Source organism: Echiichthys vipera, assembly GCF_963691815.1.
Source record: "Echiichthys vipera genome assembly, chromosome: 14".
Taxonomy (NCBI): Eukaryota; Metazoa; Chordata; class Actinopteri; order Perciformes; family Trachinidae; genus Echiichthys; species Echiichthys vipera.
The window spans coordinates 13,700,406-13,824,719 of NC_139839.1; the positions used below are offsets into that span (position 1 = coordinate 13,700,406).

The 124,314-nt window shown below is 41.6% G+C and overlaps 1 protein-coding gene across 1 annotated transcript; it reads right to left on the reverse strand.

The window, feature by feature from the left end:
• Window positions 1-6,943: 6,943 nt before the first annotated feature.
• On the reverse strand, window positions 6,944-78,382 carry dchs1b (dachsous cadherin-related 1b; the record flags this gene model as incomplete). The annotated part of the gene is made up of 28 exons (XM_083927066.1): window positions 6,944-10,904; window positions 11,023-11,432; window positions 11,514-11,685; window positions 11,821-11,962; window positions 12,422-12,708; window positions 12,922-13,052; window positions 13,558-13,709; window positions 13,873-14,084; window positions 14,234-14,347; window positions 14,478-14,874; window positions 15,025-15,231; window positions 15,332-15,588; window positions 16,015-16,224; window positions 16,381-16,506; window positions 17,255-17,494; window positions 19,583-19,698; window positions 19,874-20,169; window positions 20,263-20,703; window positions 22,762-22,919; window positions 23,139-23,235; window positions 23,440-23,627; window positions 23,885-24,943; window positions 25,806-26,042; window positions 26,274-26,505; window positions 28,559-28,747; window positions 76,262-77,035; window positions 77,264-77,461; window positions 77,555-78,382. 28 exons carry the CDS (start codon window positions 78,380-78,382, stop codon window positions 8,863-8,865), a joined length of 9,912 nt encoding a protein of 3,303 aa, XP_083783192.1. The 3' UTR covers window positions 6,944-8,862.
• Window positions 78,383-124,314: the final 45,932 nt, after the last annotated feature.

Sequence of the window (124,314 nt, forward strand, 5' to 3'; positions counted from 1 at the left end):
TTGCTACTAAAGCCCATGTATGCACTAAGACAACAGTCTCTGCAAATGGTGGCTTCTGTAAGTTAAATATATTGCTCTGCCATATTGAGTGAGTCTGATTTCACCATTATTGTACGACAAATACTCAAACAAATCTGGGGTAAAGAGAAAAAGTATCCTGGAACTGCCAGCTGTTGAGATCAATTAGTTACTGCTTGGAAATATGTGAAAACATACATGTATTCCTGAAAGTGTATCGTTTTTGTAGCTTTCTTGTAAAGCATTTCCCCAGCATGAAGACAAACAGGCCAAAATATTAGCGGGTTTGTCATTGTTGATATTCTTGATGTTTAAACTACAACATGAGGATTCTGTTCTGAAAAATAATGTAAATGCTACATTTGTACCCCCAAAGCAAGTTCAGCCAAAAGCAACTGGACTTGGTTATTTGTCTAGGAAGACGTTTCACCTCTCATCCAAGGTGCTTCATCAGTTCATGTACTCATCTGACCAGGCTGGGACTGGTCCAACTACCTGGTGTGGAGATCCAAGTATTTAACCTTTCACAAGGCCGATGATGTCACTGGAATGGCTTTGGGGATAACTTTGACCTGGGCAAATGAGAACATTCACAGGCTTATGCCACAAATGTACATTTATAAAGAGTTCATGGAACAATTTATATGCAGTTCATATTTTATGTATTGCCTGAGGTACTCCCAGCCCTCCAAAAGCCAACAGATTGATTGACCGACCATAAAGTGAAATGTTTGGGCCCTCACCAGAATATGTGACACCTGCACATTCTCACAAGGAAACACTCAGGAGCTGTGGGGAAATGAGCATTTCTTAGAAGCACATTGTACTTTTTCATACAAACATACTGTACAGCAATCCAGAGAACAATTTATTTTTTTAACATTTAAAAACTTGATTAACGTGCTATTTTTAAACAAAGTACAAACAATGTGCATTTGGATACGGTCTAAAAGGGCAATTAGAAAGGCTTAAATGGAAACAAACTCGTATTCTCTTCAATTCTAGTAATTTCTAACTAATTTACAATGTAGCAGAGGTCAAACTGGCTTGTTATTTTGGCTCTATAACACAGAATCTGATTGCGTTTCTGAATCCCAACAAGTTATGTGGTAAACAGAATTTTGTTTTTCTTTTTCCCATCTCATCCCTTCTCCCCTCTATCTCGCTCTGCTCCCTCCTGCAGTGTGAAGTGTGAGTGACACTAGTGAGGGAGTGCTGTAAAGCAAGGTCAGCACAAATGAGAACCAGGCTCACACTGACTCAGCTGGCTCCTTTCTCCTGTCACTTTTTTCTAAGCTTGATGCCAAAGAAAAAAAAGTTAAAAAAACAAAACAATTGAGAGGCCATGAGCCAAAAAGCTCCTTTGAGTTTTTTTACTCTGGGAATCCTCCTCACGCAAGTGTAAGAGCACAAAAGGGACGCATTCAGAGATAATTGTTTAACTCTTTGAAAACCTGTTGGATCATGACGATGAATCACAAATCAAGACTATTTCTCAAAAGTTGATATGTGGAGGTTTAACATGACAGTATCAACTTGCTCACCACAAGGCATAACTTGTGCCTCGACCTCACACTGCCTCGACTTGTGTATAGAACACACATTAGCCATTTATTCTTGAAACTCCAGACAATGGCTGACGAAACAGGCATGGACATTGCCTGAATTTGCCATTTCACACATGAAGCACAAGAGGTGACGTCTGAGTAGTGCTTGGGGTAGTACAGGGTGAGAATTACACTGCTGTCATATAGCTGGCTTGTAATTTGGTCACAACTAACTGAGCCTCGTGCTGTTCCTTGAATTTCTCTGACGATTGCATTGTTGTCACAGAAGTTTCTGAATCTCGTTGTCTCTGACATTTTCATTTCTGTCTTTGGTGTAAATCACCCTTCTGCTTCACTGCCGATGTTTTCTTTCTTCTAGTTTCCATCCAGTCACATGATAGAAACCTGAAAAATGAACTGCTCTGTTCACACATGGGCTCAGTCAGATGCTACACAGAATTTGTACTAGGGAGCTGGCAGGGCAAAGTCCGTTTGATGTCCGATTTAAGTGATTCAGCCGTTTGCCTTTTAAACATACAACTCCTCAGAGTAATGTCTAGATAATTTCTGGTTTGCAGTGCATGTGTGAAATGACTATTCACATATCTCCCTAACAACCTAGCAATGGAAAACACTGAGAAGCTTTTAACTTTGCCAGCTAAGAGATAACAACTGACAAACAGCATGCAACTGGATCTTGGCACCAGAGGTACTGCTGAGAGCCTTTGAGTGTTAGTGTGTAGGGATGCATGCGTTCATGGTAATTTCTTGGGGTGGGGGGATACCAGAGTGGGGGAACAGATTCAATGGGGCCCGCCTGACCTTGGAGCAGAAGTGGCCTTAGCCAACTTCCACAGTTTCTGTTTGTTGCTCTGGGAATCTGTTCAAAGAAATTTCTGAGTGAAGAGGACACAATGAATTGATTATTGCATGAAGATACTCTTATCTATCCTTGCCTGGAACTCAAATAAAGTGGAATGTAAAATTGTGGACAATATCTTGATTATGTAAAATTCAAACTGATATTACGATATTATTTATTATTAAGCATTTTCCGGTGGGAAAGACTTTTGAACTTTTAACATTGCACTTCAAGTTGGACTCATAAGAAACGTATAACAAAAAACGGTAAAAGTCTGTGCAGCAGAGGCTGATATATCCTAAATAAGATCTGCCTGCCTTCTAAATGCCCACCTCTTCCAAGTCCCACAACTTCATTTGGTAATTCACTTGTAAGAACTTAACCGATGGCATACCCCTTAATCTATTTGGTCACCAAATATGCGTGTGTGTGACTGTGATGGGGAAATAAGGAAAAATGATGTGTAAGTGCTGATTTAGTCGGTTTCTATTGAGGTATGTGAATACAAAGTTAATGTGTAAAAACGAGAAAGCCCTGGGCTTCACATGAAAACTTGAAAAACTGGAAAATAAATCAATGCACAATTCATGTTTATTTTTTCCTTTTACTTTTTAAAGCGTGTACATTTGTTCATATCAAGTTACAATGCAATACTGACCAACAATCCATCTTGGATGGCCGATCAACTAAAGTTCTGGTACTGCAAATAAAAATAGTCTTTAGTTTAAAAAGCAATTGCCAGAAATGTCTTTTTTCATCAATATTTTATCAGCATGAATTAAATGTAAGCATTGAGAATGAGGTCGTCCAGTCAGGTGCTTTCAGTATTTTTCATGATAGCATTAAACACAAACAATACACAAGCAGATGCCACATTTGGCACTTACTCCAACAACATTTTTTCAATAATATATCTTGATGAAAACTTTTTCTGTTAAACAGCAGTTCAAAATCCCTGCAGGACCTCAAGCTCAGTTAAGAGTTTCAATTAAGATTTTTACTTTCAGAGCTGTTTCTCTCTCTGTTCTGTTTTACCCCTCTCTGTCTCTGTGCACTGATCTACATTCATACCCACTGTATCAACTGCTGCGGTGCATCAGTATGTACGTCTAATATACAGTGCACAATACTTTACACTTAACAGCTGCATTTGTGCTTTGTGTTTTAGTAGCTGCACACTAATGTGCATGTACTGATTCATTGTTGAATAAAGTTGAATTGATCAAAGCAGAATGAAAGAGCACCTGGATGCTAACTACAACGTGGGCCACTCTAATATGATGTTTACAGGCTTGATTCCCAGAGAGTGCAGCTGCAGACCACTGGAAAGAAAAAAAAGAAGCTTGCTTTTTTGGAATGTTTTTCTAAGAGGGACATTTGAGGAGAATGCGATTAATAAAAGTACATAATTGTGTTTCTCAAAAGCATTCACTTCTTCTCCAAACTCCTGCCATGACTTTTCTGGCAATTGCAACGACTCAAACACATTCCAAAAGCAGTCAATGAAGGTGATGCTTTCTTACAAATTGAAGGTTACATTGAAATGATGCATTCATGCTCCACTGTGAAAGTTCAAACAGTGATACATTTAAATGGATCCAATCTCTCGTATGTCACTGGAAGCCGACTTTTTTTAAAACAACATTTTATAGTAATATTCTCAGAGGTCTCAGATGACTCAGAAGAAAAATGTAGATGATGATGAAAATGCACTTGGTTTCAAATATTATTTTACCACTTACTACTCATATTATCTAAAATATTTAATTTCACAAATATATATTTGAATAGGCAACTATAAAATGTAATTTAATATTAGTTATTTAATAACCATCCGTTCCAACTTTTTCAGAAAATGATGTGTTCTTTGAGGACTCCTTTGCTCAGAGTAATACAGTGATTGAAAACATACTTTTTCATGGCTTTTAAAGGTTTTGGAGAGCAAATAAAGAAAGAGTAAAGGTACAGGAAGAAGTGGATGTTCGAGTGAGTAAACTGGCTCCACCCTTTGTCCTGAATAAATCTTTCCAGGTTTCAAGTACCATGATTCTTATTACTTAAACACCTGATGAGCAGGATGCATGGCACTGTATTTTGTCTTTAAAGTTGATGCACGGATAAACATAAAATGCTTCATAGTGACACACACACACACACACACACACACACACACACACACACACACACACACACACACACGCACACACAATATCATAGTTTACCAACAATTTTATATTTGGCTTCCAGGGGATAGACTTCTGCTCCAGACATATTTTTCAAAATTTGATTTGCCAAGTATGTGCCTGTAGGAGCTGGACCTGGGCCAATATCAGCTGGGGAGGTTGTGGTGGGCCATGTGTGTCCTTGTGTGGTAGCCTTTAGTGTGTGTGTGCGTGTGTGCATGCGTGCATGTGTGTGTGATTATTTGAAATAATGTGGCGTTAGTGAAGGAGTAGGCTGCAAAAGGAGCCTTGGGACAGCAGGCTGTAAACACAGCTGTGTGTTGAGGTGAACGTGTAAGTGAGGGCAGCAAGCTTTTTTTTCACATGCAAGAATTTAGTTTAGTTAAGTCCCACTTTAACCCCTTATACGCTACTCTGCTATGAGTAATATTTTGTCAAACATGGTTTTCCCACATCAAAAGTAAAAAAAAAAAAAACTCAGAAAAGGGGCTGGAAGCACATCTACCCTTTCTCCTTCATTTTTCTGCCCCGTCCAACACTGCTCGTGACTACATTCTTCTACCTTCTATTATATCTATCTTTTATTTTTTATATCTATCTTTTATTAGATTCTGTTGTCTGTTAGCTTGTTAACTTGTAACTGTGTTTTCGCTCTGTATTGACAGTCCACTCTGAGTGGGAGGTTTCAGGTATCTTTAACATTGTTGTGTTGAAGATGTTCCCCCGTAGAATAGTGTTGCCCATACAACACAGCAATTGATTAATTTCCGAGTGATGTTCCAACTAAAGATTGCCTGAAAAACGAATCTCAGAACCCAGAGAAGTGCAAAGACATCTCCTCCTTCAAGAGAGGAATGTGAAAACGCCTCTAGTGACAAACTCTGCTGAGATACAAGTCAGTGCAATTCATGTCATATATTTAACAGGCCATAAACATAAGTAAAACACATCTTTGAGTGGAGAGGGACTTTAATATGTTCTTCATCGTGTGAAGTGTGTAATTAATCCTCAGCTGACAAAAAAATGGAAGATTGTTCACTATAAAAATAGTACAATCAACATTCAAATATAGTTTGTATTTCAAATGAGCATTCTGTCATCACCTCTCATTTCTCATGAAGTCTTGTGCCTGTCTCACTGGTACCGCAGGAGCTTCTGTCTCTGGCTCTTTCTTTTGCACCTTGTCAAAATCCATATCCAGCTCCTTCTGTACATAACAATAACACAAAAATACTGTACGGCTGTGTGTTATGACCAAATGAGGCAGAAATCCTCAGCAGCTATACAAACATGTCTGTGCTCCACATGAAATAAACATTTTGCAATTATTCAGCTACATCAACATCATATGCCTTTATATGAGCTGGAAGAAATGAATCTACTGTTGACTGGATCTTGGCTGGATCTCAGGTTTCTCAGATACCTCTTAAGGCTAGACTTTACTGTATCTTATGATAGAAAAATACTTTTCCCACGGCTTTACCCAAGACATTTGTTAGTAAGGAACAAACATAAGACTGTTTGAAGTTGACATAATTCGAGAGGGGGAATCGGAATTCAGTGTAACAATTTATGGAATATAAAAGTCAAGTCAAATGTCATATTGCATGTTGGTATTGCCGTTCTACTAGGTGTCATTCTGTAATGTCATCAAATCCATTTTTATCATTGCTATACTTTTTATATATGTGCTTATTTTACTTTGCAAATGTGTCATTTTGTTTTCCAACCCTTCTATTGTGACTTCTTTTTTCCATTTTATGTTCCATTTTAAAAATTGGTTTTCATCCGTCTTGGTTTCAAACATCTTGCAACAATGTTGGAAATACTTTGTTATCACTTGGATTCAACCAAACAATAATAAAAAAAAAAATCTAATATAATGCTTATTTAATAATCTAATTTACTGTATTAGCCTTTAAAGCATGAGGGGCTACTGTTCAGTTTTATCTTCGGGTCAATATCTGCTGTTCTTTAAAGCCAGATGGTGACCATACTGGATGTATGTGTCCTGGCCTACTGCCCTCATACGGTCTGCTGTGATTCTGCTTAGAGCCAAGTCTCCCCCTCCCTATAATAGCCCTCTCATAAATGACTGAAGTTACCTCAAGCTCTTCAAATGTACCATTCACAGCTTGGATAACTGGAACACATTTAGTTCTTCCCTCAATGTCTTGGTTTGAATTCTGAAAAATATGAGGTCTGACTCCAGTTTGTCAAAAGAGATCAGTAGGAATTTATTATTTGCTTTAAATACATGTACAGCTCGTTTTTCCACCATTGCTGATCAGTCACTGGCAGTCATCTCAAACCGAAGTCCAAATGGAGGTCCTCCAATACAGAAACGTTTTTGAGACAACATGAGTTGAGAACATGTTGTGCTGGAGTTAGGCTTGTGGCATGTGTAGCTTTCAGCTGAACCAGTGCCAGCTTTGCATGAGGCGAGTTGTAGGGTTGAACAAAGAACAGTGGTAGAAGCCATCTCTTGAAAACAAAAGGACATCCGATCACTACGTTCATGTTCGTCCCAAAAGAATAAAAGCAGTCCAGATGGATGAATACACATGGAAGAATGACAAAGTCGCACTTAGAGCCTTCTGCTTCTTGCTATGCTAGCAGCTCGCTAAAACTGGATCCGAACAATGGGAGGAAAGAAAGAAGGTGCAGATGATGAGTTAAACACATGGAACCAGAAAACACCTCATCATGTCAGTGACAATCTAGATGAGTGAATCATAGCAATAAAATGTGCAGAACGAAGAGTTAACATGGAAAATAAATACACTGGTTGCTTAATCCTTGTACATTCATCAGAGCTCATGCATTCAGGCGTTTGCTTCCCACTTGTCTGGCTCACTCATTTGTTACATTTCTAAGTTATGCCACTTTCCTATGAGAATCCCAGCCTATACATTGCATGTTATTTCTGTTGTGCTGAGATGAACAACTTCACAGTAAAAATGCATTTAAGTTAATGACTGACGTAATTGACTTTAGGAAGAACTTTCTGTCAAAGACACAGAGGTGATCAGCTAATTGTGTTGTCCCTGAATAACAAAGGGCATACCGTATATTGTTGTGCATAACTGCACACTACAGAGTGCTGAACTGCTGGAGAAGCAGGCATTTAGATTGAACACAAGTTTCCAGTTGTTTTGAATTTGGTATGATCTACAAATTGACAAAAAAAAATGCTTAAGGTAACAACACAGCATATTGTGAACTGTGCTTGGTTTCCTAATGTCGACATGTGGCAGCAAGTCTTCTTTAATATAAATAATGCTAAAAACACAAAAGTCTCGCTCTCACTCACATTAGAACTGTCACAAGAGTCTCTAAAAATCTAGACACATACAGCACATAGCGTAGCCTGCATACATACAAATATACATATATGTAAATACACAAAAACAATAACCCCTCCATGTGGAATAATGGCATTTCTGGATCTGAAATCATAATTTCATATAAAAATATATAAAAATAAAAAGTAAAAATCAAAAGAACTGTCATCTGAATTGCTGAGAAAAACAAGAATCACCATTGCTGTCCCACTGCGCAATGCATTGCCAGTTCAATGAATCAGTGTCTTTGTGAACACACACAGTTTGTCTGTTCCATGGGATTCATACACATGCCCAGAGGCCATTTTAAAAGCAGCCACTAGATGAGTTTAATACTGGAGTGTAAAAAATGTCCATGGACACAAAGAGAGGAACAAGGTCCTTAGCTCTCTGGCCAGCCAGCGAGGTAACATGAAAACTACACATCGATCTATCTACACACTAAGGGATCTCTGACTGCAGGGCATAGTAAGTGCACATTCCCATGAAGAGGTCAGTTTACCTCTTAACCCTGATCAGTTCATGGAGACCTGCGTCGCTGTTAACATGAAAGGTTTGGGCTGGTCCCGTCAACCCTGGCACATGTTCCACCTTTGTGTATTCCTGTAACACTGCAGAGCCATGGAAGAACTTCAAATAATGCAAATATTCTACCAGGAGAAGGTTAAGTAGGTTTTTGTGGGTGTGTTTATTGTCCAAAATTCATATAGTCGGACACTTGAAACAAACGTCACAATCTGGACACTTGTAAATTCTCATGATTAAACCAATGTTTTCTGAGAATTCCAGTACAACCGTCTGCTTTCTTTTGTTCCATGAAAAAGAACAACCAAAAGAATGCTCTGTAATGCTCTGTTCAGGTTGTCTGTATTCTAAGTTCTTCCTTAAATAGTTTCCTATTTTTTCCATCATATTCTCATCTCACGATCGGGACTCTGGTCCAGTGAGGGCTCCCTGGTGCTGATCATGGATGTTGAGGGCCCTTGGTTGACTCCAAAGGGAGAAACAGCTGGAGATCGAGCTGCCAGAGGGGACAGCGAAGGGGAGAAACTTGGAGACATTGCTGCTGATGATATAGATCCCTCATGACTGATAGGGGACCTGCGGAGTGAGGCCAAGTGGGGGAATGTCCGTCCAATCACCTTGGGGGGAACTGACATGGCCCCTGGGTGGGCCACTGATGTGATGAGTGGTGGGGGGTCAATTCTAGGTTTGGGATCCATTTTGTGCTTAGGCTGGAAGGGTTGGCGAGGATTCTGGCTCTGCTGGGCAGTTTCATCTTTCAACCTGGCAATCTCTGTAAAGACATTAGCCAGAGGTTGGAACTGAGGGCACCAGTTGAGTAGGTAGTCCCAGTTATAGCTTCCCCGGAGCTCCTCATCACTGGCAACGATAGCTGTGAGGGAACCATCGACTGAAGGTTTACCATCCTCAGGGAAGGCGTAATCCTTGGGGAGGGAAATGTTAAGGCCGCGGCCTACTCCTAGGTATCCACCTCCATCATCCCTATAGACAGGGAGTTGGCCAGAGAGCAAGGTCCCACTGAGACTGCCTCCCAGTTTCTTTCCTTTGAACCAGGTGCTGCCCTCTAAAGCTGCAGGCTCACAGGAGATATCAGAGAGTTGGTCAGCATCCTGCTGAATTCCAGAGTCTGGTCCTCTGGCGGAGATGTGCTCCTGCATGGACGAGGTGATGGAGGCAACGCGGGGGTACTCGTTTATCATCCTGATCTCATCATCCTCTGCTGCCTCAGCTGATCCTCTACCACTGGAGTGAGAGGGATCCAGAGAGCCCCCTCTAGTATAGGGTCCACCACCAGCTCCACCCTGATCTCCAGCGTAACCTGGCAAGGCCTGGTGGTAGATCCTCTCCCCTCCCAGTCCTGAGTTGGAATCATCCAATTTCTGCAGAGCAGTTCCTGAGGCTACAGTTCTGTTTCCTGCATCCTGGGCTTTCTTCCTTCTGCGTGACTTGACAAGGAACACCACTACAGCCATGACCACAAGCAATACGATAAAACCAAGAGACACAGCAATGATGCTAATCAACAGGATGTTGACATCGGAGGCCAGGCCAAAGTTGGAGTTTGTGACATCGATGGAGACCTGGGCTGTTGTGGTGCGCGATGCATCTAGAGGACTATGAGCTCTCACATCCAGGGTCATCAGCCTGGCATCTCTTTTGGTTCGGCCCGAACCACTGCTGCTACTGCTGCCTGAACCGTCCAACTTGAGGAAAATGATGCCAGTGGTTTTGTTTACATCAAAGTACTGAGAGCTGGTGGGAAGAGAATAGAGAACAATACCATCCACCCCTCCATCCTCATCATTTGCCTGTACCTGACCAATGCTCTGGCCTTTCTTGGCTCCCTCTGGGACTTCAAAGGAGAAATCAGAGGAGGTAAAGAGTGGATCATATTCATCCTCACCTGTGATGAACACCTGTACGGTTACAGAGGCTGAGTGGTTTCCTGAATCTAATGCCATTGCTACAAAGTTAAAGGAGTTGACCTTCTCAAAGTCAAAGGGAATTTTGCTTTTGATTTCTCCAGAGTTTTGGTCCACAGTGAAGCTTTCTTTTCCCACCACAGACCGTTCCACAATGTAGTACTTCAGTTGGCCAAAAACTCCTGTGTCATGATCTATGGCATGTAGAACAGTCACAGCTGTGTTTGCTGGTTGGTTTTCTCTGATACTGACTGTCAGAACTTCTACAGGGAAGAACGGATGATTGTCATTTACATCTTTGACCTCAACGATGACTGGAGCAAGTGCAAAGTGACCCTGTCCATCTGTGGCCTGGATGATGACAATATGTGTGGACTGATGCTCACGGTCCAGTGCTTGCTGAAGTCGCAAGGCTCCAGTCCACTGGTCCATGGTAAACAAATTCACCTCATTACCAGAGCTGATAGTATACTGGACCTCAGCATTAGGAGTTGAGTCTGGATCTGGCAAAAAGACAACAACAGAGTACAATGAATTAACTGGAGGAAAAAGTATGAGAGGAATTGTGAAAAATTTAAGAAAATTGAGAAAACTGGACAAAAAGAGAAGACTTTTTCCAACCTGTAGCAGTCAGTCGAATGATCTCAGTCCCGGCGGTAGCTCCCTCACTCAGAGACACCGTATATTCTGCTCTGCTGAACACTGGAGGGTTATCATTCACATCACCAATAGTTATCACCGCAGCAACACTAGAGCTCCTCTGGGGCACACCACGGTCTGACACAACAACTGTGAGGTTGTAAAGTGGCTTGATTTCAAAGTCAAGCCCCTCAGCCAACAGCAGAGTCCCGACTGTCTGAAAGCCACGCCCTTCCAGGAACCTCACACTACTTTCAATTTGGAATGCATTTCCTTCATTGCCATTGGCAATGGCAAAGTCAAAGCCACAGTTTTCTCGAGACAGGTCGCTGTCAAAGGCCTCAAAAGTCAGAACTGTTGACCCTGGGATGGTATCCTCAGAAACTGTAGCCCTGCAAACAGAAGAACATATATAAGACCATATTTTGAGGTGACACCATAACACATCCAGCATCTAATGAATGCAGACAGACCTGTACTCCGATTGGTGAAACACAGGAGCGTTGTCATTGACGTCAGAGATTTGGACCTGGATGGTGGTGAGGGAGGAGAGTGAAGGCGAGCCTCCATCACAAGCTTCAATAACAATGCTGACTGACGGACGTTCAGGGTCAAACTCAGCTCTGTGATTGATGAATAGAGTTCCTGGATACAGAGGACAATAACAGGGACTCAGACATTGCTGGGAATGTTTCTGTTCAAATGTAATGAATTACTTTCTTTTGAAACTAGAAACTTATTTAGCTAAACTATATCGGGAAGAAAGCTAAGGTTGTCTACCGTTGTTAGGGTCAATGTAGAAACCCTCCTGGGTTGATGACGTCACTCTGTAGGTGATCTTTCCGTTCTCTCCAGAGTCCCTGTCAGTCGCTGTTACTGTGACGACTACACTTCCTGGCGGCGTGTGCTCAGGCAGAGTTACCTGGGGTGCGGAGATATTAATAACAACATTTGAACATCAGAGCAAAAGAAACAAATAAACCAACAAGGGATCGCATAAATACTGTAATAAATTTCCAAAGGTCAATAGGCAATAAACTCAAAGAGGGGAAAATTGCATTAATATTGTAATTCCTGTTTTTCCTGATCTTGTGTTCATGTTAAGGTAATTTCCTGAGCCAAAGAAGTAAATATTATACAGGCTGATCTCTGCATCGTTTCCCCAGTCAATATTAGGCAGTTAACTTTTATCACCCTCACTGTGTGCACCTTGGGAATGCACATGTGTGTTTTTACAGTGTGTGTGCATGTTTCCAAGTGCAATATTCCACTTCTGTTGTAGTCTGTTGGATAGAAACGGTTTCTGAAGCAAGTTTAATTCCCTATCAAACTTTCTAAGGTATGAAGAAATCAGAAATGTATCATTAATAAGTCACCCTACCTGATAGAGATCATGGGTGAATGCAGGTGCATTGTCATTAATATCCTCCACCAATATCGTAATGTTAGCCTCAGTTTGGTGCTGACTGTCCGTGGCTCTGATGGTCACGGTGTACCACGTTTTCTCCTCAAAGTCCAGAGGGGCAGTGAGTGATACGCCTCCACTGTAACGGTGAATCCCAAATTTGCCTAAGGCTGTTGGATCCAGCTGCAATGAGTAGGAGAGGGCAGGACTGGAGTCGACGTCATTACCCGTCACAAGAGTGATCTCTGTGCCAATCAACATATCTGAAAGATAGGCAAAGAGATTGAACAAAAACCTGTTGTATTTACTTGTGACTTCTGTAAATAGAAGTATGCGTCAGTTTTTATACAGTTGCAGAGCCATGATGCACAACTACATATACTGTACTTAGACCTGCACAGGGTTTGGCAGGTGTTCTACATGATATATGGCATATAAATAGAAATAACACAATTCCTGTAAATTAACGCACTTACTCTCTGGGATGCGGACTTCCTTGGGCAAGGGAATAGTGGGGCTGTTGTCATTTTGGTCAACAATGATCACTGTCAACGTCGCCGAACCAGCCAATCTTGGACTTCCTCTATCGGTTGCTGTAACTACAAGCCTGTGGGTGGGCAGCAAAATAGGTTGTCTGAAAGGTTGTTCTGTCTCTTACCACATGTGTAGTTCTAAAAGTTGAATTCTATTGTGGGTGATGATAGAGGAACATGAAATGCACATAATACCTTTGATAGCATATTGTCATGAAAAAGAATAGTTACGAAAGCACCACAAAAAGGTTATGAAAATGTTTCAGTGAAGAAGATTTGATTTACAGAGTTTGAAATTGCAGCTTTGATACATCTGGCATGCAGATATCAGTATGAACTGGTGCTTATATGTCACTATGTCAAACTCTTCACCACCTATCTAAACTCATACTAACGGAGTGAATATGATTTTCCTTCTGTAAAAGTTTAGTATGTGTACACATAATGGACTTTTTCTGTACGTCGGCATGCAAAGCTCAAAATTTATTACAGGTCAAATACATAGCCACTGAATCTAGAGATTCACAGAGAATGGAATGGTTCTCTGTGAGGTTCATTCAACCACAGATCTGTTCTCACTTGGTCTGGGTAAAGATCTCACGATCCATGATGGCCGCTGTGGTGATGCTTCCTGTCATCGGGTTGATCTTGAACAGGCCGCTCATGCCTGATGACTGGATGGAGTAGGTCACCTGACCATTTTGGCCCTGATCCACATCGTCAGCCATCACCTGGGAGAAGGTGGAGAAGGAGAAAGAAAAAGGAATAACGATGAGAATTTGACCATTCATAAAACTCCATTAGACCAGATACCTGTATGCTTTTATATTATGTATTATACTGTTTGTATACAGTATTTAGAAGTACTAAAGTACTGCACTTAAAGTACTGTACCTGTATAATTGGCATCTCATATCCCTGCGCTTCCCTCATGTAGGCAACATAATTCTGCAGCTGGAAGCGAGGAAGGTTGTCGTTGACATCCTGCAGGATCAAGTTGATAGCCATGAAAGATGTGGAGGACACCGTTTCAGCCTTCACAACGAGACGGAGTCTGGGGGTGTCTTCAAAGTCCAGTCCCTTGGAGCTCTGCACCATGATTTCACCTGGAGATGTAAGAATAGGATTGTGTTTGTGTGTACAATTTTCTTTAATAAATTACACATTTTATAAACATATACAGTACATAATACTTGGTTGTGTTTTACTTTTTTATAATTATTATTGTTTTGTTGTGTTTTATTTTGAGTTTCACCTGTTGAGGAGCTAATGCTAAAGGCCTGCTTTCTGTTCCCACTGAAGAGGCTGTAGCTGATACCCTTTCGTGTGCCATCTGGATGTTGAGCCTGAGCCTGAGCCACAGCTGTGCCTGAATTTTGAAGTAGAGCAAAGAAAATATTCCTTATCTGTGACCATAGAGAGATCTTCAAAGCGAAAAGGGGGAAAAATTAACCAAGATGATTATTCTAATCCTGAATAATACAGAAATAATGTCGGACCTTTTACTGCGTTCTCCTGTAGGCTGACGTCTCTGGCATTCCTAGAGAAGCGAATGCCGCTGTATTCCACCTCCTTCACGTAAATCACCACCACTCCCTGCGCAGACTGAGCTGGACTGCCCTGGTCCATGGCCTCCACTATCAGGGTCCTCTGAGCCTGTGTCAGATCCCCCAGTGGCTCAGTGGCCTGGATTTCGCCAGTCAGTGAGTTGATGCTAAAGCCCTTGACTGGCATAGCGAAACGGTAAAAGACAGAACCATTGGCTCCAAAGTCCTTATCCTCTGCCTTCATGGTGGCTAGCACTCGCTGGGAACGCCTGCTGGACACTTCGATGACCAGCGGATCCTGGATGAAGAAGGGAGTGTTGTCGTTGACATCGAGGATGGTGACTGTTACCTAGAAGGAAGAGGTCACATGTAGGTTGAGAGCAAAATGTATTGGTAATGTAATGAGCACTAAACTCTCTAAAAATGTCCTAAAGCCGTGATGTGAACTAGTTTCGACAATGAATCAACGCAACACCCCAATATGTAACCCCTCATTTACCTGAGCAGAGGTGTTCCTGGGGTCAGCGGGTGAAAGATCGACAGCATAAACCTGGAAGCTGTAAGATACCGATTTTTCCCGGTCCAGAGGTGCTGATGTGGTGATAGCTCCAGTGCTCTCATCCACACTGAACGCTCCATGCGCCTCTCGACTAAGGAAGTACAGAACCTTCCCATTTAGGTAATCATCAGCATCTTTGGCTGATACCTGGAAATAGATACATACATTTGTATGATAAAAGTGAGATATACAGTATGTCAATGAGATGTTTGAACGTAGCATTGTCTAAATTCCCATTTCTAATTACCTCCAGCACTTTGGTCCCCTCTGCAGCATCCTCGGACACTTCCACAGAGTAGCTACCTCTGGTGAAGACGGGGCTGTTGTCATTGACATCCAACACTTTGACTTCCACTGTGACAGTAGTGCTGAGAGCAGGGCTGCCTCGGTCAGTGGCAACCACCTCCAGAGTATATTCATCCCTTGTCTCCCTGTCTAGGCCACGTGACGTGGATAGGGCTCCTGTGCTTGTGTGGAGGTGGAAATCTCCATCAGGGTCCCCAGCTGGATGCAGAATTTATATGGGAGAAAAAAAGAAAAAAACTTTAAAAAATCCAAAGATTTCTATGGACTCTGTGTTAAAAGCATCTGTGCCAACTCTGCACTTAAGTCAAAGTTTGAATGAGCTCCAGACAGGTGTATTGAATATCCTATATTCGAAATAAGACGGAAGAATGTAGATTTGATCTTTAATATGGGAGGAATAGAGCACTGTCAAAAGCAGTGCACCAAATCTATTCCTGCATACTGCCATTAAGCCTGATAAACCCCCAAAAATGATAAGAATTCACAGTCTCCCCCAGGATTTTGTTATTTCCAGATTCGGTACACCCTCGAACAGCAATTACAGCAATTGTGGTGAACTAAATCACTCTTTAAATCCATTCTAATAAAAATACTTGGGTTAGACACACAACACTTTTTTCTCACCAGTGATCCTGTACTCCAGCTCTCCACCAGGACCTGAGTCCGGGTCTGTGGCCTTGAGGAAGCAAAGCTCTACAGGTGCCTGGTTCTCTGGCACCTCTAGTCCGTACCATGGCTTTGCAAAAACCGGAGCGTTGTCATTCACGTCCTGAACCCCCACACGGACTACAGCCTTGGCAAAGTTAGGAGGCAGCCCTCTATCCCTGGCATAAACTGATAGGAGATGGAAAACAAAGTTAGAGATGTTGGAACCCATTCAACATTTTGAGCTTATGTAACTAAAGTGTTTTGTGGAAATAAATGAGCTTTAGCTCCATTAGTATGTAGCAGATCAAACTGAGTTGTGTTAGATAATGGATCTAGTAGTACCAGTGAGTGTGTAGTGGTCCTGTAGCTCTGCGTCCAGTTCCTTCGTGGTGGTGATGACTCCTGTCGCAGGGTTGATGATAAAGCCTTCCTCTGTCACACCTCCATATGTCACTTGACCATTGGAACCTACATTGGAAATCAAGTCAGACCAGAATAAAAATAAAACACACACTACAAAACTGGCAATAAAGCAAATAGGCTACATCCAATGTAATAAAGCAGTGGTATTATTGAGTACAATATTCATTGAGATGCTAGCTAGTCCAAATGAAAGCTCCTGAAATATGAGGCTCTGGGCGATAGCTGAAACAACACATTTTCAGTACTATGAGCTTGTGGTTTGGTTTTAAGTGATTTGGTTTTTCAAAACCATTCATGTCTCTCTATTGTTTTGCTCTCTCGCCTTCCTACTAGGGGCATATGTACTATATATCAGCTAGACCTTTTACTCATTCTTCCTATAGGGACGTTTGGAACCTCTCTTTCTTTTGATGCTCTAAAGTCTCGAGTGCGTCCTAAATTCATCCTTCCATGACTTCATTCATATTTTTTACTGCCCAAAAGACACTCATGTGTTTATGTGTGGGCTTATATGAAATTTACAGACATTACTTTAAACAATGAAGCTCATGTGTGTGTGCCTATTTATGCTTTAAAATGTAACCAGTTTGAAACAATAATGAAAATAACATTTTATTCTTCAGATTCATGGTTCCTTGCCAGCGTCACTTCCTCTCTTCAGTCACTCTCTAGCTCGCTTGACCAATGTGTCTCTCTCTTTCGGATTCTTGCATTTTTTGGGTAGTCACTTTGGATAAAACTATTGCCTTTTTGTACCTGTTTCCAGCAGCCATAATAACACATTTAAACCCACCTTGGTCCCGGTCGGTTGCAGTAACTGTCAAAACAGTTGTCCCTGGTCCTTGGTTTTCCATCACTTGGGCTTCAAATTCTGCTCGCTGGAACAACGGAGCTTCATCGTTCACATCAATCACCTGCACACACAGCACCTGAGAAGTTGAAAGTTGAGGTATCCCATGATCCTCCGCTACAATGGTCAGATTGAAGACTTCCTGCTCCTCCCGGTCAAGCGCTTTCAGGATGGCAAGAGAGCCTACAAGAGAGAAAAGAGAAAACTTTTCTGCATTACTTCACCTTACATGTATATTCCCATTTGGATTCTTTTGAAACGTGTGTGTATATATATGTGTGTTTGTGTGTGTGTGTGTGTGTGTGTGTGTGTGTGTGTGTGTGTGTGTGTGTGTGTGTTTGGATTTTTTTGTATGTATTGCATGTGATTTTGTGTACCAGAGAGAGGCATTATTTGTATGCCTAGAAGGACCAGTAAAAACAAAACCCTTACAGCTTTGCTTTATGAGAGTTTCCACAGTAAGTGTGAGACCACAGCCAAGCTATTAAATTCTGGCACTTTGAAAATGCATTTAAATATGAATCAGAGCTTTATCAGTGCACATTAACGATTATTGTTTATGCAGGCATGCAGGCACACACATGCAGAGTCGAGACTACAACCTGGAGCTACATAGATGCCAGCTCAAATCAACCTGACCTTAGGAGGATATTGTTTTTTTTTCTCTCTACGTTACAGTATCTGTTAGCCTTTACATCTGTAAGGCATTAGTTGGTGTGTGTGTGGATGTGAGTGTACGAGCGTGTTTTATGTAAATAGAAGGTTCACAAAGAGTCTCTGAATAAGACCACCACTTCTCAGACTCTAGCTCCAGTTACTCTCCTACTTTTTATGTCTACATCCTACACCCCTGTCATCACCCCGACTACAAGGAGGGAATATGAAATGTGTGTGTGTGTGTGTGTGTGTATGTGCGCGCGTGTGTGTATATGTGTTTGTGTGTGTGTGTGTGTGTGTGTGTGTGTGTGTGTTTGTGTGTACAAGTTTAGCTGGCATGCAGTGCCTGAGAGATGTGTGCAATTTACAAATGCATGCCAAACGCATACAGTACATCGTACGTTGACTGTTCTGTGAAACTGCGTCTCTGATGTTCCTGTGGGGTTTTGCTAGCTCATATGTTTCAGCAAAACGCAAACAGATGCAAAACATTTACTTTTTCATTTTTCCTTTGTAGCCAATTTAGTGTTATTGATACAGTACCAACAATATTGGTGCTCTTACCCTCTCTGGATTACCTTTGCTCAAACTCACAAGAAACTTTATTTTAATTCTACCCAATATCTCAGGGTTTCCAAAGATCCAACATATGCCATACTGAATTTCAGGGAACGGGAGTGTTGCAGCCATAAAATTATGTCTGATTTGATTATTTTACTTCTACATTTATAAACATTAGTTTTCAACTGTTATAAAACTAGCAGTGAAGCTGAAAGTTCATAATGGTAGAGCAGACATGTACTTTATAAGCAGTAATCAGGCTAATGATACCCTCACATTAGCCAGGAAATTTGGTAAATTCCTTTGCAAAACAAAGCTAATCTTGCTATTACAGCTATTATTAGCTTGAGCTTGACACTATACATTCTGAGAAACAAACCACAAGTGAAATCAACCCTACTAATGTACCAGACACTTGACAGTAATGAAGTAAAGACTCTATCCCATCTGGAAGCTACATTAAGTGTCTGTATTATGGTTCTTAATCCCATCTCAGCCAGCACTGAGCACGCCCACACCACCCAGCTCTGATGACGAAGAGATTACCCAAACACATATATAAAATATCAAAGGGTGTCAACGTCCATAGCCCAAATTAAGATCAGTTTCCGTGAAGAAATACGTCAAGAAAAGACAATGAAGCATTATTCAAGTGAAATATTGCTCCAAGGCATTGAAAGATCATCTAGTAAAGAGTGTTATGAGGGTTATGAGTGTTTTAGCAGTTGAGTCCCTGTAGACGCAGCACTTCAGTGGGTAATTACGATCTTGTGGAAAGTTTTGTTCATCCAGGCGGCTGTCACGGGTGGGATGCTGATTATCTATCAATCATGAAACCCTCACAGAAAGGGGCCATGCTACTCCCGCTGTGTTAAATAACTCAAAGCAGGACTGTAAATGCACAAAATGATGTGGTGACTTTTACCCCAATCATGTCTTGATGGAGTGTAAATTGGGTATTTATGGGGAAATCCCCAGTCTCCACGGACCCTGTTATACTGTATTATTGGAACATTACGATATTTTTGTGTCTCAAGCTAAAAATAAGCTTACCAGTGTTGGGGTTCAGACTGAAGCGGCCAGCGCTGTTGCCTCCCTGGATTCTGTATGACACGCGGCCATTTTCTCCTTCATCTTTATCTCGAGCCATCATGTACAAAATCACAAACCTGTCAATAAAGACACCAATAAAATGTCAGATTAGAACAGATACTTTCAAGCTTGGGGCCATGACAGCAAATTAATCTGATTATTTTTAACGGGCTTCTTGGATGTTCTTTTTCCTGCAATAAAAATTTGCATAAATGTACCAAAAAACAGACTAGAGTTAGACAAGCCACTCACCCTACAGGCTGATCCTCCATGACGCTGACTGCAGACGGAGAGCTGAAGACAGGAGCATTGTCGTTTTCGTCCGTCACAAACACTCGGGCAGTGACTGAACCCCAGCGCCTCTGAGAAGGATCTAGTGCCTGGTCTGTGGCCCGTACTACAAGGTAGAGGGATGGTGTCAACTCACGATCCAACTTCTGTCCCAGGGTCAGGACTCCGCTTGTGGGGTCGAGGGTTAGGAGATCAGGCGTGTCGGGCCAGTAGTGCTCGATGGAGTAACGCAGCTCACTGTTGGGTCCGCTGCCATCCTATAAAAAAGAAAACAGATAAATTAGTCAGTGAGTAGAAATTTTGATTCCGCTAGGGAAAACACTTCAAGTCCCATATATTCTATTTCCCACCTGATCCACAGCCTGGAAGGTATATATGGAAGCCCCTGTCTCTATGTTCTCTGGGACCACAATGGTAACAGGGTCTTCCGTGAAATGGGGAGCATGGTCATTGCTGTCCTGCACGTTGATATCCAGCTGCACCAGATGGCTGCTGGGAAATGCCTGGGAGAAGTCGGACACTTCGACGTGCAGTGCGTACCTCGACCCCCTTTCGAAGTCCAGCTCACGCACCAGGTACACGTCGCCCTTTAAGCGGTCCACCATGAAAGTCCCATCTCGGTCTGTCCCCCCCACAACCAGGTAGGTCACCTGGCCTTCCAGTATGTTAGAATCATGGTGGTCATGGGAGCGGACAGAGCCAATGATGGAGCCAGGAGCAGCTCCTTCGACTGTATTTAGGGTCATGGAGAGCATATTGGGCTTGGGGTTGGACCTGGAGGAGCTGAGAACCTGAAGGAAAGGAAACCAGGGTCAGACATAAATATATATGTATAAAATATCTTTGTATTTCTTGTTTCAATCATACATGTATTCATCCCAAACAAAAGAGTGAAAAAAACAGTGAAAGCACTTCTTTATATACTATTATTTCAAACAAGGAGAAAAGTGTCAAGGCGAATGCTGTGCTGTGTATGTTACTGGATCTGATTTCCTTTGGCATTCTGGACACAATGAAGCTAAACGGCTCTCACCCTAGCCCATCCCTAAACATTACCTTGGGCTGTAATCTGTTTCTGTTCTGTTGCTATAACTATAATAACTCTCACAGGCATTCTCATTGTGCATGAAGACATTATGTACAATCCTTCCAGTAAATATCTTGACACTGCAGAATTCTGGCTTCAAGATGAGAGTCAGGGTCTGTGACCTGTAACAAGATGATGAATGGTGTAATGTAAGGGGAAAACTGTAAATATTCCAGTTCAAATAATGCAGAGCAACCAGGGCTAACTGCATGCCAGGGGGATTTTGCCACTTTGAGCAACAGCCTCTGGGTTCGATATTGTTCTGGGACGGATCAAAGAGCCCCGAAGACAGCAAACATAAGCAGCTTTTGACAAGCTCTGGTTTCATCATTAAAAAATCCATACACACACCATAGGTCTGTTGCAGTGCATTGCATTTCCTGGTGTCTTTATAGAATGTGAATAGAAAGAATAAACCTAGAAGAAGAGTGAAGCAATGTGGATTATGTGCATGATTTATCCTTATGTGCCGACTAAAAAGACTGACTCTATGTGCAGACATTTTTAGCTATAATGCACTACAAACCATTTGGGGGGTCGATAGTAGGGAAGGGCTTTTAAGCTAGAAAATAAAGCCAAGTCCTATTTCATTCTTCAATTTAGTTACAGTGGTGCAGCAAGCCAATCACCACCCACCATGAAGCAAATTGGTGTGGTGATGTTGAAATCCAAGTGGAATTAAGTAACGATCAAATTACTATAAATGTTTGAATGTCAGTATACAGGTTCTAAAATATTTTACCACACAGTACCAGCAACTGCACTGTACTATTTTATACTTCTCCTTGGTTTTACCCTATACCCACAGTAGACATGCAAGCTAATGTGTGTATTGTAGTACTTGTGGTGTACAACAAAATCCCTGTGTCCGATTTTACCCACAGCTATGTGAAATGTTATCTCAAAATCATTATCTGGAAATGTTACCTCATGAGAGTGTTTGAATGTGTCGTTACAGTCCGCGTGTCTGTGCATCTGTGCGTGTATGTATCACTGCCTGCTACTGTACAGGGGTGTATTCCCTTTCTTTGTGTGATTTTATGCAGCTGGCTCTCATCACATCTCATCTGGGAGCGTTTGATTCCAAGGTGCCTGTTTCCCCTCTGTCTAATCTCAGTGTCGCACAAGCAGGGCACAGGTGAAATCTAAGGCAAGCGCACCCGCTGTAATTAGCATCCTTTTCATTTTTCATCCTTTTCCTCCTGGAATCACATGACATAAAAACACTGGGCTCAAAGCTCCACACTCAAAGCAAACCACTACCCATTTCTGGCTAAAGGCCTCTGTGACAGGCGTCCCCCCCGCTGTTGAATTCCTGATATTGTGTGTTGATATGCAGGATTGACCCTCCTACAGAAAGTTCAGAACTATAACTCAGTCCAGACCAGCTCCCTCCTGCAGCTCTGGGTTTCTCACCTTGGGTTTTGGTTACCCCACTAACCTTTGGAGCAGGAAACACACTAGATTGGATAGATGCTTTTGTTTGTACAGGCACAGGTTCAGCTTCTCTCCTTCTCGTATTTATCTCCTTTCTCAATTCCTTTGACAGTTATACTGTTCACTTTGTGCACAGTTTGAGGAAATTACTCGTAGTGAGGAATGCAAAAGGACTGAGGTAATGTGTAGATGTGACAGTTTGAAATTTGGCCACCAGATTGGCCTTTGTTTCTAATTGCCTGGTGGCTTAGAAATAATGTGTTTGTGCATGCAGCTAAGTGATGGATGAGGATATTCAAAAGGGCACAGATTACAGTATGTTTACCTGTATTCGTAGCTGGCAATTTGAGCTGAGACCTGGTGTCCCATGGTCAGCAGCAGTCACGGTGAAGGCGTACTCGGCACGCTCTGCCCATCTCAGAGGGGAAGCGGTTCTAAGCTCGCCACTGGTTGGATTAAGGGAGAAACGCTCTGCTCTGGGTCCTTCAAGGATGTAACAGATATAGATATCAGCTCAAAGGAAAGGTAATGATGATAAATGGGTCACCCAGTAGCTCAGCGGTAGAGCAGGCACCCCATATACAGATGCTAAAAGTCCTCCATGTTAACGCCTCTCTTTCTTCCCCGAGGCAAGGCCAAAACTAAAAACTAAAACACTGTGAATGCAGAGAGAAATGGTGTAAGAGGATTTACAACACTCACCTGATAAAGAGTAGTATATGGTCCCATTCTCTCCCTCGTCTGGGTCTTTAGCCATCACCGTTCCTAGGACTGTCCCAGATGGAAGCCCCTCCATCACCTACAATGGGGGAATGTTAATCATATTAATGTATTTCTCCAGCATGCTGTAATATGTCTTTTCTACACACAGTATCTTCCAATTGTGCTTATTACTATTCCTTATCTTGGCTTTTTTTCTTTCTAGTACTATGATTGAAAACTGAGAATCGGGTTGAGTTCTCTCTGCCATCAGCTGATCTATTTTATATCCCTTCATTCTCACCTGATGGAGCAGCTCCCTGTCCGGCCGGGCATGAGTGAAACTGGGGGCGTGGTCATTTTCATCCAGCACAGTGATATGAGTGGTGCCGGTGGCACTGCGGGGAGGCGTACCTCCGTCCTGTACGACCACAACAAACTGGTAGCTGGACTGCTGCTCTCTGTCCAGGGCGAGGCGTGTGCTTATCTCACCTAAAGAAAAAGAGAGGGAGAAAAGGCCTTAGTATGCATTGTTCGCAATAGTAAAGGGAATAATCGTGTGTTAATTTAACTGACTAAAAGCAAATCATTAATTCCTCAAGGGAAATCATGCTGGTATAAGCACTGCTTATGAAGTAACTACATTTCAGTCAGTGTAACACAATTACAACAAACGGCTTTAAATGTTACTATTACTTTTCTTAAATGAAAATAAGATAAAACTAAGTGTTGTTGGTGTTTATCTTTACCTGTTTGTGAGTTGATCTGAAAGTGCCTGTTGGTGTGCAGCAGCCTGTAGGTTAGTCGAGCATTTAATCCTGCGTCTCTGTCCGTTGCAGACACCCTTCCAAATCCTGTCCCAGCCAGCAGGTTCTCTCTGACAGCCAGGAACACCCTCTCCTGGCTCAGTCTTGGGGAATTGTCATTCTCGTCGGTTACCGTCACCCTGACCGTCGCACTGCCAGTTCGCCCGGCCCCTCCTGGGCCTGAAGTGGCCAGAACGGTCAACAGGTACATGTCTTTGACCTCTCGGTCCAGAGAGCTACGGACAAACAGCCAACCACTATCTGGCATGATGCCAAAACCAGCAGCGTCTCCATCAGGCCTAAGGCGGTAGGAAATAGAGGACGGGGAAGATGAGGGGGAGCTTCCCCCATTCCCAGAAGCCTCTCTGTTGAGCGCTCGAACCTGGAGGAAACGTGTATTGAGAGGTGTGTTTTCCCGTAGCTCCACACGGTAGGTCAGGGTGTCAAAGTTGGGGCCTTGTGCATCTTGCGCTTGGATGTGGACTACTAGTGTGAAGGTGGAGCTAAGCTGCGGCGCTCCCCCATCCTTTGCAACTACCTGAAGATCATAGCGTGGGACACTTTCATATGACAGACTCCCAATCAGACGTACCTCCCCGCTGCCCCGGTCAACACCAAACGTCCTCTGGCCACTGCTCCCCGCAGCCCCTGCAGAGACCAGGTCGAAGCTGAGCTGACCATTATGACCAGAGTCCTTGTCGATGGCCTGAATGCTGTAGATAACAGTCCCCATCTTGGTGATCTCAGGTAAAAGGAGGGACTCTGATGAGGAGGGTAGGAAGGTGGGGGCATTGTCATTGATGTCTGAAATGGTTATTCGTACCCGGCTGGTTCCATATGCTGGAGGAGTGCCGGAGCGTGCCTGGATCTCCAAGTCAAGACTGGAGCAGGTCTCATGGTCCAGAGGAAGGGCTGTGCGAATGGTACCAGATGCACTGTCTACTGTGAAGTAACCATCGGGGTCTCCGGAGGAGATAGAGTAAAATATATCCTTAGAAACCCCTGCATGGATGACACAGAGAGAGACAGCAAAAGAAACAAACAAAAGTGAGAAAAAGACAGTGAGAAAGGGACAAGTATTGCAAAATATCATAAAATAGTGCGAATCAGTTCACAATAAAACTGAGAAAAGGGGAGAGCAACAAATAATCACATAATCACACACAAGCTGACTAAACTTTCCACCACTAGAAGGGTGGGAAAATAGCTTCATATTCTGTATACAGCCATTGGTTATCCACTCGTTCTTAGCTTAATGAAAACATACTTGACACATAAAACATTCACACGATCCATATCTGTTTTAATTAGACAGGGATGTGGTGTGTTTATTATTATTGTAAGTGTTAACAAAGGGATGGATTTACTCAAAGTTGGAGAGGTGATAGAATCAGTGCCAGCCATGTACAGTTACAGACAGAGATAAGTGTTCCTCTGTCCACTACACTACTAAGAACACTTAATTTTGACTCCCACTCAGAATTATAGCCCCATCCAACTGAATTTCCCCATCAATAATACTAGTAGAAAATAAAAGTCTGGCCACAGTGAAAATAATACCAAGTAAAGCCCACGCTGTGTGATGGATGTGATTTCTTAATGGAGTGCATGCTCTTGTTGCTTACATATTTGTACAACTGCTGGAGTGAGACATCCTACACTCTCCAGCCCATTAGTGCATTTTTGTCCTGGTATTCATCAGAAAGATGAAACCGGGTAACACAAAGCACGTAAAACAGGTTCCCCCTTGGCAAATCAGGTCAATTAAATTGATTAAAGCAAGCCTGGTATGACTAAAGGCAGCACAGATGACATACAGTAGAGCAAAGAGAGAGGGGGAACTCGAAAGCACAGGCGACCTCACCAGTCTTGGTAGCAGCTCGCACCACTCCAACCGCTGTCCCCCTGAGAACATCCTCGGACACAGTGAAGAAATACTGCGCCTGGTCAAACACGGGAGACGCCACCGAGCCTCCTACCACACTCACGTTTACCCTGGCATTGACCGGCGCTGTCAGACCACCGCCATCCTCGGCTGATATCACCATGGAGATTACCGTGTTGGCTTTGCCATGGAGTGAGCGGGAGAGAGATATCACTCCTGTAGAGGAAGAAAGATGAGCAGAGAAGATGAAATACTTAAACACTCCAAGGCAGATATGTTTCACACACAGACACACACACACAGACACACACACACAGACACACACACACACACACACACACACACACACACACACACACACACACACACACACACACACACACACACACACACACACTCACACACACACACACAAACACACACACACACACGAACACATACACATACCTGTGTCCTTGTTGAGAGTGAAGAAACCAGAGCCTCCTGCAGGTACTGTACGGTAGGTCACCCTGCCGTTTTCCCCAGCATCAGCGTCATTTGCTGTTACCTTGACAACAGAGGTTCCCGGGGCACTATGGGTACTGAGACTGACTGTATATAGGACTGGATAGAAGGTGGGCCGGTTGTCATTGATGTCTACCACCAAGACCCGCACACGTGCTACGGAGCTCAGGCCACCCTAAAAAAAGAAAAAAATCTGATTAGATATTTGCATTAAAACATGATGTTAGCAGAGTACAAACGATCACATCAAGAAGCACAAATGCTGTAATGATATTATTGACCTTAACTGACTAGTCCGAGAAAAAGGGAGGCTATATCATAACAATAGCTATTTTCGTTAAAACCACAGCCTCCCTCCCTTCCTGCACTGTATATCCCCGAAGAAAACATCCAATTTGTTTTCTATCCCTTGGTGAAGAGCAACAATCCAGAACTTTCATGTTACCAAACTGTAACAATATATTTATGCCACACTGTTAAGACGAAGCAGCTGTAAAGCAACACAGAAAGATGAGTTCTGTGTTGTAGATCCCTGAAATATGGAGCCAATCAACCGTTGTATGCATTTGTTGTCAAGGAGAAGAGTTTGCACTCATTACATTGTATCTGCCGGCTTAGTTTTACGAGACCATTAAAAACAGGGATAGTTAAGACGGATTTGACTTGAGCTGGGAATGTGCCGGGGGGTTGGAGGAGAAGATGCATCGTGGGGGTGGGTGGTAAATTATAACCCTGGATTGAATCTTTACCTGAAGAGGGCTTAATAAAGAGAGTAAAACGTATGAACACTACATTTATAATAATACATTTAAAACAATTTTTACAGTACGATTATATTCCTCTGTGTAACCCAAGTATACACAAGAGAATGAATGCTTTATTGTGCCTTACGTGGAGTTTCAATGCCTATTTCAGTTCATCCACTGTGATAAATTGATACTTATAAAACAGATAGTCCCAGTCCTTGATTGTCACTGGCTGAGCCGCTTTTATAGCCATTGTAAAATACCCTACAAACACACAGCTGTGACCGCAATTAGTCCACCAGGATGAAAATAGTCAGAAAAATGCTGTTATTCGATGCACAAATAACACAAAGATACTGGAGAGAGAAAAAAACAAAGAATGCCTACGTTTGAGCAGGCAGGGAACTCGCTGTGTGTCGTTTCGTTGGATAAATACCTGTTGCCCAATCCACCGGCGAACTAACATTAGTAAAGTTGTCAATTGTTAGCGATATCAGTTTCGATACAGTGCAAAACCAAGCTAGCAAGCGACAACAGCTAGGGGAAATTAACATAATAATTACCTATGGTAGATACATAAGTGCTTACAATGGAGCTGCAACTTCTTTTATTCTTCCCCCTGATGTTAGGTACCTTAGAGAGCCCATGGGGGTGAACATCATTCATCCAGCCTAACAACAGCCCTAAATAGCTGTTCTAAAATCACTGTAAACCATGGCCTCTTTGGGCTCATTGCTTTATTTTAACGTGTATGGGTCTACAGGGAAGATGCTAGTAAGACGGCTGTTTAAATTGACCGTTGAAATGGATCTGTTTTCCTACTTCTTTACCCTTTTCCTCCCCACACTCTCTCTCTCTCTGTTTGCACTGATTGCTTTGCCATGCTGTTGCGTTTCCCCTTGATTTTCTTTTTTTTTTGAAGCCTCACAGTAAGAGACAGGACGCTGTCTTTTTCAAACATGTCCATGATATCTCTTTGATCAGATGTATCTGAGTGCAGCTGTACACATCTTTAATTTGACTTCTGCTTGGAGCTTTGATCAGAAGAAGCATTACACACTCGGCAGACGTGTGTTCAGAAGTTCATTTCAGTTGATTAGACTTTTATTGTACATAAGATGCAAAAGTTAATGAAATACGTTTGAGAAATAGGTTTAATTGCTTTCATGCCGAGACTTGGATGAGAAAATTGATACCCCTCTCATGTCTGTGCAGTAAATATGAAGCTACAGCCAGCAGCCAGTTATCTTAGCTTAACACAATGGCTGGAAACAGAAGTAACAAAATTTACCTGGCAGAACCATAACCTGACGCTTACCAATTAATATATTTCACTTATAATCTGTCTGCGACATGCTAACCATCATCTACTGACTATCCCTATTATTATTATTCCACTATTTAAGGATGTATTTGTCTGACAGTATGAACGGCTTACAGAGATTGCATTTGCTATCCCTACTATTTTAGGGTAAGAGTTACCCCGTCTGTTGCGGTGACGGTCAAGTCAAACTTGTCCAATCCTTCGTCTCGGTCCAGAGCCGTGCTGGTGCAAATCTGGCCAGTTTCCTTGTCAATGGTAAAGTGGGTCGGTGCTGCACTTCCAGAGCCTGAACCCAGGATGTAGGATATAGCACCAAAGGAACCGCGGTCCTCATCCGTGGCTGACACCTGAGGAGACAAGAGATGCAAGGTAAGAAGACATAGACGGTCCAACGGTGCCAAACGGCTCGTAAGAAATAAGGATTTCAAAAAAGCATTGCGCCAACACACCCAGCAGGTCCCAAAATATGCGCGAAAAGAACCTACACAAGTCATAATTATTATATACGAGCTGAGGGCCTTTCTGTTATCACAATAATGTCCCATAAAGTCACCTGTACATCTGCACTTGTCAAAATATCACACACCATTGCACTACTTATTATGATTTCTAGAGTGCTAAAAAAACAAGCATCTGTGAGAGCGATTCCTGCTTGTAGACCACAGATAGACAGTATGTAAAAAAAGGACAGAAATTCCCCACTGTGCAACTGGCAGAGGGACAGGTGGTGCGGTTACCATGGATACAGAGGGAGGGAACTGACAGGTAACCTTTAGAGAGGAAAGGAGATTTTAAAAGAGGTTGTGAGTTTGATTCAGGGGTCAACAGAGGCATATTAATGAATATGGAAAGGTCAAACTGTTCTTTTAAATGGCATTTAAATAAAATACACTGGGAGAGCCACTGAAACACACACCTCACATATCCACACATCTTTTTTACCTTTCTTTCTTCAAAGAAGACATGCAACAACAGGTCCCTTTAATGTTTTTTTTGTTTTCCTGTATTTACTGCACACACAAACACGCACACGCACACACACACACACACACACACACACACACACACACACACACACACACACACGCACACACACACACACACACACACACACACAAACACACACTGTTATGCTCGGACTTAATGCATTAAAACGCTCAAAAGTCCCATAAGACAACAAAGATTTCCTTGCAAAACACAAAAGGGAAATGTCCACTGGGCTCTTCTAACTGAAGTTTTACACTGGTCCATAACATTGTTTGGTGGCGTTTATGGCGCTTGTTAAAAGTAGCATTCACCCTCAGATCTCTAAGCCTTGAAGGCGAGCCAAGCTCCACGAGGCCTCGTGACATCACTATTCTCAGTCATACAGTTTCTTTCATGAAGCATCGGGTATTTGAAATGTCAGATCTCCTTTTAGTGTTGTTTTGGTGTGAACATTGATATATTTTTTAGAGATATAATGTTCTACTGTATCCAATTGAATCATCATCTCTGATGAAATGTTGCAATATATACAATCTTTTAAATAAGAAAAACAAATAAAAGAAGACGAGAAGACAGTTGTTAAACTGTTTCAAGAATTAGGTAGTGATATGAGAAAAAGGTCATGGGAAAAGTGAAGAATAAGGGCCTGTGTTTTTTTCAGAGCACCAGCGTCTTTTTTCAAATGTTCCCAGTGAGGACAGTGTATGTCATTTTTGTTTGGCCGCTTCTAGTGGAAAATCTCTGAACTTTTCATAAAAGCGCTGTTGTCATCACTGTTTCACTTTTTCAGGAAACTATCACAACAATGACAGAAAAGCCCATTTGTGGGAGCAGATCGGCCAGACACTTGGTGAATGTTGTGCTTTTATCACTGTACCTATGCATAGATATGCTTGCTGTTCACTGTCTAGTCAACCCTCTGTTAATGCAGTATTAAGCTAGTTATTGTTGTGCCGTTGTCATTGAGACAAACCCCACAGGCAGCACTTTGAAGTGCTACTATTGTTATTGTCTTGAGAAAAGGGTGAGGTATGAGAAGTTATGCCTATGTCTCATATCATGACATTTTTCTTGAAATATTCTTTTAACAAAATTTGACTTTATTTCTTAATAGGCTGACCTATGGGAAGAACATTCTATTAATGTTCTAAAACCCTCATTTTGTTTTCTTTTTCATATAATTACCCCCAGTAGTCTGTTATATCTTCATAGAGTATAAAGTGCAAATAGGTTTGCTTTCTATAGATTCACTGGTGTTGCTATAGTGTAGTGTTTTCCACTATCAACGTCTAATAAAAGGGTTCGATTTGAAAAATACAGAATTAAAAGACACCTCTCTTTCATCTGTGCTTGTTGTTTGAGGTTTCCATCACATCTTTGTCTATATCCTACATGTGAACTCGCCCTGGCCCTGAACCCCACAGAGCGCGGGCCCACCGTAGCAGACATCCGTCATCGATGTCTTCCAACCGACCAACACATGTCTTCACCATCACACTTAACTACTGGCTACAGACAAACAGACAAAACCCCTACCACCTTGAGCTCATAGTGGTGCTCCTATAGGATATTAAAAGATGGGGAATATTAGAACAGCTCCATCAGGGGTTTTTTAGTCGTGTTACCGTGGCTAGACGGTTGTGGTTTTTGAGGGGTCCTAACCTCTTCCTTTGGTCAGTGTTTACAGCTGGGGATTTTAGATCATTGCTGGGACTTCCTTCGGATTCCAGTGTTGAGACTAATACAATCTTCTGGGATCTATGCACATGTCTGGTTGATCGTCATATCTTTCGGACCGTCTGTAATGGATTAGCCACCTGTGGTGATGAGAACTATATGAACGTGTAAATGCTCACACACAGACACTTGCATATATGACGACCCCATTCTTTTCCCTAAATCTAATTAAAGAGGCTTAACATCCATGACCGCCCACCTGGTCATAGGGTGACTTCATTGTCACCTCTATCTTTACCCTTTTAAAGTCTTTTGTAGGTCACAAACAAAGACAATTGACTCTACAACTCTACAACTCTAATACTCTACGACCGTGTTTGTTCGGTTTATATGAAAAAATACTGCGGTTGGACACATAAATAGGCTTGGAAGTAGTTTTTAAATAGAGGCTCGGACTGGAAAAGACTTGCATAGAGGCTGGGAACAAGAAGGAGAGCAGGACATTGATTCTTCACACACTCTAAAATGTAAAAACCCACAGCAGTATGGTATGGATTCTTCATGCTAGAAAAAAAATATACAACACAAACACAAGGTTGCACGAAGAAAACGCCTATGCAAGCACACTTTCATGGAAACCTTGGGAGCTATAAAATAAAAGATGTAATGGTTTGGGTTTTCTGCTGCAACGTACTACATGCAGTACAATAGTTTTGTCGTTACAGACTTGAAATGACAAAGTAGAACAGAAAAAAATGCAGAGGGACAAAACCAAGATGGAGACAAACCCTCCAAGGCATGAATACATGACAAGTATTGTCAAAGCACAGCCGTTTGAAATGTGTAGAAGAAGAAATGCACATCAACCCTCCAGAACAGACCGGAGCCTGTTAGGTTAAACTCTGTCATCAGTGAATTTCCCTTCTGTCAATCCATCTGACAGCACAGCACTAATGTTCAATTTACACTCCACAGACCAGAAGGTTGGATCAAACTTTGATGCCATATACTCATCTCCCAATTTGTTGCAGCATGCTGCATTTACAGTACTTAATTAAAATAATTGTAAACACACAGTTGACATGTCTTCTTCAATCAAAAGATCTGGTAGGCCAGATGTGGGTGTTTGCCAGGGAGAAATTCCTCCCACGCCAAAGCCTGCTCTCTGATGCATGACCAGCCAGCCAGCCAGCTAGCCGGCCTTGGCTCTAAACACCTATTCCTCATTGTACTCTCCGGAGGTTTCCCACTGTGATAAACATACAACAACATAGCAACACATACAAAGACAGCAGCCTGTACCTTTTCAACATCTAAATCTCTCTTGCTCTTAAATGCTTGCATAGAGCTTGTCTGCGTGATATTTGTGGGATCTTCCACATTCACACAGGTTTTTGAATGAGGGTGTTGATGGCAGGGTGGTCTAGTAGTTAGAAGTTTTTTGTTTTTTAACTGTATTGTCAAAAGTTTGATCCCCATGTTTTTGTAATGCTCTGAAGCAAGACACTGAACCTCAAAAGAGCGTTATTACTCGCGAAAAGTTGTTTTGGGTAATGTAGAATTTACAGATATGTAGTTGAGAAAAAAAACATCCACATCCTTTAGTGGTCATTATAATATTAAAGGTGGTTTTTCCAAGTTGACTTCCATACATTTTGGCAGGAACTGAAAATAATTGCTGCCTGGAAGGTGGTGAATGCTTGGAGTGTGGTTCACTTTGGAAAATGGTCTGCAGTAATGCTAAGTACACACAATTTGTAGTTAATGGGCTTAAACGTGCAAAACCGCGGCTCATTTCTGAGGAAGCTCTGATATCCCACCTTATGTCACAAAATACTGAAGTGTCCTGTGATGGGAAGATGGCTTGAACGTGTCTGCTAATGATAACTGACCTACAGACGAAGCATTTACACTTTATAATCTCTTCTAACATGCATTATCTGACGTACCAGCTGCGCAGTTTCCTTTTTGACTTTGACGACTTGGACTGGCCTTTCAGAGCATTTATCGGTGGAAATAAAAATCATCAAAACACACACCGCTTCAGTTAAGCATCTGCCAACCATCTGAACTTGTAATACACAACATATAAATTCATCTGGCATGCTTTCAGTTAAGGGTTTTCATGCAACACTTTAGATTTAGGCCTACCTATTGGGTGTAGCACATTGACCGACTGCTCTATATCTGTTAAAAGACACAGCGTTAGTCTCAAAACATTACTCTGGTAAGGACTATGTGAAAAACAGTCAGGAAGAGCGTGCCGAGTATCGGATTCAGCCAGGGCTCATGCCTGGAGCTTTTTGTCCATAGAGGGCCATTCATCCCCTGGCTGGGACAGTAGAGGAGCGATCACTCACTGGAGCATTAGCAAAGATCCAGACCTCATCATTCATTTGCCTCACTCGTCGTCATACGCACTCGCTCTTTCTTTGTTTGTCTACCAATCCACTTAGCCTTTCTCTATCGTATGCTCTCATTCTGCTTCTGCAGGTACTTGTACATAGATGGACGTCTTTCTCTGATACATAGTAACTTAAAATACCAGAGGGTCAACTTTTGCTGTACCGCCCACATCTCATCAAACCTCAGTGAGTGACATGTATGGCATCAACTGACTTGATCCAGGTTGTTTTTGGATTATTTTCGTCCCTTTTCTCCTAGTTCCCCTATTTCCCTTTCTGCCCTTCATTACACTCATGGTCGAATCTTTATTTGCTGTACTGCACCGTTTCTCTCTGCATCTCCTCTATTCTCAGCTTCTCCAGATGTGGGCGCTGGTCCAGGTGGATCCTGCTGTTCTCTGCAGTTTGTCTCTGTAAAACATCAGTTAGTTTCAGAGGGAGTCTGCGCACGGCTGTTCGGACACAGCTGACGTACCTTTGCTGCGGCTCTGGACTTGTTATAGTTTCTCATGGAAGAGAGAGAGAGAGAGAGAGAGAGAGAGAGAGAGAGAGAGAGAGAGAGAGAGAGAGAGAGAGAGAGATATTCTAAATGGCGTTGAACTGATATTGATTCTTAGTCTTGTTGACTTATTCTTCAATCAGATATTCCCTCACTTAAACCATAATTTAGACCATTTTAGACCATTGCTTTATATTGGCCTTGATTTTCTGTTTCAAGTTTGGCAAAACTGGAAGTTCCTGGATGAAGTTCACCATGGCTGCTCATGTCTCCTTCTGACTTAAGTTACGGCATTTTACTCCATTCCCAGATCTCACAAATTAACTGAAAGAGAATAATCTTATTATTATTGATATAAAGTAGGAAACCTCTCTCAGTGGAGTGTAGATCTCCCTCTCCCCTCCCAAACACAGAAGTGTTGAGTCTTACTGAATTGTGGGACTTTCTTCTTAATCCTGCACTCAAAGAATTCTGACAACACTTTACCACAAACCCCTCTCGGTCGGTTAAGAGAAGCGAGGAGTCAGTGTCACTGACGGTATGAAACAATCAATAAAATAGGTTTCTCCAAAATTGTGAAGCACCGCAACCACGGGAAGTCCCAGAGCATACAGTCATGCAGGTGCACAAGAAATGTTTATCTGCGCACAGAGACACACACATGCATGCACACATGCACACAAGAGCGAATGCACGATCTCCTTCCAACATGATAGACCTCAATCTGCTGAACTAAATGCATCAGTGGTATAATTGGACGCAAGCTGAAGTTATTTACAACAAACTGAAATAGGAGACTGGCTTTAAAAGCAATAACTGAGTTGGATTGTCAGATGGAGCTTAAACATTCATTTAACTTTGTCACTCTTTTCCCGTTGACACATTCCTTTGCTCCCCGGCGAGTTACATTTCTCATATACGGCATTCTTAAGTCTCCAAATCAATTTCTGCCTTTCTATTGCCAATGAGCTGAGGCACTTTGGGTACAATTAAGATGTATGGGAGGGAAGGAGTGAAGGGAGGGGAAGGTTGAAGAGAGGGGGAAATACTTTGGCAAAGGAACAAAAGGCAGGGCTAATGATAACATGAGACCTTGAAATGGGAATGAGGAGGACTGAGGCTTCATATAGCTTCTCATTCGATCTCCATTCCTCCCTTGACCTCCCCTTTCTCTTTCTGTCCTCTCCCTTGCTCGTTCTTTCAGCACCCTATTACGGCAAGTGCTTGTTGTCTTTCATGTAGAGTTCACGGCTGGAAATGATTAGGGAACATCAAACCACTGAAAGGAAGAGAAGGGGAGGGAGGCGAAAGAGACAGAGCGAGCAAGATTGACTTCTATATTTGGAAGAAAGAACGCTAATATTATTAATGAACATTTGTTTGTCTCCCACAAAGGTGGACACATACACACACGCACACACGCACACACACACACACACACACACACACACACACACACACACACACACACACACACACACACACACACAGCAGGACACATTTGTAGATGTTCCACGCTCAAAGCTAAACAGTAAACTATACCATAGATTTACGGCTTTAGCCAATTGAGTTTAACATGCAGACATGTGGTATGTGTTAGGAAGTTTATCTTGAGGCTGCATCTCATGTTAAAGGACACAGGAGCTGTTGTTCAGGCATATTCACAAGTCAAGTCACCTGATGTTTGGTGTTTTCAATGCCTGTATCTGGTATGTTTATTTTTTTCAGTCATATGAGTAACGATTTATTCCGCAGACACAATCCTTTTGACTTATAATGTATGATTGGCAAAGGAAATCATCATCAGTGGTGCGATGCTTGCTAAATTAGAAATATTTAGCATTGAAATTATAGATCAAGCAAGCTGTCATCTAGTTTGTGAAAACAGGTAGAGGAAGAAAGGAGAGGGATTGGACTGAGGTCTGAGAGAGATAAAAAGCTAGTTACAGGGATGGACGGAGGGATAGTGGGAACACAATGAGGGATGACATCACCTTACTGGACTCTGGAGAGTGATAAGAGGCGTAGGGGGATTTCGATGGTAGCGATCCTATCTTGCGCAAAGCTCTGCAATGTGGCAACTCTTAACCCTTGCCTGTCTACTGTATGTGTGTGTCGGTGCCCCCCCCCCCCCCACACACACACACACACACTTTTTTTTAAAGATTCCTTTTCAAAGTGAATCCTGTGGGCCTTGAGTGACAGCTGGTCTAATCAGAGCAGAAATCAGCCCTATTTTTTACTCGCTGTTAAATATTTATAGCCGTTTAAACCCTGACTCTGTCTGTGTCCAAGGCCTCACTCTGGCTGGTGCAGCAGCTGCTAGCAACAAAGGTGCATATCTGTGAAATACCGTGGATTTTTATTGTTGCTATCTGCTATCGGGGAAACTAATGAAGAGCTCAGGGTCAGGTGTCAAAGTTGAAGGTTGAATGTGAGCGTTCACCCCCCGGGATGACGAATACAAATTGTCACAATATTTAATGTTTTGGCCATTAAATGGTCTTTAGTCTACAGTCTTAAACATCAGCTGAGAGTGTTTTCTAAGAAGAAAAGAAACATAATTAGGGGAATCAACATTGCGCCTTGTAACTGATCCTCAATCACCAATCAAATTCGGACATCTGTGAGCTTAATGAGGCTCAACGCTGTTACATTGTTGACGAGCGGCGCAACTGTTTCATGTACATGAAAATACTGCAAAAGCAAAACAAAAGCTGCTAAAACAAGGAGAAGAAAATGCATGACAGAACTTTTTCACTAGGCCATCTTGATTTACACAGTAAGGTCTGTAATATAAAGTAAGCGATGATTATCACTTATTGTCTTCCAGTTGTAATTTAGCTCCAGAAATGAAGAGAAAACAGTAATTAAGGAGTGAGAGAACACAAAGACAGAATGGAGCTGGACCTCAGACAGGACTGCTGTCTTGAGACCGTCTGAGCTGTTGGTTTTTCTGGGAGAATGAGAGGATGAATGATTGAGAGCGAGTGCTCCCCGGTTGCCTCGGGAACACCGCTCTGGGTAATTTCAAAATTCTTTAACTTGCTAAAACGGCAGTATGTGTTTAGGAGGATGCATCTGTGTTCCTGCTGCAGCATTTCTCCCAGAATGGGTGCAGACATGTGTGTGTGTGTGTGTATATATAAATGTTGGGCATTTTGGCGGTGTATCCAATAAAAATATGACAAAGAAACAGAGAGAGTGTGGAATCTGTTTTGTTTCTTTTCCTCCACTGGGACACCACAGGATTTTATTTTCTCTTTAACGAGTGTGTGGGACTCTCAGACCACTGTTAAGAGTATATCATTGGGCGCAGGCACTTGGAATTAGAGGGTGGGCATCTTGTTGATGGTTATTGTCTCCAATTAGTGTTTTAGTGTTTTAGTGTTCATATCTAGGGAAGAGGATGATAAGCTAGGAGATCTGTCTACTCTGTCGGTTTTCAGAGTGTGTGAGATGAGGGCAGACACAGAGAGCAGTTCTGATTATGGGTATTGATTAGTCAATCTGTGAGAGCAAAAGTCACAGAAAGAAGAGATCAATAAGTGTGTTTTGAACAATCTATCATGAAGACAGCTGCTGAAGGAGTGGAGAAAGTCAATGTCAACTTCCTCAAGAAATCTCAAATTTTCTCAATAAGATTGCCATTAGCAAGAGTTGAAAGTCAAAGTAGAGACAAAATGTTTGAAAAATATTTGCTTAAGAGCTTTGAACTGTCGTGAATGGGGTGTTACGTTATCTTCATGTTTTGATTTTGTGACTGAGTTTTTCCTGATAAAGTTCCGCAGTCTTAAAATAAACATTATTATCACCATCACTATATAAGTCTGAGATGCTAAGACAAAGTTTTCCAATCTGGAGACCAAAAGCAGAAAACTCCTGTCCTCTCAATCACATGGTTCAAGCTGATACGCAAATAGAGATACACACACAATACCTTCTAAACATAAAGGTTCGGGCTTATCCGTGTTGATTGCACAGCTTCTCTCTACCAAACCAAAATAGTTTCTTTAAGCCTCCCGGCCCTCCAACCATTTAGTCATGCTTCCTGAATGTGATCCCTGAGACTGTGGGACAGTTTCATCATGGACTCATCAGTCACCATGTCAACAGTGAGCTGTAATGGTAAGGACAATGGATGAAAGTTAATTAACACGAGTCTCCAGTCAAATAATGCAGAATGTTAGTCATGGTTGGTATTTTTCTAACAGCAACAATAGAGCATTACCATAGATATTCTTATTGTGGCTAGGCAAAAGAAAAAGTATTATCATTTTGTTGACATTTAATGATGATATTAAATTATATTGTTTACTGTTGAAGTCCAAATAAATGAAATTTTAAGTCAAATAACAGAATTAGTTATTGGAGGTTTTGGTTTCCCCACTGATGAGTTTTGTCTAATGTGAATCAGATATTTTCACATTTTGATTATGAATGAGAAACTGACAGGTAAAATGTTTTTTTTTTTTTATGTATCAGTTGACTGAGCTACTACGGTAGGCATTTATCTTGTGAGCAAAGAACCCAAACATGATTCATTGAAAAGCCACAAACATCTCTCTAGCACTCTCGACTCTCCCCCCAAAAAAAGCTCAAAACATGGCAGATAAAAAATGCCTGACCTCATACAAACCCAGAGGTATACTCCAAAAATAATTTGTCACTGCCGCAATGATCCCTTGTATCTTACGCCTACGGCACTGCATTGGTTAGGGCATTGTTGCGCATTGCCAGATGGAAGCCTTTAACTCAAAGACTTATTACATTATTTATCTATTACTTTCTCTGCCTAGGGGCTAAGAATACAATAAATCTAGCCAAACTTGAGTTAAAGGATTCTACACTGACATGTTTCCAATTCAAACTAAATCACAGCTTTATGAAGTAAATCTGATTGAAACCAAGTCCCCCTGTGTGGAGCAGCAGGGTTTTGTTTTTTAGATGGATACAAGCTTCCAGGCTAGTTGAAGCCTGATTTTTTTTTACATATAAACATTTATGTTTCAGTGTCATTTTATTTCTCGATCTGTAAACGAACACACAGCTATGTGGGAGGTTCACACTAATAAGGCAGAGTGTGTTTATCATTCTAAGTAAGCTAGGCTTTACTAGGGACAGACTAAACCTTTTTCTGCCCTCCAGAAATGGTCATACAAAGAGCCATACTCGTCTGACAATATGAGTTTCAGGGTTACAAACTGCACAAGTGTGCGCATGTGTGTCAGTGTATGTGTGATCAAATCAATGTGGGTCTAAAGGGTCAAAGGCGAACCAAATTTCCAGCTGTGCCTCTCTTTCCTTGACCCCTTGAGACAAGTTTGTGTGTGTGTTTTTGTGTGTGTGTAACAGGTCACCACTACCGCTGCGTGAATGTATCACTGACAAAATGGAAGAGAGCAGCACCTGGTATTTTTGTACAAAAGTAAAATGCGTGGCAGCCTTGACTACAGGGACTCCCTGCCTGATGTGACAAACCAGGGTTCAGCAAGGTTAATCTCACTTTTTGTTTTCTTTTGAAGAATCACCACACGGAACAGATTTATCCAGCTGTGTGTATGTGCCTTTCCTTTCCTCTTTCCTCTGCTTTTTACACCTTAATCCCTCGTCTATGTCTGTAGTTTCTCCAAGTCGCTCTTGTTCTGCCTGAGGTCAGGCAGTTGGAGACCTCTACCTCAGGGAAGTGACAATAGTAAAAGATAGCAGGAGCATCCCCCTGAGCTTTGACAGTACATCTGGTGTTGGATTACTCCAATAGTTGTTGACTGCTTCAAACTAGAGCGTCCATGTGTGTGTTTGTGCGGTTTTATAGCGAGTCTGCACGCTTCAAACAGTAAACTAGAAAATATAGCAGAGTGGATCTGAAATCCTTTTAGTGTCTGTGTATCAAGCAGTCACATCTCCAATAAGAATATATAAAGTACAAGGCTTTATAAAAGGGACTGTCCTAAGGGTGAAACTCAGGTCAGGATAAAGAGGTAAACCACTAACGTGCCTGTATATGACAGCATCTCTCTCTCTCTCTCTCTCTCTCTCTCTCTCTCTCTCTCTCTCTCTCTCTCTCTCTCTCTCTCTCTCTCTCTCTCTCTCTCTCTCTCTCTCTCTCTCTCTCTCTCTCTCTCTCTCTCTCTCTCTCTCTCTCTCTCTCTCTCTCTCTCTCTCTCTTTCTCTCTCTGCACTGCAAAAATGCATGTTCAAATTTAAGTGAAAACATTTTAGATATCAGCAATATCTAGCTTGAAATAAGTATTCTAATCACTAATGATCCCCTGAGTTTTCCATCAGCCGGACATTTGAGGTTGGAGTTAAGTGTCTACATTGACTCTGCCAAGCACATCTGTAATCACTGGATGTACAATATGTGATATTCTGGCGGATATTATTTTCATCATCAGATCATAAGAGTGTTAGGTCTAATAATTGTAAAAACATGAACATATGCGAAACAAAACACTAAAGCATGACATGAGATATTTTGGTCCAGAATAAATCATTGTAAAAGCCCAAAGAGTTAAAATGACTGTGAACAGAGAATACCAGAGGATCTTCAACAGACATCTCCCAAAAGTCCAAATAAGATACAGTCAACAGCCTTGTACAGTCAGCAATAGATGATCCGATCCATACTCGAATCAAGTCCGATAACCTCACTTTCCAAGACTAAAAACATGTTCAATGTGATATTTTAACTCAAAAGTTTCTCTGCAGAATATACAATTTGACAATTTTTTCAAGGTGTTCTTGCTTGCTGCTGCTGATGCCTCAGTATTGTTGCTTTCCTATCGACATGAGTGAAAGTGTGTTAAGATCTTCACCAGCAAACAGTAATATTGTATAACCAAAAACCCACGTGCATCTATGGTTATCTGATGATTTCTGCTCAGGCTGTATGTTACTGTACATGCCCTTTGACCTTTTGTATTTTCTGTAGTCATGTGCACGAAAAGGGTCTAACAACAAGCAGCAAAGCTTAACGGCTGCTAATATTGTACCTCAGACTGACAATGGAGCTAAGTTGATTGTGCAGTCAGGAGAAACAGGCAGCTATGATAACTGGATTAGCCTCTCAGTGACCCTGGCCTGAACCCCGGACAGATTCAGAGATGGGTCACCCGCTCATTGACTGTTGGGAGAAACATATAGAGGTTCTTGTGTCTGTGTAAATGCTCATTACCATCAGGGTTAACAGCAAGATGAAACTAAACACAGTTAAGACAATTTAATGTGGAGAAGGTTAAACTACTTGTGTTCCATAAAAGACCCCGGAGGTCACGGACTCCAGCTGCTATACACACCGTGTGTGTCGGCTAATTAAGAAAGCAATGGATACTGTTAAAACACACCATTCTCATGAATACACACACACACACACACACACACACACACACACACACACATACACACACACACACACACACACACACACACACACACAAACAAAGAAACACACTCATGTACAGTATACACTCATATTGACACATAAACTGCTGACTGGTCAGCTTGTAGTCAAAGCAATTACCGCTTAATGAATTCTATTGATTAATTTTATTCTACTGAAGGTTCAGGAGCCAAACCACACACACACACACACACACACACACACACACACACACACACACACACACACACACACACACACACACACACACACACACACACACACACACACACACACACACACACACACACACACACACACACACACACACACACACACACACGCCTACGATAAAACTCAATTCTGCTTAACTGACCCACAGAGACATAAAAAAGCCTCAAGTTTTTGTGGGGGAAGACATTAGACACTGCAATTTTAGATTCATACACAGCCTGAGGGGGTGAAAAACTAGCTTATCCTTGTTAAATTAATTTCCTGACGCCGCACATGTGAGGTGAATATGAGGAAGTGGCGGGAAACACAGTCCTGATTCCTAAAGCACCTGTCAAATCAAAGTTCGTAGAGGACCAAAGCCTGAATTTTGACCGTGCTCAGAAGAGGCAGCCAAGTTATTCTCGGGATAAAGTGTTCTGTCTGAAGCCACTTTACATGCTTAAATCCTCTTTGTCTTTCTCTGCTGCTTTTCCTTTATTCAGTCCTCACGCTTTTCATCTGCTCTCGTCAGTTTCTCGTGAGAGGATTGAAGTTAATTGCTCCTTTGGGTCAGCAAACTTTCACTCATTTGTCCCTCTGATTTCAGCGCGAACAAAAGCCAGGCAGTGCGGACGGCCACGGCTCGGCCAAACAGCGGGAGATCTATCAGATTAAAGCGAGCACCGGAGGTGCACACTTGGTAAACCAGGTCGTCAGTGATGTAGAGCATCCATTAAAGATACATTCATGTATGTGCACAAAGGTACAACACATGTGCGCAGTCTGCCTCCCCATTATCATCCCCATCCTCCACGGCTAGCTCAGCCAACTGGAATTTCCAAGAAAAACAGGTTGGCTAGGCATGATGCAGCCCTGGGGTCAGAGAAACAGCCAACTCCTGCAGGGAGCGAATCAGGCAGGGATGAAGAAAAGGGGAAAGAGAGAGAATGTGAGCAGGGAAAAAAAGAAGAGGGAGAAAGGGGGGTTAGCGTTGCACACCTACGGACGTGTGGAAAGAAGTCTTAAATCAGCTGCATGTCCACACTTCATCAGTCAGCTCCCTGGGAAATGTCTTCTCAACACAGACCCACTGCAAGCACTGTACAGCAGAGTAGTGGCTCCAAATACAAACACTGCAGACGTGAACTGGGCAGTCATAAGCCACATATTGCTCCATTGTTTCCAATAAAAAAATATAAAAGCACACCACCACAGGTATTCAAAAGAATGTTGAGTGCTTAGACAGTTGTTTTATCTGAGTGTTGGGAAACTGAAAATCTTAATTTCTTGAACAGAGGCAAAGAAGCAGAGATAAGCTGGAATGAAGATTAATTTAAAGCTGAATAGTCTCCACATAGAAAGAATTTAGCTTCAAAGAAAGAAATAATGAGACTCCAGTGACTCTGATTAATTGAACGGCTTATTCTATCTCCATCACTCCATCTTTCCTGCTATCTGTATCTCTGCTGCTTTCATTCACTGCGCTGAATCATTACCAAAGCGTCTCTGACGTTATTACAGCAAAGAAGAAAAAAAAACTAAAGCTATATTACCTCATGCAGAAAGCTTTATCTAATTTACCTTCACAGTAGATAGAAAAACACGCTGCCACACTGTTAATTTAAATGTAGAAAATGTTAAAAGTTTAAGAATATTTTATATATATTTCCAACATTTCTGATGCAGTGGACCATCCCAGTGGACGTGATCAGCTGCACTCTGCTGTGTAAATAATGATGCACCTGTCATTGCCTTCCCAGAGAGCAAGAAAGAAGGAGGTGTAAACAGAAGTCAGGACTGAAAGGGATGAAAGAGAGATCCCACTAATGGGTTTGATACTGAAAGATGAGGTGGACAGGAGGAGTTTAAATTGTTAGGATAAAAAGTGTGTGTGAGGAAAGGTGGATAGCAAGGGGGAGCTGAACTAATGTGGTGTTTTTGAGATGTGTAACAGAGGGTTTAGGAAGACAAAGCAGAGGGGATAGACAGAGATTCAAATCGGATAGTGGGAAATTAACACTTCACTAGAAAAAACGATGACGACAGAACAGTATTTATGGTTTCATCTGAGGTGCGAGTGATAGAAAATAGGAATTGCATTTCTTGTGACTCTTAAGATCACAAGAGTCAGTTGTCTATTTTGGAGGGGAGGACAGGCGACGAAGGTTGAGAGGTTTAGCTGGAAGTTATAGGGGAGATTACCTTAAAGTCACGGGGTAAACAGACCTCCTACACAGTAATCCGAGGGGTTCAAGGTAAGAGGCGTTGACTAAGATGCACTAAGCCACGCGGTAATGGGAAATGATGGGGTCCCAGCTATCACATGGCTGGTCACACCAAGGCTGCCTGGGAGAGGGGCGAGAGGGGGTGGTGGAGAGGGGGGTTGGTGCAGATTACCCAGATCAAAGCCTCGTTTGAGTGGATTTGGGTTTTAAAAAATGGGAGGAGAACGGGGGCAGAGTGTAAGATGAAGGGAAGGCGGAGATCTAAAGATACAGTAAACAGTATTTCAAAGAGGTAAAGTCATTATGCACCTCAATCCCTATACTATTAAGTAAAAATATAGGCTTATATAGGATACTTCTCTGTAACTAAACCCCAAGTACAACATTCACCATTTAATTTCAACATGCACCTGCTAAGGCAGATTTGCATCCTGCTCCCCCCCTTTTCCCAACCCCCACTTTTATTTGAGCTGCCAAAAACAGCTTCTGCCCACGCTTCCTCTCTGTTTGCTTACCCTTTAATGTATTTTCTTGACCTCCAAGAGGTATCCACATGATGGTGTTTTTCTCACCCCTAAACTCCCCCCACAGCTCAGATAGCAGCGTGGTACCTTAGCCAGCAAGCATAGCTCACCATCGCCAGGGTCACATTCAGCTCGGCTCAGCACTTACAAAGGAGAAGGAGAGAGGACAACTGATACAACTGCAAAAACACCAGTGGGAAAAGACACAATGGCAGAAAGAGAAAGATAGGGAAAGAGGGATGAGAATGACGGAAGAAAAGAGGTAAACAAAGCTTCGGGGAGGGAGAGGAAAGGGAACTCCCTGCTGTCTTTTAAATGGTATTGGTATACTCATCATCGATAAACTTGATTGGTATATAAAATAAAATTAAATGGTAATTAATAATAATATAAAATAATTGGATCACATACATACGTATACAATGAAGCTTTAACGCATATGTATACAGGAATTCATGCGGGTATATGTGCAAACTTGTGCACTGCCCCTGTTTTAACATCATATATGTTTGAGCATATTGACTTTCTTTCTCAACTTGCAGAGTTTTGATTAAGAAAAAGGCTAAATATCCCTCCTGTGTCTCTTATGAGTGAAGCATGAAAAGCGATTGCACTAAAGGAAAAGACAGCAGCTTCTTGGACCATGTAGAATCAAAATGTCCCTGTACATATCTCAAACACATTGTTCCCCAAGGAGCAAGTAAAAACAAGCCTGTCAAACACAGTTAGCAAGCCACTATAGACACACAATGGTGCCTAGTGTGTGGGGGCCAACCAAAACGTACCCCAGGTTGGCCCATCTCTGCACTGACAGGGTGTTTCCATTTAAAACCGCTTCCTTTTTAAACCTCTATTTTCCTCTTATTACCATTACCTATTTGAGCTCATTTTTGTATCCCTGTCACCTTTATCTCATGTCAATGGCCTCTCTCTAGGGGTTTTTCCATTGGGTCTTTTAGCCATGCCCAGGGGTGAAAGTAGTCTTTACTTCTTGGTACTATCTTAGAAGTAGATAGTACTATCTTATTGACCCATAGTGGGTCTGTCCAGCAAAACCCTCCACACATAAAATCAGAATATTGAAACATCAACATATTTTTCGCTTGCTCGTTGTCTGTCAGGTGAAACGCTGCACGGAGGGTTCAGACACAATTCAGTGACAGTTCAGAATGAGTTGTATGCAATGTATAAGGGGGAAAACATGTTGCTTCTGCTAATTTGACCTCAGCAGGTGTGTTGTCATGCTGAAAGTGCAATTTTTTTACGGAGACAGTATATTTTTCTTTCTGGTACGTGTCAACCCTCCCAATCTTTTAGTGGTACACCGTAACGACCAGCACCAGCTTACTTTAACCCCTGGCCATGCAGAGTCAAACTAGCGGTGATGATTTGCATTACGATTAACTGTTTAAACACGCTGAGTTGTGCCATGTCACATCAAACATGGAAACCAGGCCAAAGAGAGCCTGATCCACTTCTAAGCGGGTTGTGGACTGGACTGTTCCCTTCCAGCTGCATAGGAGTCACATGAAATTACTACTAATGAAACCTCAACCTTTCCTCATGTTGCTGCTCCGTAATAAACAAATTAACAGGGCACTTTTACTATGAAGAATTTATAAATGAAATTGGTTTAGCCACCATTCTACAGCCGTTCTGAACACTTGTCACAGCTGCGGATCTACCCGCTGCCTTACATATCGCGGACTCAAGACAAATGGGTTACAGTAAAAGACAAAGACACGCCTTCAAGTGGGTATCCCTGTCATAATGGAAATGCAAATCCCTGCTGTGCTCAGCCGACACGGCAAATCAAACCGAGTCAAGCCAAGTCAACCAAAGTCAGCACATATGGATGGAAAGGGGGTTCTGTCTCTAGCCCTCCTGTTGTCAATTTATCCATGTTGGCCTGAACTCATAAGGCCTATAACTTAGCCTGGGTAATTGGCTTTTAACTACAATGATTTGTTTTCCATTTTTCTCTTTTATTTAATTTGGTTGCAATTCTAATCTCTACTGTGGAATTTAAATTCATCCTTTGAAGTTCAGCTTTGTTCATGCTCATGCTTTACAGGTATGTACTTATTTTGCATTTTATGTTTTGTTTTCAGTTTTGGTTACAGTTTACTTCACAGACAGGGTGTGTCACATTCATTTCTGGATTATTTTTTTTGTTGCTACATCCCACTCTCATTTTGGTTTTGACCAAACCAAAAATATTTCTGGTAGATTTTGATTTTATTTCAGTTACTTTACTGTGTTTCCTGGGCTGTATATTCATTCAGCAGTGGTGGCACCGCACTGCTGGAGAGTAACCCGACTTCAGTGTCATTGTCTTCCCAGAAAACACACCCAAGTGCTGTCATTTTGTGAACTCATGTGTGTACCTTAATCTTGATCTAAACATTTAAGCGTATTATATTTATGAACTGTAAGTTCCAGCTCTGACAGTGGAAACGGGATGGTGATGTGGTTTGTAAATGGATCGCAAACCCCAAATTGACTCAAACTTCTGCCTGCTGTTCCAAAAAAAGAGACACACATACAGCACATGCAACACACACACTTACTGTAAACAATGGATTCTAGTGATGAACAGATGGAAATGTTCAGTTTTCTTTGGGATTTTCCACACATTCCTGCTTCATTTTGATGTCTTCTTCACATAATTCTTCTTAGACAAACATTCTGCAGAAGCTATACTATTACGGTTGTTGTTGCCCTGGGCTGAAGCCTTGAACTATTTTAGCCTTTAATGTCATTCTAATTGTGACATTGGTCATATACTTCAATCAATATGACATTAACAATTTTGTGAAATGTCTTGGATTTACCGTTATGAAGCACACAATCCTACACCAATGCAGCTGATGCCGATATGAAAATGTACGTGACATCATCTGCCTCTAATGGGCAAAAGAACAGCCAAAAAAATTTTCAAAGAAGGAAAAAACCCTGTTAAGCCTTTATTCCTTTCAAACTCCTAACCCTGCCAGGTCTTTTTATCCTCTGCGTTTTTTAATCTCTGCTTTTCCTCTTTTGTCTTTTTGCTTTCCACTCTCCTCTTCCCTCATTCTCTCCATACCCAGTCAGTGCTAGCCTCCGCTCCCTTTGTTCTCCACTAGGTGTGGCCAATGACAGAAGACTAGGGGGCAGTAAAGTCAGGCATTGCTCTAACACTGCTTCACTGATTCGCCGCTTTGATGCACTCTCTAATCTCCGGCACTCACTGTGGCACATACTGGCACAGATCTACTCGAGCTGTGACTATGCACATGCACACAGGCCTGTGCACACACAATTGCTATGAACAAAAGGATAAGGAAACCAACAGATTCAGGCTACAGTATTTAAAGTAAGATTAAACACGATTACAAAGACATACACAAACTCCTGAAGTGGACGCTTGCAAACTTACACGTCAGAACAATTTTCTGTACAAAACAAAAAAGCAAAATCTGATCTTTTTATCAGCATAATGCATATGGCCAACTCATATTTAGGCTTACAACAGCAGATCGCCAGCTGCAATGCGCCTTCAATTAAAGAACTGGCTCCATCAGTAGATACTGTGTTTCCCCTTGCTCAGTGTTTCACTAGAACAGAGGACTGAGCAGTGTCATGTTCAGTAAACAAAGAATGAAGAAAGGCTGAGTGGAGCTGCACACACCCAGACACAGTTGATTACTTCGCTTAGAGTTACTCATCGTCATTGTGTCTGATTGTGCACATTTATACAGGCTGAAACAGTTAACTTCTCTCCTCCTAGTACTCCTGTAGTGAACAGTAAATGACAAAGAAGGATATATACTTTAAGAGTTTGATTTTCAAGTATAATACTGTCACTATAATACCTAATACCTTCTGTGTGTGTGTATTTAGTTTTAACCCATGAAAAGTATTAAAAAGAGCTTGTGACTAAATCTTTTAACACCATTGGATCCTCAAACTGTCATCAAAATCTCCCTCCTGAAAAATGACAGTTTTGGACATATAAGGTTTCTGCCCGACAGCAACAATATTAGCCATTTGAAAATACCTGACGTTGCCTATCTCCTGGCAAATCCAAAAATATGCAAAGCGGTGGAGCTTGGGTGGAGCTGAGGCAGGGCACATGAAGCCTACAGTCTCCTGGGATGGCAAAGTTGTCGCATTGTTCCATATGGCAACCGCCTCAGTAGTGCAGACAGACTTTATTTTATTGTAAACATTACTATTCATTAGGTAAAAATTGGATTTAAATTGCAATCTATACATTTCATATTGCCATACATGACGAATGTTTAATAAAAGCTAAGGAGTGTCGTTCAGGTCTGACCCGAATCACAACATAAAACAGCCTGTCATGAGCTATTGCTTAATCATATCCTGTCTCGCAAATTTACGACTTATATTATTGCAAATAATGGAACAATTGCTCGGACACTATGACCACACTGGTTTTAATGGAATATGAAAAAAAATGTGTCACAGCTCTCAGGGATATGCCATTTCTGAAACAGAAACTATGAACACACCATCGGTCATTTTTTAGTGCCAAAGGAAACAAAAAGTTTCACCTGATGACATCATCAATTCAAGTCTACTGATTTACTCTTTGGCAGACAGGATGTTGTAGATATTAAATTCCCTGTCTGCAATCATTGCAACAGCAGAATGCAAATCCTGTTTTTGGGTGGATTTCACCTTTAATTTGAAGTCGAGTCATGTCAAAGTTAAGTCCTTTGCTTACTAAACTGTCCTCTTCTAGAGTATTATAGAAACAGCTCAAATGAATCTACTTTTTGTCATACTGTGTGGGCCATTTTGGTATCAGGCCTTTCACTTGATTTTGATGAACCCATACATGACCAAGCCAAATGTTCCACATACAATGAAGTAATTCTACATTTACACTGCGCCAAACTTTATGATTAAATATGATGGAAGCTTAAATCAGCCAGGAAGATTACACACAATCAGTGCATCATTGTTACATGGCACTGCAAGAATGTTTTCATTAGACGAGGTCTCCAGGCAAGATGAAATCTATGACAAAAACAAACTTAAAGGCAACAATAATCCATCTCTGCTCAACATGTTAGTCCTTGTCATTACCCCTGGGTTCAGTTTGCTTCCCCTCACTGGCATGGGAGTGAGTGTTGGATGAAGAGCGGGACTAGATTAACTCGTCTGCAGCGTGTTAGTTTGGCCTGTCCCATTCGGACCTGCCTGCATCATGTTCCGTAGCACGCAGCTAGTCTTTGCAGCTTTCATCACACTCTGCAGCTGCTGTAAACAAGGCTCCGGGCCAGGTGTATCAGGCAACTTCCCACTCAAACCCTACAGAGGGATTCAGCCTTACTGGCATAACATAATTCAACAATGAAGAAACACAGCTAAAGAGAGCACCATGGTTTTGTCATTGTTGAGTATTCTTGAATGCTTGCCTTACATGGGCTTTGAAATAACACTGTTGATGAGAGAGAGCGAGAGAGAGAGAGAGAGAGAGAGAGAGAGAGAGAGAGAGAGAGAAAAGAAAGAGAGAGAGGGAGAGAGAGAAAGAATCAAGCTATTAAGAGTTGGACTAGATGATTCATGTGTCTTCTGCATGCACTGGACCACCCGAGCAGTGGCCTTTTAATCCACGAAAATGTGAAGATGGCTGATAATCCCTGTGAAAGCCCTTCTTGAGATCCCTCCACTGCACACACACACACGCACACACGCACACAGACACACACACACACACATGCACACACACACACACACACACACATACACACGCACACACACACATATACACGTAAAAAAGCACATCAGTCGTCAGAATTGATTTACAGCTTGCAGGTGCTAGTATATAGTCAATTTTAGTATTTTTAGTATTTTATTCTTATGCAACAAATCATTTAAAATAATAATAAATAATCAAATTTATCAAAGTATGGTACCTGTGCAATACCTATATTTTCCTTTCAAAAGGAAAAGACAGTCGCTATCTTCTCCCTATTGATCTGTTTTCCATAAATAGCTGACCTAGAAAAATTAATTACAACGCAATTCGACATTGCTACGCACCATTTAAATGTGAGACAGAGGGGAAATAGTTGAAGAATAAGTGTAACATTCAAATTTTATGGTGAACACCATGACGATGACCAGATATGCTCCTAGGGCTGAAAACAATGTGATTAAAAACATGAGTGCATGTTTTTCCTGCAGTTTATGGAGAAAATAGAACAACTAATTTATCGTGTTTAAAATCACGTAATTAGTTTTTGAAAATGAATCAACTTTGCCTGATCCTTCAACTTTTACCCTGTCCTTGATTACTTGGTAGGTTAGGGGGCAGATTTCCAGCTCTCTCTTTCAGTGGACACTGCGATGTGAGACGGTATTAGAACCAAGACAGGAAATGATGCGATAAACCAGGAAGTTGCCACTATTGTTAGGACCCAAAACGGAAGTTCTGCTTCGAGCGATATGCTCAGGAACTGGACTTCTATGCAGAAATCACACAACAAAGCATCGGGAGACACCAACAAACACACTAACAAACACACGTACAGACACACCCCCCCCCCCCCCCCACACACACACACACACACACACACACACACACACCAAACATTACACTAAGCTCCTCTAAGGACTTCAAATTCATATCTTGCATTTTAATACACATTTGATTGATGAAGCAATTAAAACAAATCTGCTGCCACAACAGCTATGGATTGGCATCCCTCAAGCTTTGTAATGTAGCAAGATGGAAACACTGAGGTCATAACTTAACATACTACAGACCAACAATGAGTTTATCACCACTGTGGCACAAAGGTCCCATAGAGGAAGTGAGATTTCCATGCCTTTTTTTATTATAAAGCAGGTTGGGGTGCTATATAAATACTGTGACCGTATCAAAACGCTCAATCCACAGCCCATAGGGACTGCACAGTTGTGATGTCACAACTATACTATATATAGGTAAAAACTGCCACTACAGTGCACTTACAGTCATTTTCCAGATGCAATGACAGTGCAGATATTCTGACAGCGCAGATGCGGAGTGTTGAGCTTTAAAGCAAATATACATGTTCTAGAAGAAACCCAAACTACAAGTATGAACATGAGATGCATAAAGAGATGCTAACCAGTTTACAAAATGCCTTCATTCATGGCTAAGGAATAACATGATCATTTACTATACAGAATAAAATAATTTGTTGAGTCTTCAAATGATCTGTATTAGGTTAATAAACATAACTGAACAAAGATAACTAGTAGACATTGGCTTTGCTAATAATGAAAGGAACTGTGTTGAGCAGGTCAATGGACAAATTGGATTTCAAATGTTTCTCACACCATGCAATAAGTCTTAAAAGTACACATGCAGACAAACAATGATGTCTTTGTTCACTGTTTTCAAACCTTCAGATTCAAGGTGACAACCCGGTTTATTCTAGTCTAACTCAACAATCGCTCCAGTTTGCTGACACGCATTTCACACCTTTCCTCCACAGATTCAATTAGAGCTTTTTACAGTGTCGCCCCAGGAGTAACATGCACATTCCCCCCTACTCTTGCTTTACAACACACACCCTCCTCCTCTCATCCCTGCTGTTACACATAAAAAGCGATTGGTGACAGAAATGTTTTTTTTTCTTTTACATTCAGGTCTCCATGATGCACGCAGCATTGATTTACACATCTAAGCTACGCTTAAATTCTCAAATTCTCTCACGCAGACAGGGAGAGAGACACATAACTGGCATACACAGCGTGGAACCTTCAAATGGCTTCAAGCAAGCCGGTGCGTCGAGCATGTTCCCTTTGTGTCTTTCTCTTTGGCGCTCCTTTACTATAACAGTTCTGCCATTTCTATTCACCAGGAAACCTCATTATGAACAAGGAGAAAAAGGATTCTTGTCAATCAGAACATGATTAAATGGGATTTTAGCATGCAACCCCCAGCGACAGACAAAAGTATGTGTGTAAATGTATAAATGCATGCATATAAGTGAGCATCCTACATAGACAGCCAGACTGTACAAGGCGTCAGGGATTAGGTAGGAAAACCAATCTCAACCAGCCATGACCAATGCTCAGTGAAATAATAAAGAAGAAAAGCTTTGCAGACAGAAGCTAAGATGAAATAGGTTTCATTGGTTCATTATGGGAGCCGGCTCACTTGAGAACACATCTGGATTACTCATACGGCCTTAATCAAACAGCTGGCCACGAGTACGACCTGCTCAGAAGAAGACTACAAGGTTAATGCTAGTCAGTGTGAGTGTATGCGTGTGCGCTTTCATGTGCACCTTGTTTACAGTTAGCTTAATGCTGTAGTGAGGACAATTGGCTATAATAATAATAATCAGCTCCCTGATGTGGTTGTCTCTTTGTTTGTTACTATGGCAACATCATGTCACAGAGAGACAGTCCTTCTCACAAAAGCCACCGGGGAAAACTGAGTCAGATTTTATTAGCAAATATATTCGATTTCCTTTTGGTTGTTTGTTTTACCTCGCTGAGGTGCCACATGGGTTTAAACACTAATAGGACATCCGGGTGTATGTTTCACTCAAGGATTTTTTTTTTTTAAGATTTTTTTTTTGGCAGTTTGTCAAGCCTTTTTTATATAGGACAGACAGGAAATGGGCTGACATGCACAAAGGGCCGCAGGTCAGAGGGGAACCCGCGGCCGCTGCTTTGAGGACCTTCAGCTTCTTTACATGGGGCAACTGCTCTAACCACTCAGCAACTGGCCGCCCCTCACACAAGGATTTTTTATACAATTGAAAACACATTTGATACAAATGAAATTGCCCTAATGTGATGGATTGTGAACTAGGGCTGCCCCCGACCAAGGATTTTCTTGGTCTTCATTTATAGTGAACTAATCAACGCATTTATCTGCCCCAAATTATTGAGAATGAGCAAACAAGTGACAAATTGGGAGGGGTCTGAGCCCGTCCGCCATGTTGGAAGGTGAGGCTATCGGTTGCCAGGGCGTTTGAATCACAACTAGAGGCACATAAAGAAGGAATCACTGCGTTTAAACTGAGATATGACGAGACAATTGTAAAGCGATCGAGAAGAATAAGGCAAAAGAAAAGGGTCTTCACAGGGACAAACTCACAACCAGTGCCGCGCAGTGATTTTTGGCGAAGCTGGCAAATAAACAGCGTTGACTCATACGAGCTGGCTGACATGTTTTGCAGCTTATAATGCTTATTAATGTAAAGTTGTAATTTGATTTTAGTCCATTGGGAGTCTGCTGTGAACTTCGAAGTGGACAAATGAGTTCTAGTTAGGCTAGGGCCATAACAGTGTGAGCAGGGGTAAAAGTAGTTTTTATTTTTTTCCGCCGGTCCTATCATATTGACCAGTAGTGCGCATAAAGAAAAACACTTCATTATTTATCATAGTCTACTTATCAAGCATTCACCAGGACTTCTTATCACTTAGAATGTTTTATCACACTGATTTTACAAGTAAGCGCTATAAGTCTGCCACTCTTAATGACACTGGAAAATTATTTCAGATTCTAATTCTGAATGTGTCAGAAAAAATCAGCGAGGAGACGGAACATGGTTAGGTAGATAGGCTAGGCTAACAGTGAGTTAGTGTCATGACTTCCTGTATCTGGCCCTTCAAATTAAAAGCCGTTCAGCCTTTTAGGCCCAGTACTAGCCGCCAGTCACATAGATTTTCATTTTATTTTAAAAGACAGGTCTCCAAATGTTTGTTTTTTTTCCTGCGACCAACCAACCAATGAAATTTTGGTCTGCTTATGAGTTTTTGGTCGACCAGTGCTTGGTCGACTATTTGGGGGCAGCCCTACTGTGATCCTTGTACTACAACAAATGCGTATTTCAATACTATGAGCAAAAGATATTGGTTCCATTCAGGGCCTGCCTCCAAGTGAATGAATCTGTCCCTCTGATCAATACAGCTATTTTTCTATCCCTTGTTACCTCTTGGTCTTGTTATCCAAAGACACAGTAGAGGAAGTAGATAGTATAAACCAAACCTGGTGTATGATTGCGTTCCTACCTCTCTATGAGCTGCAGTATGTGGGGAAATACTTTGATCACTCTTTTGAACATGCATAGCACCATCCACTTTCCCATCTCACAGCGTGCGATATTCATGGACTCGTCAGTCATTTATTCAGAGGAACTACGGGGTTGTTTTGAAATTACAGCTTTGAAATTTTCAAATCAAAAGGGCCTCACTCAGCACGGGGCTTACAATTGAAGTGAGATACAAAACAATAATTGAACACAACTTTTATTTCATCCGAGGATTTTGAATCTCATAACAAACAATCCTGTCAAGGTAAAGACTTAGTAGCTCTGTATCAAACTCTCAGGGCACAACAAAGAAGCATAACTTTCTTGAGAGAAAACTCTCTTCAAACACCAAAAGTCTACCTCCTCCTATCAGCTCAGGCAACACAGAGCCAGGAGGAGCTGAACGGGTTAATGTGTCATCAGAGTTTGGGAGTGAGAGACATCTTTGAAGCCCGAGCAATTCCAGGTAATGATTTCCAGAGTGGTTAAGTTCAGAGAGATGGGGAATAATCCCGGTGCTTGACTTGCCAAGGTTAGAGCTGCACACTGCGATGCATATGCACTCTGCATAACACAGACAGATACTACAGCAAGGCGGAGACATAGTCTAAACATGCAGAGTCGCTGCTTTGATGCCTTGTGTCTGGTTTTGGGAGGATGGTCTTCCAAACTGCCCCTCCATACCAGCACATGATCAATAGGCCTGTAAATGTTTTAGCGCTGGCGCTACAAGGGGCATAAAATATTGAAGTGACAGACTGAAACACAACCTCCCATGATGAGTGGGGGATTGTATGTGTGTGTGTGTGTGTGTGTGTGTGTGTGTGTGTGTGTGTGTGTGTGTGTGTGTGTGTGTGTGTGTGTGTGTGTGTGTGTGTGTGTGTGTGGTTGTGTGTGTGTGTGTGTGTGTGTGTGGGTGGGTGGGTGGATGTGTGTAACACTAGAAAGCAAGTCAGCATTATAAACTACCCTATCAGTCACTCTACACCAGTGTTTGTATGAAGAGAGAAAGAGAGACAGGGAAGAGAGATTGTAAATGTCAGAGCAATTTGGCTTAAAACTCTTTCTTAATTGTAGTTTACATGGACTTTTAAGATGGCAAAAGATTGGTATTTTGATAAGAAGATGACAGTATTTCATTTCCACCATCCCATCAATAACACTCGCCTCTGTCACAAGCAGTGACAAGTTACAACAAAAACATGTTATCTGTCCTCACGTTACTACATACAAAAATACACACAAACTAATTGTGTATTCTTTGTTTACATATCAACCATTACAAAGCTCAAACTATTCCTACACATTCAACAACCATTCCTGTTCCACTCTCCAGCACACTTACAAACACTCTTCTTAGCCCAGGCTCCACATGATTTACATGAATGTATATACACAAGATGAACTCGAACCTGTGCTCGTACACTTACTGTATGGACTGCACACATACACACGTCCACTTCAGGTAACTTCACAAACCTGACCTTAGGTTACTGTGGGTGTTAAATGACAACTGGGCATGAATGTGAGTCCAGCTCTATAACAGTAGTAACATGATAGGGTGTGTTTATGACAAAGGAAACTGCTCAGTAGGAAGCCGGGGTAGAGGGAGATGGGGAGATTTACTATTTCAAGTAAAGTTCTGCATTATTAAAACTTTGACTTTATGTTCTTGTAGTTTCAGTTCATTGGTTATGATATCATTTCACTAAAACAGGTGCTATGAAATGCAGGCAAAGAATGCACCGATCTGATACTGATTTGAGCAGATTCTGAAATCATATCACTAGATCGGGTGACAATGAGGCCAATCCACCTATGAAATTCAATTCTGTGTTTATATACTTACATTTAATAATTGAATTTTAATCCTGATCAGGTTTTGACTTGACCAAGCTGTTGCTGCATTTAAAAGATTTACACTTAAACTGTGATTCCTGTTATTTGTTTTATTTTATTTTTACCAAGCTGTTGGTGCACGGTTTATTTTTTAATGATAATATACATATACATATACAATATATATAAAATAACAATTCCGTACATTAATGTCGATATATTTATTTGTTACATTCTGTTTAATACACTTGTTGAAATGTTTATGATAAGCCTGATGTTGCCTTACACATAAAAGAATGACCCCAGTCACCTTCACACATTGAGACATTCAGCTTATTAATTAAACACTGACATTCCCTTTTTTCTGCTCATGTCCAAATTCCATATTCCCCAATCTTTGGACTTTGCTACAAACCTCTTGCCCTGCGTGACCCTGTGAAGCCCTCCAGCAGGGACTCAGAAACACAAGCACATGTTCAACCTCTCAAAGCATGTGAGCCACTTTATCATAAGTGTTTCTAGAAATAAAAACTGAGAAGACAAAAATAATTTAGAATAAATAGCTAAATAATGTTCAGTTTCAGTCAATTCCTAACCATTTAAATGAAGAATAAATAAAAGTCAGAAAACAAATATGCAGATACATGCCGATATGTCTGTGATGATATCAGCTGACCGATATATCGGTTTGGGTCTACTTGAGTGAGTAAAAATGTAACTGTTGCCAATGCATGACATCCTCTACAAAATGAATTTACCCAGGCATTATGGCCATGAAACTTAATCAGCACACAAATTATTGTGTAATGTTTCAATCCAAGAAAAATACCAAACGGGAGCGTCAACCTTTTTTTCAGTAAATGGCAGCATTATGTAACAGGAGTTTTGTCTCAGAGGTTTGTGTCGCACTCACTCTCCTGTTTGTGTGTGTGTGTGTGTGTCAGTGTGTGTGTCCACATTATGTGTGAGAGACGGGGCTGACAGATGGCTTAGGGTCCAAAATCACCACCTTGCGTGAGTAGCAGGCCTCAGACCCAGATCTCACCCCAATCTCAGCCCTGGGCCCAGGCCTTTACCCAATCAGAGGGATGGATAAACCAGATGGATATTTACATACATCTGCTAAATCTATCCCTTAGGGAAGAGAGGATTGAGAGAATGAGACGGACAGACAAATGGATTGACATGAGGGGTGACACCCACTTAGACCAAAGAAACATGGGGAAATATTAATATTATATTTTTTCCATCCTTAAACCACATTAAAGTCCTCTCATCTCCCCATCCACTCGTCTATTCTCCATGTCCCTGCAGCAGTTACTTGCAGCAAACTTAGACCAGTAATTAGACTAATTTCCTCACAGCTGACTCACCCTGGAGGTGGTCAGTATTAAACTCTATGCCAGATGGAGAATACACTGCTGCAGTGCTGAGATCATTGTTGATAATTCACTTTTTCCCACCACCCGACACACGAACAGCATAACACTGAGTGATAGAACATGTGGGAGTGTTCGCGTGGCTGCGTGTGATTGCTTCCAAGTGTGCGTGTGAAAAAAGCTAAAAGAGAAAATGGGACAAAGATGACCAAAATATTCAGCTACTTATCACAAATTAGTTGTTTTTTTTTTACTTGAAAGGACATTTTTCTCATTGAAAAATAAACTGCTGGTGACGATTCAAAATTGTGACGAGTGGAAAAATGGACATTGTGTATGGAAACGATTAGCAGAAAAGTGAAATACCAGCATTTCAAAACCAGTGCCACTGCAGATATGCAGTACTCTAGTTGATATGCAGCTGGCATTCATGCTACACTGCCAACTTTACCATGACCAAAATGATCTGAGGAGATGGAGTGAGAAGGGAAGGTGGGGGAAGGAAAGAGGGGAGGTTCCTCAAGTGATTGTAGAAGCTGTAATTGATCAGGACATTGGAGTGAGGTCGAGCGGGGCACTGGAGTTAAAAACAGGGAGGGGTGGGTTACATGAGATTCTGACCTTAACCTCAGAGACCCTGCAGGGAAATACATCACAAACCCATGTGTGTACATAGAGTCCCTGAGGTTTACTGCATGTATAAACACACCGCATACTGTACTATGCTGGTTTCATTATTGTGCATGTGTATGTTTGGCTTACTGCACAGGTACGATAAGGCCAACAAAGTGAGGGAGAAGAGCCAGAACAGAGACAGAGAGTGCAGACTATTTGAGACCTGTTCACAGTAAATCACAGTGATAGTTCTCTTTGAAAATTCCCATATGAGAGGAACAGCAGAGTGACGCCGCCACTGGCCAGTTTAATAGCACAGATTAAATCTCTATAGCTGGGCTATAAACGGACGTCTCTCTGTTTCCATAGGTCTGCTATAGCCTGCATCTCACATTACCTCTGTCCTGGCTCTGTGGTCTGCTGGCTAACCAAACCTGACTCCTGCCTCCTATGTCTCTCCTAGGTGGCGTTCAGCCTAGAGCATTGGTTCCCAAACTAGGGTCTAGACACCACAAGGGTAGCTTGAGGGGTCCACAATGGATGACAGAAAGTTTGTCACAAATATTTCAGACCCTGGAACAACAGCACAATATAGAAGTATCTCTGCTTTAATGGTTTTTGTTTAAACATTACTATTATCACCTTATTCCCAAAGAGAAATTACTCTTTGTACGATCAAAATTTGAGCCATCAGGTCCATGCCTACTACTGGAAACTAATGCAGTGCTTACGAATCATTTTTGGGTAAGGGTAAAAAAAAAAAAAAAAAGCTCTATTGTGGAAGGTGAGGAAAATGCTTTATCCCAGTGCGGTAAGGCAGACAAGATCAGCCATGTAGGACTCTAATGTACATGTGCTATTTGCCCAAACGTGCAAAAGGTTGACCAACTTTTACAGCACCCATAAGCTGCTTTCATTTGAACGGGACACCATATTGGAATACTTTATCTACATTTCTGAATACTGTACGAGGACCAATCCAAGGACCAAGACAGAAATTTGTAACAAAATGCAAATAACAGTCAACTACCTACAGTAGTTTCATGTGTGATTATATGGAGTGATACCTATTTTATAAAAATGACAAAAGACCATTTATCTATCCACATGTCTCCATCTGATTACTGCATTTATCTCTAGCCACAATTTGCACACATAAATCTGGTGCCAAAAACAAAGTGGTCACTGTAGTTTTCCATAAATGTAAACTGCAATGCCTGGTAAAAACATTTCAAGCAAACCATCTGATACCAGAGTGATATATTATACCCAACACCCAACCAATACATATTTGAGTTGACATTAAATCTGGCAACTCCTGCATGCCAGTCAAAACTTTGCTCTGTATTCTGTCACATATGTCTTTTCACATATACTGGAGTGAGCACAACATGAATATGAATTTGGGTGGAAATTGTGGCTAAAGCCTCAAGGATGGAGTTGTCAGCTGTAATTCTGTCACAGGTGTTGGGATGTAAATGTACCTTTGTCTCTCACACCTGAGAAAACCCAGTATATCTGACACAGTCATCCTGTTTTGCCCAGCTGAGCCCAACCCCTGGCTTAGTGCGGGACACAAGGAGAAACTCCACCCCTCGTCTATTGTAGGTTTGCAAAAGTGGGAGAGACTGATGGCTAAACCAGGCAGTATGTTTATGCCCCTAATCAAGGTCTCAGATACCCGGTCCTCCGTTGCTCCACCCAACAGTGGAATCCAAAAGGAGCCTGTCTCGGCCTGGGGACAACCCCGACAGACGAAGGAGTCTGAACTGTGGCATTTTTGGTACCACAGTTAAGTCACTCCATAAGCCAGCTGTCAGCCATGAAATGTGCTTTTCTTTATATGAACACACTCCTGCCAAGGTGACCCCGGAATGAATGTAATTATAAAAGCATCTATATTTGTGAGCAGGCATCTGTGTGCATTTCTGTGTCTATATGTGTATGTAGTGTGTGTAAGGTCAGGGTAGGGGTAGCGGGGAGGGTGCACAGTGAGCACATACGTACAAAAATGAGTGAATGGCTGATTTATAACTGATTTATTAGGTGTTTAATTGCCTCAGCTCCCCTCTATCTTGGCTGTAGATCTCTGCTGAATGTTCAGTGTGTGTGTGTGTGTGTGTGTGTGTGTGTGTGTGTGTGTGCGTGAAACACAGCAGGTTTAATGGAACACTCAGCACGCTAACTCCATGCAGACCACCAGCAAACTCCTTTACCAATATATTGTGAAGAAAGACCATGAAATCGTGCACATAGCTGAATCTGAGCCCACCATTCCACCTTCACGCCTGTCCATCTCATTTTCATCTTCCAATCCTCTTCTCTTTCTCTTTCTTTTTTGTGTCTTTTTATCTTGGTTGAATATTTTAAAAGCTCAAAGTTAGATTTTCGACTTGGGAGAGGATCAGGATTTTTTTTGCTTTTATCCAGCATCTTCTTTTTACACTCCCCTACCCTGAAGAGTCTCAGGCATAATTTTTATGTGTTACCCTGGCGACTCAGTGTATCTCATTTAGGATTTCAGCCAAATGCTCTCTGGTGTATATCATGCCTCGCTGATGTAAGTCGAAAGTGAGAGGAACAGAGCCCCCCCACACACACACACACACACACATACACACACACTCTCTCTCTCTCTCAGACGCTGAGAGAGAGCTGCGCCAGAAGAAGTCTTATTCATCAAACCCAACCTTGTGAAAACGTGGACCTGACTACAGTCCTCTAAATCACCAGGACAAAATGGCAGCGGGAAGAAGAAGCCAAATCACTCTATTACACAGCGCACGGGCTGAGTGGTATTGGAGCCATGACTGAAACCAAAAAGAGATGATGTGAAAAAGGGCGGTTAGGAAAATAGCACGCTTTCCTAAAATAGAAGAATCTGTTTTGTTTTTAGAATCAACGTAACTCTAACTGAAGAATATGGCGAGTCCCCTTCGCCAGATTCTATGATTTAGTTGTCTTTTTTTAACACAACATGTTCCTTAACTCCTCGCAAAATCTTTCCCACAGAGAACCGACATCTGCTTCAGAAATACTAAATAAGCCACTGATTGGCCTTCAAGCCAAGGTTCAAGTCCTCGCTCTATTGAATCTTAAACCAATAAAGAAGGCTCTGAATTCAGAGCCTTAATTATGTGTCTTCGGGGTTGTGCGGCAGGAGGACATTAATTAGGCTAAATGATCCTTCCTCTACAAAATGTCTCGCAGCATTCATCAAGGAACAAGCAGGAGATTTGCTCCCGCGGTGTGACATATAGGTGTGCATTGTACGGAACTGCAGCAGCCTTGGACAGCGCCACAGGGTTCACATCCACTCCACTATGAGAGAGAGGCAGCTGGAGGAAAGGCCAGACTAATGTGTAAAATGGAGGAGGATATGTGATTGGACTGAGAACAAGAAAGTCTGCTGGGCAAATAAATATAAAAGAATAATCACCCGCAGGAAATAAGAGAGAAAGCGCCCACTCTGTTCCATGTTGTAGTTTTCCATTTTTTTGGTCCCTCCCTTCTCCTCCTTCATATTTCACAGACAGGGCTGGGATGGATGGGGCTTTCTAGTGGCACTCTGGGATTAGAAACACACACAAACACACACACACACATGCTTGTCCTAACGTCTACATGGTCATGGGCACGACACATGCTTAAAAACACACACACACACAAGCAAGAGACTGAGGCAGCCTGTGAGGTGATTGTTACCAGATGAGGGGGGGTCATTCATCCAGTCTCACTCTGTGACGGACAAAAGATTGCGCCGACTTTTCCTCATCCTCTCCTCATTGTGTGTGTGTGAGAAAGAGGTTTTTCAAGCATGTTGAAATTTTTTATGTGTGTTTTGGGGGGAGGGGGGGTTGAGAGGCTCGTGTCTTTAATGAATAACCGCCCCATTTCTCCATTGGGTGAGCTGGCAGCTGGCGTATGTGTGTCCTATTCAAATAGAGTGACATGTTTAATTTGACAATTAAGAAAACAAAGGGTTCCATTTAGAGCCACAGTCGGAGGCTGTGTATACTGTGTGTGTGTGTGTGTGTGTGTGTGTGTGTGTGTGTGTGTGTGTGTGTGTGTGTGTGTGTGTGTGTGTGTGTGTGTGTGTGTGTGTGTGTGTCAAGATTCTCTGCTGAATTGAAAGAGACAGAAGGGGAAGCATTGTGGATGCATGAGCCTAGAAAGCTGGAGCAAACCTGAGCCAGTCAGTTTAGATAAGCAAGAAAAGAAAAGAAGCCATGAGTAAAAGCAGTCATGAACAGAATGAACTTAAATGCGAATTTACTTTTCTGCTAATTCAAACCACTAGGCCCTAACCTACTGCTGTGCCAGTCAACCTGGCTCTTGCACAGAGTATTTACAGTTGTGGGAAAGCATTACCTCAGTTTACCTCAAAGGCACAGCGGCAGACCACAGGGATTTAAAGGTGATGCGAATAAAACCCGCACGTGGTGTCTCTTTTCTTTTCAGCTGGCCAAGGATTGTTAACCTCACATTGAGACGTACTTTAGGTGTTAGACTGAACGCTTACGCATGTACACACATATTATCTGTCTTGCAAATGTGCATGGAATATGTTGGACAAACGAAACATACCACATTTCCTACATGAGGAGAGCTACGCAGTATTAGGGGCCCAAGAGGTATATAGAAGTTAAAAAAATACACTTATTTACCCACTTACAGGAAAATATGGGAGCTGTTAAAAAGGTACAATTGCATGTAACTCTGTATTCAGTTTTAAGCACAGTTAAGTACTTTTTACTATCTGGAGTAATTGCCTTTATCTTATGTAGTGTACCTTACACATGACCTGGTTAACATCGATTCAACCTGTACTCTTTGCTGTGTAGTTTGTAGCTATTTTCATTCTGTAATTTATTTCTGATATATTTTTAATTAATTCCTTTTGAACTCCTGTTTCATTTAAAATGTTAATAAGCGTTAAAATTTACTTTAATTTGTCATGTGGCCAGAACAAACAAACCCCATTTCCATTTTGGCTCTACGGGGCGAAGATTTACATCATTGCTTATCATGGGATATAAATGCCAACACCACTCGCCATAATTCCCTCTGTCTCCCCCACTTTGCCCCCTCTCCTCCTCACTCTTCCCTCCATGTGGTCCTTAGAGTCCTGTTACCATGGCTACCGCTGAACGATGGCTCCAACACTTTGAAAACCATCATGATTCCCCCCACCACACACATGCACGCATACACATGCTATCTGTATGAAGTAATGGTGATCATCCTTCACATGGGTGAGTGTTCACATGAAGACTGTCTGCCTGCTCCTCTCCGTGCCCAGTTAAAATAACATGACCCCACTCTTTCCCTGACAGCAATGAAAAATACCTTTGGATGGAAGATTCTTTCCCTGCGCAAACAGAGACATAGAGAGAGAGAGAGAGAGAGAGAGAGAGAGAGAGAGAGAGAGAGAGAGAGAGAGAGAGAGAGAGAGAAGGAGAGAGAGAGAGAGAGATAGTCTTGTCATTCTAATTTCCAAAGACAGATATCATCTAATCAATAGAATTTCTAGTGCAGCCTGTTTGCATGTTGTAGAAGATAATGTCTTGTAAACAATGGACTGAATGGCCAGCTGTTTAATGGGAAATAAGACTAAATAGAAATATTTCTTCTTTCTCTCTCTGGAAAACACTGTTTTCTGCTCCCCATCCAATTCTCCACTGCACTGCTCTACTTTTTCATAACGATATGTGTATATGTGTGTGCAAGCAAGGTAGGGGAGAGACAAATAGCCTATTTCAAGGGCGCACTCAGACAGATAGAGGTGAAGTCAGTCACACAAACACACACTCTCACACACACACACACACACACACACACACACACACTGAGTGTAAGTGGTGATGAATTGGCTCGGCCCCACCTCTCCTGCGCCCCCCCCACGTCTCTTATTGTCATGGTAACCATCAGCACCTCTGCTGCATTCTGCATTCATGCTTTCACACCATACATGCAGCTATGCAATGCATCACTCCCTCTTCTTTCTATTTCTGTACCTTTGCTCAATGTTATGTATGTATTATGTATGTGTATATATATATATGTATATATATATATACCGTATATGTTCCGTGGTTATTTTTGTTGATGAGTAAACATGATTGTACTATGTAAGTATGTATGTTAGTGAATGAGAAGGCATTCTGATGTAATTTGTTGTCTGCTGTAGCATAAGTCACTACTATAAGTGCACTAAAATATATAAACTATTTGACTGTCTGAAAGAAAATTGAACATAGTCTAGTACGGTTTCAATCAACAAACCATTAATGGGATCAATCTGACAATAGCATTCATAAAAATAACACATAAACAAAACAAGCTAAAGAGTTTCTTGTATCCATATCTGCATCTAACTTTCGGATGAGTGAAGATGGCAAAAGCAACAAACAAAAACAATTGTGGGTTAAAAAATGTTTTGTCTGCTATTTTAAAAGGAGCATTTCAAAGAGTTTGCTTTTCTTTCCAAATGGAGCGGCAGAAGTTAAAAGCTGCACATTTCTGATGAAAATAACGTTTTGATATTGCAGTATATTGCAAAAAAAGGTCAATAAAATGCAGGTAAATAGATGCACCAAACAGCAATGACTTAGACGCAATTCATTACAGTCATTGCAAGCTTCATTGCAATATACAGTGTACATTGCATTACACGTTATTCACAAACTAAGCAGTATCATCTGTTCTGAACTTCCTGTGATCTCAGTTTCTCCATCTGCATGACTTGAAAGAGCCATTCTTTAGATAAGAAACAAAGACTTTGGAGGAAAATACCCTTCGATGGATTCACATTAGCCCCTGTATCCGGTATTAGAACGGCAGATCCGGCTCTCCAAGATTCTTGCAATCAAGCAGCTCCTCTATAATCGTCCCCTGGAGCGGGGCACAAAATACTCTTAACAGCCCGCCAGTGGTGTGGGTGTTTAAGTGTGCACAAGTCTGCGTGTTTGCGGGGAAGCATATGTGTGTGTTCGTGTGTGTGTGTGTGTGTGTGTGTGTGTGTGTGTGTGTGTGTGTGTGTGTGTGTGTGTGTGTGTGTGTGTGTGTGTGTGTGTGTGTGTGTGTGTGTGTGTGTGTGTGTGTGTGTGTGTGACCACCACTTGACAACATCAGAAAGCACTTCCAGCTTTCTAAATTGATATTCCTCTAGAGGCAGTAGGATGCTGGCCACGATACCAATGTCTGCTTCTACTGAGATATAGAAGACTGTGCATCACCAACAGAACAGGGTTCTTCCATTAACAACCAAGGCTGACACAGTCTTGACAGGAATGTTTGTACGATCATCAGCAGACACAGACACAACTATCTTGGTTTACACTCTCTCTCTTCCACACCATACAACAGATTTAACACTTCACTCACCTGGACGTTAAGCTAACACAACCGCCATAAGAAACACTTACTATCCTATTCAGATGGTCCACATAAACATTTAGAGGGTTTTTTCTATATGTATTATATATACAGCAAGCCGTTTTTATGATATTTCCTTGTTTTAGATGCATCACTTCACCTTTAATTTGTGGTTGCACATGTATTTATATATTTGAGGTTTAGTTGAGGTTCAGCAAATCCTCTCCTTGTCAAAACTTTTTTTTTAAGAAGACATGACTTGGAACCAAAACCATTTCTCTCTCCCCTCTGTGTGAAAATGAATGAGTAGCATATTAGATTCAATGAAAAATGTATCCCTTTTCATCTTTCAACCAACCAAACACTTTCCACGACAGTCCCGCTCTGCTGAGCCATGATGTGAAAGCATTAAGTGGTGGTGAGTGACAGTAGTGAGGACACCAGATGTTGATATTTAAACACCGTTGTCGGTTCCTTTGATGCTTTTAGTAGAAGCACATCAACATTGTCAAGTGAAGGCAGCTGAGTGTCTGATTGCTCCAAATATCCAGACTTGTGACACCACCATATTTCTGTCAACTGTTTACAGGAACATAGTCTGCCTTTCTTTGTCATGTTTGTACACTCTAACTTGGGAACATAATCTAATAGTACTTTTACTGCTAAATTATGCGAGATGGACGTGTTATTTCAAAACCAGGAGATTTATTCCAAGTAGTATAAAGAACTTCCTAAACTGCACACTGCACACCAGGGTGTGTTAGGCCGCAGTAAATCTGATCCAAAACCACAGAGCTGAATTTGGGCCACATGCACCAGAGATGTTGGTTCTCCTAAATTGACATTAAATCTGACACATCCTTACTCTAAAAGTTAAATCACTTGCAACAGCGAGACAGAACACAGGCCAAATCAGATGATTTACCTAACCTCAGCCAACACCTATCGCTCAGGCCAAATGCCTGCAAATGTACTCAGTGTGAGGTTAAAACAACACAAAGCGACTACTGTTTCATGTCAGCGAGATTCATCTTGGAGTTCTTACACGACTCCAACACAAACACCTCGTGCGTGATCTGACTGCAAGACATTCTCCTATGAATGAAAAAAAAATCATAGTCCTTACAAGAACTTTGTCATAATTGCAGGGTGGGAATACTGAAAGGCACAGTGACAGGAAAGATGGGGAATCCCTTTTCATGATTAACAAGTTACAGTATGGTTGATCCGAAAAAGATAGACCACCCTGAAGCAGCTGAAAATAGCTTGAAGCAAATGTTTTAATGACCAGGGTATAAAAGCCGCACATCTTGTCAAGAATGTTTAAACTCAAGAGCTTAGAGAAATAATCAAAACCATTATGGATGAACAGCAAACTCAGGGGCATGCATTTATAGGTATTTAATTAGTGTTAATGTCAGTGGAGCTTTAAAAATATTACAGCAGGTGTTCATTCAAAGGAATATTATAGCTATTTGTGCTGAAATGATTTACCTTGGCCCAATAGGTAGGAAAAGGATAAAAGGATAGAGAAGATTGAAATAAGCGCAAAAAGTCCAACCCACACCGAGCTGGTTGTCAAGTGAGGTTTATTCCTCATCTCAAGGCTGCTTATTACATTAATATTCTGCTTATCCTGCATGGATGGGTTCACTAAGTCCAGAAAGCTGCAGTGCAGAGGAACCTCCAGGGCTGAAGGAAAAAGACAGGGGTTTTGGAATCGAGAAAAAGTTAATAATCAGGCTCTATAATCCATTTGTCTTGCGGCTATAAGTTCCAATATTTTTATCCACCTCTCTATTCGTTGTCATCGCTCTTTCATTCATCCCTGTCCTGTCGCCCTTGTGGCTCAAGATTTGTACAGTTCAACGAAACAAATCACAGCAGTTGTTGCCCAGGCAAACAGTAAAGCTATTTCCACTCCTGTAGTCCTTCCAACCCTGTCTGACACACCACAGCCAGCAACCGCAAACACACATGCACGCTCACATGCACAGAGGCCCACAGTGGAAAGAAGTCTCAGACTCTTCTGTGGCTTTAATCCCTAAAGCTCATGCGCCAGGGTTTCATCCTGCGCTTCTGTTCTTCTCTTTACATGCATTTATCTAGATCCATCTACAACTACATCCAATGTTGTTTAAAAAAAAAAAAGTGAGATGTCTTTTTTATTATAAAGCGTGTCAAGCAGCTATATGAATATTGTGACGGTATCCATAGAGAGATATTCATAAATTGTGCCTTTAAACGAGTCGAGAGGACTTCTGTACGGTTGTGATGTCACAAATATATATAGGTCGACAGTGCTACAGTGACGTAACAATCATTCCTCTGCGCAGATGCCGAAGACCCAGAAACTCTGAACAATTAGAGCATACATATTAGAGTGTGAATACAGGTTTATTCAGACAGACAGTATGGGAAAAATAAGACCCTTTTTAACATTAAAGCATGTAAACATGTTCTAGTAGAAACTCAAAATGCAAGTATGAACCTGAAAATGAGCATTAAACTGAACTGGAACTTTAATCAAAATGTGCAGTGAAATGCCCCACTTCAGCCCGTGTATACTACAGCTCAGTGAAACCTGACAGCAATAAAAAAAAAGATGGAGAAATAGGGATTAGCGGAGGATAGAATGGGTAGATGGGAAGAAGTAAGAGATTTTCTTTTAAAAGATTCCACTCTGGGGTAGTGGAAACTTTTTTTCACTCTTTCTGGTGTTGCTCTTACCTTTAATAGACAACTCATGGTGAGAACTATTCTTATAAAGGCAGAAGTCCAAAGAAAAGACAATATGAAGTGCACGCATGACAGAAATGCATCTGGGAGATGTAAAGAAAGCGAGAACCGTGATGTGGACCATATTGAATATAAAACGCTTTTTGTTAGTTGGTGCCATTTCTGTGATCTCACATAGACCATTGTTCTGTGTCTTTTGGCACCACGAACGCAACACTAGATCTGGAATACTAACGCATCCCTCTTTGCTTCTCTCAGCATCCCTCCACACTTGAGTTCTCGAGGTGAGAAGGAAGTCGAAGAGGACAAGTGAGATGATTAAATGGATGATTCATTTGAGAAAACAAATAACTTGCTGCACAGTCTTTGACCCCCGAGAGGAAAATAAATAGTGTGGAGAGAGTTGGGACAGTAACAACACCAGAGGAGCAGAGTCAGCCAGATAACAGCTCTGAGGCTGCTGCTCATGCACAGCCAAACACAGATGCACAAACAAGTCATGCCCAAGAGTAGCACAAAAAAAACAACAAAGACAAGTGAATTAAAACACTTGAATCATTCATATCTTCCAACACCCTGCGACATCAACTCAAAGAGAAATATCTTGGTCACACCCAACTGCGACTTCAAATCTGACATCCATCTCCGCGTAAAGTCAAAATGACAGAATCTGATACGCTGAGAAAAGAGCGCTTGTACTGTCCGTCACCCCTAACTTATCGACCACCTGCCGTCCCCAACTGCAGAACCTCTCCCAAAGCAAATACAATCTAGAGAAACACAGGAAGCGTGCTAATTTACACCAACTTAACTCAATGTGTCATGAAATTAGATTAGTGTGACCAAATGAACTGTGGAGATTCTCAGGATCACCTGCTGCTTGCATGTTGTATGTGTGTGTGTGTGTGTATGTGTGCTCTTTTTGTGTGTGCATTCAAACACATATGCGACTGTGTGTGTGTATGTGTGTGTGTGTGCGTGTCCCTTTCACTCTCATACTCCAGTGCAGGAGTGAGAAGCTATAAGAGTTGAGACAGTGACAAGACGGAGGGCCAGGCAGAGATAGAGAGGGCGTCTGGATGGCAGATAAGTTTGAAAAGAAACACAATGCAAAAGCAGCCAGAGGAGCTGGAACAGAGAGATAGGCTGGGGCTGTGTGTGTGTGTGTGTGTGTTTGTGTGAGAGGGAGAATGGCTACAGTTTTGTCTGTGTGGTATATGGAGGATCCTTGCTGTGCCTGCAGCTGTTTGATATCTGTGTGTTCCACAGACTAGGGGAGCTATCTCGACTGTGTTCTTGCTAAAGCTGAGCGTCTCCACCTTGTCAGTTTCAGTCTGAGGAAAGAAACTTGTTGCATTCGAGACTTTGCAATTCACACATTTCTTTTCTATACACCTTTATATACTATTGTGGAGTATAATTTTCTGTTATTCAGGAACTCTGGTTTCAGTTTGTACATTTGAGCACAGGACAGCCAATAACGTTTAATTGGTTCGGTCTATTTAGTCAATTAATTGATGATTTATAAGTTGGATATCTTTAGGTTTTGGATATTGATTGGACAAAATGAGCAATTCTGGTAGGATTAATGATGATTTTATAACACTGAATAGACTTAATGATGAATTGATTATAAAAAGTAAAGTAAGCAAAAGTCCCATGACAAGTTTTATAGTCATGGGACTTTTGCTTAGTTATAGTATTGGCCTGCTTATCTTGAAAATGATCCACTGATGCAGAGAGAAAGAAAGGAATTCTTTCCATACTCGATAGTCTCACTCACTGATGTGAGATTGATTCCATTAAAACAGCCGAGGAAAAGATAAAGTTTAGACCTGTACAGGAGCCATGAGTAAAAGCCCACGAGACATGAGGTAAAAAAGTTAAGAAAAAAAAGAAAGAATGGAAATCGACATAGTCACTAACAGATGAGATGAAGAAATGGAATCGAAACCAGCCAGACTGAAGAGAGACAGAAGGAGAAAGTGAGAGAAGAAACCCCCTCACTGCCATATGGTACGGAGTATTGGGCTAAATGAGGCGTGAGGCCATCCTCTCAGAGGCATCGGCCAGTCAGATCACACATGAATGAACACTCTGATAGGTTTAAAACCAAGCATATGCCAAAAGCTAGTGATATGGAACCAAACAACTGCTTCTGAGGGGGAAAAAGAAAGAAAAATGAATGATTTACCCAGCTCGGGCCAGAATCCAACACCCACCAAAGACCTAAAAAAATGCTCTTGCAAAAAAAAAAAAGAAAGAAACGCGTCTGATAAGAGTTGAGTGAAAGAGAGTGAATTACTTACTGCCGAAAATATTCTAGCAAAACGGGAGACCTGATGATGGCGCTATATAAAGAGTCAGGAGATCACCAAAGTTATTACAATTCTTCCTGGTGTTGTTGTTGAGACAAGTCAGGAGATCTCCAAAGCCAGGTGGAATGTCTGTAGAAAATTTCACGGAAATCTGTGCAGTAGTTGTTGTATATTTCCGTCTGGATCAAGTGGTGCTGACTGACAGACCAGCATTGTCATTTATTCAGCTCGACTGCTAGCACGGCTAAAAATGGGGGTTTATAGAGTGAAAATCTCACAAATTGCAACCTTGATATGTCTAAAAACCCTAATGAGATCAGACTGTCTGTCAATAAAGTCAACAAATAAAGCCCACCTCATTATGTAGAAGGTTTAGCACATGAACGTAAAACCAAAGATGGATTCGGTTCGAAGCTCAGATGCCATGGCATCTGAGCTTCCAGTAGCAAACAGGTGATGAATTCACAGTAAGTGTTGATGGATGTCATGAGAATAGTTGGCATAGCAGACACGCCATCCTGATCCCTCGTCACACACATCCTGTCAACATCGCTGGCAGCTGAGAGATTTGCGAGTCGGCGGGAGCAAGAGACACTAATACGGACCCAGAGAAAGAGAGTCAGCATGTCAGAACAGGGGGCCAACTGTTAACGGCACGGAGCGATTCACCAAATTTTCGATCTCGCCGGTGTTTGTTTGTGTGCGAACCCAACCGTTTGTCAGCACTGATCACCTGCTAGTTGTAACTGAAGCATGTGGTGACAAGTGAGTGCTCCAACCTGCAGCCTTTCTACACTCCGCTATTGATCCTAGCACATTAAACACACTGACAGATTAACTAAAACAACACAAGATAGAGTTTCAACAGAGCGGGCCGTATTAACGGCTGCCACTGTTTGAGAAAAAACATTGAGGGAAGACATCCTGTGGACAATAAATCCCCCCTCCCTCCCCCCACCCTCCCTGCATTTTCAAGCTTAATAAAAACTAAAGTGGGTGTGTTGTGAGTCTGGTCTGGAAGAGAGCATGCAAGCTCCAAGTGGAAGCTGTGGTTGGGTTCGGTCTGGTTTGCACGGGGGTCGAATTCACTGCAACACCAGCAGGAGACCAGTGGCTTTAGATGGAGACGTTCCTGTTTTCAGTGCGTCACCAAATGTCTCCGGCTCTATTGGTTTTATGAAATGTGATTAGTCTCAGTGTGCATGTGTGTGTATATGTTTTGAATACGATTAGTCTTTCCTTATAGAGCCATATAGACTTTAGCCACAGGGTCCCAGACTTTGGACTTCACACCAAAAAGGGCCGATTGCTTTGACAGGCAGACGTGCTGTGTTTATTTAAGGGGTTTTGTGGGAAGTCTAGGAGGACTAACTCAACCTGTCAAAAGAAACCTGTCTCCTTTCTTATATGTTTTTGCTTTATTTCAGTCACCTTCACATCACACTCACACCCACATGTTCTTGTGTTCTTGTTTTACGTGACTGCTCAGTAGGTAAGAAAGTATAATATGTCTTTCAAAAAATGTGGTTGAGAGCAAGATTTGCCACGTTTGACTGGTGAGTGTCTACTGTCACCAGATCAGTAGTTTGGTTCATGACATAGTATCTCAAATGTCCAGATAGCCATGAAATCTGAGGTGGAGAGTCATTTTCTCCAAATGGGCAGCTCTAATTTAATGTGAAGATAGTGATTACATTTACTAAGCACATCTATGCTCCCCAGAGGACGCGCAATTTCTATTTTAGATACTTTTGAGTACAAGTCTTGGACACATTCATGTTCCTTTGGGGATAATCCATCTGAGTTTAATGGCTCCTTTGTTTGTTTTAGTGTCACCCTTGTGTCAAAATTTGCAGTAACAAATAGAAAAGGTTTGTCAGAATGTTTCTCATTCTGTCCAGCATTTTGTACTGTGGAGCTTAAAATAATTTTCTAAGCCTAAAATAAGCCTCTAAGGACCTGTAGCAAGGCTTCCAGGTTTTACTTCTGTACCAACTTACTTCCTCCTTTCCACTCGGATCAGTTTGTTTGTCCATCTGTCAATAGCATTGAGAAAAAAACTACTGGCCCCATTTTCATGAAAGTGTGGAAGTGTGTACTGTGGGCCAAGGAAGACCCTTTATTTCAGAGTGGAATGGCCTCGGTAGAGTGCTCTTCTAGTTTTTTTTTTTATTATGAAAATTTCATTCATTTTTATTTTCAAAGCATGGTGTCAAACTTTGCATTACCAACCCACAGTGCAGTACCGATATACTCTTGTACTGCAGTGCCAGCAAGCAGTTCTCTACTGTTTTGTACATCTCCCAGCTGAGCACATCTGTGCGTCTGTGGAGATGATTGAGTGTTGTTTAACAGGCTTGACCAGGAAACCACATGCTGAACATCACAGGGGAGATGCATCACCTGCTGAAAGTGACATCTTGGCTTCAATGATGTACACAAGTGCACATACACAGATGTATGACATACAGGCGTGCATGTACAAGTAAGTAAGTAAGTACACGTACAAGCACGCAAACCATTGCCATCTTGTTCTCAGCAATCTCAACATTTCATATTGTTCTGTTTGATTTTCCTATATTCTTTCATAACTTTCATCTTATTTGCGTCTCATCTGATGATGACTATGGGTACTGCATTTGAGACTTGGAAGGAGCATGTATGTCACTGCTTGTAAGATCAACAGTGTCTTCCCAGTGGTTAGGTCATGTAAGTGAGCATGTCATATAATTTGACAGAAACACAACCCATGAAGGAAAAAGCACTTAGTCTTGAAAAAAAAACACAGATTACACCAAAGAAAAAGAGGAAAAAACCTGATCAACTGGAAAAAAAAATGTCCCTACAGATCAGAAGGTTTCAGCAACATTTGCATGCAAAATAAAACGTTTTTAAACAATGAAAATGGTGTAATGGCTCTAAAATATGCTTGCCACTTCTCATACCCGCAATTATTCACACTGTTCTCATGACCCTTACCTTCTCAGGATATGAACCTGAATCAGATGGAAGGTGTGTACAACCACACACACACACACACACACACACACACACACACACACACACACACACACAAACACACACACACACACACACACACACACACACACAAACAGAGGCACCATAACCTCTCCTGCCTGGGAAATACTTTAAGGAAGCAGGGGAAGAGGAAAGCGGGGAAACCAAGAAATAAATAACTCCTTTGTGTCACGGCTACATAAACAGTGTAGCGCATAACAGATTACCATAGTAGCCTTACTGATAAGAAACTTCCTACACACTATTGCCGAATGTGTGTGTATGTGTGAGTGGAGAAATCAAAAGACATCACGAGAATAAAAGAGAAACAGAGCAAATGAGTAAGAAAAACAGAGACAGCGAGAATGAGCGAGAGAGAAAAGAGAGCTTAGGGAAGTCTATAGTTTTGGCAGAAAAGAGAGAATCTACCCCCTACCTTATCTGCGTACATGTGCCATTACTTCAAACACTGTTTCATGAAACATTTTCTTGTTTCGATATTAAACATTTGCTGACCCCCCCCCCCCCTCATTTTTACACAAAGTTTCCAAAAACCTAACTGAGCCAGCCCAGACAGTATAATATGCCCTGAAGCCAAACAAAGTGATTGTTATCTATTGTAAATATTGGTACAATTCTGAGAACATTCTGGCTTCGCCTCGACTCTGTGAGGACCGTGATGAAACCTCACAACCCGATTGCCGGCGCAAAATAACATCGCACAAAAATGTAAACCGGGCCTAGTGGACAAGCTGACCCAATTCTTCACTTTGTCACTATCTTGACAGTAAAATACCCAACGTTCCACAATCTCGACAGTTGGTTGGCAGGCAACAGGAGAAAATACAGAACAAATCTGGAACGACAGTCGTCAAGGTATGTCAGGTCTAAAATCATTTGCGTGTGTGTGTCCTATCTGAGTGGCAACATATTCCATTGGCCCAAAAAAAAGGTTACTCCAACTACCATTATTCTGCAAATTGCAGCCCCTGTGGGCAGACTCTCGACCGGAGAATCTTGGCTCGGTTCGAGCAAAGCCTTGAGGAACGTGCCGGAATGGGCAAATCAAGCCTTATTCACTCACTCTGGCATCAAAACCACCCGGGATGTCTGGCAGGGGATTATACCCGCACCTACTGCCAGAGTAACTGCCGGCGAGGATTAGGAAAAAAAAACTACTAACAGTTGATTACAACTGTTGCAACAACTGGAATTGAGGTCCAGGGGGTTCATTTAGTTGCTGGAGGGATATAATAATACAACTGAGCAGCCTAATTAAGAGTAAATTACAGGGTTGAGTAATCTAGCAATGGAAAGGCTGTATCTGTGATTGTAAAGACACCTCAGAAATAAATCATGTTAAGGCTGTATTCGCCTGCATCATTTTTTTTTCTTTTCACAGTCCTTCCACAGGCCAGTGCACCTCTCTTCCTCATTTTTGGTTAACTTGCAACTCATCTCTTCTTCATTATGTTCCCTTACTTCTCTCTCCTCCTGTCCCTAAGGAGCATGGCCCATATGCCAGTTTCCACAGAACACCAACCACCCATCCTTTCCACATGCATGTTAAATGAACCTGCAAGAATGTGAAATTCAACTACTGGTATTTATCTAATTCCAGTTTGGTTGGTATGATTAGGGTTGCCTTATATTAGAGCCACTGCACTTTCAAGTTCTGGCAGCAGGCTTTCTTAAATATCTGAGAAACAGAAATGGAGGGGTGAAACCATCCTGTAAAAACAGTGTGTCTCAACGGAGCATGATGCCGTGTTAAGACCTCGCTGGAAGACAAACAGCCAGTCATCCTTCTTTCATTTCTCGTGAGAGGTCCTCCTTATATATAGGAGCTGCTAGAATCGAGATAAAAGCAAGACAGCCGAGCTGCCGCGAGATACCAAGAGCTCACTCTACGCTGATGGCTTGGTTACTGTGGCAACCACACGAGGTGAGAGAGAGGACATACCGACACAGAGTAAATCTGCTCACAGTAGATTAAGGAATGCAGGTGAAGGCTGCCTCCATTCCTTTCTCTCTCTCTCTCTCTCTCTCTCTCTCTCTCTCTCTCTCTCTCTCTCTCTCTCTCTCTCTCTCTCTCTCTCTCTCTCGCTCTCTCTCTCTCTCTCTGTTTGTCTATACTTATAAATCTCTTTACCACTAAATCAACATGTTGAAGGGCTTTGCTTCTCCTCTCATAGGCCAGCTCACATCACAATGCTTCCAAGCGCACCATCCTGTTCTGAAACAGGACTTTGAGAGTGCTTTTCACTTCATAACTTTGATTTCCAGACTCATTCATATTGATGTATAAATCACACTTTTGCCAGGGGAGTAATCAGAGAGAGCTTTAGGGAGGATGTGAGTGAAAAGAGAAAGTGAATAAAGAGATGAGAGGACATGGGAGACAGCTAATACTTGGTTTTGGCTACATAAGTAGGACAATAGTGTTGTGGCCAACACAGCGCAAGATTGATTGCGCTCCATGAGAATTAAAAAACGGCAGGTCTCCTATAAAATAAAGAGGGGTAAAGTGAAAGAGAGCTGAATAAAAGAAGATTGAGAGGGAAAGAAGGCTGAAGGCTGCAGTGGAAACTTCTTAAGGGTTTTTCTTACCTCTAAGAAGCAGGTCCCAGCTGGGGTGTTCTCCTTGATTGAGGCATTGTAGAAGTCACTGGAGAACACAGGTGTGTTATCATTAACATCCTGCAGCACAATGTCCACCTTTGCTGTGGATGACAATGGCGGGCGGCCGCTATCCGTCGCAATAACGGTCACACTAGGGGCTGGCTCTGATTCGAAATCCAGAGCCATCGCTGTGGTTATGATCCCTGTGACCGGGTCGATGGAAAACCAATCAGAGTGAGAGTTTTTGCCCTTGAGGAGGCTATATCGGACATCCCCATTGGGGCCCTGGTCTTTGTCCCTGGCAGTAACTTGGAGAACAAAGGAGCCAGGATAGACAACCTCAGGAATAGTCTGTCTGTAGGCTTGCTGGTCGAACAGAGGGGGGTTGTCATTGACATCGGTAACCTGAATGGTGAAAGATGACTCAGCCCTGAGTGGAGGCGTGCCGGAGTCCGTGGCCATAACCCTCAGGTCATAGGAATCACGTTCCTCTCTGTCCAAGACCTGGTCAACATATATCAGGTAGATGATGCTGTCCTTGGTTGTGAGAGCAAACTTCCCATCACCCCCTTCGAGGGACACGTTCACATTGGCATACTCTCCATAGTCGGGGTCTGTGACAGATATCCGAGCTACGTACTGGCCTGGTTGGGCTCCTTCGGAGATCCTGGGAGAGCCGTCCTCACTGAGGAAGATGATGGTCATGGTGGGCTGGTTGTCATTGTAGTCACGGACGTGAATGGTCACAAACGCATTGGTCACCTGGGAAAATGGTGCATGATTCATGTTGCTTAGTGATTCATTTGTGTCACATTATTTTTATAGTGAATTTGCCAGTGTTTGGTTATATTATCAATTGTACAGACATCAAGGTAGCAGTAACTCTTCAGGAATACATACTACAGTACATAAAACTATTTTAAAAGCATCATCATTAAAAACATGGTAATTTATGCTTAACACACTGTTATGATTGACCAATTCTGTTACCTCAGGGTGGCTGGCGTTATCCCTGGCCTGGACCACCAGTTCATGGACCCTCTTCAGTTCATAATCCAGGGGCCTATTCAGAGTGATGACCCCAGATTTGATATCTATGACAAAGGTGCGGTCAGGGTCACTCTGACGCCGGTTGATTTCATAAAGCACCAGACCATTATCGCCCTCATCCTCATCTGTCGCAAATACCTGAAAAGATGAGAAAGTCAAACACCAAAATTAAAATGAATCTGGAGCGAAGTACTGGGTTACTATCTGAACACTGAAAAGAATTGCGCTAACCTGAAGGATGCTGCTTCCTTGTGGGAGACTTTCAGAGATAATAGCATGGTATCTGGTCTGATTGAAAGCTGGCGCGTGATCATTGATATCAGTCACAGTCACTTCCAGTGTCATGGATCCCATCCTCCTGGGTGAGCCTCCATCAAAGGCCTCCAAGCCCATAGTGTACAATGAGCGTTTCTCCCTGTCCAGCAGTCCATTGACTACAAGGTCAACATACAGCACTTTGTTAGCACCTCTCTTGGTCTCCAGTCTGAACGCCTGCCCTATGTTGCCTTCTCGAATGGCATAGCCTTGAGTGGTCAGCTGGTCCTGGTCCGCATCTGTTGCAGGCTCCAGTGAAAATCTTGTCCCCACAGCTGTGTGCTCGGGGATCTTAAGAACAGCTTTCTTTTTGGGGAACACAGGTGCATGGTCATTGATGTCGTTGACGGTAATCGACACCTCAACAGTGACTCCAGTCATAGTCACGGCAATGAAGCTATAGTGGTCCCTTTGCTCGCGGTCCAGACGGCGTGCGGTGGTAATGATGCCTGTTGTTTGGTCAATGTTGAGATCGTTGCTAACGCCTGTGCTCTCATGGTCTGAGATGAAGTAAAGACCTCCGGCTTCACCAGGTGGTAACCCAGCGCTGATATCACCAACAATGGTCCCTGCCGGCTGCTCTTCATCCAGCTGTAGCTCAAGTGCTCCAAGGACAATTGTAGGCTGAACAAGAACAAGGACGATGCATGAATAAAAGAGTGGCCTCCATCGCCAAAGACTCAAACACACGCAGGGTCCGCTGACCCAAGCCCTCTGTCTTGACCCTTTACTTGTTATAGGCATGGCTGGGTTCTGCTAGACCTAAGAGGAAGAAAAAGAGAGAAACAGAAAAAATATCAGCAAGAGAAAATATCAATTTCTCCAAGTACATATATATTTTATGATGTGTGGATTGAGCAATTGAACAGCTTTTTACATTCTCTATTTGAAAACCTCTTGAAAATTCACATGCTCCCTTAGCACAAAATGAAAACATTGTTTTTTCAAAGTGGTGTATGCATCTCAAATCCTCGCATGACATCGTGCTAACACTTTTACGATCCAGAAACCTATATTAAAGACACTGCCTGATGAACCCCCCCCCCCCCCCCCCCCCATTCTATTTTGGAAATAACTCTTCGGCTGGATCAGGAAGATTTGAAAAAGCATGAAAATGGAAGTCTAAATCTGTCCAGGATCCACATTGGCTTGAACCACATTGAGAACGGAACCATAAACTATATTCATCTGAAGGATAACACTTTTTATTCACTGGGTGGGAACATTTTAAAGTGTCCAGAGCGGTCACGCACTGTAGCCTCAAGGGAAAACACATTAAAGACACTAAATGGGCGCTGAGATCCTTTGTAAGATTTTTATTCCATTATGGCAAATGCTTACACACACTCACACACGCGACACACACACACACACACACACACACACACACACAAATACATGGAATGCATGGGAAAGTAAGGCTATAGCTGCTTTAGCATGGCCTTTATGGGGAAAAGCAGTCATTTAAGACTGTAAGCTTAGCCTCTATGTTCCCCAAAGTTTAAATCATGCACAAATCCATAAAGATAATACCCTCCTTATGCTAATGCTATATCAATCTTATCAGCCATACGCTCTATCTAATCATGAACAGATACACATACTGTAACTATCCAGAAAGGCATGCATCAGTCCAGGGTCAAACACATTTTGCAAAAAAATTATTTATGTTCCTGGTGCGCCAGAAGTATGGCTGTGCCTCATCATATGGCACGTTGACGGCAAGAAAGGCAATCACAAAAGTTTAAAAGGCTATCTTAAACTCACCTGACACTGTCCAAGTTATCCTGCAGCTAACCCACCATCTGTTTTTTCTAGCAAGTTAAAACAAACACCAATAATTATTTGCAAATGGTATTTGACCCAGGTTTGACACACATAATTTTGCACACTGCCATAAAATTCTGGAAATACAAATTTAACCTGTATGGCCGCTCTAAGCTCTCACGAGATAGATGCTCATTTTACCCCTTGATGAGGTTCGACAAATATTTAGATTATGTTCAAAATGAGACCAATTGTTTATGCATGTTCCTCTAGTATTTACAAGGAAAGATTTATTGAGCGTATAACTCTTGAAAACATCCTGCGTGAGTAGGACCATCCAGCCTTAACGTAACTCATTCATCACACTTGCAGACCAGAGGGATGCAGCTTTAACAATCTTCTACATTGAACACCTAAACTCTCTGGAATGTGAGACCTGCCTCTATTAGCTAATGATTACGACTACAAATCATCAAAACTATACATGTGTGCTGCAGGCAAAGGCCAGTAGCAGACAGGAGGTTAGTTGTCAATGGAGGTTGTTGGCCTTTGCTGGCAAACCATATTCACCCAGACAATCACTCCCCCAGTGCATGTATAGTCTGGACAGTTAACTTTAGGAATGTCTTCCACCTCCAGAGAGAAAGCCAGCCTGCTGCAGTCTGCAATATCTGCACATACTGTACATTGAATTGAAGAATTCATACTCACACATACAAAAAGACCATAGACTGACCTTTTTGCAGGCCGATGTAAAGGCTAACTACTGTTCTGTACATAATAAAAAAGAAGCTTCTTTCTAATAGATAATTACTAATCGGGAGTGAGGTTGCACTCAGCAGTAGGAGTATATTCATTGCATCAATCATCATAATGGTGACACACACATGAATGCTTAAATTGTGTTTTTAAGCTTAATTTTATTAAGTTTCTTTTCAGTGGCATCGCAGGGTTCAAAACATAATTTTAGGGTAGAACTCATTTCTTTCTGCATGAGTAAATCAGATCACATGCTACTGAGCGACTTCTACTCTGTTATTACTTTGAGATTTACAAGGCTCCTGAAAGACTATTTAGAGTGTGCGTATATAAAGCAAATAAAAACATTATTTAATATGAAACCTCCTGTAGTCATCCACCCCACCAGTCTTACCACTGGCCCTGACCTTCTGTGGTAGTTTATGAGGCCTCAGAGGAAGAGAGATTAATAAATTCTATAGCTCCACTGGGACAGAGAGAGGGACACTGATACTGGCCCCTCTGGTATGGTCCCTGACCTCTACATCTGGTCCAGACGGCTGCTCTGGACAGTTGCTGAACTCCTACGCAAAGAGGGAAGCAGAACTGAGACTGAGCACACAAACACGCCTTTCTTTTGTTGTATTCGCTGTGTGTCAAGGTAGCTATGTGTTTGTGTCTATGGGACTGCCTGTCTTGAAAAAGCGCAGGCGAAAAAGAGAGAAGTTGAAAGAGGAGGTTTCAGAGGGACAAGTAAGGGTGTGATGATAAAAAAGAAACCTTTATACTGCCGGGAGGGAAACTCCGAGCCGGAGCCTTTAGAGACCCAACTAGTGATGAAATGAACCCACAGTGCCCTACAGTAACATAATGCAACCATAGAGAACACCAGGGAGGACAAAAAAAAGAACAAGAGAGTTGGAAAGAGTGGATTTAGGAGACAATAGAAGTAGAAAATAGAAACTACATTCTGAGGAGTGATTACAGTTTGCTTTGGCTTGACTGCCTTGTTGTCTTTAGGGACCATTGAGCTGTGTAAGTGAAACTTCTGATTGAAAAAGAGGGTGTATTCCAATGCGTGCGAGTGCGTACGTTTTGTCTTCTTACGTCCTCTCGCTCTCTCATTGCTTCAGTTAAGTGTCAGTGAAAGGTTATATTGATGAACAGATCGCACGGCTGCAACCTGTCACTATCAATGAACAATTGCCATGACATCATCTCCCTTTTGACGTGTGCTGTAATACATTTGTGTTTACACTGGAAAACTCAGGCTGATGAGGAATAGAGAGAGCAAGGGCTAAAATATGGCTCATGCTGAAAGCATACTGGCTTTAACAGATGTCTGGGGAAAAGAGAGCCACCTGATTCACTCCCTCTAGTGGCACACTTAAACATTCCGCTAATTATGATACATTTCTGTGTCTAGCAGTTAACATGAATTAGTTAGATCTACTTTAATCTTAAAAGCAAAAAAATATACACAAAATAAGCCAAACAAGTTTTAACCTCTCTGTCTGGTTGCATGGGTCTTTATACGTCCGTGTCTTTGTACGCCTGTACAACACATGTGCATGCGAGCTGTGACATCATCTATGTGCGACCACATTGACAGGCACGGCAGACCCGGAGGGCTCCATGCAGTCTCAGCCACATTATATCTGGCATTGCACCCCCATAATCTGCCTCTACTGTGCTCCAGCCTCAAAGCCTCAAATACATGGGCCTCCACTCTTAAGTGCTGTTACCATATAATAGAAAACCATAGTGTTTTCCATAGGATGTGAACATTTAAAGCGGTACAGTATGTGTATGAGGATGTGTGTGAGTGTGTTCACACTGTCTTATCTCAGCTTAGAGGATAGCTTTTCCTCATGCAGTTCCAATTATAATAGGCCACTCTCTCCCTATCCCTCCCTTGTGCGTCCCTCCTCCTTCCCTCTGTCCGTCCCCTCTAATGCATTTAGCAGATCTAGTGGGGCACGCAATAGCTACCCGTGGGCCAAGCTAAACAGGACTCAGAGTCACAGTAGTACAAGTTCCAAGTAAAAAATGACCACTCCATACCGCCTTTCTCTCAGCCATGTTTCTTGTGCTTTGAAGGAACGGTACAGGATTGCATTCAGCTAGTTCCTCAGCGGTTGAGAGGTCTGGCACTGCCTCTAGATAGTTGGTAGCCACTTATTCAGCCCTGCAACTGCTTCTGTATTACCCAGAACAAACATCTGGGTCCAGTAACTGACAGTAAAGTCCAACAGGGGAAATAATAAAGTGAAAAGGTTGTCAAAATGAAATACGCAAGTTGAAATCAGAAATACACAATGCTTGCCTTAAAGACAGACATCAGATACAACCTTGGCTTCAAATATTCAAAATTCCCACTGAAAAAATCTGATTTATTGAGGAATTTCTCCACATCTTGAAACAGCTTTCATGCAATCCGTGTCACCCATGTGGAATATATGGTTTTAAGATACTTGATTGTTGTAGTTTTGGGGCCACAAAAAAAATGTTTTATGATAGTTTTCAGCAAGTGTACAATTGCAGGGTGGCTAGAGCAACACTAGCTCTTTAAATGACTGAGAATGAAGGGTTAGGCCAGGTTGTGGTACAGCAGTAAAAAGATTTGTGAGAAGAGGGAGGGAGGGAAGGCTGAAAGTCTGGTGGAGGCGGTAGAGAATGGAGGAATGCTTTGCATCTCGGTTTTCATGTCGTTTGGGTTGTGAGTGTGTGTTTAGGGGGACGACAACTATGACCCCTGTCTCCCTCTGAGTCGCCTTTGCCCGGATCTCTGGATATAGACGTCCCCTTTTCCAAATCCAGCTGTCACCAGCGCTGTGAGCATGTGTGTGTGTGTGTGTGTGTGTGTGGGGGGGGGGGGGGGGGGGGGGTAAAGTACTACGGTGCTTTACGGAATCTAAAGCACCGTAGTACCAGCCCCTCAGACAGCCAGACGTCCACTGTCTGGACAGTTACACACACACTGAAATATACATGCACATGCTGCACCAAAGCTCAATCAATATTAATAGTACCATGTGCCCAGAGAGTTCATGACTGTGTCATACAATTGGGTTACCTCATCCTGCAACCGTAAAAGCTCTCACAACCTGTGAAACCAAACCTACGTATCTGGTTTGCAGCGACTGGTAGAATCTAAGTAAGAGCATTTGAATTAATTATGATGAAGTAAGGGTGAGTTCCTCGGAACTTGATCTGATACAGAATGACAACTAATCCAGCCACAAATGGGAACGATAAAGAGAAGTCAGTAAAACTGATGTGAGGTTCAAATTTTATCCAGTTGATCCACTGTATTATCAGTTTGTTTCTCACTTATTGTTTCTTATCTAATTGAGAACTAGAAATTGTAATAACTAATACGTCGGTGATTACAATCTCTGTACCAAAACTCTTTGTAACATTTTCCCCAGTTTACCTCAACTATGGGTTTTTAATTCTGTCCAGGAAATGTTACTCTGCCATGTCAGTGACATCAGTGAGGCTGCAGAGAGTCAGAGGGGTGGTAGGGGGGAACACGTCATTGCAGAGACAGTGAGAGCAAGCCGCTGTGCCAGTAGATGATACTTTGTGGCTCAAGGCAACACTTTGAGGAGAGGAGTCCAATAAGGATAGAAGACACAAGTCTCATTCTCTGATTATCTTTTTTGTTCTTTGTCTAATGGTATTTGTAGATTGTTATATTTTTTCAAGGTTTGGCTCCATGCTCCCATTTGGATGTGAAAGGATGCGGTGCAAATGAGATTTAAGTGCTTGTTGTTTAAGTTTTGTTTAATTCTGAGCGAAAAACACCCACCTTGGTTGAACATTATGTGTCCTCATGTTGAGCTCAGTGCTATTTAAGATATTACTTAATAAAATCATGTTTGATATGTTGAATCCTGTTCTTAGCATCCATGTTCAAGTTCTCTTTGCATCTTTATTTATAAGTACTGAGCTATAGTTGACTAATGTTTTCTGTAGTGTTGCACTATTACAAGTCGTGACTGGTTGAAGTGATCAAATCAGTCTCTGATACTGCAACATCACTTTAAGATAGGCTTTTTTGCATCCATCCACTAACTTTTACTCAACTCCATAGGGATATTAGTTGGGGGAAAATAACCGCAGAAACTCAGAAACTCTGCAGCAGCATCATGACAATTTAAAGCTGGTGTGATGACTCAGATTTGTGTATTTACCCACAGAGAGGATGTCGAACTCGAATACAGTCACACACACTTACAAACTGCCCCAGGTCCCCTGTGAAAAAACGTCCTAGATTTTAATGCCTGACAGGAAAACAGCAGAAAGAGAATAACACTGTCAGAGATGGAAGGAGCAGAGGCAGACGTGGAACTAGAGATGCAGGAAAAAAGTTTGATTCTGAATGAGGTTTCCTAAAAAAAGCATTGCCACAGTGACAGAGACAGAAACACAAAGAAGTTAACCATAATCTGAGTGAGTGCTGAATCACACACATGCATGCAGACTCACATGCACCCACATAAATAATGCACCCTCTGGACAGTCAGCGAAGCCATGCAGCAAGTGAAAACACAGCCGGAGGTGATTCACTAACCCCTCAACCTTCAAGGCCAAGTGAATGTGCGGTTTATTTCTCTGAGGTTGTGCGTGCCTGCGTGCGTGCCTGCGTGCCTGTGTGCCTGTGTGCCTGCGTGCGTGTGTGTGTGTATGACCACTGGTTTTTAAATGGAGAAAGAGGATGGAAATTCAAAGAATATGAAGACAAGAAAGAGTGAGATAATACAACTGATGTCACAGAACAAAGAGAAGCAGAAACAATAAAGGTTAGCAAAGTCAAAAAAAAGATTAGGTGGCAAGATATCCCTGAAGGTGAAACAGCAGCTGCCATCTACCATCACTCATCGCCCCTCCCCATCAGAGCATGTTTAATATCCCACAAGGGCAAGTTGTTGAGCTGGACCAAGTTCATGACTGAGATAAATACTCTTATAGTGGCTGTAACAAACATTTTACCTGAGCGAAGAACACCAATTGAAATAGTAATTAAAATAATTAAACATCAGGCAATATTCAATGTTATGTAGAAGACTTTAAAATGCACAAAGTACTTAATGACTTCAGTTGACCGAACGCCTGTAGTATGCATCACACATACAGTTTTGATTATCTGTTAGCTAGTTATTTAGGTATTTGTAAGTAGTAATATTGGGCAGACATGTGTTAGGAGTTAGGTCCCCCGTGTTTTCTTCTTCCTTTGGATACTGCAGTTGTTTTGAGGGCTGTTTTCATATTGAGAGATGTCGGAAGGTGTGGTTACGTAGTGTGAGTGATAAAAGGCTGGTGGAAGGAAGGTAAACGGCGGAAGGAAGGGTAACAAGGCAGACATGAATGCCACACAGAGAGGCTCATTGTTGAAGACACCATTCAGACCACACCACAGTCAGAAATTCAAGCCCATGGACACCTGCACTGATGTTTTTGAGGATCCATCCGACAGCAATCTAAACTGAACCTAAAGTAGCAACGGGCTGGCTACCTGGTAAGCAAACCTAACTGAACCTACTCTCTGTGGTGTTTTTAAATTCTACTACTCTACTCTTCTGTACATATTAAACCGCATTTCCATCAGACACCTTTGGTATAATATCTTTAGAACCTGTATGGACATTGGCTAAACAATTGATGTGTTTTGCGTTTCCACTACAGACAGTACTCTTAGCATGTAGGTGAGTTTATTACCGGATGGTAAGAGCCATGTCAAGCACATAACTTGTGTGTTAAATTTTCGTTTTTACATTTCGTCCTGTATTGCTTGGACCTGCAATGGAATAACTGTGGCCGTAAAGAGCCATTTGGTGAGAAACGTGCTGAAAAACCTTTTCATTCCTCACTGCTCCATCCAGCTCTCACTGTATTTCCTATTTACTGACAATGCAGAGGAACATCTGTACAAATCAATGAGCTCCAGTGTTTCTAGCTCCACCAGTTAGTATTTGATCAGTGCGTTACCTACCTTGACAGAGGGGTAATGAAGCAGGGTGAAAAAGAACTACTCTATTGGCTCCACCAGCCACAACTTTTGGAAATGCAAAAGTAAACGTTTTGATGTGTAACGGAACTTAACCGAACCGGGCTACTTGGAGACTTGGAAACCAGGCTATTGTTTAATACTGATACCCACACGCACTTGCTACACGGACAATGTATTGACTTACTTTAATTCCCTTTAGGGTTTTCCTAACCTTTAATGCCTACCCTCAACCTTGAACCTAATTAACCCAGTCATAATTCAAAACCTAAAACTGTAAAATGAATGTTTAACTTTGTAGGGACTGCTGTGTGAACATAAAGGAGGTAGGGCCCTACGTGTGGCAATATAAACAGACTTCAGTCCCAACCTTGACATTAATACATGAAAGCTGCAGTAGGTAAAAAGCAAAAAAATAAATAAAAAATAAACAGAATTTGAAGCAGAGTGAGACCATGGGAACTCTCTCTCTCTCTCTCTCTCTCTCTCTCTCTCCCTCTTTCTCTGAAATGACCTGTGATTGGCCAGTCTCCCATATTGATTTAGATTGTCTAAAGCCTAGAGCCAAGAGAAGGTGCAGAAGTCTAATTTTCTCTGAGAACATTGAATTACAGCATGATGGAAGAATATTGTGTTTTTTTTTGCCCAACATTGCCAAAAAAACTGCCCACCCCAGGTTTAACACAAACACACACACACACACACACACACACACACACACACACACACACACACACACACACACACACACACACACACAGTATTGTATTGAACAGAGGAAAAGCTAAAAGACAAAACACTCATATGATAGCCAAAACAGGATCAGGAGAAGGAAAACCAAAGATCCATCTTGTAACTGAAACACACTAACAGGCAAGCCCGCACTTTAATCTTTTTCCACATTCCACCCAATGACATAATCAGCAGCAAGGCCTAACCACAAACCAGGCACAAAGTCATATTAGGTCATGCTATTGTATTAGAAAACACATAAACATTAATCAAAGTGATTAAATGTTTTGTTGAATTGTTTGCCAGCTAAAAAAAGAAAAAAAAAAAGGTGAATAGAGGTCAATATCTTCCTAAGAGACATGCTACATGCTTAATTTCACTGGGAGAGACAGAGACTTCGGTTCTTCTTTGGTCCACAGATCTGGTAACTATCAAAATCTGTAATTATTCATCTCTTACTCAGAATAAGGGGGAGTGACTTAGCTTATTAGTTATTGAATTCTCCATCAACTCTCGGGTTATTGGCGCGCCGACAGCTGCTCTCCAAGAGAATGCCTTTGTATCATGTTACTCCATTATATTTCTTGTGGTAAGCCTGGGAATTAAGTCTGTCTGTCTTTGTTTGAATGTGCTCTACGGAGTTGAACAGACATCGACTCATCAGTTAATAATGCCGGCAGAAAATATTATCGAAAGACAGCAATGCGATAGCTGGATTTGAGGCTCCAAATGAAAAATGAATCTCAGGACTGGCCGATAGCACTTTGAGTCCGTGACAGAAATATAAATGGCAAACAATGCAGAATAACATCTGTGATCCACCTAAAGTCCATATCCTTCAGTCTTATCTTTAAAAGTTATCACGACACACAAAAAACTTTTCTCTAGCCAACTTTTTCTTTTACCTCCTTTTGTCTCACACCACCCACATACATTCAGTCTTTGAATCCCTTTACTTGCGTAACACGTTGCACTACCTGGGCTGCATTGCCCTACATGCAGCTCTCAGTTCGGTGCAACTGTTTGAAGTTACCAGAAGCTCAGATCATCTCACTTACTTCATTAAAAACACATGAGACTCCACAAAGACAGGCTTTTTCTTCCTGTCTCTGCTCTGTCCAATGCCTCAGAGCTTAGACACTTCTCATTCATCATGCACCCAGATGGACGGCAGTTACCACATTTCATTCATCTTCGCTCAGAGCCATTCCCACATTTATCTCTTCATGTGACTAATGAAATGAATACATCACTTCATTCAGACGCTTGCGTTCCTTTACTGCATAGACATGTATGCACCAGTTGCCCCCTCAATGGGGAAGAATTGATACAGAGATCTAAGCAGAAATATCTCTGCTTGCATCGGACAGAAAACACAGATACAGTGCTGAAACGGGAAGTTAATAAATCCATTAGTGGATAGACCGAAAATCAACAGTTCAGAAATGTACCAAGCAAAAATGCCAAACACCTGCTGGTTTTTGACATTTTATAGACTAAACGTTTCATCTATTAGTCAACAAATATATTGAAAGAATAACTGCTGATGTAAAAAGTCATTAGTTGCACCCCGAATAATATGTCTCCTCCCAAGTATATCCAAAGGCCACACACTTGCTCGCGTGCGAACATGCATGCAAAGAAGCCAACTCATTTCTTCCATCCATCTACTGCAGCAACGAGAAACCCAGAGTTCCAAGGATTTAGCCACACTTTGGCACTCGAGAGCCAGTGTCACAGGTCCAACCCACGGCAGAGAAGCACAGAACGGGGGAAACTCGAGACCAAGCTTTAGAGGACTTCCATCTGCAGCTTCCTCCAGGAATATAACAGCCCATTTCCAGCAGTCATTATCCCAGATCCGAATCTACAGGCCTGGTCTGGCTATGCTCACCATTTTGGATCAACTGTTGTCAAATTTGAAGATTACGATGTAGCAAGTAGAAAAGTATGACCCTTAGTATTGTTGAATGGCAGTGCAACTAGTACAAAAAGCAGTCCCTCCATAGTTTTGCAGATAGTTTTCCTGCACTGGAAAGATTTTTTTTTTTTTTTTTTAGGCAATACCTGTAGTCTTCCCAATTCATTACTCTAACAGGAACCCTGCTGCTTGGATGAAGAACATAAATAACAACAAAGGTGGTTACTTCAAAACTGGGCCTCAGAACAAAAAAGGAATTGCAGAAAATTCCAGCTAGTCAATCACTGTATCTGACAGGAGAGTCCAGTCATTTCCTTTGATTGGTCGCAGTCATGTAGTAATAGCTTCTCCAGAGCAGGAGATAGATGGGTATTCATACTGTAAAAAGGAAGGTGCTTTCTGTATTTCCCCAGGGGAAAGACTACAGTACTCTGTCAGAAAATAAGCCTCAGTCCGAAGCCAAAAGATGAGGTATCCTTTTGCCGGAGTTTATTTAATATACATTTTTCTACGACTACACATTGCAAAGTATGAATTTGTACCTCAAACATTATCTCCTAAAGTTGTAGCAGCAAGAATGAAAGGATTGCCAGCCAAAATAAAAATATGAAAATTACAACCTGATGCTTTTAATTTTGTCCAATATTATTATATTACCTATTGAAGAAGCACCGGCACATTGATATATTTAAAGGTACCATATTAAATAATTAAAAAAGGTAACATCTTTAACATCTTTTTTTGGTTATACGTCCTGTCCAGGGTATACCTCACCTCACACCCAATGTCAGGTGGGATCAGCTCCAGCCTCACGCGACCCCATTAGGGACAAGTGGTTGATGATGATGGATGAGGGATTTTTGTTTATAAAGCAGATTGAGGTGCTATATAAAGACTGTGAAAGAAAGCTCAATCTACAGAGAAATGCGCACAAGCCGTATTCAGAAACTGTGCCTTTAAACAAGCCATCAGGACTTCTGTACAGTTGTGATGTCAAAACTATACTATATGCAGGTAGAACGTATAGCTATACGGGCAGTATAGCTATACTGGGCGGCAGTAGCTCAGTCCATAGGTGACTTGGCTGGGAACCATAGGGTCGCTGGTTCAAGTCCCTGTGAGGACCATGTATGGAGCGTGGACTGGTGGCTGGAGAGGTGCCAGTTCATCTCCTGGGCACTGCCGAGGTGCTGTTGAGCAAGGCACCGAACCCCCAACTGCTCGGGACGCTGGTCACTGGCAGCCCCCTCGCTCTAACATCTCTCCCTAATTGCATGTATAGGCCCTGTTTGTGCATGTGTGTATTTCGGGCCTGTGTGTGTATGTATGTATAAAAATAAGAGTGAAAAAATTCAATTTCCCCGTGTGGGATAAATAAAGTTCTTCTTCTTCTTCTATAGTGTTGTTACAGTAATTCACCTAGCAGCAATGACGGTGCAGAGACACAAAGAATGCAGAAGATGCGGAAGACCCGGAAGCGCTGACCAATCAGAGCAGAAAGAGTCAGGCGCTAAATGGAGCATTCCAGACAGAGGATGCAGGTACATTCAGACAGACAGTATGAGAAAACAATGCGTTTTTTAAACATTAAAACATGTAAACATGTTCTGGGGGAAACCTAAAATACAAGTACGAACCCAAACATAAGCATAATTTCCCCTTTAATAGGAAGTCATTGAAACCAACCTGATAAGGCTGCATTTTAATTCCAATGTGTTTTGGGGAACCACTTTCTCTGCATGCAAGCACACACAGCTCAAATTTTACAATGGTGTAACTAAATTTCATGATTATAATCACAGAAAGATGGCATACTTGGCGATTGTAATATGCCATGGCAACCAAGAGACCCCCGAGGGTAAAATTATTGAAATGTGGAGCAATCAGCAAAGGGGATTCCTTATCAATGGGAATCTTATCTTCTGATTCTACTAGCAAAGCTATTAATAACTGCACCCCCCCCCCCCCCCCCCCCCCCCCCCGCGCGGATGGATGATGAAAACAGACTGACTGGCTTGTCAGGAAACCAAAGCTACTCAATCAAGTAATACCGCAGCTTAAACGCCTGTTATAGTTCATATAGTGCCTAATAAACATAAATTGCATGAAATCCCCTCAATATTGAGTCTATGGTTTATGTTATGTTGGTGGTCTGTGAGGTAAATAAGGACACCAACACAAACTCCAGGCACCAGCAGCAAGCAGTTAGTGAAAGATGGAGGGTAAATAATTCCACTAGCTACTTGTGGAGCCAAGGAAAGTGGAAAACAATCTTTAGTTTGGGGTTGGATGTCTTTTGCTACCCATTCAACAATGTGGTGGTGAGTGTTGTATTTCTATACTTGTGATGACAAACGGTTATTTTGTATTTATAGTGCTTTAATTAGCATTGAAAGTACTTGGTGTTAAGAGTTAGGATTTTGTTTGGGTTAGTGTACAGGCAATATATGAATATAATAATAAGCAAGGTAAGGTTAGGCATGTGGAGGAGTGCATGCTCTGTGTACGCTTTTGTGTGTGTGTGTGTGTGTGTGTGTGTGTGTGTGTGTGTGTGTGTGTGTGTGTGTGTGTGTGTGTGTGTGTGTGTGTGTGTGTGTGTGTGTGTGTGAGACAGAGAGAGAGAGAGAGAGAGAGAGAGAGAGAGAGAGAGAGAGAGAGAGAGAAAGAGAGCAAGAGAGGGAGAGGGAGAGGGAGTCTCTGAGTCACTTTCCGATATTTGTCCTTAGCCACTGATTTCCCATGCACAAGAAACAAAACCCAGGAAAAAACAGTTCTGGGATACAATTAGACAGATTTTTGTTTGAGCTGCAACATTTGGGTGGAAAGATGCTTTCGGTTTTTCCCCTCACTCTCTTTCTCTGTTGGCAGCACAATATGATTTGAGTTGATGAGCTGAAGCAGATTTTCACAACAAAGCCTTCCCTCTACAGTTTTGTCTGCAATATTGCACATGGGGTATCTTTGGATTCTTAATTAACAATCCAGACAAACTTTGTGAGAAAGTGGTTATAGTATAAAACCATGCACATAATTAAACTTGACTGAACAAGACCGCATTTTCTTCTTATGTGGGGTTTTGTGGGAGCCACAGAGAGGACAATGGTGTATATAGTACAAGTAGGATTTCAGTGTCAATGTGGGTGGCGATTGCGCAATTTGATTACACTGTACATCTCCAGAGTTTGAAATAAACTCTCAAGATTGCTTGAGATATGCAGAAGAATAAAGCCTCAGCTCGTATACCATTAGAGTAAACAAAAAAAGATCCTTGAAGACTGTGGATGGTGGTATTATATGTCACCTTGAAAAAAGGCAAGATTAACTTAAGCTTAAAGCAGAGATTTAACAGTATTTGCCTGCATTCCAACATGATTCAGATGTAGCATTTTCGAAATACAAATACTAGCATAAGATGCAGAAAACCAGGCCAAGTTTGATGTTGTGTTTCTGCCAACATGCACGCCAAATAATCTGATATACAATAAAGGGAATGGAGGTTGGAATCTGGTGGGTAATATCCAGTCACCTCCCCCCAAAAATTGTAATCTAAAGTATTTCAGCAGATGCTTTTGTCAAAGAAGAGCATGGTTTTAGAACCCTGGTGAGATTCCTTGACCCTGGCAGAGTGTGTATCGTGCTCATCCATTCAGCTGCACTGAACCATGAAGTGCAAGGTAAACAGCACAATGTTTACTTTGTTGATAAGCTCGACAAAAACAATTGACACTGAACTGAATGAATAGACCTCTCTGCCTTGACACTGTTGTTATAGACAGTGTTAGATAGACAGGTAGTAATAATAGTAACCCGAATTGTCACAGTCACCTCAGCTGCCACCCTGAGATCACATGAAATGCTGGCTGAGCCCCAAACTCTGAATTCCTCTTTTCATAATTGTATCCTCGACAAATTCCAAGAATCAAGATATGAATAAACTTTCTAGAAATGTCGTGATTGCCACAGTTGTAAAGTAGCCATAGTCCTGCTCCCGTATGTGAGCTCCTTTAAGCAGCTGATGTGAGTAATTATAAGTTGTTTGTACAAACATAAGCTCTCCTCGGTTGCAGCCGCACCGACAGATATCCATATGGTAACTGTTAGAAAATGTCTTGCTGCACGCCTCATCAATCTGCAAGAAACCCAAACTCTTACTGGTTGTACGCAGACCAGAGGCTGAGGCTGCTGAGGCCAGTGTGCTGTGGAGCTGGAGCCCATGAGACTATGTAAGTGGATAGTGTAATAATGCAAAGATCCGTATCCCTCCTTACAGCCGAAAAACCAGGAGCTGTAGATGCCAGCAGACACCAGATATGACTGGAATAACTATTGTGGTTAGATACTTAAATATGCCCCTGGGTTCCCATTTACTTTGGCCATGTAAACATATATAGACATAAATACTGCTATAAATACATCTTCAAAGTTAAAAATAAAACTACAACTGTTTCAGAATGTATTTGTGGGTTGTTAAAACTACCTGAAAATCTTCTTGGACTTTTTATTTTTGTATGTTTAATGCATTTGTAATGGTAAAATTATTACTAGACGTGATGCTTGTTGCAAGGTAAAATAACTAATAACCATGTTTTGCTTAGGACTATGTCCATGCAACATCCTGTGGAATACATGTGCACGTAGCATGACCTTTTGACTTGTACTTATGAAACTGTGACTTTATGAACTCTACTTGCACTTCTCCAATACCAGGCACATCTTCTGAGTAAGCACATGCTGAGGCGGCCTGTTCAGATAGAAGTCTGCTTGTGTAGTTCCTCTTCAAGGTGTTATGTTGGGCACATGATCATCGGAAGTGTACTCCACATAGACACCAATGTATGATCATCTTAAGTGTACTCCACATAGACACCAATGTATGATCATCTTAAGTGTACTCCACATAGACACCAATGTATGATCATCTTAAGTGTAGTCCACATAGACACCAACGTATTAGAATCCTATAAAAACGCACTGTTCTTGTATTCTGTGCGCCATAACCTGACATTTGCCTGTGCACATGTTAGCGGATGACACGCTGCGGTATACCCAGTAAATAAAGGCTCAGGCTTGCATCAAGGTCTCAAGAAGTTCCGTTCCAAAGAAGAAGATTTCTCGTTGTGTAGTAAAAGAACCAGTGGAAACAGTAATTCTGACCATTCTAGAAAAGTTTCCACTACACATTATATGGATCCTTATAGTCTACTGAGATACTCCCTCTGTGATTTTTTTGGTTCTTGTTTCATAATCATACAGAAAGTGGAAACCCACTCCATCGTCAGCAGATCATGCTCTGCTGTAGCTAATGGTCTAAGTGCCTTGCTCAAGGGTGCACAACAGTACTTCACATTATCTCCACTACCGATGCCTCACAGTCTTCTGAAATCCCTGCACTGTCACATCAGTTGGTCTCCCCCAAGAAATAGTCCAAAGTATGCTGGCCCATTTTGTGCACTTTATGGTGTTTCCCTTTAAGTGATTCTGTCCTCTCTTCAAAAACAAAGTGTATTTGCTCCGAGCTTGACGAGGAAACCACTGACTTACTATCATCAAATAGTTCCATAAGACATAAAGAGCCTATATGCTGGCCTAGCCTGCTAGACTAACCTCCCTTGTAGCATATATTTAAAAAAAATGCTCTCCACTCTTTTTTCTTTTTTCAACCTGACTGTTTATCTGGTTTGGCTGTGCATAGTAATCAGTAATCAATATGAGGCATGCTGCATCACCATGATCCATTGATCTGGTATAATACTATTGAGGTCCCTCATGGTCTCCCCCACATCTCAGTAGCTTGACCAGCTACCAGCTCGCGCATGCAAGGTGCAGATTCAGGGTGCACCCATCTATATGGAGAACCAGAAGCTTCCACAGAACAAGAGCTCATTTCTCTAGCCCCCATACCTGTATCCCTTTACTGATCTGATTCATCAGTGAAGAGAGGATGAGAAGAAAGGAGCTGTCACTTACATTCATCTGAACCCACTCCGCAGCTCTGGATGTGCGCTCTTGGATATCCCCTCTAAAAACTGATTAGTATGCAATCGGGTTTCCAATTCCCCCTTCAACGACAGACAATCCACCGGGACAAAATCTTGAATGGAGCCGTGTTTGCCAGCTGGACTTGGCGTTTTCTTTTTCTTTTCTTTTTTTTCTTTTTACATAATATCCGAAAAAAAATGACAGTTCCAATTCCGCAGATTTGTCGAATCCGGTAGACCGGTAGGTTGGTTAACTCCTCCAATGAAGGGGCTTTTTTTGCGTCCTGGTCCCCGTGTCAGGTGAGCGCGTTAATTTGGATCAGCAACGTTTCTTTTTTTTTTTCTGCAGTAGAAAGAAGCCGTCCGTGGCCCTGCAGTGCTCTGCTCGCTGATCTTAAACGTTTCTCTCCTCTTTTTCTCCCTCTCAGCATCCAGTCACTCAGACGGTGTGCGCGCGTGTGTGTGCTGAGACAGAGCCGCTTCAGGGCACCGTGCACCTCACCGACTGAAAGCCGACTCCTCTGCCACAAGGCCCAGCCCCCCCTACTCTCCTCCTCCTCCTCCCCCTTCACCGACTTGGGTTTCTAATTTATTCGGGTAGCTACACAAAAGGGGGGACAGATGAGAGAGGGAGGGAGAGGCTGTAATACAGTGGGGATCGAGCGGAGATTGGAGAGCAGACTTTGGTGCCCCCCAGCTCCGTTCAGTGGAAGTAGTCTTTGAGACAAAGGAGCGCAGCATCCAAAGAGGAGAGTTCAGCTCAGCATGGTACAATGTATGCATGGAAATGAGTCATTAACGATATCATTTCTGTTCTCTTTATTTGCGGAGACTAAATATGACGGACACATTTCACAAAACCACCTATGCACATTTAAGGAAATTGTATTTTATCTCATGATTTTTATATTTAGTCTTCTGAAGAATCATACAAATATTAATGGTGTTATGGGGCTTATTGTGATACTTGTAGCTTGATTTGTTCTTTTGTTTTTTATATTTTGGTTTTTTATTTTTATTATAATGGACTTTTGCCGGCTGTATTATGTACATTCAGATTTCAAGTTCAAGTATGTGGTACTTAAAACGAAGCATATGCTATAAAGGTATCTATCTATCTATCTATCTATCTCTGGGCTATACATGTATATTATATTAATAAAATTAAAAGTAACCTTATTAGGGAAGTTGGATTGAAGATATATGATTTTAATACGATTTTGAATATCTATGTGTGAACGCTTACAACTATAAACCAGGAGAAGAAGCAGCAGAACAGGCTTGGCTGAGATTCAGAATCTCTCTCACACACACACACACACACACACACAAACACACACACCCTTTGGACTGCTAGCATCAGCAAGATGGGACTCATTCATCACCCCAGATTTTAGGTCAAGCCTCCACCTGCATCGCTCAAGCAGAGCAAGGAAGGTGGTGTGGAGGAGGGAGAGAAGGTATTGTGGTGGGAGGTGTGAACATGAGGAGGGGTCTGCGGTGCGTTGTAGACAGTGGCCAAGGACAGCAATCAATCTATCCCCTCTCGCTTTGGGAGAACACGTGTCTGATGAGTGTGTATGTTGAATTCAGTGGAGGGAAACGGTGCATTTACACTTTCACCAGTAAGTGTCTACAAGTACAGACATTGGCCATGACATGATGACCAGGCAGCATGGATTGGGGCTCATTTAACTCCACAGGAGACCCATTTTGCATCAGGAACTGTTGGGTTAATGGTGAATGCAAAATGCAATGATCTATGAAAGACAAACAAACATTGTGTCCCTGTTTCCTCATATTGTGGCAGTAGTTACTCGGGGATTGAACTCAGTCATGGCAGTATTAGCTTCTTCTTAAAATAAACAAAGTAGAAAATGTAATCCCAGAGGAGCAACAAGCAAGAGGAAATGGTTTAAAGTGTATGTTTGTAACGTACAGTTTTCCTAAAATCACATGGTTCAACACAGCGCATGGGTTTTTTTAAAACACGGGAAAACCCACAAAACTGATAGACTAAGTAGACGAAGTGTGCCGCTCTGTTTTTTTGTCTTTTGGTGACATCATGAACACCAAAACAGGGTTTTGTTAACAGTAGAAAGACACATTGAGGCCAGTGTTCATCACTGCCAATCCGAGCTGGAGCAGATAAATACCTGTGACAACTGCAGAGTCATTTGTCCCAGGAATAATTTTAACCTTTCCTACTAAAGACAAAAGCCAGATGTGAGTGGGTGTTAGTAATTTTTTCTCCAGTGGAAACGGGCCTTTATTGTGCAGATTTTTGTGTAGCCTGTATAGTACTTCACTGCAGTTAAAATGAGTACAAAATATGCTTGGCTTTGTCATAAATTGGAGACTGTAAAGTGTGACGTCAATCAGCGTCAAGTTTTTTGTGCTCTTTATTTTGACATCTGCATTTTTTACACTTTAAACAAGCTACTGTATATACAATTCCCTTCCATCCTCTCAGCTGTAAAGCCTTATTGTTGATGTTTTTCTCTAGTTTGTTTTTTAACTATCACTAAAATATTTTCCCATTTTCAACAGGTGGATACAATGTGTAATCCAACTCCTATTCTCACCCTTTCGTTCTCACCTCCGGAATGACCCCAGGCCCCAGATACGCTTGGATTTTTAAGAAAACATACCAAAGGGTTAACATGAAAGGTGCAATTTATAGTTCAGATAGAAAATGATCCACCAGTTGATTGTGCCTTGCCCCTGTTGGCTGTGACTTATGAGGGCTGTAATACACGTCTTTGCTGCATGGGCAAATGACTGGTTGGCAGGAAAGACCTGACAGCTTAAAGGTCCCATATTGTAAAAGGTGAGATTTCCATGTCTGTTTTTATTATAAATATAAATGGAATAAATGATTTAATTATGCAGCTCTTCAATACTTACCAAATTTTATCGGACCAAATCAGTCATTTCGCTGGCGTTGTGACTGTCGAAAAAATGTATTTGTCCCTTTGTGTGTGCAACTGCACTGTCTGTGCGCGCGTGTGTGTGTGTGTGTGTGTGTGTGTGTGTGTGTGTGTGTGTGTGTGTGTGTGTGTGTGTGTGTGTGTGTGTGCGTGTGTGTGTGTGTGTGTGTGTGTGAGTATGTGTATGTGTGAAGCAAATTTATTTGACTTCGATCTTGTTGGGTGAACACTTGCCACAGAGTATTTACACAGCTCTAACCAATAGCAGACGAGGGAGGAGTGACACTTTTGGTGGGGCTCCCCACGATGGAGGAAGCCAGCGCAAGATTTATATCGTTGTCACACACATTCACTAAATCTAAAATCTCTCTCTGTCTCTCTATCAAATACAAACACACAAGTATTAACACACACAGGCGTATATCATGAGCATGATACTGTCAAAGGGTTTATTTGGCTCCTGTGTCTTTCCTGTTTGTCAGTTCCTCCCTTTAACCTCAAAATCCACAGCGTGACCATAAAGACCCTAGTCCACATTTCAAGCCTTAAGCACACCTCCCAAAGTCCTCCTCAGTCAAGTCTTAGATAAGCCTTTTATTTCTTCCAACTCCATGCATTCATAACAGAACTGATTAAACCTGCGGTCACAGAGCTGTAAATTGCAAGAGACCCTTTGGAAATGACTTAATCTAGCCTGTCGAGCATATTTTATACTGATTTTAATTATCTTGGACCTACACAGTTTGGCCACGGTGAACACAACATAGAAATAAGTGTGAAATGGTGGTTTTCTAACAACTAGAAGCTGTGAGGTCAGTTGGAAATGCATCGTTGGGAGCTAATGGAGGGAACTGTCTATATTGGCTGTATGATTGGACTTGTTGGCTGGGTCTCTCTCCCGCTACTATCAAACACACACAGTTGACCACAGTTGACTGTGTGTGAAGCAAAGCAGCAAATTAGCCCACTTGGCTTGTTTGCATGTGCAGTCATCACTTAAATAATAAATAATAATTTAAAAAAATGTAACATAAGTATTCTTCCTCTTCCTCATAATCCTCTGGAAAATATGTCTGAAATAATTCATTGACTGGCAAGCAACACAATATAATAGCTCTGTGTATCCTGGCAGCTCTAGCTCAAAAGAGGCTTATAGTGTCTCTTTCCACCATGTCTTATTTCATTCAACTGTTATCACTTTATCTCTCTGGATTCAGTCCTTTTCTTGACGTGCAAGTTCATATCTACAGTACTGCACATATACATTCACTTTCTTATTTTTGTCACTTGACTCTGTCCCCCCCCCCCCCCCCCCACCCATACATAAGACCCTGTGTCCATGCAGGTGTCCGCCTCTGCTATCTGATCCACCTTTCCTGTGCGGCAGGATGGGATGAGGTCACAGCTCCGCTTAGTGACTCAGCGCCAAGAGAGGAAAGAGTGGTGGCTCAATCAGACCTTCCTTTCCCATGGCCAAAATATCACTGCCTGGCTTTCATGAGGGTTTCCTTCAAAAAGGGTTCTGCAATGTTAATGAGCAAAGAAAATGTGTTATCCACAGTTCAGTGTCTTAAAGTCCGGCAATATTCTATTGTTTTTATTATCAACAAATCCCATGAAAATACCACGATTAACAATGTGTTGATACTTCTAACAATTGTTGCCCATGTAGCCAAAGTCTACAGCTTATTCCTCTGTGCCATAGACATTTATTATTGTCCAAAACCATTAAAAAATACTGGGTAACATGTTCATCCAGTACAATAAACATGGGCACTTTAATCCATCTTGAATTGATTCCAGTGACAATACTCACAAGCAAAAATATGTATCAATATGCAGCTGAACAATAAGTCCCCAACTAATGCATTTAATCCTCTCTAAGTAATGATGCTATAAATGACAGTGCTAGAAGATGTTTCAAGAAATTCTTTACCTTTAATAAAAGTGAACTGTACTTGTGGACCAAATGAATGGGCATGGGGCTGAGAGTCACAGATGGGTAGGAAAGGTTTGAGAAACGGAGTACTATATTTTTATGGGATTTGTTGACAATAAGAAAAAATAAATAATAGCATCACCTCCAGCACACTATAACAATATTGGCACGTTCACTAGCTTTTTTTCCCTTTTTCTCAAGTGCCTTCCTTTGCCCCTGTAGCAACAAATAGAGTTGTATTTGTCTTCATGTGCCTGTGGGGTATTCTTAGGGAGATTATTATAGCTTACTTTACTCTGAGGCCAGCCTGCCTACCATGCAACCGCACATTGGTCCAATGACTTTGGCTCTTCCTTCAAAGCTGCTAAGCTGTTCATTTCTGCAGATGTCACTAAAAGGGGACCAAGAGTTATGTATTTCGGAATAAGATGCATTGAATGCATGGGAGAATTGATTTTTGTTCTACCAACAGAAGAAAGAAAAATCTGTATTTCCACTTCGTTTGGGTGTTGGCACCACATTTCCCGTTGGTTAATGTGTGGTTTCCTCCAGAACTTTTTTTAGCCGTTTCAGTGATTTTTACATGTGCATTGTTTTTTTCCAAGTTGTCTGTATGGACGTGTGCAGCTTTTGGACTATTTTAGGGTGAGACTGTGAGGATAAATAGACCGAGGGATGACAGAGCAGGAAAAGGGCATTGTTATTAGAAGCTCTGAGCTACGTAGAACTTCCACGGAGCTATGCAGAATGATATCACTTAAAATGTTCCACATCCAAATGGAAATTATGCCTGCAATAAAATGTTTAAAGTTGTGAAATCATCACGGCAGCCACTCACCCTACCTGCTGTATACACTAAAGTACAGTACGTTCCAAAAATCCATCATTAAACCCTCTTTTAACTGTGCAAAGATTTCTGCTAATTCTGAGCTTCATATTTCAGCCTTATCTTAAATTACCTCATCTCCATAATGTGCTTGAGCTGAAAGAAATGTTAAAACCCATCTTTCTCTGACTGAACAGTTATAACTTCAGAGGCTCTACTTCAGAGACTGGCTTGCTTCCACTTGGCAAGCTCCAGCTGAACAGGGCCTCCCAGCATTTAGCGGAATATTTGCTGAGAATCTTATCTTATACACTCAAGCATGAAGGTCGTAACTGTATTTCATATCCAGTAGTGATCTTGAGGTAAAGAGTGAAAACAGGAAAGCATCAGTCCAGGTTTAACACTGCAGTTGTAAAGCCCCTTACTCTCTCTGTATCTTTGCAGCTGATATCAGAGAGGGAGATTAAACAGTTCCTCTGACGAGCTTCCAGGTTTTGTATGATGGAGGAAATGTATGGATCACAATCCATCTTGTGTTTTCTCCCTCTGTAGGGAAGATGATCCCACTTGTTCTCGTATATGTCCCTTATGAATATAATAATTACAATAAAAGTGTGCTGTTTCTTGTTGAAAAGAAGCCATTGTCGCAGTCCTGTAAAGTACAGTATTCCCACTGGTTCTTGTTGAAGGGTCCAACACATCTTAATTTTGCCACAGGGATGTGCTACAAGGAAATCATTTCAGAAGCCATTGAAGCTGATTTAAATATCAATGTCTCTGCTCCTTTCACTGTATATCTCTTAACTTGGGACTGTTTTTGTGATGACATCTCTTGTTTCCCAGTCTTTTCATCACCATCTCGATTTCTTTCTATGCTTAGGCGTCACATCAATACAATACCTGCAGACTGAACCCTCCTCTTCTGCGCTCGTCTCTCCCTTCTGGCTAAATTATTCGTCGCTTTATCAGAACATTTTATTTCAGCAAAATAACCTAAGCAGGCAGATTCACTAAATCCGGTCGGCCTTGTCTTGATTTAAGAACTGAGATTGTTTAGGCTATCTGGCTGCTATAAAACCTTGGCAACCATGAAACATGGCTTAATGGAAATTAAATGACTATTTCTCAGAAATATTTTGTATTTGCTAAACAGTTTTTTTTGCAGATATTCCATGTTATACTGATGAAAATAAAAAATATACCTTATGTATATACCTATAAATATTAACTGTACAGTGTTGCATGTAATAGGAAACAGGGTTTAATAATAACAATAATATTCAGATTCAAATGAGGGAAGCTGAAACTTTAGTGTAACTAAAAACTTCTTTGTACAGAAAGTAGACAGCCACAACAGTTATAGAGTAGTCTCATACTGGCTCATTACATTTAGAGAATAGCTGCTGAAAGGCTTCTCTACCCCACAATGTCCTGCTAATACAAGCGTCTAGCAAACAGGAAGAAGCCAGAGCTGAGAACTTCCTGTATAAGCCCATCTACTGGCCAGCTTCTGCACTATGGGCACAGGAGGTTCCTGAATGTGCCCTTAGTTGTGTGTGTGTGTGTGTGTGTGTGTGTGTGTGTGTGTGTGTGTGTGTGTGTGTGTGTGTGTGTGTGTGTGTGTGTGTGTGTGTGTGTGTGTGTGTGTGTGTGTGTGTGTGTGTGTGTGTGTGTGTCTGTGTGTGTGTGTGTGTGAGTGTGTTTGCCATTCAGCATTCCATCCCCTTTGCTTCCTTCCCTGCCCCTGGCCCGCTGATGTACGGCATCGTGGGAAAGAGTGAGTCGCACCTCTACACGCCACCCTCGCTCAGTCACCACACATATAAAGCAGCAGAGACGGGGAAAGATTTAGTGGGTGTTGTGAGCCAGATGTGTTGCCGCGTGGAACTGTTGTGAAATTGCGCTGTTAATGTGCCACCACGGTTCCACTTGTGAATCGATAACGAGTCTGCACGTGTCTGTGAGGGGGGTTCTGTAATACAGATGGAAAAGGGTGTTATTTTACTAATCTGATGTTTCTTTGCATGCCAAAGGTTGTCATTCTGGACAGACATGCATGCGCTCCAATCCATTCATCGTGAGTTTCCAAAAATAGAATTTGTAGCTTTATGTGACAACAATTACTGTTTTGTTTGTGTATATACGTGTGTGGTGCGTGTGTTATGGGACGTCTAAACCTTGGCTCAGCCTGTTAAGTGTGTGTCAGAGACTTCAGAGGAAGAGGAAGACGAGAGGGTCAAGTACGTAGGGGGAGATAAGTCGTCCCTCACATTGCCCTTCTGGATCAGCTGCTTCCTGTTTATTGTGGTGTCCCATGAAGATAACAAGACTTTGACCTTTGACTCCGGCGGAACAGAAGCACATCCTGCTACGGATGCCATATTGTTTGGCGCCTCATCACACCTCATCTCATGACCTGAGTTTGTACGTCATAGTGGATCATAGTGCAGCATATGATTGAAAGACTTTTATTTAAAGTAGGTGTTTATCTTGACCTTATGATTACTTTATCTATTAATCACCAGGACTGGCACAACATTGTTTGAGTGCATGCAGGATGATAACATGCAGGATGATAACCGCTGGATTTACGTATACGTAGGAAGTATCGCTTACTGCTTGTAATGCCATGCATTCAAAAACGCCCCTCCTCTCCTCTCAGGCTCAATAAGAGAGAGAAGGAGACAGAGAGTGAAAGAGAGAGAGAGAGAGCAGCAGCGATTGAGTGAGCTAGAGAGTGAATGAAGAGAGGGAACGCCATTTAGTGAGGATGCCATGAATCAGGTATAAAATCTTTTTTTTTTTTTATTGTTTCACAGAATTTACTTTCTAAAGAACCAATAACAATCCAGTTGTGAAAATTAATGTACGTTTTGGCAAGCCAGATATATGTGAATATCTACGTTTCTGAACTGCTGGAACCCATACCATACTCATCACATAGCGACACTTTTTGATGCTCCAAGGTCGCACATGATCAATGTTGTGAATTCAAACAAAAACTATTAATGTTTCTTAGGTTTACTGTAGGTAACAAAACTACATGGTTAGATTTAGGAAAATATTGTGGTTTGTGTATGTTACTAAGTTTCACTTTAACATACAGAAGGATAGGCCACAAACAAGATACGAACCGCTTTCTCCTGGGTGAAAGTCTAGTTTGGTTTGTGTATGACCCAACCATCCACCCCAACCTTCACCCTAAGTAGAGTTTTAGGCTTATTATACTACGTCACCTGACTTCTGGAGCACTTGCTGTGAATGTGTAATATTAGCGCCTATGATTTTACATTGGAGACAGCCGAAAGCCCGGTACAACATACAAATGAAAAAGGGTGCCAAAACTGTCAAATAATAAAATTTGTGATGCTTGCAGACATGTGCAATGCCTTTTTTTTTCCCTGCGGGAAGGTGCTGCATTGTGTTGATTGAGAGGGATTACATTTAGTTCATACATTGTTTTTTATGATTATACTACATATTGTACCTTTAATATTAAATCCACAAGCATTTGGTAATAAATTAGCACAGCTTATTTAAATGTTTGTCTTTTCCAAAGAGGTATTTTAATGCTAAACTCAACATAATCTGGTTTTAACATTCAGAGCACAGACCTATCTCTAAAGTAAAATCTGTTGGGTTTTTTTTAATAAAGTTGAGGGTATAAGTTTACATTAAGACAGAAGGAGTTGAAAGATTATATTCAATGCTTTATGATACAGTGTTCTCAAAACTTTGCCTATTCCCTTGGAATCAGAGAACAGGAACTTAAGGCCACTTTGAGTCTGGAAAATGGTCAAGAAAAACTTAATCAACTCTGTAACTCTTACAGCTGCCTGTGGCTGGAGCCAGGGCAGGAGCTTGAGAATTTTCTCCTAGAGTTTGATTTATGTCCACACCAGTTTTCTCCCACTGTTCCCACTTTGTTTGGTTGTTTGTTTCTTTGGAAAGATTCCATTTCCAATAAATTGCTTGCTGAAAGACAATAATCAAGTAATGGTAATGCTTGTTTCAACCAGCGCCACACACACACAGTACAGGGCACAATATTTACATTATGGAAGGGCTGTGTGAGCTTTTAGAAGGATTAGGGCCAGGAGATGGAAAGGCTCCAACACAGCTCATATTTGTTCATAAAGATGTTTGAGTTAGTTTGGCAAAGTGACAAAAGTATACAGAGACTTGGAGAAAAATGTAGAGCAACAGTGAAGTTGAAGCTGAGCCCTGAGTTACAAGAGCAGCTCAGGTTCTGAATGTTCAGTATTTTTTATGAGAACTGATCACTGGATTGAAGTTCAAAAGCATATTTTATCTCTTTTGGACGGCAGAAAAGGACTCCCTGCTCTCTCATGCTGCTGCCATTACCAAAGCTTGCATGAGCAGATCATGACAAAGTAAAAACCCACTAAAGGCCGTTCCAACGGTCTCAATAACAAGCTGAGATTGATTTACTTTTGGTTATGAAAGCCCCTCAGCACTGCTCTATTAGATCTACTTTGGAGGATTAAAGGCGTGTCAACCACTAAACCGGGTCATTTATCTCTACTTCATCAAGTACATCTCAACCGATGTAGAGATGTGACCTGAGCGTGTTCCTCCACATGTGACCTGGACCGTGTAGTCCGCATCATCCAAGGTCTCCTTTTACTAAATGGTTCAAGAAGAGAGAGACGGTCATACTTTCGTAAGCCCCTTTAGACAGTCCTCGGTGCATAGTAAACACGGTTAACAAGGTTAAGTCCAGTCTCCACACTGATCAGAGCTGGAGACAAACAGGAGCCACTGATGATGGTGTGTGTGTGTTTTCTAATGCTAGTCGTGCTTCTTCCTAAAACTAACTTAATTTTGAAGGTTATAGTGTTCTTGTCTCCTTGTCTTATCACTAAGGAGGAAAGCAAAGAATTGTATATACAATAACACACCCTAGCTTAACATTAAATTATCATTCAATGTGGTTTTACTGTTGCAGTGTAAGAAATCAGGCCAATAAAAGATGATGCTAATTTATGCGTATTTGTGATATCATGACCATGCCATGTTTTGACCAGCAAGTCCGTCCTCAGAGGTTTTAACTCTCTCATCTGCTGGCAGCTTGGCAGTCAGCAAGACCCAAATATTTACTGTGCCTTGTCTGCCATCTAAACACCCTTTCTACTTGACATATTTATTCAATTATGCTTCGTTTCACAGAGACAAAAAGAGCACTGCAAGGTTCTTGGGCCAAGTTGTGAGCATTTTCCACCAACAACGGTATAGTCCCGATGGCTTTGATTCGAAACAGACGGAAAGAAACGTTGGATGCATGTATGACATTTTGTTTAATACTCTCTGTAAACCATTTTGACTGGTGAGGAAATCATAAACACTACTTTTGCACGATTCAGGGTCCAGGTAGGCCGCTTGGAGTCGACAGTATGGTGAGGTGTTTTTTGGAATAAAGCCTTTGGTTTTACAAAGAGCACTGTGTGAGCTACCAGTGATTACCTACCACAAGGGAGATATTCTCTAATTTACAGACATATTTCTCTTTTATTGAACATTTGGTTTTTAGCATGCATGCTTCCCCCGAGTTCATGAATAGCCAGGCCACAAACACAAAGTAGTCAGCTTTCCAATTTGCTGCAAAAGCTCGAAAATCTTTCTTCAATGGTAATTCAAACATTTGCAACAGCTGTTATTTCTACAATATTTCTTTTCAATAATAGCAAATGAGTGAGATCACTATGAATGTCCAAAGAAGCCAACACTGGCAGCTAATTTTTCATTTATACCCCAGCATGCCTACTTCCATATGAGCTTGGAATATAATACATGCGGTTCCATGGTTCAGCAAATGTGAAAAAGTGCTTTAAAAGATCAGTCTGACATCCTGGCATGGAAGGCCTTTGATCAAATGTGTGTTGTAGAATGAGAAGAGTGGTTTTAGTTCCACCTCTGTGTGCCTAGTATCTGTTTCTATTGCAACACTGCATTCTAATACTTAGTTATACTGTGTGATCAGTGTATAGTTCAGCATAGCGAAGGGAATAGCGAAGGGAATAGCACAATGGGATCTTCCTGCTCGGATGTTGGCACGATGTTTGGGGAAAAGTGTTAATTTGGCTAAATGTATTTCCTTCAGGCTCTGTAAAATAGTTTCTCCTCTGTGTGTGTGTGTGTGTGTGTGTGTGTGTGTGTGTGTGTGTGTGTGTGTGTGTGTGTGTGTGTGTGTGATCCAGTACCCCATTTTTGTTTATTTTGAGTGCTTTGGGAGGAATCCATGCATGCCTCAGTCGCTTCCATGAAACTGTATGAGGCAGCCTTCATTTCCCTGTATCGCAGTAACGGTGCCTATTCAACAGACAGTGAGTATGAGGTTGACATCATGATGACTTCATTTTGCCTGCTCTCAGGTTTTAAAAGTCACTCAAAGTCAGAGAGTTCTGTAAACCTGGATGCTTGAGGGCACTGACATTTGTTCTACAACCAACGTGGCCCCAGTTGGTACCTTTCTCTTTTTGTATTTTGTTTTGTTCTAAGCCTGTGAAAATTCTCATTTGTTCAGGTCATCGTTATCCACAAAGCAATTTCAGTCAAAAGCAACTGGACTTGGTTATTTGTCTAGGAAGACGTTTCACCTCATCCAAGAGGGTTTTGTTCTAACTCTCTTTTCCCTCTCTGATGCTCCCCCTCATTTTTTAACCTAATTGTTGCTTCTTTGCCTCAGAGGCACTACTTAATGCTTTCTTCTGAAATATCAGTGTGCTTTTGCAGAGGCAGTCTGTTTCATGTCGGTGAAGTGTGTCGGGAGCAGGGTGCAGGGTGCAGGGATTTGGGGATATTGAGGATGTGGCAAGGGGGGGTTCACTCGTCTCTCTTCCAGGCAACCAATGTTTTATTCCCAAATTTTCCATGCATTAGGCAGTTATTATTTAACTACTGCACTTTTTCACCCACATGCGCACACACACACACACACACACACACACACACACACACACACACACACACACACACACACACACACACACACACACACACACACACACACACACACACACACACAAGCACAGCATCATGCCAACGCTAGGGCGCACAGGGCTTACATGAGGACAGAGTGGTCACTGCGTTTCCCATCATTCCCTGCACACACAGATAGCCCTAAATGGAAAAGCAAGGTGGTGTGTGTGCAACCGCAACCAGAAAATCTGGTGCAGTGCTTAGGATACCCACCGGCTGTCCACATCACAGTGACCACTGATTTCTGAGCTCTGTAATCACTGTACACAGGACTATTTTTAGTGCAATCTGACTATGGATTAGGCAGCAAATCGCCAGGGATAGTGAGCGTTTCCATGGAGAGGGTGGAAGTTGCTTGTAAGGAATAATAAACAGAGTTAGATTCAGATTAGACACAACGGTCTGAGAACGGTGGCAGCTGGAGGAGTATGCGTCTGTGTGTGTGTATGCATCTGTGACATCCAAGTGTGTGCGTTTATTTGAAAGCACGAGGAGGATAACAAGGATGTTTTCTATGGAACAGAACATTAAAAAACTGGGCAAAGGCAAAAAAAAACATTTTATTTCATCCTCACACTTAATCACCTACATTTTTGCATGTCTAAATGATGACTTCTTCCCCATCCACTATAAATCAGATGGGTGTAATGACAAGTGGACATAGCCATGAATGTTTATACTCCGTCAACCTCACACATATGTGCTGGAGACACACAAACTTGTCTTAAGTCTTTCCCAGATCTTAATTCATTACAGAGTTTGCAAGTTAGCTCCTTTAATGAGGAAACATATGAAAAATCTGTCCGAATCCATCCAGTCTCAAACACTCTATCATGTATTTGTCAAACGTGACTTCCATCAACTGGCAGACTGCTAAGAGACTTGCGTACACACGGCACAGCATGTGTTAGCCACATATGCTCACACACACACAAACAAACAAAAAACTCAGTGAAAATGTAGCCCTTCTCACAACTATAGCACAATAACAATCAAATAAAACACACATCTTTTTTTACTTTTGTGTGGAATGTTTTCTTGAGTTGTGATGAAATTATACTACATGATGGATATATTAAGTATGCTATTTCACCCTGAAATTATACAAAGACATGTCAGAGCTCATTTCTTACACAAGGGATCCAGAGTGCTGGTAAAAAAAAATGTAAAAGTATGTATGCAGATGGGATGTAAATCATGCCAAAGAGAAAGAATCTGCTCTGGCTCTATCAATGATAATGGAGTAAATTATTGAAGGAGTAACATCACCATGCAATGACTCATCTCAGCAGCAAATGGGTCAGTGTTGAAAGAGTCGATGCATTAAGTTGCTCTCATGAGGTCATCCGGAAAGCTTGTTTTTGTTACTGATCAGCTTCCAGGAAAAAAAAAATTAAATATGAGGATTCACAAAGAAACTGAAGGCGAATTTATAAAAAGGATTTTGTGGCTGCTAAACCTGCACAAACAAGACAAAAAAGAAACTGTGTAATTCTAAAACGCACCCATTACTGCGTCGCCATGCAAATAGCGTCTCCAATCTGCTGTGCTATGTGCACGTTTAAATATGCACACATTTGGTGCTAAATTGGCCCCTTTCTATGCAAATGAGCCCCACAGTCCAATTTACAAAGTGCTAACAGTGCTATCAGTGCTATCATTACATTACATTACATTTCATTTAGCTGAGGCTTTTGTCCAAAGCGACTTCCAATAAGTGCATTCAACTATTAGGGTACAAACCAGAAGAGCAAGTTCTTAAGTGAGTGCGGTAGCTTGAAATAAGCCGAGCTGTGTAAATTTTCTAATGTCCGAATGTTGATGGGGAGTTTGTTCCACCATTTGGGATTCAGGACAGCAAACAGTCGTGACTTAGTCAAGTGACTCTGTGTTCCTCTAAGTGAAGGAGCTGCAAGCCGATTTGCAGAGTGGGTGGGCTGGGGTGTAAGGTTTAATCATGTCCTGGATGTAAGCTGGGCCTGATCCTTTAGTAGCCCGTTAAGCAAGTGCTAGTGTTATATAGCTAATCTCTATACACAGTTACTGTGAAATTATTAGTGCCTTAGAGAGTCAGTGCTAACTAAAGGACTTTTACAAGAGCTGTCCTCTGCTTCAGATCATGTCATCTTCTTTTACAGTCTGAAGGTGTGTGTTTAAAAACACCAAAAGCACTGACAGACTGAGATTAAATCCCAGACATGGTTTCACGTTTTGTTACATTTTGAGGAATGCCTCTGCTCCTTGTGGTCTGAAAATGGTTTGCTGTTGTTCTGCCTACTTTGTACTTTGTGCAAAAGGTGACATTTATACTTTGCCACATGGATAATTGTCATCAGATACAAAAATGCTTTGCTCTTAGCTGTAAAACTTTAGGGGCATGTTTGCACAGTAATATCATTAGTGTAATATTATAACTAAGTGCTATCAGGTCCCCAATCCGTTCTTTGTGAATCTGTCTTTTTTATCAAATCAAATACAAAGTTCAGTTTTCTTTTAGTGGAACTCTGACAGTAAAAAGCACAATTCACTGAAAACTTTATCCAAAATCTCCCTTCCCTCCTTCTCTCTACTCTTTCAGATAGGCCACCAAATCCAGAATGTATGTGTTCATGATTTTGACCACATGCTATTGCCTTGGGCGATTGCTAAGTGGTGCTCTATCACATTTCCCAGCAACCTGCTTGGCATGTGATCACCTCTGATGCTGAGCAGCTACACGCACACTCACCTGCCTTCCAACTGGTTAATTTCCTGAACATCATAGAGAGAGAGCTGGGGTGGGTTCAACAACAAAGACGGGGAAAATAGACGGCTTTGATAGTTATGAGCTCATTCTGCTGTGCTAAGCACTCTTTCTACGTACACATGAGTGTGTGTGATGGGAAATATGGGCGCCATGTGGGGTTGAAAGTGTGAGGGGAAGCCTAACAGGCCATCTCATTTGTACACCATTAGAGCCACTGTTATAGGCACAAACTACTTTAATGACTGTTGGGGCACCTCGCTGTGTGCAGGTGTTCAGTGTGACCATTAAAAAAAACTCTTGACACTGAACACAAGGGTTCTTGTTCATACTAATATAATAATTAAATAATATTTCTCTGTGCATGTGTCCGTGGATTAGAATATTTCATGTGAAAAACCATGACAGTTACAGATTCCCTGTGAGGATTTACCATGCAACCACGCTTTTTATTGAGCTGCTGTGATGATTGAGGAACAATAAAGGCAGCATGGGGGTTGTAATTTTAACGAGACCAAGCTTTTGGTTCCTCTTGCTCTTTCTTTCATTCTGTCCATCTGTCACACTGCTGAACATGCACGCATTGTTCTGTTGTGGCTAATGCTAAAGGTCTGTGGCCCTCTGATGTGGCTGTTCTCTGAGGGCCATTTTAACCATGGTGCAACAGGAGATATGAGGGCAGGAACAAGCAAGAATATTTCAGATTGTACTTGATAGGAGGCGGGTGAACAGTCCAGAAAAACCTTAGGGGATACTATAACAAATGTACCAAAACAACACATTGTACTTTGTGTTTTCTGTGTGGCTGCATTCTATGTGTGTGCGTGTGAATGTTAATAAATGGCAGTGTATTTGGATACAGCTTCTCATTTCGTTAGTGTGAGAAAGTCTCATTTGGAGCTGGTTCTGCAAAGCAAATATGACCTCCCTGAGGACACCGTGATCAGTCCCAGGCTACAGGGTAGATTCAGATTTCTTCAGTGGTTTTAATACACAGGTGGTTTTTATTTTAGTGACAGTATCATCTTCAGAGTCTTGTCTTCTCCAGTAGTCTGTTCCCTGCACCCTGACCCTCCCACTCTTTTCTATGTTCTAGTCTTGTGTCCCCACTTGCCCTCTCCAAACTTTTTTGGATAGAGCTTCTTGAAAGTATTTTTTCTCCACTTCTAAACTTCTTGTATCCCAAAGTAAAAAGAACGCAATGTTTAGCAGGCAGCCGTGAGTAATTTTGAGAAAAATGTTCAAGAGCTTGTCACTCAATTGATGCCAAATGTAGCAATGTGATTTTAACATCAAGAACTCATTATGAGGTTAATTTTTAAAGGTTTTTACAAGTACTGTAGACAGTCCTACTGGTGAGCAGCCAATACCAGTCCCCAGAAGTCAATTCAAATTTTGTGCCTTCGGCTCTGAATTCACTAAACCCTTCTGGATTAGTTCAAGATTCAAATCAAGAAAAGGGGCTCCACACTCTCGCCGCAAAGTGAGCTGAAATATGTTTTTGTACAATGGCAGATGGAAGGATCTTGAAAGACCCTCAGAATCTTTATGTTTATTCCGCATGTTTATCTTTGCTAAAGCAACGATGAAAACTCTCACCCAGGACAAATAAAGCTGCTCTTTGCAAAAGGAGGCAGTGAATGGAAAATGGGGTCATAATTAAAAAAACAAAACACTGAGTAAACGGCCACTGCTGCACGATAGAAGCAGCAAATCACCTTACTATGACCCCCATTTTGTTCGAGGTAATTAAACAAAAATAAAGACAAAGAATTATGCTGACAATGACATATTGGTGTTTAGAAGTTCTGCTTGTGTCACCTGTAAGGCATCCTTTCCAAGAGATTACGTCTGACATACTGAAACATGAGGTTTAAAAGCAGCAGCATCACAATTGTGCAGCCAAGCCTTGAAACTGTCAGAACACATATCGACAAATCCTCCAGAGTCCTGTCATCCTCAGTCATTGATAAAGTTAAGCTTGCTAAGCCTCAGCCTATTGCTGTGACATGGTGCAAGTGCATGTCTCCAAAAATGAACTCAGGAAAGTTGGAACACTTGGAAGCATTGCTCCAAATTTGGCTAGCATAATCACATCTCGGTATATTGTTCCGTAAAGCTGTTAGCGTTGCATGTTGAAAGACTCACTCTCTCTTTTCTCTTTTCGCCTACTTGTATAATGTCTTTATTTTGTGCAGGACTGGAGCCTGGAAAGACTCATCCTCTGAATTCAAAGTCATGGTCCAGATGCAATCATTATATGATCGCAGGACTGTTTGCATTATCAACAATTCCTGTCTTCGCAGATATTTACAACACAATTGAATACATATGATCAGAGCAAGCAGAAGGTTTTGGTTTTGTCTTCAAGGTTCCAACATATTAGAGTAAGCGAAGATTATTATTAGAGCAAGCGGGGGGCTTGTGAAGCCAGACAGTCAAGGCTCCTTTGTTAGTGGATCAAGGACTTCTCCTCTAAATAAAAGCTGTACTTCTAAGCCTGTAGTATCAAGGAGCATTTTTTTAAGGCTGTGATTATGCTTCTGTTTTTCACAGAGTTTCTAAATCTGAACTGAATACAGACATACATTATCTTGACTTTTCTTGTCATTGTCCAGATATGTGGATTCTACAACACAATAGATGTCTTTGACATAATGTCAAAACCGCCACTTCATCAAATCCATCCATCCATCCATCCATCATCTGCAACCGCTTATCCCAGTCGGGGGGCTGGAGCCTATCCCAGCTGACATGGGCGTGAGGCGGGGTACTGGCTGGACAGGAAGCCAGACTATCACAGGGCGTAGCTTCTTCACGTACTGTTGATAATGCTTTTTTGAATGTTTAAAAGTAAAAATCTGGCCATATCTTAAACATTGCACCTTTAAAGCATGACACTGGGGGGGCATTAATGAGCTGTAACTTTGCTGTTGCCAGGGGTTTCCAGCAAACACATCAGGATCAAAGTGGCACACTTAACTGCTCCAGCTGTGTCTTCCCTCCTCCAACACCATCCTCATCCTTGGATTGACATCAACAGGATATCCTATACCAACACTGCTGACCTCAGTAGACCTCAGTCGACTGTATACATATACTGTGTGTGTGTGTGTATGTGTGTGTGTGTGTGTATGTGTGTATGTGTGTATGTGTGTATGTGTGTATGTGTGTCTGTGTCTGTGTCTGTGTCTGTGTGTGTGTGTGTGTGTGTGTTTGTGTGTATGTGTGTATGTGTGTATGTGTGTATGTGTGTCTGTGTCTGTGTCTGTGTCTGTGTGTGTGTGTGTGTGTGTTTTTGTGTGTGTGTGTGTGTGTGTGTGTGTGTGTGTGTGTGTGTGTGTGTGTGTGTGTGTGTGTGTGTGTGTGTGTGTGTGTGTGTGTGTGTGTGTGTGTGTGTGTGTGTTGGCATGTGGTCTGCTTTCCATTTAACTGCATCAGAGAACGTGTTAGTTTTTTAAAGAGTTCTAAGCACAGGCTGTAATTTACTAAATCTGTGTTTAGGACGTGTGCTTGGAGCTGGTGCAGTGCATGTGCTGGTTGGGTGCTTGGCACAGGCTTTTTTTTTCTTAAAATATGGAGGGCAGCAGCAGACCTCATCAAAGCTCAACTACTGTTTAAAACTCTTTTTGCCCACTAAACTTACTACCTCGAGTATTTCACGTCCACTCACAAAACTTCTATATACACACTATGCACAGACATCCATATCACAGAATTATGGAATTATGGAGGCTGTGTTGGCAATCAGGCCAAGTTTAAACAGCATTTTGGTTGCAAATTCAGGAAGCTCATCTTGCTAGAAAGCATGGAGACCCTTTCGTAAAAAGAGCAGGTCAAATCCATCAGAATGGGGCGGCCGGTGGCTGGGTAGTTGGAGTGGTCGCCCCGTGTGGAGAGGCTGAGAGTCCTTGAGGAAGCAGCAGCGGGTACGACTCTGATCTGCGGCCCTTTGCTGCATGTCCCGCCCTCTCTCTCTCACCCCATTTCCTATCTGTCCTATATAATAAAAGGTTTGAAAAATTGCCAGAAAGAATCTTTAAAAAAAAAATCCCTCAGAAGAGCGAAATTTCGTAAGATGAGGTGAGAAGGGTGGCACGTTGCAGCATGGCTTTGCCTGTGTGAATTATGACGGATAAAGAACTCAAGTCAAAACAGCTCTGTTAAGTGTATAACTATTCAGCTATTAAAGCTTCAAGATTTGGGGTAATTCATTTAAAAGGATTACAATCAATAACACGGTCCTACTTGTCCATTTAATATGAAGTTAGAGCATGGAGACGGTTAGCTTAGCTGTGTGTATATAGGTAACAGCTATCCTGAAAGAAAAGACAAGATATGTTATTCTTTTTTTTAACCTTTGGACCCGTTTGATTTATGCTAAGAAGATAAGCTAATCAGATCCTAGCTTATATTCAAAGGATATATATGAACGTAGTATCTTCTCATCTAACTTCATAAGCAAGAAAGCAAAAAGTCCTAAGTATATTTTCAAAAATCTGAAACAAAGAATTACAGTTTAAATGGGTTTATTTGTTTAAAACACAGATTGACACTGCATAACTCCGCTAGCATTGATTAGTTTGTTTGTTCTTTGGCATTTCTTGAGCCCAGTAAGAGGTCAGCTAGGCACAGTCACTAAGTGGAAGGAAATATTTCAGAAGGGCTGATGACATATTGTTCATAAATCTCAGGGAACAATAGCGTTGTGGTGCCACTCTGAATCTAGCTTGGAGACCAGAAGGTACTGGCTCCAAAGATTTCATGAGCTTTTTTTCAAGATTGGAAATGTTGATTTTAGGAAACTGTAACCATTGTGAAGCCGAGGGAATGGAAAAACCAATAGCATAAAATGCTTTTCTTTTCTATCCCGGATTAACTTCCCTTATAAAGAGTTTGGCACGATAAAGAGATCTAGTCTAATGATTAAAAGCGATGGTCAGTGTTTCACATGAAATGTGATAGAGTCTTTTTTTCTGCGGAGTCTGCCCCCTCTTAAATATGAGGTTTCGCTGAATTTTGAGCATTTTACTACCCATCTCTGTTTCTTGTCTTACTACAAAGCAACGCTATAAACAGTTAGTAGGCTAGGTCAAACTGATAAAGGGATAATCAATAAGGTCAAATGAGGGTTAACCACTCCTCTCTGCGTCACTGCTAAACATCACAGTCAGTACCAAACAAGCAATATAAAAAGAAAACTGCATCTGGTACTGGTAAGATTCCAGAGTCCACTGCCAGGTAATTTGGGTCACACAAGTTCACTTTTTAAAATGGTAACACATGTAAAACCTGAAACTGACAAGTAGCCAGCATCTTTACAGACAACATATTTCACTGCAATTGGAGGAAACACCAAAAGTCTCTTTCAAACAAAGACATTAAGTCCAAAAAAGGTTTGATGTCATGCATTTATTAGGATTTTAAAGTTTAGTTTATGATTAAGGTCTCTTGGCTTTATTCAAAGAGGTCAATTTCCATTTTATCAGAGTGGAAGAAAAGGACTAAATAGTCCTTATTTAGGCATCTGGTTTCACCCCCCAGTGTGGCAGTAAGCATGTAACAGCTGAAATCCAGGAAACATCTTGGCCGAGTTTGTACATTTCCAGGTGCAGGGAAGTTAAAAGCACACTCAACTCCATTTTTCCTCTCTTGTAGGGAAAGGGGAAAAAAGATTTAGATATTGTCTTTAAATACAACATTAAACAAAGAAGGACAGACCTTCACCCAACACTTTCATACCTCCAAACACTCACAGTCCAAGGATGGTTTTCATTGACTTTAATGATGATCACACTTGTTTTTACAAGGTACAATGGGTGTGGCCTTCTCAGTGATGATATTTACTTCCAAATGGACCATGTTAGTTAGTTAGTTTGTATACTTTAGTTAGAGGGGTTTTAGTCATTGTTTAATGTAAGTTATTTTAAATAATTCTGTCTTTGAATGCATGCCTCACATCATACTCTGTGCATCAGATTATTAACATCATTTATGAATACCAAACTTCTAACATGACCTCTCATTGTGAAATTAGAACACCTCATATGGGATTGAAGAATGAGGATAGTTACAGTAGTGTGTGAAGCGTTGCGAAGGGTTAGCTTGTGATTACATTTCAGCAAATAAAATAACTTTGAGGCAGATTTTTGATTAGGGTAACTTGAACAACTTTATTTAAGGTTAGAGTTAAGGTTACAGCTTTGTTTGGACAAGTAAAACAACAAAATGATGAATAATAATTACAAATTTCACTCTACATACAAATGTACAGATACTACAGATTGCAATACTAAAGATTGCAAATATCTCAAAAATAAGAGCTTGAACAAAGGAGGTGACAGCCAATAAAGCTATCATGTGCACAAGTCTGGTTGGCCGCTGTTAATTTTGCAGTCTGTCATTTTCATATGTGTTTGTGATATTGCTGATATCACTCACATGGCTGACGTCCATCACTGACAGACACAGGACAGATGTTGGCAGTGTTCAAGGAGACACAAATAAGTCTAAAGAGCTGGAAGAAGAGACCGCTGAAAGGAAAATGAAGGCAGAACAGCCCTCAGGATATCATTGTGTCCATAGACTTTCCCTGCTGCTAAGGAGAGTATCTGCTTCTGCAAATGCCTCTACTAAGAGGCTTCACACACAACAAGAGGTTTCTGTCCCCTTCCCTACTGGCAATAACAGTCAGAACAAAGACAGGCTCAAGGATGTTGCTGTAGTCTCTCTCTTGCTGCAAGTGTTCCCTCCAAGAAATCCCTTGTTGTTGGAGAGGAATAGAGGAGAGAAGGAGGAAGCCCTTGGGACTACATAGACAATAAATTCACCATAATATCCCTGTATCCCCCCTCACCCCATCCCACACCCATCTGCTATCTTTTACTACTTTACCAAATGTGACAGAGACTTCCTCTCTCGTGTTTGGGTTCATGGCACTGGCTTGATAGACAAAATACAATCCATCTCAAATAACCGCCTTCATTAAAACAGGGTCCAGATGTATCATTTGACTCCATTGTTGAACATCGAGGGATTTGCTAATTCAGACAAATGAAAGCAAAACAATAATATTTAAAGGGTCGGTGACAGCAAGGGTCCCAGTTGAAGATTGTTGTTTGTGGGACTTTTGACATAAAACTGAGCAATGTATATTGCTGTGGGTTTGTATGATATCTTACACACAAAGATTTGTATGATGGTTGAGTTTAAGCAACAAAATGAATTGGGAAAGATTAGAAACAAGATTGTGGTTTGGCTCACTACTTCTTTGATATGAACACTGGTCCCCCCTGGTGAATGGCCTGTGTTTTGGGACAAATCCACCTGATTTCTTTCTTTGCTCTAGATGTCATTTCTACAGTATCCCCTTACAGCAAGTATTATCTGTTGAAACAGAGTTGCAAAAAGAATCTTGTCAGACTTTAAGTCTGCCTCATTTCCTCTTACCAAAAAAGGGCATTGATGTGACGTTGGGGGGAGGGAGATACGTCCATTTGGCTGACGTATACCTCTGAGGAGAAGTGAGGGCCAGTGACTAGCCGTCACTCAAGAGGTCGCGCCCTAATTATTCATAAACTTTAACCTCCAATGATATAAAAATTAGCCTGGTACAAAAAAATTCACTCCCCTCAGTGTTGTCATGGAGATATGACCTAAACATACGGACTGGAATGTTTTTTTCTACCAGGCCTTAAATCGGTTTAATTATGCCGTTAAAACAGCCTGTTTAACATGGGGGTCAATGAGAAACTGCTCTATTAAGAAACCTGCCCCTGGTGGCCACTTGGAGAACTGCAATTTTTGGCCCTTCCTTATCGGATCAACCAGGAAATTGTCGTGGTGGTGGCTTGGGATAAACCCAACACTCCAACTATCCTAAGGTGTGATCATTCAGCTAATTAGAGGTTGTATATGCTGCCTTCTTCCCTTTATTTGTTTATTTGACTTGAACCGTGTATGTTCTGTAAGTAAATATCCTAATATAATACTTTGATTAACCTTATTATTGCACACAATTTCTGTTGATTTTTTATCTATTGTTAATGCGCTTTGGTTTACATTGCAGAGATTATATCATACACCCAGACACAGACCAGAAATGACTTAAATCTGACTTCTGTGTAATAAACTGCTGTAACCTGTCAAGTCCAGTGCCTTGAAGCTCAATTGTAAAATATTAAAAAGTCATCAATGAGCCACAAGTTACGCACGGTGAAAGTTCTCTCATAAACACAACCATTTTTATATTATTTTTAATCCTTCACACACACACACTCCAGCCTGCTGCAGGAAATACATGAAAACCAAATTATATTAATCCACTACTTCAAATAAAGAAAAAATGCACTATTTACTCCTGTTTGTGTAACAATTGCTTAAAACAAGTCCATCATCTGGAAATGATTGAGCCTAAAGATTACACAAAATATCGGCGGCAACTTTTTAAAAGGTGTACATCTCCATGCAGTAAGAACCATTAGACTTGAGGCTAAGAACTACAGATAGTCCAAAGGTATTGAGAAAGAGACTAACACTTTGGTTTTGGTCTTCTCGTGGGATTTGTTGACAATTACAAAAACATAGAAAAACAATCCTTTAGTATATGACAAGCTATTTTTTTGTTTTCTTAATTCATTATGTGTTCAGACACTGAGTAATTTGACATATCTTGTGCTGCTTACACTGATTTTTTAAAACTTTTTATGCCGACAATTTCCACTCTTAAGCCACAATAAGAAACCTGATACTTTCGGAAACTGTGCTAATGCAAACTGAAATGAAAATGCCTGTTAATAGACCAGTGAAAACCAGATGTAGCTAACTGCAGGCTGTAAAACATGAGCTCATTGCAAAGAACAGAGGCATGGGTTGGGTCAGAGAAAATCTGATAAATACAGATGTGACTGTGTGCTCGCACATCACTCCACAGCGTGCTGTTTTGCCAGTGTGGCTAAACAGAAGGTTTACTAGCTCTGTGGTTCCTGTAATGTCAGAGTGAAACCGGAGAGCTTCTGATTTGACCAGAGATACTTCTCTCAGTCAGTTTGTGTGCTTGTGTCCGTGTGTGTGTGTGTGTGTGTGTTTAAGAACATGCCCCAACCAAACGCAATAAGTGTGAACCCATTTAAGACACATGTTGTTGTTAATATACCCAAAGAGACAATAAAACCTTCTCAAGGAAAATTGAGACCAGAGAAAAGAGACCAAAAGAAAGAAGAATCTAGACAATTGTGAAGGATATGATTGCAAAGAAATCATGACAATGATAATGATGACATACTAGCCAGTTTAAGGATCATATATGCTCACTCCAGTCCCTTAAAAATACAGACACTGATGGTTGCCCATATGTCACCGCTAGTCAAGCCTTCTTCTTTTCATTCCCCTCTGATAATCAGGTCCTGACGTCTCCTCCAATCCGGACAGCAGGCTGATTAGTCCGACGCGCTGAAGCAGAGCCAGCCAAACGAAGAGAAGCAGCGTATTGATTGTCACACTGACCTTTCCTTTGCTACTGTTCAAGAGATGTGGGGGGTTGCCATTCTTTAAGACTCTGGCTCACCACCAGCCGACGTGGCAATAGACAATAGCACTTCTCCGTACAAATGACATTCATAGCTTTCACAAGCTAAATTATGATCATTGTGGTCTCTGCGAGGCAGCACCATCGTACAAAAAACCTTTAGCTCAGTCTGCGAGGTGGGGTAAGTAAGTAAAATCAACATAACTTGCTATAGTAATCACTGCCTATGGTCATGAAATGCAATGACATGAAGCAAACATTAAAATAGGTGATTTGTGTTAATTCAGTAATATAGAATGATGGAGGTGATAACAATGTAATCATTTTGGCCATGATAATAAATTAAGATTTAATATACTGTATAATCCCCCCCAAAAAAACTGCAATTAGCACCATTATCTGATCTTATCAATAAATAGTGGTTGTGTGTTGGGTTTGATTGTATCCTATCTAATCTAGTATTAAACACACTCATCAAATAAAAAAATCTTCAGATCCGTTACCATATCTATTTATGTTTAGCTTTCAGTGTGACAGTTGTTACGAATAATAATATTTAAGATCTACCATTCAAAGAACTAAACATTTGTTAATTCAAGTCATAGTAAAAGTAATTAAATATGTATATGAAAAGAACTGTATTACATCGAGATCTCATTGAATCCAGATATTTTTACGTAAAAGTGATATGATAGCATTTTTGAGGGCAATACAGCAGCTGGATGAAGATACTGGCATTTGGTTGAGGCTGTGTGTGTGTGTGTGTGTGTGTGTGTGTGTGTGTGTGTGTGTGTCTGTGGGAAGGGACAGGAGACACATTTATACAGGGTGGGGGGAGGTGATGATTTGACTGTAAAACCCCTTTCTGGATTCTGAAGCACGGTTGATGTTTGGAGATGGCAAAAGAGAGAAGAGGGATCTGTGGTCGGGGCGTATGCCAATAACGACAGTTACAGATCTATATTTGAAACACATCATTAAAAAAAACAGGCAATCCTCTTAAGTGAAGTAGTGGAGAGAAAAGACGGAGGATGTGGAGGAGGGAGGTAGGGCCGACTGGGGATCGACATTATTGGTGGTTAAGACGGGGAAAAGACATCTGTGGAGGGAGTGGGTAACCACATGAAACCATGGGATCCAGATGGGACAGAAATAGGTATGCATGTGTGTTGATCCCACTGATATGAACAGATACATAAAAATAGAAAAAAATATCAAAGGAAAGCAATGCAATAGGATTGAGGGGAAAGTTGAAAATCTAAAAAGTGATGTGAGGATGAAGAAGACATGTGATTATAACCCTTCATCGGAAAAAAAACACGACAGGGAATGGCAGTAATTACGGTCAGGGACAGAGCTCCTGGACCTCTGACAAACATCCAGCTAATCACACACACGACCTGCAACACAATCACATGTGGGGAGCATGCGATGATCAGACCATCACTTAAGCAACACACACCGTCCGTTGCAGTTCATGGCACGCCTGCCAGCAGGAGAAAACCAACACAGCAGCCAACATGACATTTGTCAAAGGAAAAAAGGGGTGGAAGAGATGAAAGTTGAAGAGAAAGATGAATGACCTACAGCTGATAGTTTAGATAACAATAGTGGGCCAACTGTCCTGACTATATTTCCACTGCCAGTCCCGTAACTGTACATCCACAAACACACAATTTACCTCTACTGAAACTCTAAACACAGCTTGAAAATATCATAAGTGTCTATAGGTTTGTTTATCTATGATGCATACACACACAAATACACTAAGAACTAGAAGGGCACTCAGAGAGCAGACATTAGCAAAGGCCATGCCCTATTTCGCAAGGAGTTGATCTACAGTACTTGAAATACTGAGTGGATTGGGATTGCCTCCTCACGACTCTCATCCCACTACGTGAAATAACAAAACATTTTCACAGTCGCATGCACTAAAATGCATACACGGCGATACTATCTATCACAACAAACAACAGAGAAACTGAGATTACAACACGCACAAAGGGAGAGAGACTTCATTCTCTGCTCAGTATAAAGTATTTTCACATTAAATATAGGGCATAATATTGCCACTTTCAAATAATTTTTTTAATATCTTATGGTGGAAAATGGAAAAAATCCCCAACCTTTACCGTAAAATCAGCAGTACTTATATCCTTTTACTGTAATGTAAGAAAAAGTTCTACTGTATTTCTAGAATTAATAACCACAGCTGACAGTTTTTTACCATAAAAACAAGTTGTTGTTTTTTACAGTGTACCCGTACAGATATGGTAAACTCCAAACCATAGGCTAATTGAGTGCACGGAGAAGAATATATGCAAACACAGAGGTCATAACATGCCTGGGAAAAATACTCTAAGTGTGTTCATACTCTGCACCACCTCAACTGTCAAGATGCCTTCAAGGGAAACCTTTACTCTAAAACAATTCATCTGTATTTAATAGGCAGTTTCTGTGTGGAAAAGCAACCAACGTATAGAAAACAGGCCAGAAGATTTTGTGGTCAACAGTTTAACCCACATTCATATTAACTGTCAGTCTTGTGTGTAGTTAATTCCCTGTGCTATATAGAGCCTGTTTACTGCATGAAAACTGAGAATGAAAATATATATATGCAATGGATCCTGGTGTGATCAAATCACTCCAGCCTGGGAAGTCCCTCCATGGCCCCCTTAGCTTCAGTCACGCAAACCACCTCAAATGGGTTTTTATATTATAGTGAATTATCTCCTCCCTGGAAGCAGAAGGTTGCGATAAAGAGAGGGTCTGTTAGCAACTTACTGGATCAACATCAGAGATTGAGCTATTGGTGATGTGATGTGGTGTGGCGCAGATGATCATACTGCTGAATCAGCTAGTTTGGAAACCAGAAACCAAAGACCCTCGATCCCCCTGCCTCAGTGCTTTCCTTTAATCCTCGATGACCCCATGCATGCCAGACACACACACACACACACACACACACACACACACACACACACACACACACACACACACACACACACACACACACACACACACACACACACACACACACACACACACACACACACACACACACACACACACACACACACACACACACAAGCCACCACCATGACTGTCCCAACCCCCGGGCTCCTTACCCCTGGGAAAACCTCTCCTCGCCTGCAAACTATCGTCACTCTTCACCACACCTCCATCACTAATTTAACCAGAAACCTCATGTGTGGTGCCAAGCAAGCCCTGCCTCAGATGATCCTTCATGTGACCTCCAGCGCCGAGAAGCTTAATTCAAACTCAGTGTCAACATTACCTTACAATCAAGCTGCAGTCACGGTTCTCAAGATTTGAGGATGAAAATCAAATATCTGCACATTATGATCAGACGTCATTTGGGTTTCCGTGAATGAAGCCAATTCAAACTGAAGTGCCAATTATACGTTTTTTTAAAAAAGGAAACACACTTTCACTGGCATGCTTCTACTTCAATAATGCTCAAACGCAACAATATTTTAGTTCAAGGAGATCTGATACATGTTTTCACACTGAACCAGCTTGGTTCTCATGTTTAAAAAAAAGCTTTTAAGTGTCCTTTCCATTTTAATGTTAGTCAGTCCCATCCTCCTGTGCATATCACATCTCTCAACACAGTTTACATCCCAACAACAAACAGTCCCAATTTAAAGATGAGCAGACACTTAATAACTGTGGTGCATCATGTGTACATCCAATACGATCTTATTGAATGTATGTTCACGTGAGGGTATTGTATTACATCGCCGCCATCTCATTCATCTTTTGTGGTTGCAGACATTATTTACACACTTCTGGTCTGGAACTAGGCATGCAATCTGATGGGATTCCTGCCAGGATTTCTGATGCCCATTCATCATCCATAAGACACACACCGTCTGCATGCTAACATGCTTTTCCTTGAATCATACATCTCTCCCCAGAGACGGGGCGAGACTAAGAAAATAGATTTTACACACAAGCATGTATGCACAATAACGACCCTTCTCCGTAGAGGACAATGACAGGAGGTGGGAACTTTGGAAAATTCTATACAGGAAAATAAAAATGCAATAACTTTGAGGTGTGGGGCCAATGAGGAACAGTATCGAGTTAGAAACTAAGTGTTGGGAGCATGTATTGGTGGAAAAAAAGGGCTGACTTTTCTTTTTTCTAGATTCACTTTAATCAACAGGAAATGGTCACCAATGTAATTTCCAGTATGATAATTGCCCTTGGGGACAGCTCCTTACTAGTTATCAGACCATTAAGTTAAACCATGGCAGCAGGGACAACATAATCAAGTTTGTCATGGTTAAACCAAGTGTTGTCAATAGTCCCTGTGTGGCTTCTGAAAAAACGGGGAGCATGGTAATCTTTAGCATGAAAAGTAGTGTATAGGCTACAGAAATGTTTAGCTACATTTGTGAGCATTTAATAATGTCATGTATTATAAGAATAGAAATACAGAGCTTTACATATTTCCTTTGAACCCTTGTCTACAACAGTTTGTATACCATGTAAGGCTTTATGTCAATGGCGTTGGCTGATGATATTATACATTAGA